Source organism: Oryzias latipes, chromosome 11 (assembly GCF_053564925.1).
Source record: "Oryzias latipes strain Hd-rR chromosome 11, Olatipes_Hd-rR_3.1".
Taxonomy (NCBI): Eukaryota; Metazoa; Chordata; class Actinopteri; order Beloniformes; family Adrianichthyidae; genus Oryzias; species Oryzias latipes.
The window spans coordinates 462,196-588,869 of NC_136247.1; the positions used below are offsets into that span (position 1 = coordinate 462,196).

Here is a 126,674-nt window from a genome sequence, read left to right on the forward strand (position 1 = left end):
ATCTGATAACTGGCAGTGCGTAGCTGTTTATTGCCCGGGTCTTATTTTTGCCATTGAGCTGGCTTCTCAGGACTTGCCTTACTCGTTGGAGGTATTTACCACCACCACCATCAAGGATGCACACCACCCTGCACACAACCTGTTCAGCCTTCTGCCCTCAGGGAGGAGGTACAGGAGCCTCCGCTCCCGGACCACTAGACTCAGAAACAGTTTCACACACCAGGCCATCAGGATGCTAAACACCCTCTCCCCTCTCCACCTACCCACCACCCATATCCCCCCATGAACAGTGCTCAAACGAACCCCCCCCCCCGCTGCCTTGAGACACTGCCTTAAGTGCACTCGCACTTTTATAGCAAATTGCCTATGTTGTATATTGTAAATTGTATCTTTTTCTTTCTTTTACTTATTTATTTTATTTTAAACATATACTTTGTTTTTATTTTTCTTCCCCTGAACAGACACGAGAGAGTAAGAAACGGATTTTCGATTCATTGTATGTGATGCACATGTGAAGAATTGACAATAAAGTTGACTTTGACTATTTAGCTGTTGCAGCTTTCCTTTTTGCCTGCTCCAGGTTGCCATTTGCCTGTGGAATTCCAAGGTACTTGTAACTGTCCTCGATGTCTGCTATTGTTCCTTCTGGGAGTGAAACCCCTCCTGTGTGGACTACCTTGCCTCTCTTTGTCACTATCCGGCTGCATTTCTCGAGGCCGAATGACATCCCAATGTCAGTACTGTAGATCCTGGTGGTGTGGATCAGGGAGTCAATGTCATGCTCGCTCTTAGCATATAGCTTGATGTCATCCATATAGAGGAGGTGACTGATGTTGGCCCCATTTCTGAGTTGGTATCCATAGCCAGTCTTGTTGATTATTTGGCTGAGGGGGTTCAGAACTATGCAGAATGTGGGGACAGAGCGTCACCTTGGTATATCCCACATTTGATGGACACTTATGCAAGTGGCTTGCCATTGGCTTCAAGGATGGTTTTCCACAGCTTCATTGAGTTTCCTATGAAGGCTCTTAGAGTCCTGTTGATGTTGTACAGCTCCAAGCTCCATCAGTGATCCATGTGTGTGGCATTGAATCATAGACTTTCTTGTAATCAATCCAGGCTGTGCACAGGTTGCCAGGCGCTCGTGGAGTGCGGTGAGTTTCTTTAGCCAGTAGGCATGTATCATGTCAGGGCCCGGTGCTGTCCAGTTCTTCATACATGAGACTCTTTCTTGGATGTCTGCCACTGTGATGGTTACAGGATTCTGTTCAGGGAGGTTGCTATGTTCCTTTCTCAGAGAGACCAGCCACTGGGCATTGCTGTTATGTGCTTTCTCTTTCTCCCAAATGCTTTTCCAGTACTATTCAGTTTCCAGCCTTGGTGGGTCTGCTCGGCTGTTTTGACCCTGCCACTGAGCGTACACTTTCGCAGGTTGATTTGCAAACAGCCTGTTTATTCGTCTGGCTTCATTCTCTCTTGTGTACCTCTTTAGGCGGCTGCTTAAGGCTAGGAGCCTTTGTTTGGCAGTTTCCAGTGCTTCAGGTTTAGGCATCTGGCTGTATCTCTTAGGTACTTGCTTTCTCATTGTACCTCTTTGAGCCTCTGTCAGCCTACTCACATCCTTCCGAGTTGCCTTGATTTTGGCCTCTTACCGTTGCTTCCATGGTGGGTATGTTTTTCTCCCATGGTTACTCTTATAGCCAAGCATCTCAAGGATCACTGCTGCTGAAGTGTAAACCAGTTCATTGGTTTCTGTGATGGTTGTGGTAGGAATTGCCCTCAATGCTTCATTCACAGTTTCCAGTAGACTTTCAGGCGGTACATCACTTAACCGTTGTAGCTGGTGTCGGGGTTGGCTAGTGTTCATTCTAGACATGATCTTGTCTTTCAGGTCAGTTGCTGCCTCGCTAAGCGTATCTGTGGTTGTTGGGGCTGTGTACCCAATCTCAGGGTGGGAGTGTGGTATAGCCTCCTCTCTGACCTGTTGTTCTGGCTCTCCCGTGGTATTGCCATTGTATTGTAGCGCTTCAATTTCAAGTTGTGACCGGAGTTGCCGCTTGTGGATGTTCAAGCATTGGGCTACCAGTTGTTTGGCAGTTAGCCTTGATTGTGGGTTTCGAAGCATCCGTTCATTCCACATTCTCTGCATGTATCCCCTCTGGGTGGGATTACTTGAGTAGTAGCATTCTAACAGAACCTTGTTCTCACATCTAGTCCATTTCCGTCTTGTTCCAGTAGCCCACTTTCCATCAGGGTGCTCTGGTCCCCCAGCACCTGAGGCAGACTTTGTTTGGCCGGGCGACGTCTGAGCCGGCATGACATGTGGTTCATTGTCTCTCATGTTGTGAGGTAGGCGGTAGCGTTAAGGGTCTTGCCCAAGGAACCTCACTGGGGTTGTTAATTGCTCACCATTGTTATGGTAATTGCCCAATTCCCATGCTAATCATTTCTTATAGCACATTTTTTCACAGAGGCCAATGGATCTTAAATAAAATTAATTTCACTTCAAAAAAAGGTCTATTCAATTTTATACAGTCTAAATATTTTACATCTGACAATGAAGCAATCCAGATAATAAACTCAAGAGGGCCTACGGGAAAAAATGAAACGCCTGCCTAAAATGTAAATGTCCAAACCATTAAAAAATTACACTAAATTAAACTTGCAAACATTTGTGAACATAGGAGTTTGGAGTTAACCTCCCTTTCTCTCCTGAAACTTCACCCGGCCATCAATGTCAGGATTCAAATCCTGTGCAGCAACACATTTACTGTCATTCAAGTGTGCAAAACACAGTGGCAACTCCTGCCTACATCCTGACCTTTAATGGGGTGCCATCAGTGACGTCACGTGACCAGTTCACTCCAACATCGTCCAGCACACTAACTAGAGAGCTGACTATGTCATCAGCTGTTGTTGTGTCCAACAACTCCAGAAACTTCACTGTGACGTCTCTTCAACACATCTAATAAATATGCTCAGCTGTATATACCCGTGATGTCGGTGCTTTCATCAATAGCGACCGAAAAGGCAATCAATGACTGGATTCCTTCATTTGGCGCCCAAGTCTCCTCAGAGATGTTGGATCTGTAATCGTAATCTTTGACAGACTTATGCTAGCAAAGGGTGACTGCATTTTGGGATACAACCTTTCTGTAGCCTTCAGCATTTTTTAACAAGTTCACCATCTAAAAATGGTTTGGTTGTTTGCACCAACTTTTTTGCAATAAGGTAGCTAGGTGTCACTGCTCCATCACTGACATCACGGCTTCAGCAAATGCAGACCGTTATTCATCAGTCCAGCTAATAGTTGATAAATCTTATTTTTTCTTAATTGCAAATGGTGAAACTTTTCTTTATGGTGAGTCTCATTGTGGTGCTGAAAGTTATATTCTTTGAGCACTGTGACCTGTTGATGACATACCAAGCATGCAGGTTTTGAATTCAGCTCTGTGAACAAATAAAACTGTCAATTTTTCCTGAAAAGCTCAGGACTTCACTTCAACCTTTTTTTTTCTTTTTGCCGACATCTTGGTCATTATTGTGTCACAACTGATCATTCTTATGGCAACGTAAAATTGTTGAGGCTCACAGGAAACCGAACTATCCAGACGCAGAGCTGTTAGGCTTTGCTTTTGGCACATGCAGAGATATGCTGTTTCTCCTGTTTTGCTTTTCCTTTGCTCTCCCTAGTGGCGGAATTGCGCATTTCGGTTATTTCTTAAAAAATCATAACTCGCCACAGGAATGGACTAAAAACATGCTTTCTTTTTTAAACATCCTTTTGATTTTTACTCTTCATGTCTGGGCCAGACTAAAGCACCTTGCGGGCCGGATACGGGCCGTATGTTTGACACCCCTGGTCTAGTGGGTCTAGATGACCCAACTCCCAATGTTAAAGCGCTCTTATCACAACTGGGTGGTTTTTGAAAATATTTCCAGCAAAATGGACGAGCGTGGTGTTGAACCTTTCCCGGGATGACTTTTTTTTCTTTCCAACCCTCGTCAGAAGCGTGGGGGAGACCTTCTCCAGGGCGGATCCTCCTTCCGAATTCACTTCCCCGTTCGGACCCTCAGATTCTCCAGAGCGGGTTAATAAAAAATGTCAATATGATTTATTCAGGGGGAAGCCTTCTTTTATTATCGAATGCGCGCCCCCAACACACTTCCACTGCCCTCTCTCACTCCCTCCTGCGCTGCATGCACTCTCTCCTGTCTCTACACACACACGCGGCCTCAGCACATACACATCCCCAATCCACAACAGTGGGTACAGCCGATCCTGGCTCCAATGCCTGCTTAAAATGAGAAGATTGTAATTGTGCTGTATAATAATGTATAATAATGTAATAATGCAAAAATGGCTCCGCTGTTGACAACACTGTTGTTGACATCCATTGTTAAAGTTAGCTACTTTCCCAAACAACGAGTGACGTCGTTCACCGTTGAGTACAATTCTGCGGGTCACTTCTGGGTCATTTCACATTCACACAGGGGATCATAAAAGTTCGAATCTAATTGGAAATGTGAACGGCCTTTCAAAAAAATCGAATCTTTTCAAAAAATCTGAATTGAGCATTAAACCCTGCAGCGTGAACATAGCCTTAGTCTCCATATTTATGAAGATGCATTTATGTGGATTCAATAATTTGGAAATGTTAGTTTGCACAGATGCCACAAACAGAAATAAAGATTCATTTAAAAATGTTCAGCGAATCAGAAAAGAATTGTTTCCTTCTGCTTGACACCAATGAATCTGTGAACATGGATCACAACTTTCTGGCAGAAGCAGCTCAGTGACTAAAAAACTGTGACATAAGAGAAAATGTAGAAAACCTGCTGAACAGTGTAAGGCTCTGACAAGCCAGCATGGGGTATTAGCTCCATACCAGGACTGTAAAGCAGACGATAAGGCAGGGCTGTGTTTGCTCAGGCACTCTGTATAGTGTGCTCCTTGACATGCAAATACCACCAGCATTGAGCAGTCCTGATCTACAGTGGAGCTCTCTCACCGTCAGTCCACTGTACTGCTTTGAAGGTAGTCCCAAAGCATATGTCCTAAACGCCACTTTCTCGAGTCTGCTATGTCCAGCTCTCAGGGCATGACCGTCCCCTGTGACAGTGACCGAGTCATCTCTGTGTGAATAAAGAACGTCTTCAGTTCACCTTTGCCTTTCACATTGATGATGCCGCGGCATGAACACATGTACCCAAGGTCAGACAGGATGCCGCTTGTCTCCTCGGTTACCTGGACAAGAAGCATATCCACTATCACACAGCTGACACATTTTAGTGCTTTAGTAGAACATCTTACCTGGATCTTGCCCAGAACCCCAGTGGTTTCCATCCTGCTGGCAACGTTAACACTGTTTCCCCAAATGTCATACTGAGGCTTCTGGGCCCCGATCACCCCTGCGATGACTGGTCCGTGATTTATCCCTTCACACAAAGCAGTGAAGGTAAGTATGTTTATCTGCGCAGCATTCTGACTCAACGATCACTCACCGATTCGGAGTCTGAAGTCATTGAAAGAATGTTTGTTAATGAGTTCTAACTTTCCGACCAGCGCGAAGGCAAACTCCAGCATGGTACCGATGTGTGTGTACTGTCGCTCATTCTCCTGCAGGGAGGGAAAACACAATACCATTTCTGAAAACGACAACATATGCATGCACACAGTGAAGCTGCTAATCACCCTCCAGAGGGTTTCAAGCTGATTTACTTTCAATTTCTGTTGCGATCTCTGTGAGCTTAGCATACTTTTTCTGTGGGAATTAAAGTCGCACTGATGACGTTTTGATTCATTTTCAAAGGCTTTCAAGTGGTCTTTTAATTATGATCATTCAATTTTCTGCCTAAATAAAAAAACTTGTGTTGTTTTCTATGACAGTTTCTGCAGAGTAGCAGGAGTTGAGTTGAGGTGCTGAGTAAGTGTGCACTCATTTCCCCTCTTCTCTTTGTTTACACATGCATTTTGTGCTTTCTTTGAACTGCTTCTCGCCAGAGTCATTGTCAATGTTTGTCCGTTGTGTTTAACTGCTGCTGGCCGAAAACATTGAACAAGACATTTTTAAAAGCTGTTCTTTTGTAAATAGGCTTCTTGTCAGACTACACTACACTTCTGAGACATGTCGATACATCCAACTCTGCTGGAACAACCTCCACCTGCTCGCCACTCTTATATCGAACGGTACTTTTCCTTTTTAAATGTATCTGTTTGACTGACACCAGAGGTGGACTGGCGATCTGTTTACTTTTATAGAGTTTACAACCGTACCGTTTAGGCCCACAACCTTCCCTCTGGTACGCTATGGTACAGTCTATTGCTCTGACGTAAAAGAAAATTACTCTTTATTTTGAAAAATATTCCAATGTGTATTAAGTGTTTTACAAAGCATCAAAAATGTTTCAGAAGGGTTTTTGATGAGTATAGATCGGTGACAGACATTCTTCAGCCGCAGGGGTGGGGGTGGATGTAGTTCTCCGTATTCGCTGATTTGATTTATATGAGAGTGTCTCTGGTTCCTAACCACCGTGAATAAGGGCGGAATACAGTACTGTTAAACTTTGACTGTGAAACTTTACAAACGGCACCCCAGAAGAACCTGTTAAAAACACCAAAAATAGTTATTTTATTGGAGTGGGTCTTTAAAGCTCTTCTGTCCCACACGAACAACAACCAAGGCCTTTGTCTTCATCTTATCACAATACAAAAGTTAAGTTTTCATCCAGCTGTGGGAAAGCTGTCCAAGAATGGAAATCACAATGTCTCAGGTGATTGGGCAGGTCAGCTGATGATCAAAGGGTCAGCAGTTCAATCCCCACTCCCCACAGTCAACTGATGTTGTGTCCTTGTGCAAGAAACTGCAGCCTCCCTGCCACCAGTGTGGCTCCACTGGGGTGTGAATATGTATGCAGCGCCAGTGATGGTACTGGCAGCCACGCTTCTGTCAGGCCTCTGTATCCACAGGGCAGTAGCAGTGGCGGCTACTGGTCTGTCAGAGAGGGGAAGCTCATTTTCGGCCTACATCATAAAATTGTCTATTTATTCAAAAGTAAATTCTGCCCGTTCCTTTTCAAGAAAATGGTCTGTGACCCTGTCGTACCAAATAGGAGTCTTTTCAAGTGACTTGACCAGTGTCTTCTCAATGGCCAGCAGAGCCGTGGGCGGGACATAATTATCCAATGACCGCCTAGTTTCGAAGCACTGAAAAAAAAACGTTCAAAGCAGCCCCATTGAAGTCAATGGACGCTGGGCTTCAATAGGGAAATGCACTGTGACGCTGCGGGAATGTATGAGAAGGAAATCGAGTCAGCCGACCTGCTATATGTAACTGATTCTGAACAAACTTGTCTTTGAGATGAACGTTTTCTAACGCATTTTTAGTCAATAAAATGTTAATACAATAGTATATATTTGACTATTAATTTTGTGACATTGTAAGGGAAGCCGAGCTTCCCTTGCAGTCTTAAAGAAATCGCCATTGATCGGTAGCATACCCTCACCAAGTATGGATGAGTAGTGAATAAAAAATGAATACACATTAGCTGCGTTCACATGGGCAAAAGTAATCAGAACACCTGATCGAAAGAAAAATGCGTGATGTAAACACGCCATTCGGAATACTCTGCCCCGATCAGACTCGTTCGGATCAAAATTTCTGTCTGATCGAGATAGGTGGGTTATACCGATTGTTGATCCGATCGTTGTGATTCCGATCGTGTGTCACTACTGCTTTGTTTAACCCTTGTGCTATCTTAGATGACCCCACTCTTACATTGACGTGTTCTCCCTACCATGACAAAGGTGAAAAGGTGGAAAGATTTCATGTAATCCATGGACACCAGTGAAGATCACAAATCATTGAAGAAAAAAGGTTCAGAGCACTGTCTAGTGGGTCTAGATGACCACATCCCAATGTTAAAGTGCCTAGGATAGCACAATGGTTACCGTCATGCATAGATGGTGTTTTTGCTCCAGAGAAAGCTTTGGAGCTCAAACAGGACCCACCAGCTTCTCTGCGGAGGCCCAGTGCGAAGCGCAGCTCCGCTCTCGCTCCGCTGGCTCTTCGCCTCTAAACTTCTCTTACACTCCTCACGAGGGGGATGCCGGAGAGGAGCGCTTCATGCCCCGTGACATCTGGACCCTGCGCGGTCCTGGCTAGGGTGCCGGTGGACCGAGCAAACTGTGTCTCTGAGCAGAGCAGCTAGTTTAATAACTTTGTGTTTGAGGGGAAGGGGGGAGGATGGTTTTTTTACGTGTGCTTTTGTTGTTTTGTTACGTGTGGTAGAATTCGGACTGCGATCCGTCCCGCCGCTCTGGGTTAGCGGCTGCCGGATGCAGGAGAACCGTGTGTCCGAGCAGAGCTTGGACCTTCAGCTCACACAGCGGCTTTGGGGCGGTGTGCGAACTTTTCAAAGCGGAATGTTGCTCAGTCCTTAGAAGCTGTTCAAACAATCACATGGATTTGTGTTTCCAGTCGTGTCCGGACAAAATAAAGGCTGATGTTATTCCCACATATTTACGTGCAGCCAAGATGCAGATTGCGGCATTTGCCGCATGGATTTTATGTTCATCAATCAAGGCTAATGTTGTTAGCATGTGTTAGCCTCTCCTGGGAGCTCTGTTCTTCTTCCACAAAAAAAGCACTGACCACAAGGATTAAAAATAAAATGATGAGCAATCTGGCGCTTCATAATATTAATAACATTGATAAAAGCATGCTTGGAAGATCGTCTTGTATATTACCGAGCTGCTGCATAAATGTATATGAGAGCAAGGTTTGTTTACTGTGGGACTCATTTCCTCTCCCGGTATTTTCCACATTACTGCGCATGGCCAAATGATTTATTCCGACCGAAAATGATACCCATGTGAACGTTTGTTGTAATCTGAAAACGTTTTTCTGAGGTGAGATAGCACCTGTGCTCAATAGAGTCTTTATGTTCTTCTAAGGTAGATGATGGAATGTGAAAAGAGGGAAGAGTGCCCAGTCATCCCCACACCAAGACCCCTGCCGCAGCTGGGGACACACGGACACCCCCACGCTCAGATGTGATGTGATCCCCGGCTCTTGGTCTTGCCAGAGAACTCAGGGATCCCTCTCCCTGCGTGGAAATAGGGCCACCGGGCCCAGGAAGCGAGCACCCAAGGGACACGGCCGCCGTTGCCGAGTGCCTGGCACACTCTGCCAGGGATGGGGTAGGGGACAGATGGTTCAGAGGTCCCACCTTCCTTGCATAATGTATGTGTGCTTGTGAGTGTGTGTGTTTATATTTAGAGGGGTCAAGTGTGTGTGTACTGAAGGGTGCATTTCAAACTGGTGGGTAGGACACTAAGAGGTCATCTCCTGGTTGCTGGCAGTGATGTCCAAGCACCCCCCCTACCAAGGGTCCTACATGTCTAAGGTGCAGATAAAATCAGAGGGTTGGTCCCGTTACAATACGGGACTTGGGCGGTGCACCCCCCCCCCATCACCCTAATAAGTGATTATATGAATAAGTATGAGTAAGAAGGTAAGCCGGGGACAGCTGGTAGACTGTCCTCTAGTGGTGAAACAGCCATCCCTAAGCATTGGTCCCAGGTCCTCTCAGCCCAGGGGCACCATCCCCCGAAGCGCCGACCCCCCAGGACCCCCACCCCACACAAAGAGAGAGGGGCCAACCCCCCCCCCCCCCCCCCCCCCCCCCCCCCGAAGCAAGCATAGGCGCCCGCCCCCAAGCGCCACCCCTGGGAGAACTCTGGTCAGGCCTCGATGGGACCGAGGCAGCTGATCAGGCAGGCAACCACCAATTGCCTCAGTGGAGACCCCAAACCTCCAATGTCCCGTACTGATAGTAAGCTCCCCCCCAACAAGGCCAGCCAGCCAGCCTACCTACCCCCTTGGCCATGGTAGGTGTTGCCCAGAGCAACCGGGGGCCCCAAGGGGAGTTGCCCCCCCCCCCCCCCCCCCCCCCCCCCCCAGAGCCAGGAAAGGAGTGATTCCATCCCAGGTGTAGACGTCCCCCCCTCCCCAGGGCAACCCCCCTCCCTATCACATGCAAAAAGACCACCCCCAAACCCGGCCAGATCCCCACCCAATCTCTCAGCCCCCGCCCGCCCCCAGGCACTGGAACCGACCCACCAACCGACGGAGCCTCCACAGTCCCCCGACGCCCAGGCACCCCACCTCCTAAGTCACACGTGTCAAACTCAAGGCCCGGGGGCCAAATGTGGCCCGCCATGTCATTTTATGTGGCCCCCGAGAGTATAAACATTTTTAATTTCTTGAAATAAAAAATAAAAATTGATGTGTATTTATTCATATCTAGGGGGAATCACACTTGAAATATTGGATTGGGCAACTATACATTAGGATTTAAACACTGTCCATAAAACCTAAATTGAAATTTAAAATGAACCTGTGAAGCATGTTTTTGGACTGGATCAGAAAGACCCTCTTGCTGTGATCCAAAAGTGTTAACCACTACACCACCAAGCAACCTTGTTTCTTCCTCTCTCGAACAATAAAGTTTTGAATTTATTGTAAACACACTGGCCGTTTTGACAATGGAGTGAATGGAGAATGGCTCCCTTTTGAAATCAACCTCTTTTGAAATCAAGCCACATAAAAATCCCAGGGTTGTCATCATCACAGTGTAAATGTGTGTGTGTAAAACCTACCTGCACACATTCTGGTCCCAGTGTCATGTTGAGTCCAGTTGCAGCCATGTAGGTGCTGCCAATAGTCTTAATCTTCTCCACACCACTGAATTTGGGCTTGGACAGCAGCTGCAGGAGGAGGACTGGGTCATCATATGTTACTGATCTTCAAACACTGCCAGGACTTTTCAGCATTGTCCTCTTTGGACAATCCTGAAACAACCACCCAAGTTCTTTACAAAGATTGTTCTTTGTCTGACTAACAGACAATGGCTTACCTCATCAAAGTCTGCAATTATCTCGTTGAGAAGCCTGAGACACTCCAGTCCTTCCTTGTTCACATCAGATTCAGTATAAAATTCTTTGAAATCTGGGATGGAGGCGAACATCACACACACCGACTCGTATGACTGATGATACAGATCCTGATAACAAAAGTGCAAGATCAGAGAAGTGTGTTGAATTGGTCCTTCAGCAGTGAAGATGAAGACAGATAAGTCAGAAATCCATTATCTGAATGCTTCCCTCTCAGTGAGACATTTTCCTGTCATTTCTGGAGTGACACTTTCCCACTCAGCCACAGCTGCAGTTTTAGGTTAGACTAGAAAAGTGCAACAAAAACTGAGCAGACATTTGACCAGATATTTAGTGCAACAAAACTGGTTCAAAATCAAATCAAATCAAACTTTATTTATAAAATAGCGCCTCTAATGCATTTGTGGAGCTCGAAGCGCTTTAACATTAAAACAGAAAACACAATATTACAGTAAAAACCCAACCCACCCTTCACCCTTCCCACTCCCCTCTGTTAAAACATATGACCCATGACCCCCACATACAATGAATAATGACTATATAACTGTAAAAACAAAGAAATAAACAATAAATAAACAAATAAGTATGGCTTGGCTCTGCTGTGAGGAAACAGTATTTGGGAGCCAACTTGGCCAAAGGAGCATCGCCACAGCGCCCACCCAGACTGGGACAACACTGGGGTCCACTTCACAGCCGTGAGGCTGCAAAGTTAAACTCCAGCTGTCCCAGCAAGGGCGACAACCACCGACCAAGCTGGCATGCCCTGGAGGAAAAGATCCCCACAAGAAACACTGGGGCTAACATCATGATAAGATACTAAATTTAAATACATAAGATGTATATAAAAACATAAAATTGAGAATAAGATGCAAAAAATGAAATTAAATACATAAAATAGCCTATACTAAAACTAATAGAATAAATTAGCAGTTCAAATCAACTAAAAGTGAAATAAAAAAGGTGGGTCTTGAGCCTCTTCTTAAAAATCTCTTTCTAAAAAAAGAAATCCCTGAAGACCACTGACTGAAGGAACATTGAAAAGACAGAGTTTAGTTTCCCTAAAAATCCAAGTATTCTCAGTGATCAGAACGGTAGCTGACATTAAAAGAAAATTCATTTATTCATTTTCTTGACCGTTTTTCCCTTTTGGGGTCACGGGGCTGCTGGAGCCTATCCCGGCCACTTGTGGGCAAAGGCAGGGGACAACCTGGACAGGTCGCCAGTCTGTCGCAGGGTAGAACGTCCACAAAGAGTTGCCAATTAACCTATGAAGCATGTTTTTGGACGGTGGGAGGTAGCCGGAGACCCCGGAGAGAACCCACGCATGCACGGAGAGAACATGCAAACTCCATACAGAAAGGTCCCCCGTTGATGTTGTGTTTTTCATGTCCCCCAGCCGGGACTTGAACCGGAGGCCTTCTTGCTGTGAGGCAAGAGCGCTAACCACTGCGCCACCGTGCAGCCATTAAAAGAAAATTGAAATCAAATTCCTCTTCCCTCTACAAATGTAATATTGAAGCAGTTAACAATTGATACATTTTCTTTTGAAACAATTCATTGAATTTAAAAGAACGTCTTTTCTGTTACTTTTTTAGGTAAGACTTTGCAATGTTATAAGCGAAAATGTAACCAGAAATACGTTTAACCCTTGTGCTATCTTAGATGACCCCCCCCCCCCCCTTACATTGACGTGTTCTCCCTACCATGACAAAGGTGGATAAAGGTGGAAAGATTTCATGTAATCCATGGACACCAGTGAAGATCACAAATCATTGAAGAAAAAAGGCTCAGAGCACTGTCTAGTGGGTCTAGATGACCCAACTCCCAAAGTTAATGTGGGGTATTTGGGGTGGGGTGTGTAATTATGTTCAGTTTATTCTGTTTCCAGCTCATTGTTTTCCTGTTTTTTTTTCGTTCCAGTTACTTTTCCTTCCACCTGGCGTCTTATTGGCTACACCTGTGTTCACTTTTGTCATCAGTCCTCCTGTGTATTTAGCCTGTGTGTTTCCTCCACTCTTTACAAGATTGTTTTGTTTGCCTCTAGAGGCTACTGTAACCCCAAGCCTCGAGTATCATTCAATTCAGTGCAGAATTAAAAGACTTTGCTTCTGCATTCCTGCATCCTGCGTTTGTGTCCGCTACAGGATCCTGACAGTTAAAGTGCCAAGGATAGCACAACGGTTAAGTAACAAATTTTGTCAGAACAGTTTTGTTATTTGAAATGGAAAGATAATTTGTTTTGGTGTTTTTACAATGATCTGCAGCTATTATCTGAAAATTGGTATTTAAATTGTATGATTATGCAATAAATCAGCTTTTCTAAGCTAGATTTGTTTTCAAGCTCTCAGTTGGGTCCATAGCTGTAAAGTTCTGACCTCATTTTTCCAGTTTCGCCCCAGAAAGTGTTCGGCAACGTGAGCTGGTAGGACGTTCTCCAGCAGGACCCTGTTGAGATTTTCCATTGTTTCGATCTCCTCACACTCCCTTTTAAACTTGTCTCTCCACAGGAAGTCCAGCCGGCAATAATACTCATTCTGTCAAGAAAGGGACAGTGAGGAGATGTTTACAGACTCTCTAACCGAAGAGAGTTATTGTGAAAGAGTTGAATAGGTTATACTTTTCTGTGGTCATACTCTTTCTGCAAAGGGTGCCTTTTGCAGAAAAAATGGAACACATGAAGAACAACAGTTTGCTAGAAAAACTTCCTATCAACTCCTCTGACAAATCGCCAGCCTCTTGGGCCTCATAGGCATTCTAAATAGGGTAGTCATGTGTTGCTTTATACTTTCTACAACAAGCTGAACTGTATTGGTTAAAATAAATAAAAAGTAGGTGGAACAATTTTGCACAGAAAGATTTCTTTTAAAAATATCTTATGATGTGTGCTGCTTATGTATGTTTATCACAGGGTTTTCTAAAGCTTTATGTGTCACAGCTTTGGACACCAGCTTCTGCCATGCAAACAGTCTTCCATTTAGTTTAACTGCAACAGATAACTTGTTTTGCAGAGGTTACATAAACCTACTTTCTCACAGAAAAAAAGAATCTTAATTGTCTGTGTGCATTTAGATGCACAACTTTATGAATCCTCCACATATCGAGAAAGTAGGTCAGAAGAAAGTGGATCACGTTCCAGATGCAGCTTAGAAAACAACTCTGTGAATACGTTTTTCTCCACTGAGCATCTGTTAAAGGAAAATGAATCAGGGATGCCGTTTCCTCTAACCTGCTTCATGCTCTCTTACTAGATTACTGGGAAAGGCTTGCTAGTCCTCACAATCAGGATTTGTAGTGCATATTTCTTGGCTGACTAAAAATAAGTAATGTAACTGTCAGAGGGTTTACCTTTATCCTAACTGTAATGCATGATTTATTTTATTTTCTGTGTGCTGTGATTTTGTTGCTGTGCTTGTATAATTTTATTGTAAATATTGAGGACTATACAGAAGGAAAAAAGGACTAATTGGAAACTCCCTCCCTAATGTCATGCGATTGGCTGTTTGGCGTCATGCACTCTTCTAAAAGTCAGAGGGCAGGCAAGAGAAAACAGGAAAAACTCCCCGACGAGGAAGAATTCGAGCCGGAGAAGAAGGAAGCGCACTGGGAGCCAGCTGGTCTGCGCAGAGGCGAGTTTCACCACTGGGACCGGGAGAGGACGTGATGCGGTCGGGACAAATGCGCGGTGTGGGAGGAACTGTTTCAACGCCATAACGCAGCTAAGTCAAGGAACGTGAACACGGTCGAACTTGGAGAGAGTGTGGCCAACACTGTTATGGTGCTGGGAATAAGGACCTCTGTTTACTCCTGCAGCGGCGTAGGAGCAAAGGCTTCAGCGAGAAGATGCGCTGCAGCTCCCTGAACTGGTCATTCCTCTCATCAGATCCCTTCATTGGGCAGGATGTTTGTTATGAACTTGACCAGTCGGTCCACTTGTGTTTTTTTACTTTTATACTGATTTTATTAATCTTTTATTTTTATTTTGAATTGTTGATTCAACTGTATTTTTAACTATTTTACTCTGGTTGACTTTTAACTACTTTTTAACATTTTTTTTTAGATGTGGATTGTTGACGTGATTGTATTTATTCATTTGGGTCTGCATAAAGTCTTGCTAAATCTTATTTTTTGTGGCATCGTAATTTCTGAACACTTGGTATCACTGTGAACCTGACATTCTTTTTGGCGTTGTTGGCAGGATACCAAACTATTTAGAAATGGATGCCAGTCAGCCTGGTTCGAGTTCGGCAATTACTGCACAGTTTGTTATGCCGTGGTTTATGGGGGCAGCCCTAATACCAAAATTCGATGGGGAGACGACCAAATTTGAACAATGGAGGTGTCAGGTGGAGGCCATGTTGAGAGCCCAAGGACTCAGCCCACAGCAACAGGCGGACTTTGTCTTGGGAGCCCTGGAGGGCAACGCAAAGCGGGAACTTAATTTTCTCAGCGAGGAGGAAAAAGACACAGGAAAGAAAGTCATTGATTCATTGCAATCCCTATATGCTCGGCCTGCCACTAAAGCACAGCTACGGACAAAGTTTTTTAACTGCAAACAAAAAACAGATGAAACAGTTGATGCTTTTATCTTACGTCTCCGGGAACTCTTTCGCAGATGGCAGGAGCGTGACAGAGAGGGGACTGAAGGGGAGGAGGACCTACTGCTTGATCAGCTTATGGTGGGGTTGAAAACGGGCTTCATAAAACAAGAACTGAGCCGACAGATGCGACGACATGACGGTATGACTTTCAAAGCTGTGTGTAAAGAAGCCCAGGCCCTAACAAAAGAACTACAGGAGGGCGAGGAGGCTGCTTTGTCCAATAGAGTCACCTATATTCCTCAGAACAAGGATGCCGTTGATCCAGAACATCTCAAGAACCAGATAAAGGCCGGACTGAAAGAGGAACTGTTGGGGGAGATAAAAACAGGAATAAAAGAACAACTGAAAGAGCTCTCAGCCGACCTTATAGCAGAGATAAGAAACCAGTTATCCGACCATTAGCAGCCCACTTTGACCTCTTCATCTAACCGGGCAAGACTGGGAAGCCACACCCCCACCATTTCTTACCAGTGGAATTCAGAGGGGAGACCCATATGCCGGGGTTGTGGAGTGGTCGGGCATGTGCAGCGTCGCTGCACCCGCAGATCATCACAGTCTCAGGGTTTTTAACTCCCCCTACAGCTGAGGGCCAAGCAGTAGGGGCGGTGACTCTGGAACAGGAGCCCAGATCACAGGCTGCCTCAATGCCAGAGGCTTCTGTGCAGCTAGAGCATAGATCCGCCCTGATTGGGGAATGCCCTAACGTTCTGCTTAAAATAAATCACCAGCCTATTCCCTTCATCCTGGATACAGGGTCCCAGGTCACAATGCTTAGTCAGAGCTTATTTGATAAACACCTGAAGGGTACGGGAGTGACTAGTGCAGATACTCTGCCTTGGCTGACCCTACGAGCCGCTAACGGACTGAAAATTCCCTACAGAGGCTACACTATTGTGGACTGTGTTGTAGGGAGTATTGAGGTAACGGGAAAAGGTATTATAGTTGTGGATGATGAATGCCTCGGCTCAGAGAAAGGCATCCTAGGTATGAACATTATTAAACCTGTTTGGTCCACTCTCACACAGGGGAGCCACCCAGGACTACAGGCATTCAAAACCACCTTGACTTCGGTGGAAGGGGAGGCTTGGTCCAAAGCGTTTGCAGAATGCCACCGAGTCATCACAGAAGCTCCGACACCATTGTATAAAGGAGTTGCAAAGTTGCCTCAACAGTCATCTGTCATCATTCCACCACAAGCTGAGATGGTCCTGTGGATGCAGGTAACCAACAGCCCAGTCACTTTGCCCTGTACTGTGGTTGTGGAGCCTTTTCCAGACAGTGACACAGAATGGCGTATTGGACGAACTTTGGCTTCAGTGGTTGGTGGACGCATCCCTTGTAAAGTTTGCAATCCTAACCCATACCCTGTTGAAATACCACAGCGCCAGCCTCTGGCCCAAGTGACTGAGGTGGAAACTTCTGAAATACCTGGTGAACAAGAACTAGTGCTTAACGCTGTGGGCCCGGATGTGGTGGAGGTGGCAGTGAGATGTGTGGGTGTTGTGGATAATGAAGGAGATGACGTACATCCTGTCTTTGCCTTACAGGGAGATGGTCTCACTCCGGACCAGCAGAAGGAAATGACTAGTCTCCTGCATAAATGGAGGAGAGTTTTCTCTCGACATGATGAGGACTTTGGCAGAACGGGAGCTGTGAAACATCAGATACCCACCGGCTCTGCACCCCCCAGTCGTGAGCGGTATCGCCCCGTACCCCCCAGCTTATACCAAGAGCTACAGGCACTCCTAAAGAACATGTTGGGGAGTGGAGTGGTGAGGGAAAGCTCTAGTCCGTGGGCGGCACCAATCGTGCTGGTGAAGAAGAAAGATGGAAGCTGGAGATTTTGTGTTGACTACAGGAGATTGAATGCACTCACCCATAAGGACGCCTATCCTCTACCTCGCATTGAGGAGTCCCTGACAGGACTGAAGGCAGCTAAATGGTACTCCACGTTGGATTTGGCCAGCGGATACTGGCAAGTGGAGATGGACCCTGCCGACAGGGAGAAGACAGCGTTTACCACGCCGTTTGGCCTATATGAATTTGAGCGGATGCCGTTTGGCTTGTGCAATGCTCCAGCAACCTTCCAGTGGCTAATGCAACGATGCTTGGGTAATTTGGTCAATGACTCCCTCTTGATTTACTTGGATGATGTTGTCGTTTTCTCCCCAGATTTCAGTACCCATGTCAAACACCTGGAGGAGGTGTTTGAGAAATTGGATCAACATGGCTTAAAGCTCCAGCCCAGGAAATGCAACTTGTTCCAGCGCAAGGTGACCTACCTGGGACACGTCATTAGTGAAGGGGGAGTAGCCACTGACCCCACTAAGACGATGGCAGTAAGAGAATGGCCAATGCCCCAGACTGTGAGGCAAGTGAGATCTTTCCTGTGTCTTGCTGGCTATTATAGAAGGTTTATACCTCACTTTTCCAAAATTGCAACACCTCTAAACATGCTGACCCATGGTACCTCGGTGAAGAAATCCACTCCAGTAACTTGGACTGAGCTGTGCCAGCAAGCTTTTGACGAACTAAAGCGGGCCCTGTTGAATGCTCCTGTTTTGGCTTAGGCTGATTTCTCCCAGCCTTTCAGGTTGTATACAGATGCAAGTTTTGAGGGCTTGGGCGCAGTACTGGCTCAGATTCAAGATGGGAAGGAGAGAGTCATTGCATATGCCAGCAGAAGCCTTCATCCCACAGAGCGCAATGACCAGAATTATAGCTCATTCAAGCTCGAGCTGCTGACTTTTAAGTGGGCAGTAACCGAGAAATTTAAGGATTACTTGTATGGCTCTGAATTTACCATCTTTACAGATAACAACCCACTTGTGCACTTGGAAACGGCCCGGTTGGGAGCAGCAGAGCAACGTCGGGTGGCCCAGCTTGCAAACTTCAGGTACACTATTAAATACCGTCCTGGTATACAAAATAAAAATGCGGATGCACTTTCTAGGCTCCCGGAGCAGAAGCCAGATTCATATGCATGGGTGGTGCGAGCAGATGAAGAGTCCTGGCAGGAGCGACAGGTCATGGACCAGGATCTGTCACAGCTCCGTGACCAGAAGGAACAGAGACTCCCCAGGCCTAATGTGCGTGACGATACCTCCCTGTATTTGAAAGGATTAATAAAAGAATGGGACAAGATCTTTCTAAAGGAAGGTGTCCTGGGGAGAGATTGGAAGGAGCCAGGTTCAGGACTTACCATCTTCCAAGTACTCGTCCCCAAAAAGGAGACGAGGGATGTATGGAGGACTTATCATGAAGAAATGGGCCACCCGAGCAATGAAAGGACCTACATGGCCATCCGACAACGCTGTTACTGGCCAGGGATGTTATGGGATATTGGGATCTGGACAGATTCCTGTACCCAGTGTATCATTAATAAAGCTGGACCATCTGGGAGGGCGCCACTCCACCCTATCTGCACATCATACCCATTCGAGGTCGTTGGTGTGGATTACCTCTCCCTGGGACGTCCAAGTGACAGGTACCAATATATCCTGGTAATCACAGACCTGTTCTCAAAGTACGCTATTGCAGTGCCCACCAAGGACCAGTCCGCGGATGTTACGGTGCGGGCCTTATATAACCACCTGATCCATACCTTTGGTTGCCCGGAGCGCATCTTAACAGACCGTGGTGCCGCCTTTGAGTCTTCACTAATGAGCCAACTGTGTCAGCTCTATGGGTGTCAAAAGAGCCGTACCACAGCGTACCACCCACAAGGTAATGGAGCTTGTGAGAGGTTCAACCAGACGCTGATAAGACTGCTAGGCTCCTATGCTGAGATGCAGTAACCAGAGTGGCACAGCAAATTGTCTGCTTTGGTTCAAGCATACAATAATACAGTCCACAGCACTACTGGGATGACTCCACATTTTGTTGTGTTTGGAAGGCACGCTAGATTACCAGTAGATTGGACAACTGGCTTCCATCCTACTGTTGAGAGGAACACTTTGGAAGGTTGGGTGAAGCAGCATCATCGTGCCCTTAGTCAGGCATATCAGGCTACCAAACAACAGTCTGAACAAAGAAGAGAACAGGACCAGACTCGCTACAACCGAAAAGCAAAATTGCAGCCCTTGCTCCCAGGAGAGCGTGTCTTGATCCGTAACTTCCGCTGGAGGGCCAGGGGGAAGCTAGCGCCAAGGTGGACCCCAGAGCCATTTGTTGTGGTGAACCAACTAAGAGAAGATCACCCAGTATACCTTGTTCGCCCAGAGGGTAATGGGCCAGGAGGAGGTAAGGAGGCACCCACACGCACAATTCACCGTAAAAATCTGCGTTTGTGCCCTGTTGACATGGTGCAGGAAAATCAGAGGCGTCAGGAGTCGGAGAGGCCAGTGATGCAGCCGGACAATCTGCCACCTCCTACCTTGTGGCTTCCCAGGCTGGTGCTTAGTCAAAGAGCACCTGAAGACAAAGATGGACACCAGGCTGAAATGCCACAGCAGGCTAGACCACCTGACCCTCCAGAAAATTCAGCAGTTTATGAGGGGGCTCTAGTGCGCCGTTCCAAGTGCCCCAATATTGGTATGCCTCCTGTAAGGTACCGTGAGTAATTGGCCGAGACGACCAATGTTAAAGTTGGGAGGGAAAATGTCAGAGGGTTTACCTTTATCCTAACTGTAATGAATGATTTATTTTCTTTTCTGTGTGCTGTGATTTTGTTGCTGTGCTTGTATAATTTTATTGTAAATATTGAGGACTATACAGAAGGAAAAAAGGACTAATTGGAAACTCCCTCCCTAATGTCATGCGATTGGCTGTTTGGCGTCATGCACTCTTTTAAAAGCCAGAGGGCAGGCAAGAGAAAACAGGAAAAACTCCCCGACGAGGAAGAATTCGAGCCGGAGAAGAGGGAAGCGCACTGGGAGCCAGCTGGTCTGCGCAGAAACAAGTTTCACCACTGGGACCGGGAGAGGACGTGATGCGGTCGGGACAAATGCGCGGTGTGGGAGGAACTGTTTCAACGCCATAACGCAGCTAAGTCAAGGAACGTGAACACGGTCGAACTTGGAGAGAGTGTGGCCAACACTGTTATGGTGCTGGGAATAAGGACCTCTGTTTACTCCTGCAGCGGCGTAGGAGCAAAGGCTTCAGCGAGAAGATGCGCTGCAGCTCCCTGAACTGGTCATTCCTCTCATCAGATCCCTTCATTGGGCAGGATGTTTGTTATGAACTTGACCAGTCGGTCCACTTGTGTTTTTTTACTTTTTATACTGATTTTATTAATCTTTTATTTTTATTTTGAATTGTGGATTCAACTGTATTTTTAACTATTTTACTCTGGTTGACTTTTAACTACTTTTTAACATTTTTTTAGATGTAGATTGTTGACGTGATTGTATTTATTCATTTGGGTCTGCATAAAGTCTTGCTAAATCTTATTTTTTGTGGCATCGTAATTTCTGAACACTTGGTATCACTGTGAACCTGACATAACCATCTCAGTACTAAAGTACGAGTTGATGGGCTGCCCGGAAAATTCGGTTCCCAGAACTGATCATGCAGTTTTCTGCTTTGGCATTTAAACAAACAACAAGCAGATGAAGGAGCTTAATATTCTAAAATGAGTACAAAGCAAAGCAAACCTTCCCTGCTTCAATTGTGACCCAGAATCAAAACTGCTCAAGGGATTTCTTGGAGCCAAGCAAGGCTCTCAAGGGAGTCCCTTTTTTTGGCATCTTTGTCCAAAGTATCTGCTTTGGGGTCAGAAATGATAAATGGTACTCCAAGGAAGATGAAACATCTTTAATCAAATCTGGGCTGACTGAGTGAGGTCACATGCACACATGCAGGGGAAGATCTGAACAAATGTGATCATCTTATGCAGAGCCGGATCTTCCAACACTGCAGCACTTTGAAAATAAATTAATTTCAAATCCACAGGCAGAGAATCGCTGGAAAATAACAATATCACTCCTATCAGGAAATCTTTTAAGAGCTGAATGACCCAATGGCATGTTCAAACCTGGAGTGAGTGGAGGAATTAAATTTCATATTTCACTTTACACTGTAAGGTCACTTATGCCCAAAGTGGGAGGGTGTGTGGAGATCCACTTACCTGCCTGGCTAACACCAGGAGAGTGATGAAAAAGATAAACAGAGACATCGAACCCATGGTCTTCAGGTCCTTTAGCACTCCCGGTCTGAACACAGAGAAAATACATTTACTAACACAGATGGGAAGAGCTAACACCAATGTTCTGGAAGGAGATGGATGAATGACTGTTTAGATGAATGAACAAATGAATGAATGAACGAATGAATGAATGACTGTTTGGATGAATGAACAAATGAATGAATGAACGAATGAATGACTGAATGAATGTATAAATAGACAAAAGGAATGGATGGAAAATATGGAGCCATAGATTGATGGGAGAATATTTTTCTGCCTACCACACATTCAGAAGCTCTGTGTCATGTAAAATGGCTCAATGATTTTAGGACCTGTCTCCTCTATGCCAGCTTTACTTTTATTTAATTATTCTGATTAATGCAAACCCCAATCAACCAGCTGTTTGACCTGCATCAATCACAGCTTAAGTGGTAATTTTCTCCATTTGAATTCAGATGGTAAATGACATCTACTTCTATAGCATCTTTACTTCCTTCTTAGAATTTCCAAGGCGCTTTACAGTCACAGTCCCATTCACTCACTTTACAGCTCAACACTGATGCCAAGCTGTAACCGCCAGGAGCAATGTAGGGTTCAGTGTCTTGCCCAAGAACACTAGACTTGGGTGGGACAGAGGTGAACAGCTCTACCACTGCACCACGGCAGAGGTGGAGGTAAGACAGAGACAAAAATTGTTCTCCAACAGTCACCTCTGATCATTGATTCTTTTGTTCCATCTGTGCAGTTCAGCCTTTCAGAACCTCAGTAGTATGTTTGACTCAGCAGTGGTTCCTCTAGTCAAGAGGAAGACCAAAGAGGAGGTTTATGGATGCAGTCAATAAAGACATGAAGGTAGCTGGTGTTAAAGGAGAGGATGCAGAAGACTGGGTTAGATGGAGGAAGCTGATTTGCTGTGGTGATCTCTGAAGGGAAAAAGCCAAAGAAAAAAAAATTTCTTTCAAAGCGCTTCCATGGTAAAAGTTCTCATATCTCAGAGTTTTTGAGACTCCACAAAGCTTATTGGGATCTTCGATGGTGAGGTCAAATTTTTTGGTTGAGGGTTAGCAAAAGCTGCCCAAATCCTCTGCCTGTGTCCTAAGTGACTGAGCCAAGGCTTTTAAAAATGCACCTGAAAACCTTTTTAATTTAAGCAGGTTTTTAACTAAACATGTTTTTTATAAGATTTCAAACCTTTATGATTATTCCATCTTTAAAACCAATTTTATTTCATTTTTTATCCTGTCATAAGCAGTTGTGATCAGTATTGTTAAGCACTTTGGCCTGGTAATTTGAAACTTTGGATCAGGATCAGCAAACATACAAGGATTTGGTTCTGAAGGACCCAAAGGATGAGAGAATATCACACGGGAAAAGGTGGAGCTTTCCTCACAACAAGAAAGAGTCTGCACAACTTTTGTGACAAAACATGAATATTCTTGGTCTACAATGATCATTTTAAGATTTGACTAAGTGATTCATGATTCTTTTCATAAGTATTTATCGTGAGAATGCAACTTCTGTAAGCGACACAAAAAACAAACTTTACGGAGCTTCTGCTCAATCGACCTGGCTTCATTCATCAGGAAATTCGCTTTTTTTTAACATACTTAATGTTTAAACATCACTTTGATTCTACTCTGTTTCTCTGTTAATGCATTTCTGTGTGGTTCAAAGATGTCACCATCTGACAGACACTTTTGATTGTTTTATGGTTGTAGGTGTAGAGCCTATGAAGACAAGTGGAGCATGAGAGACCTGCTGCTCTGGACATGTTGCTCTGGATCTGCAGAAGTCTGCATGTTTGTTTCCACATATTTTAAACCTTGTGCTATCCTAGGCACTTTAACATTGGGAGTTGGGTCATCTAGACCCACTAGACAGTGCTCTGAACCTTTTTTCTTCAATGATTTGTGATCTTCACTGGTGTCCATGGATTACATGAAATCTTTCCACCTTTATCCACCTTTGTCATGGTAGGGAGAACACGTCATTGTAAGGGTGGGGTCATAGGATAGCACAAGGATTAAGTGACTAGCCCATATCTGTGTTTGAATGTATGAGTTTCTACTGTGCTCTAATGTGTTTGAGAGGAATTGTATTTTATTTGCAAAGCATGTTCATTTTTTAAACACTGAAATGTCTACAAAGGTTTGATTCCTGCCTTGCCCACCCATATGTCGAAGTGTCCTTGGGACATACACTGAACCCCACATTGCCTCTGGTGGAAGGTTGGCACCACTGTTCAGCAGCAGAGCCGCCATCAGTGTGTGAATGTGTGAATGGGAAGGTGACTGTAATACTTTGGGCCTTAAAGGCCAAAGGGCCTTCCTCATTTACCATTTAAATAAAGTTTGGCCTCAAATACAAAAGGGGTTTATTCATATATAAATGTACTATGTCAGAAGATTTATAATCCCCTGTTGAAAACAGTAAAATCTGTCCAACTCAAGATGCCTACGCCTTTGATTAATTCGTTCAGCTGCTGGACAGGAAGATTTAAAAGAGAATGCATCCGAGTGTCAGAGAGCATCTGTTAAGGTTCCTTCCGACATGTATTTCTCCTGCAAGCTCACTCCTGCAGAGAAAAGTTATGACAGTGAACAGAGAGCTGCTGGCTGTCAAATTATCTGTGGAGGAGTGGGGCCATTTTTTGGAGTGGGCTGGGCAACTATGTCTTGTGTGGACAGACCACAAGAACTTGGAATATATTTGGTTTGCCAATCAATTAATCCCACGTCAAGCTAGATGGGCCTTGTTTTTCGACAGGTTTAACTTCCCTCCATCTCATATAGTAAGGGCAGCAAAAACACTAAACCAGATGCCATCACCAGTCCCAGTGGGAGGAAAGTAGCCTTTGAGGCGCAGCAATGAACTAGAAACTGTTACAAGCAAGAAAATAAGAGTGACTTCAAATGTAGATCCAACAGATTTCCTTCCTATTTTGCCTTTCATAACTATCGTTGTTTCTGTGACTGAGTAGAAAAGTAGCGCAGTTATCGTGCAGTAAGACAAAGGCCGAATTCAAATTCTTCCCCTAACTCTCCGGCTTCTCCCTAACCCTCCAATTGAAGGGGCATTTGAAGGGATAGGGGTGTGACAAATTGTTTTTTTTGGTGTAGAGCGAAAGAGGCTTGGGGGGCTTGGGGGGTAGGGCAGAATTTGGATTTGGCCAAAGAAAGGAAACTGCTTTTTGTTCCACTGGGTGCTCTGAAAACTTTTGGCATGACAGATTTTTTTTCTTTTTTCATTACCTGTCAGTCAAATGTGAAAAACAAGTTCAGCCCTGGTGACACAAACTGCAGTATCTTATCATCATCCTTTTCTTCCAGGAACACACTTGACTGTCAGTCTTTGGGGGGACTCTGGCTCCTCAGGATCAGTCCACAAAAACCATCTCATTACTTAGTCTAATAGGCTGTGTTTGAGTGAAACGCCAAGTTACAAGGCAAGTGAAAGATGGAGGGATTTGCATGCTTCCCTTCACTGAGACTATTCTTCTTTTAGGGCCTTGTGTAGGCATGTTTTATATAAAAGAACAATTGTTACCTGTCCAGTTTATCTGTAGGGTACATAGCTTTGCTAAATCCATCCAGCAGGGAGGTATGTGTCTGGAGGATGATAACGTTGTAGATTACCACGGCAACCAGCATCACCACCATCTTCAGCTCGTAGTTAATTCTCAGAAATACAGAGCACGACACCAGACCCAGAATACAGGAATAGATGAAGTACTGTAAAAAAAAAAAAGACAAAATCAATAGGTAATGTGGTGGTTAAGCAGATGGGGTCTTTGCTTTGTGTGCAGATTTTCACTTGAATGGCAAATTCTAGGTTTGATATGGCGTTTCATCTCTGCCATAAAGTGAAAGGGTGTAAAGACAACTAAACGGGCATATTCAGGAACTGAATATGAGGAACCTTACAACCGTGCAGGCGTAATTCTACCCGAGCGACACGCATTTTAAAAACTGCACCGCTGCAATCCTAACTGAGCTGTGATCCCGCACGGTCAGTTCATCTTTGCGCCCCCACCAGGATTTACGCTCAGTGTTAAGGGGGCGTTCTTGTCACTTGGGGGGCGGTATTCAGGGGTGTGTTTGTCATTTGGAGGCAGTAATCTTTCTGGTTGATCTTATTGCCCGAATTTGCTGGTCAAATCCCGCGAGGCGGGACTTTCATTTTTCAGAGCGGGGGGGGGGGGGGGGGGGGGGGGGGTTTAACAGGTGGCGCTTGAGCTGCATGCGGCTCTCTGCCTTTTATCATACTTTTAGGTACAGTACTTCCACAACCATAGGGTGAAAGTCTTACATTTTCTCCAAAATGCACAGAGCGGCCCTAATGTGTTGTTGTTGTGTGACTTCGGTAAAGAGGAGGGAACAGCATGAGAACGGTACTGAAAGAGGTGAGGACGTGAAAGAAGACCCCCCCCCCCCCCCCCCCCCCATAGTACAAAGGTGCAATCTTCACAGATTCGGACTTACTGCTTCAATAACTCTTCTGATAAACGTTCAAATGTGTAAGCAAGTATCTCAATCCTTTTGTATTAACACAGAAAGTGAACTACAAATGCATTTCTAAAGAATTAAGTTCATTTTTATTGCCTTTTAATCAGAACTGTTTGCTTCAAGCAGTGAATGCAGAGAGCAGCGATCCGGCTGCCAAGGGACCGTCAACAAAGTGTGTACTCTGTGAAACACCATTCTGTAAAAATCAATAAACTTTTAAAAAGCGAATACATGTTTATATTTATATGAACTAGTAATGAAGACTCGTCAGCATAGTCGTGCTACATTATTATTATTATGCTAAATTTTGTGAGAAAGTCAATCTCTATTTTATTTTATTGCATAGAATAGAATAGAATAGAATAGAATGGCTTTATTGTCACTATACACATGTACAACTCGCATCACACGCGGATACAGTGAAATTAAAGCTGCTCACTATTCAGTGCAAACATGCATGAAAAAGTAATCTCCCAAAATAATAATATTAATAAAATAAAATAATTTCACAAAATGAAGAGCACAATTTACAAGTACAATTTACAAAAGTACAAAGACAGGTAGTTAAAACAAAAAAAAAACAAAAAACCAGCTATGCCCATGATGGCAGAGATATATTGCACTTAATAAATTGCACATGATGAGATGGTGTTGACATGATCAGGTGCGCATAGTGAGAGAGAGAAACATGGGGGTGGAGCTGTCAGTGTCAGTGCATGTGTGAGTTCAGGATGGTTATGGCTTTGGGGAAAAAACTGTTTATAAGGCAGTTTGTCTTTGATCTGATGCACCTGTAGCGCCTTCCTGAGGGCAACAGGTCAAACAGTCCAGAGCCAGGGTGGGAACTGTCTTTTATGATCTTCCCAGCTCTGCTAAGACAGCGGGAGGAGTAGATGTCCAACAGTGAGGGGACGGTGGAGCTGATGATCCTCTGAGCCGCTTTGACTACTCTCTGCAGTCTCTCCCTGTCTGCCATGGTGCAGCTGCTGTACCACACTGTAATGCAGTACGTCAGAAGCCTTTCAATGGTACGGTAGAAGGATGTCAGCAGGCTGCGGTCCAGATTGTGCTTTCTGAGGACCTGCAGAAAGTGGAGTCTCTGCTGGGCCTTCTTGATGACCTCTGTGATGTTTTCTGTCCAGGAGATGTTGTTGGAGAATACGACTCCCAGAAACCGGAAGGTGTGGACCCTCTCAACATGCTCTCCGTTGATGTATAGGGGAGCTGAGTCGGTGCTGTGCCTCCTGAAGTCCACCATGATTCCCTTGGTGTTATGAGCTAAGTTCTTGTCTGAACACCAAGTTACCAGCTTCAGGACCTCCTCCCTGTAGGCTGCCTCGTTTCCCTTCGAACGAGACATCGTGAAGTTTGCTGATGACACCATCAGCAAACTTCACGATGAGGTTGCTGTCGTGCTGCGGACTGCAGTCGTGGGGGTAGAGGCAGTACAGGAGTGGGCTCAGCACACAGCCCTGTGGGGAGCCAGTGCTCAGTGTGCGTGTGTGGGAGAGGTGGGGGCCCAGCCTCACAGCCTGGGGCCGGTCAGTGAGGAAGTCCTTTATCCAGGCACATGTGAGGGGGGGCAGGCCTATAGTGTCCAGTTTTCTGATTAGTATGTCAGGGATGATTGTATTGAAGGCAGAGCTATAGTCCACAAAGAGCATCCGGACATAGCTCTGCTGCTCCTCCAGGTGGCTCAGCAGCATGCAGGGCTAAGGCGATGGCATCCTCTGTATATCGGTTTTTGCGGTATGCAAACTGGTGGGGGCCGAGGTCTGGGGGGAGGTGATCGTGATGTGCCGGAGGACCAGTCTCTTGAAGCGCTTCATGATAATAGGAGTGAGGGCCACCAGACGGTAGTCGTTGAGGCTGGAGATGGGAGATTTCTTGGGCACTGGGATGATAGATTTCAGGCAGGAGGGTATCACTGCCTGGGCCAGAAGAGGTTGAAGATCTCTTTGAAGATGGGTGGGAGCTGAGGAGCACATGCTCTGAGCACTTTGCCAGGAACCCCATCTGGGCCAGCTACCTTTCTGGGGTTCACTATTAGGAGCGGCTTCCTGACGTCGTCCTCAGTCACAGTGAGTGGCGTGATTGGAAAAGTGGAGCTGGCTGGGATTGGGGGTGGGGGTGGGGCGGCAGAGTTCTGTTGATTTGGAGCTTCAAAGCGTGCAAAGTAGTTATTCAGCTCCTCTGCTAGCGCTGCACTCAGATGGTCTGTAGTTACTTGATATCCCCTGTAGTTGGTGATGTCATGTATGCCCTTCCACACCTCCCGCGTGTTGTTGCTAGACAGATGGGACTCGATGGTCCTCCTGTGGTCCATCTTAGCCTTTTTAACCCCCTTTCTCAGGTCAGCTCGGGCAGCTCTGTAGAGAGCTCTGTCGCCTGACCGGAAGGCAGCGTCACAGGCTTTGAGGAGTTTGCGGACTTGCGTGGTCATCCAGTGTTTCTGGTTAGAGAAAAACCCGGATGCTTTTGTCTACAGTCACATTTCTGATGCAGAACTTGATGTAATCCAGCACCGTGCTCGTGTGTGTTTCCAGCTCCCGGTGTTGAAACATATTCCAGTCCGTCTGCTCAAAACAGTCTTGTAGTATGCTAAGTGCATCATCAGGCCAGGTCGTTATAGTTTTTGTGATGGGCCTCCCACTACGTCTGAGGGTGGTGTAGGCTGGGGGTAGCAGGAGGGAGAAGTGGTCTGATGGGGAGGGGGATGGCTCTGTATGCATGTTTGATGTTGGTATAGACATGATCCAGAGTGTTTTCACCCCTCGGGGCACACTTAACATGCTGGTAAAAATTTGGCAGTACAGTTTTCAGATTAGCCCTGTTGAAGTCTCCTGCAATAACATGAACACCGTCAGGGTGGGCTCGTTGATGTTCATTTATGATGTTCAGCAGGAGAGAGAGGGCCTTGTTTGTGTTTGCGTCGGGTTGAATGTACACCCCCATAACAAGCACAACGGTAAACTCTCTCGGTAGAAAGAAAGGCCGGCATCTAACGGTCATGTTCTCGAGGTCAGGAGAGCAGAAATTTTGTCCCATTGTTACACCAGTTCTCGTGTATGTAGATGCAAAACCCCCCTCCTCTGCTCTTACCAGAGTCTTTTGTTCTGTCCCCAGAAGAGTGCGGCCTGCTAGCTGCATGCTAACGTCGGGTATCCCCGGGTGTAGCCATCTCTCGGCAATGATCATTACGCAGCAGTCGCGCACGTAACGGTTGTTAGCGAGTTGTAGTTGTAAATAATAGTTTTTAAAATATAGTGCATATAGTTAATAATAATAGTTTTTAAAATATAGTGCATACGATTTTTAAAATTTAATAGAGATACGAATCATAACATATGTGCACAATCCTTTGCTGCTCTTACTGGGACGCAGCGCCGGCGAGTTACGCCACACTTCTGGTCTGTAGGACTGAAGCTGGGGCTGACGTGTCTACCTGCACTTTGCTTTGGAGCCGTGCAGCAATGAGACAGACTCTGACAATGACGAAAGGGAAGCTGGCATGTTTAAAATTTAGCCCAGCTGTTTATTTCAGACACAGAAGATGAGGACTTTGATGGACTTTTTGGTGCTGATTGATGACTGAAAAAATAAAAAATAAAGCACAACCAACTCAGTTTTGCACTCACTGCCTTTTTAAACACACACTAGCATGCATGTTTTAGCGGTATGTGTTAACGTCAAATACAGAAAAAAACACCCAGAACTGAAACTGCGCTGTTTAATCCAGGGCTGTTGTATTGTAAGGAGAGGAGTGTGTTATTGGAAATAATATGGCTTTTATTGCGTGTTTGTGTGCGTGTCTGACAGGTCAGTGCGTGGTGTGGCTCTTTGACTATCACAGTTAGAAATGTCTGCTCAAACCTGTTCGCCACCCCTGGCCACTTGTTTCCCACCCCTGTTTGTGTTAGAGGCTTTAGAAAAAAACGCCGGATGAAACGGGGATTAAAACGTTAACCATCGACCCAAGACCAAGGTCAGAAAGTACAGCAGGTTTTTTTGTGCTGTAAGTTCTTCTCATGTGAAAATCACTGCATTTGTTACCATTTTAATCATTTTAATCCACGTTACAGCCACTATTTCTTTTCTATTAAAGCCCCAAAATAAAAGTCCCGCCCCGCTGCTTCGCAATACTTGACATGCAAATTTTGGCCAATCAGATCAACCGGAAAGGTTCCTGCCCCCAAGTGACAAAGACACCCCCTTAACACTGAGCGTAAATCCTGGTGAGGGCGCAAAGAGGAACTGACCGTGCGGGATCACGGCTCAGTTCCTCTGCAGCGGTGCAGTTTTTAAAATGCGTGTCGCTCGGGTAGAATTACGCCTGCACGGTTGTAAGGTTCCTCACTCAGTTCCTGAATACGCCTGTTTAGTTGTCTTTACGCCCTTTCACTTTTTGGCAGAGATGAAACGCCATAGTTTGGTGTTTGGAAATGTTGTATGTTACAGAGTTAATGCTGCTGAATATGGTTTTGAGGAAAACTCAATCCTTGTAAACCTTGGGAAGTCCACAAATAGAAGGAGAGGGTTCCCAGGGTACAGACAGTGATATGTTCCACTATCCATTGCCGGATCTTTAGAAGCTATAAGCAGGCAATCCATTTTCTTTTATAGCTTCTGCTGGGATCTTTTTTTAGTTTTTCACAAGTATGTTGATCACCAAAGGAGTAAGAAAATTCTGTCATGGTGTTCCACCGTGTTTACATCAACCTAGCATCTCTTGTAAACTTGCTGTTCACGTGCCTTTAACCCTTGTGCTATCCTAGGCACGTTAACGTTGGGAGTTGGGTCATTTAGACCCACTAGACAGAGCTCTGAACCTTTTTTCTTCAATGATTTGTGATCTTCACTGGTCTCCATGGATTACATGAAATCTTTCCACCTTTATCCACCTTTGTCATGGTAGGGAGAACATGTCAATGTAAGGGGTGGGTCATCTAAGATAGCACAAGGGTTAAAGGGACTATGTCAGCCCTGTTGCTCCTAACAGTGGGATGGAGACGTAAACTTGTTTGGATGAGATAAACCCAAAGTGGATTAAATATTTTGCCACTTGTCATTTTCCCGCACCATCTTCAGGATTTCTTCCTCAAATTGTGTAAAAATGTGGATGATGGCACAGTCTTCCAATTTTGTTGTTCAAGAGAAAAAGAGCTTTAGCTCCAACAAAAAGATGAGATGAAAACTAAAAGTAAGACATACAAAATATAATCCAGTAAAAATAATGATAAAGAAACAATTGGAGAACATCTGAATTCATCAGGAAGCTGCTTCCATCTGTGAGCAGCTGAAACAGCTTCACTCTGTTTGGTTCTGACTCGGTTCCATCAGATTTCAGCAGGGCTCTTCATGGTATGTGTTGTTTTTGGGTCCCATGCATTAAGTGATTCCTAAACTGGCGGCAAAGCTTTACAATGGATAGTAGACTAAACTGGTATCCAGTATTAGAACATGACAAACACAGAGATATGATCAGTTGTCTTGGTTCCAAACTTTGGCATCAGCAAGGTTCTGAATGGGCTGCGGCTTTTTGAAGACTACTGCAGGAAATGAAGGCATGAACCTGTTTCTCTGAACATGATCATGATACTGGGTCAATTTCACTGCAATGGAAAAAAGTTGATTCAGCTTGATATAAGGTTGAAACTCTCACTGAGACTGTTCCCATATTTCATTTGAATTATTTAAGTCTTAGCATTATACCAGTTTTTATGAGTACTTGCAAATAGCCAAAAGTTTTTTATTTGTGGTCCCTGCAATACTTACAGGAAGGTAAAACTTATTTTGAGTTTCTTCTTCTGTCTGATTAAACAGACTGTCATTGGTTCGATTCATAGGTGACACAGTTGGCATGCTGGGCTCTACTTGAAGATCTTCCACAAAAAACTGACAAAAAAGAGGGCAGAAGATAAAAAAGGCGATAAATGAATGTTAGAATGATATGCAATGGATTCTAAAAACTTTTTTATGTTTTGATACTGAGACAAGCAGAAAAGTCAACTGCTGAAGGAAATAGTTTGCAGAACATTTACAATAACTTCTCGGTTCCTCTTAAACTTCAACATTTTAACCATTGAAATGACCAGTATGATAAATGCCTTTTATGATTTTTTCTAAGATATTAGCTCAAATTAATTTTACAATCAACAATTTGGATTGAAAAAAATAAAAAGCTCCAAAAGCTAATCTACCAAATACATTCATCAACGTTTGCTGATGACCTAAAATATGTGGATTTAAATAACTACAAATGACAAGTTACACCCAAGTTTACTGTGAAGTTAGCATATTAAGTACAAACAAGCAGCAAGACATTAAATACAAAATGTCAACAATTACAGGATGTGGTTATGTAAGTGCGTTGGTGGTTGTCAATAATTTAGCACATACATGACCTTTTAATCCTTGAAGTTTTATCTGTATCAATGTCCCAAAGGATAAGCCTTGAGAGGACAAAGAGCAGCACCCCATACTCCATGTTAATTCATCAATACATTCGTTACATACAGATGACAGTACAGGACATGTAGAATAGGGATATACGAGTCATGGCCTCTTCAGTGCAAACAAGGAAAAAGAGGCTTTGAGTTCTTACCATGTTAAAGACAGCCATCATCAGAGTGAGCGCTGTAGTCATTATGGTGAGCACCAATCGAAGCCAGGGGTTGTTTGTGACAATGATATGGGTAGAAGAAGGAAACCATGGAATGGGGCAGGAGGAGCCCTTTCCTCTCTGCTGTGGAGACGAAGAGGGACTGACTGAATGAAAGGGTTGAATTAAACCAAAAATTAATAAATGAATTAATGAACCAAAAATTGTTATGTTAACCATCATTATTTTAAAGAGAAAGTGTAGATTTATTGAACTTGCTCATTTTGTTATTTTGTCATTTTGGATGCTGTTAATGTCCTTTTTCTTTTTATTTGACCCAAGGACTGAATGCTGAACAAACACTGAAAAAAAGGAATATTTGAGCAACTAAAGTCAGGAAAACTAAACCTCTGCATTACTATAATTTAATCTGGTAGAAATAAAAGCACGCATCATCACTTCTGGGCTGGCAAGAGAGAGAAACATATTCTGGCAATATTTTTGACTTGGAAAAATTCTGTTTTTGTTACATGATCTCTCTTTTGTCTTAGGAACCAATCAGAACTCTGTTTTGTCCTAGTTGAGCAGTAAGAAGTTCTCTGCTATCCTGACTTAATGTCTAAAATACAGTTTAAAATAATGTTTACTGTTTCTTCGTTATCAGGATGTAAAGATGTGTCATCAGCGTAGCTAGGAAAACAAACACCATGCCTCCTGATGATGCCCCAGTGGTAGCATATACTGTATAGATTAAAAAATAGACGGTCTAAGATTTAACCTTGGGGGACCCCACAATTGATTTTGTAGACCTCTGAGGAACATGTATCCATACTTTCATAAAATATTTGATCAGTGACATAGGAGTAAAACCAGTTAAGAAGTGTACCACAGATCCAGACGTGCCAGCCTGGTAAGTAGAATGTTGTGATCTACTGTATCGAATGTCGCGCTCAGATCCAGTAACACCAGGAACTGAGAGTTTCTGAGAGTCCAGCCAGTCCGTATAATTGTGGTATAGATCTCCTTCCAGGGTGCCAACCACTGAAGGGCCACATTTATCACCTGTCACCTTCTGAACGTGCAGGAGAGTCTGCAGGCTGACATTATCGTCCCTCTTCTTCTCCAGCAGGAGAGTGGTTTTTCTTTCTTGGCAAATGTGACGGGGTACTGCGCCCCCACTTGACTACAGAGGATTGAACAATATCTTTGTGGGTAATACCTACCCCATCCCTCTGTTCCAGATTGCTTCTGATCTTGTTAAAGGTGCCAAGCTCTTCACCAAGCTAGACCATTTGGTGCGCATAAGGGAGGGGTGAGAGTGAAAATCTGCTTTCAACACACCTAACGGACACTTTTAGTGCTTTGTCATGACTTTTGGACTTACAAATGCACCCGCAGAGTTTAAGTGTTTATTTATTTCAGTTTCAATTCAGTTTTATTTATATAGCCCAATATTACAACACCGTTGTCTCAACAGGCTTCACTAGTGCTTGCACTAAACATAAAATAATTTATAAAATACAATATCTTTTTTTTTTTTTTTTTTTAACTTGTCCTATCCAACAGCTAGGCAAACAGATGAGAGCTGAGGGCCTCTTGTGTTGGACATATTTTATTTTAACAAGAGGGGTTATTCATCTTCAGACAAACCAAAGGTATGTCTGAATAAACCCCTTTTGTAATTGAGGCCAAACTTTATTAATTTCAATCATGTTTGAAAATCTTTGGTGTTGGACCGGACGGAAAAGGAAAGAGGGGAAGAAGAGAGAGGGACGTTAGAGAGAGGGGGGGGTAGGACGGTGATAATAGCAGGGGAAGGGGGGTAAGACCATGAAGCAGCATAGAGCAGACAGGTTTACTGCTTGTTTATCGTTACGGTACGGTTCAAATGTAGTACAAAAAGGGCGGGGCCTGTTCACACACACTCAAATATTATCAACACACCTGCTAGCCGCAAAAATGTCCACATGTCAACATGCACACAAAACAGATAGTGTTCACGAACGCATACCTATGCCTTTAAACCAACTAGTGTGAAATCTTTCATTCATTCAATCATGCAAACTATTAGTGCAAAGGTGAGCTAACACCTGTGCTCAGGTGAGTGTTTATGTTCTTCTAAAATGGATGGTGGAATGTGAAAAGAAGGAGGAGGAGCGCCCAGCCACCCCCACACCCATACCCCCGCCGCAGCAGCAGCGGCAGCCGGAATTCCCCCAACGCCACACGGGAACAGGCAGGGAACAACCGCCACCCAGGCCAGGGCCAGCAGGACCGCCGCGAGGCCCCTAGAGCCAGAGAGCAGGGAGGCGCAGAGGGAAAGAGAGCGCCGCCCCAGCCCAGCCAGGAAAGCATCCCCCCGCCGCGCCGGAAAAGCCCAACGCAGGGCCCCACCGGAGAGGGACGCCCACAGCCCCAGACGAGCACCCCACAACCACCCAGGAGTTCCGGGCATCCCCCCGCCCCGACCCCAGGTACGAGCCAGGACCCCCCAAGGGAGACCCGCTCCGCACTCCAGGCAGCCACCCACCCGGCCCACGGTTGGTCCAGGTAGGAGCAAGGCAGGGGCCCGCCGCCCCCGCCCAGGAGGGGGGAACCCCGGGGAAAAAAGGGCGGCCCACAAGGGATGTTATAAATATGGCCTGACCAGGCTCGGCCATGTTGGAAGTTTGGCGGGGCCCAGCGCCCAGGGGCAAGGACCAGGACCCACCCCCCAGGGACACGAACACCCCCGGCTCAGGTGTAATATGAACCCCCCCACCGTGCGGAGAGAGCACCGCCGGGCCCAGGGAGCCGGCACCCAAGGGACACGGCCGCCATCGCCAAGGGGCCCGCACCCCCCACCAGGGAAGGGGTAGGGGACAGATGGACCCAGGTCCCACCTTCCTTGTAAAATGTGTGTGCGTGTATGGGTGTTTGAGAGGGTGTTTGTGTGCATGTGTGTGTGTTTATGTTTGAATGTATATATTGAAGGGGGAGGGGTGTGTGTACTAAGGAGGGTGCAGTTAAAATTGGCGAGTAGGGCACTAAGGGGACATCTCCTGATTACTCACCGTGATGTCCCCTCACCCTCCACACCAAGGGGCCCAAAATGTCTAAGGTGCGGTTAAAATTGGCGGGTAGGGTGCCAGGAGGACATCTGCTGCTTGCTTGCAGTGATGTCCAAGCACCCCCCCTACCAAGGACCCTACATGTCTAAGGTGCAAATAAAACCGAAAGAGGGGGGGGCCCACTCCATACGGCAACCATAGGAGGGGGGCCACTCCCAAGTAGCCCCCCCCCAAGGCGCATCGCAGGCTAGACCCCCCACCCCCTCACCCTAATATGAGGTTATATAAGGAAGGGGGTAAGTTGGGGACAGCTGGTAGACTGTCCCCCGGTGGTCAAACAGCCGTCCCCCAGCCCACCCCCAGCAAAGGGGCCAGGGCCACCCAGCCCAGGGGCCCACCCCCGGAGGCGCCGACACCCCAGGCCCGGCACCACCCACCCCACACAAAGAGAGAGGAGCCAGAAAGCGTCGCCCCCCCCCGGAGCAAGCCCAGGCCCCCACCCCCAGACGCCGGCCCTAGAAGAGCTCTGGTCAGGCCTCGACGGGACCGAGGAGGCCAACCGGCCGAGGCAACCACTGATTGCCTCAGCGGAGACCCCGACCCGCTAGCCCCCCCGACCCGTACTAATAATGGGCCCCCCCTCCCCCCCAGAACGCCCCCCCACAGGACAGGGCCGACAAGCCCCCCACCCCACCCCACCCCAGACCCCGCAGCCGAAGCGGGTGACACCCAGAGCGACCGGGGGCCCCGAGAGGGTTGTCCCGTCCCGTCCCAGAGCCAGGGAAGGGCCGATCCCAGCCCCAGGTGCAGATGGTCAGCCCATCCGGCGCCGCTGGGCCCCCCCCACCCGAGCAGGGCCCCCCGCTAACCCCCCCCAGCACAGGCAAAGGGACCACCCCCCCAAGCCAAGCCAGACCACCACCCCACCCCCCCACCACGCACCCCCACACCCAAACCCAGAGGACCACGCAGCGCCCCAGCCCGCCCCACCCAGGCACCGGACCCGACCCCCCGACCAACGGAGCCCCCCACCGCCCCCGCCAGGCACCGGAAGCCCCGACCCCCACCCCAAACCACGGCAGAAGGGCAAGGAGCAGCGACGACCAAGCCCTCCACCCCCTAAGTCATGGAGTCAACCACAGGAGACCAGAGAGACTGAATTCTTTCAAAGTTACTTGAGCTTTGGGCTGACATTTTTTCCAAGCTGATATGATCAAACAGCAGATTTCTGTGTTGACTTATGTTTATATTTTTCTTGTTTTTCCAATTTATTAAAATAGTTTTTTTGGCAATACAAAGAGTTATGAAAATGATAGATGCTAATCCTTCTTCTATATCGATGGCACTCATGTCACCAAGCACACAAAGTGACGGTGAGGCAGTGATTGAAACCTTAAGCCAGACTGATAAATCGGCACATACCTGCTGCCAGAGAGCCTGGACAGGAGTGCAGAACCACAGTGCGTGCATGTAGCTGTCGGGTAGATTATTATCACAGTGCTCGCAAATGTCTGAGTTACTGAGACCCATCTTGAACATCCTCTGTCCAGTGTAGTAAATTCTGTGAAGAGTTTTGAGATGGATTAGCTGCAGATTTGGACTTTTTGTCAGTTTAAAGGTGTTTAGACAAAGTTCTGACCAGAAGCTTTCATCTGTGCTGATGCTCAAATCTGCATCCCATTTTTTTGTTGGAAGGGCAATATTGTTATCTAAATTACATAAAAGTTTGTATATTTTGGAGAGAGTTCTATTCATTGAAAAATTAATCAGAGTGGTAACTACATCTGGTAGCTTTAAATCGTCGTCTTTAATTTTATACTTTTTAGTAATACTTGATTTAAGTTGCTGATATTCCAAGAAGTTATTTATTCCATGTTTGTCTTGAAGTTCCTGGGGGGTTATGAATCTTCTATCAATAATTACGTGCTCTAGTTGTTTTATGCCCCCTGCTTGCCAAGCTGGGAAGTGAATCATTTTTTTGTTAATAAGGATGTCCGGGTTGTTCCAGATGGGTGTCATTTTGCACGGTTGAATTGATGATTTTGATATTTTGAGAAATTCCCACCAGGCTGTTAAGGTGGCATTTATATTAATGCTTTTGAAACAATCCTGTTTTTTAACTGTTTGGCTAATAAATGGTAGCTGTGACAGGTTGATCTTTCCACATAACACCTGTTCCAAGTCTAACCATGAGTTGGTTTCTGGATTATTTTTTAACCATTTTAAGATATATTGTAATCTATTTGCAAGAAAGTATTTGTGGAAATTAGGTAGTTCTAATCCTCCACAGCTTTTTGCAGATTTTAAAGTTTTTAGACTAATTTAATAAAATACAATATCTGATTGCTAAACTAAAGTAAACTAAAAAAAACTAAACTAAACTGGGCATCCCTGATCTTAGACCCTCTTCGATAAGAAAAAACACCTAAAAATACAGATTCCAGGAAAAATGTCATGATTACGTATGACGTGGCAAACCCAGATGCTGGAACCCGGAAGAAAACTCAAGGCAGATTGTAGTTCCAATAGATTTAATGGTTTCTCAGTGGTATAGTATTGTTCATAGGCAGGAACGATGACGTCAGTATTCTTGCCGATACTGGTGGCGTTGGAATAGAATCCGAAGCGGGGCGAATGGTCTCCGATCCCGAAGAGGTTCTTTGACTGGAATCTTGAAGGTCAGTACGGCGACAGACAGGAGCGTGGCATGGCATGATGGAAACAGGATGGATAGAGCTGCTTGCGTTGAGGCTGGACCAGGTGGATACTCATGATGATGAAAACCTGAGAGACAAGACGAGGTAAGTACGAGGACAGACTTGAGCCATAAGACTTAGCTTAAGGCGACCAGACATATGCTCCGATTAGGAGTAATGAACTGGCGATGAATTCTGGGGTTTGATCTCCTTATGAAGGCTGGAGCAAGATGAGGTGAGTATCCACAGCTGGTTCCAATCAGCAAAGCAGAGAGGGGAGGGGGAGAGAAGGCTACCAGAGGCACCATGACAGTACCCCTCCCCTTAACGACCGCCTCCAGGCGGTCAAGGGCGGCAATCCGGGTGAGCCCAATAGAAGTCCTCGATGAGGGAACGGTCCAGAATCAAGGAACAGGAGATCGGTTCCTCTGGACCGTAACCCTCCCAGTCCACCAGGAACTGATATCCCCGAACCCGGCGTCGGACATCCAACACCCGACTGACAGTGAACGCCGGGGCGCCGTCGATGTTACGGGCAGGCAATGGGGAAGCAGACAGCAGGCACAGAAAACTCTCCTGAAAGGGCTTGATTTGAGATTCCGTGGAAGGAGGGGTGTACCTTAAGGGCTGCAGGGAGCCACAGACGGACACAGGAGGGACCCTACACCATCTGCTCGATGGTGTAGGGTCCGATCTAGCCTGGAGCCAGCTTGCATGATGTAGCCTGGATGGGGATGTTCCGTGAAGAGAGCCAAACCCTCTGACCAGGCTGGTACGTAGGCCCCACCACCCTGCGTCGATTTGCGGTGCGGCAGTTGCTCTCCCTGGTGCGCAGGGGAGCTGCCCTGGTCTGGTGCCAGATACTTTGGAATGGCTGGAGATGGTGCCGAACCGAGGGCACTGCCAAATCGATTTCCTGGGTCGGAAAAAGAGGTGGTGAGTACCCGAGGGAGGCCTCAAACGGAGACATCTCCGTGGCGGAAGATGGGTGATTATTGTGGGCACATTCGATCCAAACCAGGAAATTGGCCCAGTCTGAAGTATTTTGAGCTGCCAGACAACGTAGAGCGGCCTCCAGCTCCTGATTTGCCCTCTCAGCCTGCCCGTTAGATTGTGGGTGATAACCGGAGATCAGACTAACCGTGGCCCCAAGAGCGGAGCAAAAGGCTTTTCAGACCTGTGACACGGAATTGAGCACCTCGGTCAGACACAGTGTGCTTGGGGATGCCATGATGACAGAAGACTTTATGAACGAGCACATCCGCCATCTCAGTAGCTGTGGTAACTGTGGGAGAGGAACAAATTGAGCAGCCTTGGAAAAACGGTCTATGATTTTGACAACAGTGTTGTCTTGAGAAGACGGTAGTCCAGTGATGAAGTCCATAGCCACGTGAGACCATGGACGACAAGGTTGTAATAATCCAGCGGGAGGGGAGTTGGAAGACTTGGAACGGGCGCAGATGGTACAGGCCGAGATATACTCCCTAACATCACGTTCCATAGCCGGCCAGAAAAACAGACGCCTGAGGAGGTTCAAAGTTCTCTGGACTTCTGCATGACATGAACTACATGAAGCATGCCCCCAGGTTAGCACATCTGGACAGAGAGATGATGTGTGAGTGTCTTTAGGATCGGGAGGGTGATTAGGCTCCTTACCTTGTGCTTGAAGAACCCGTGTTTCAATATCCCAGGTTAGGTTCCCCACGATGCATGTGGGAGAGATGATGGGAGCATCGACCTGGTTTTCATTTGAGCTGTATTTTCGGGAAAGGGCATCTGGCTTCAAGTTACTACTGCCTGGTCTGTAGGTGATGGTAAATAAAAACCGGTCAAAAAAGAGACACCACCGGGCTTGGCGGGAGTTCAATCTCTTTATGATCTGTCCATACGATAAAGGGATAGCTTAGCCCCTTCCAACCGGTGGCGCCCTTCCTCCAAAGCAAGTTTAATTGCTAACAACTCCCAATTGCCCAAGTCACAATTTCATTCTGCGGATGAGAGCTTGCGGGAGAAGAAGGCACGCAAATGGCTTTAATTTGCCAGAAGGGCTCTTCCTTTGGGACAGGACAGCTCCAACTCCGGAATCGGAGGGATCAACTTCAACTATGAATTGTTTCTCTGGGTCAGGCTGAATGAGGATGGAAGCAGAGACAAATAGTTTCTTAAGTTTTTCGAAGGCTGATTGAGCCTCAGCACTCCGAATGTAGGGTCTGTTGACGGAGGTAAGTTGCGTGATGGGAGCTGCGATACTACTATAATTTCAAATGAAATGACAACATTGGTTGTCATTTCATTTGAACGGTCGAGTGAACGCTGGCGCGGCTGGCAGCCGCTGCTCCCTGGATACTACGACTCCAACCAAACTCAACTAACAACTACCAGCAATGTGGATTACTTTCGATATTGTGTGGATTTTACTCACCTGGATTATCCTGTCACTGGACCAGCAATTTTTGACAGCACTACTACAATACTCCGCTGACAAACTTGCTAACCTCCGGAACTCTCCGCCCGAGCCACCGCCATTAGCTGTACTACAGCATCCGGACATCTTATACGTGCCCCGCCGGAGATACTCTCATCAAGGATCACGTCGGAGCTTCCATTACAACAACACCAACTCCATCAAGTCATTCTGGTCCTCTGCTCGCCGCCCATCGAGACACACCGGTCGCCATGCTAACCACAACGTCCTAGCTCCTCTTGTTCCCTCGGCTAACACCACGGCTAACAATCTCCCCCGCATATCTGTCAACTTCGGTCTTTTGAACATTCGCTCCCTCGCAACCAAGGGAGATCTTGTCCAAGATCTCCTCGTTAATCACAAGCTGTATTTCATGTCCCTGAGTGAAACATGGCAAAATCCCCTGGATTTCACTCCACTGAATGAAGCCACGCCGCCGGGGTTTGTTTACATTGCCAAACCACGTGATTCGGGCCGCGGGGGTGGTCTCGCAATGATCTATCGCGAGAACTGGAAGATAGCACCTGTGCCGGCTCCTGTGTTTGGATCCTTTGAATCTTTAGTATGTCAATTCTCTGGACCAATCCCAACTATTGTTGCCACCATCTATCGCACGCCTAAACCCAATAAGGAATTTATCTCTGACTTTTCAAATTTTTTGACACACCTCTCCCTACTCTCACCAAACATAATACTTCTGGGTGACTTTAATATCCACATGGACAGAAGTAATAATTTAGCTACCAAAGATTTTATATCCTGCTTGGACAGTTTTGGTATTCATCAACACATCACACTTCCCACCCACATCAAAGGACATATTTTGGACCTTGTCTGCTGATGAACTTGTCTCACATTATAATGACAATCTCCGCAGCATCCTGGATATCCATGCTCCGCTCAAAACCAGAATGGTCTCATTTTCTCTCACTGCTCCCTGGTTCACTCCCTCCCTCAGACAACTTAAAGCTAAAGGACGTGGACTGGAAAGACTCTACAAAAAAACTGGTCTCTCCATACACAGGGACATGTACATCAGCCACATCTCCCACTATAAGGACTCCATCTCTAAAGCCAAGTCAGCATATTACTCCCCTTTAATAAACTCCCGTGAAGGGAATTCTAAGGCCCTGTTTTCCCTCTTTTCCATAACACACAGCCTACTAACCAACTGCCACCCCGTCTGTACACCTCTGACTTCTGTGACACCTTGGCTTCCTTCTTCAGCTCAAAAATAGAAAACATCCATCAGGAACTATTAGTAAATCCTGACTCAGATCTAGCTCCCCCATTCCTGTTGGACCCACATCACTCATTTTTATCATTTTCTCTACCATCAGTCAACGAAATCGCTGAGCTAATTAAACATTCTAAATCCTCGACCAGTTAACTTGATCCACTTCCTACAGCTTTGGTTAAAGCTACTCTTTCCTCCCTGTCCCCCTTCATCACCAACGTGATTCAGTCCTCTCTCACCACTGGAATTGTTCCCTCTAGTCTCAAAAAGGCTGCTGTCACCCCTATACTCAAAAAAACAGGATTAGATCCCTCGAACCTCAACAATTTCCACCCCATTTCTCAGAATAACCTTTATGAACAATTCCAGTCTGGCTTCCGTTCCCTTCACAGCACAGAAACGGCTCTTCTAAAAATCTCCAATAACCTCCTCCTTGCTGCTGACTCCGGCCTACTTTCCATCCTCCTCCTACTTGATTTAAGCTCAGCCTTCAATACCATCTCCCACACCATCCTCCTAGACAGAGTATCCGCCATAGATGTCACGTCACAAACATACCTCTCAACTGGTTTCACTCTAACCTCTCTGGTCGCACCCAATTTATTCAATTAAAACAGTTCACTTCTCACACAGTTCCTGTCACTACAGGTGTGCCCCAGGGCTCCGTCTTGGGACCTCTGCTATTTATCATTTACCTTCTCCCTCTTGGTCAAATCCTCCGTAAATACAAAATTCACTTCCATTGTTATGCAGACGATACTCAGCTTTACGTCTCCACAAAGCCTAATTCCTCTTTACCTCCCACTTCCCTCACTGACTGCCTTCTTGCAATAAAATCCTTGTTTACTACTAATTTCTTAAAACTAAACAACGATAAAACTGAACTTCTCCTGATCGGCACCAAATCCATTATAAATAGCATCCAGAACTTCTCCATTCCCTTTGAAACCTCTTCCATTTCCCCCTCCCCTCAGGTTAGGAGTCTGGGTGTCATCCTCGACAGCACCCTCTCCTTCACTTCACACATCAATAGCATCACCCGGTCTGCCTATTTCCACCTTCGCAGCATCCGTCGACTTCACCCTTCCCTCAGTCCGCATTCCACAGCCGTCCTAGTGCACAATCTTGTCACTTCCCGCCTGGATTATTGCAACTCCCTTTTTTTTGGGCTACCACAAAAAATTCTATCAAAATTACAGTATGTTCAGAACTCAGCTGCCAGAATAATCTCTCAAACACCTTCCACCCAACACATCACACCTGTTCTGCAGCAGCTCCACTGGCTACCAATCACACACCGGATTACATACAAAATACTTCTCCTGACCTTTAAATCCATCCACAACCTTGCTCCATCATATCTTTCAGATCTTGTTCATGTTGCCACACCCACCAGTACCCTCAGATCCTCCTCCTCCCTTCATCCGAATGTCCCCACTGCTCGCCTTGTCACTCTGGGGGGCAGAGCTTTCAGCTGCTCTGCACCCCAGCTCTGGAATTCTCTACCCCCTGACCTCAGAAACATTGGCTCTCTGTCACAATTCGCCAAGAAACTGAAAACTCATCTTTACCAACTTGCCTATTTCCCCCCATAACTTCCTATTTCTGGCCTATCTAAATCTATATTTTATTGTGCATTTTATTGCTTTTATTTTCACTTTTATGTACAGCGACCTTGGGTTCCTTGAAAGGCGCCTAACAAATAAAATGTATTATTATTTATTACTATTAAGTTTGTCGAAGGCTGATTGAGCCTCAGTACTCCGAATGTAGGGTCTGTGCGTGATAGGAGCTGCGATACTACTATAATTTCAAATGACCCAGCGATAAAAATTAGCAAACTCTAAGAACTGTTGGAGTGTCTTCCTGGTATCGGGAGGTTCCCAACTGGAAACTTCAGCGACCTTAGCAGGGTCCAGGGAATGTTACCTGCCTCGATAATAAAACCGAGAAAAGAAACCGTAGATACATGAAATTCGCACTTTTCACCTTTAACGGATAACGGATTCTCCAACAGGCCGTCCAAAACAAGATGTAAATGATTAGTGCGTGAATAAAGGAAGTGGTCGTCAAGGTAGACAAACACGAAACTGTTTAGAAAGTCCCGGAGGACGTCATTTACCAGGTGTTGGAAGACTGCAGGGGCGTTGGTGAGGCCGAAAGACATAACAAGTTACTCGAAATGCCCTAAAGGACTATTAAATGCAGTCCTCCATTTGTCTCCTTCATTTATACGGACCAATTGGTGCGCATTGCGAAGGTCCAACTTAGAAAAAAATCCGGGCTTCTTGGACAGAATCAAAAGCGGAACTAATCAGGGGAAGGGAATATTTATTTTTGACAGTGATCTTGTTAAGGTCACAAAAATTTATACAAGGTCGCAGAGATTTATCTTTATTCTCCACAAAAAAGAGGCCTGCGCCTACCGGAGAAGAAGAAGGGCAGATGTGACCTGACGCAAAGGCCTCTTGGATGTACTTTTCCATGGCAACTTTCTCGGCTCTGGATAAATTAACCAGCCTGCCTTTAGGTAAAGAAACACCGTTAAGCAGTACAATAGAGCAATCATAAAGCCTGTGAGGGGGAAGAGCCCAAGCCTTAGCCTTACTGAAAACGGCCTTTAAATCATGGTAACAGGTAGAAATTTAGAAACGTCGATTTCTTCCAAATCAAAACTCTGAGTGGGTGGAAAAAGAAGGGACAACAGACTTGAGACAGTTAGCCATACAGTAATTACTCCAACTAGTGATATGATGATTTTCCCAATCAAATTGAGGATTATGATTGCGAAGCCAGGAAAACCATAGAATGATGGGAGATTGGTGAGTCTAAGTAATGAAAAATTGTATGAGTTCATGATGGTTACCAGAAGTTTGAGTCGAACCGGTTTGGTGCGATGAGTGATACAGGTGAGAGGCTGACCACCAAGTCCGGCAGCTTCAACTGGTGGATCCAAAAGTTCTGTGGGGAGATTTAGCTTGGCAACAAGGATATTATCAATAAAACTTTGTTCAGCTCTAGAGTAAATCAGAGCTATGCACTCATGAACCTCATTATGAGGGCATGACTTGACAGGAACATAAAGAAAATTTTCATCCCTTTTAGATACGGATCTTTCTGCCCGCTGCCTGTCTTCTAGCTGGGGTTCTGGTGTTTAAATGAGGCAAGCATTGATAGACGAGGTGTCCTGATTGACCACAATAGTAACAGGTACCTTCATCTTTGTGTTTCTCTAGGCGATTGCGTTCCACCTATCGTTCCCGAAGCCGGATGTCAGAACGCAGAGCTGCGGAAACAAGCTCTTCAAATGAATTAGTCTCTGGTTGCAAACACAAGTGATCTTTGATAGTTTCATTTAATGATTGATGGAAGATGCCTTTTAAGGCTATGTCCGGCCAACCCACTTCCCCAGCGAGTATTCTGAAATCTATTAAATTATCACTTACTGAGCAGTTGCTTTGCTTGAGGTCTAATAGTCGACGGGTTGCTTCTTCCTCCTTGGGTGGTTAAAAACCAGTCTGAATTCACCAATAAAACGGTCAAATGGAACTTGATAAATGGGATTAGATGTCGGTGTGGCAGGCAGAGGGCCACTTGATTGAGATCACCTGGCACACCAGCTGCTTCATTAGCAGAGGGCTGATAAAAGCCCACAGAGACCTGCTGCTTTCAGGTGGGAAGGGTGCAGCAGCTGTTCAGCCTTTGGCTGTGTGTAGGGCCCTAACCATAGCCGGGTAGCTTTGTGCTTTGTTCACCTCCAAGTTGCTGCCACACCATTCTTATTGTTATCACTGTGTAGATCGCAGGCAGTGTTTGGCCGCTCATGCGACTCCTGTGGAGAGTCCTCTTAAGCTGCGGGAGCAGGTATGTGTGTGTGTTATGTTATACTTGGTTATTTGTGTTAATTTACACTTATTTTGTAGGTGCCGCTGTTTTGTTTCCATTGTTTGTTTCATCCCTGCTCTGCCCAACCCGGTGCACCGTGGTCCAAGAGCGGTGCCACGGCCAGCATTTCTGGGGATCGTGTGTTTGCTCCATACAGAGTGTCAGTGACTGCTGTCCATCCACGCACTGGCGAGTGGCGTGACGGAGTGGGATTGAAAGCTATTGGAGCGAGTTCCCCCTTCTGGCCTTCTATCGCCCCAAGCACAACCAGGGCCCAGTGTCCCACCACCTTGGACCGGCGTCGGTTACGGCCACTGGATGCAAGGGGCATGACATTGAGCCGGGTGCGCCGCCACAGAGAGCGCACAGCTTGGTGCAGCTGACTTTGTGGGCTGGGCATGATCGCCCTTATGGTTTGGTTGACTCTTTTGGGTATTTTTTTAGAATAGGAATTTTAGCATAATTTCTAATAAAGGTTGTCTATTTCTTTAAAAGCACAGTCTTGGTTTCCTGTGTCGGAGAGTCCTGTGCTTTTGGTTTTTAGTTTTCTGCTGGCGGCTTTCACTGGGGAAACCATAATGCCACATCAGGAAGGCTTGTGCCCACTGTAAAGCTTTGTTTCTTAGTGAATTAACAATCAGAGTTATTTTGCTGTGGTCAGCTTGATAATATCTAGATGCTTGCTGAAAAATAAGTTGGCATTGAAGGAGGAAACCTCTGCATGATTCTACGTCACGGTGGAAAGGTTCAGGTTGAAGCCGGAGGTTCTCTTGACTCCAAGCTGTAGCGGAAATGTTTGGGTTGCTGGAAACTGGAAGTGGAGCGGCAGTTGCCGCGATAGCTGAGTGTTGTCCTGTTAATTCCATTAAAGTCTGTAAGATATCATCGAGACTTTGAAAAAAGTCTTGCTGAGCCGTGGCCATCTGGGTTAAAGTTTCTGCTTGGCGTCCCAGAGCAAATCCTTGTTGTGTGACTGCTAGGCGGAGTCCATCTGGGTCAGCTGGGTCTGGATGTTTGCCAGTTCATTCTGTCATGATTACATATGACGTGGCAGACCCAGATGCTGGAACCCGGAAGAAAACTCAAGGCAGATTGTAATTCCAATCGATTTAATGGTTTCTCAACAGTATAGTATTGTTCATAGGCAGGAACTATGCCGTCAGTATTCTTGCCGATACTGCGTGGTGTTGGAATAGGATTTGAAGCGGGGCGAATAGTCTTCTATGCCAAAGAGGTTCTTTGACTGGAATCTTGAAGGTCAGTAGGGCGAGAGACAGGAGTGTGGCATGGCGTGATGGAAACAGGATGGATAGAGCTGCTTGCGTTGAGGCTGGACCAGGTGGATACTCGTGATGATGAAAACCTGAGAGACAAGACGAGGTAAGTACGAGGACAGACTTGAACCATAAGACTTAGCTTAAGGCGACCAGACATATGCACCGATTAGGTGTAACGAACTGGCGATGAATGCTGGGGTTGGATCTGCTTATGAAGGCTGGAGCAAGATGAGGTGAGTATCCACAGCTGGTTCCAATCAGCAAAGCAGACAGGGGAGGGGGAGAGTAGGCTCCCATAGGCATCATGACAAAAAAAAAGGAAAAACCTCAGAGATGTCCACGTGAAGGAGGGATCCTCACCCAGGATGGATAGGCAATGTACCAGGACTGTTAAAGAAGAATTGGCTAATCCAAATCTACAACTACCAAATAACAACATACTCAAGGATATAATTAATAAGTTTGTGTTTGTGTATCTTATCCTGATATCCTGATTTTCTCACCAGACCCAGACACTCATGTGCAATACGTCAGAGCCATCCTACAGCATCTCCTGGAGAACCAGCTGTATTGTATGGCTGTGTCAAGGTCCAGGCTGTTGTGGACTGTCCTGTTTCCACTGGGGGTAAGCAATTCCAGTTTCTATAGAGACTTTATCAGGGGCTTTGGTGGCATGGCTGCACTTCTGCATAAATTAATTTCCCAAAGGTTCCCTTTGTCTGGAATGAGGGGGCCAGTAAGGCTTTTTCTGAACTCAAAAGACGTTTCTCTTCCGCCCCTATTTTGGTCCACCCAGACAACTTCAAACATTTAATTGCAGAGGTGGATGTGTCTAACTCTGGGGAAGGGGCTGTGTAGTCTCAGAGAGCGTCTGATCATAATCTGCTTGCCCTGCAAGTATTTCTCCCGCAAGCTCACTCCTGCAGGAAGACATTAGGACATAGGGAACAGGAGCTTGTAGTAGTCAAGCTAGCTCTCAAGGAGTAGCGGCATTAGTTGGTGGGTGCACAGCAGCCATTCCTGGTCTGGACTGACCACAAAAATCTGGTGAAGACTAAAGCCCCGTCAGGCATGCTAGACTTTTGTCTTTGAAAGGTTCCACTTCACACTCTCCTATCAACCAACTGCAAGAAAGCTAGCAGCAAGGTACCCTGTCTTGTCAGCACCAGAAGGAGGAGGAGATCCAGGATTTTGGGGGTAAGGTCACTCTCTTGCCTCACAAGATGGTTCTGGGAACCACTTGATGGATTCTTGAATGTAGGGTTAAATCCGCCATGCCTGATCCGTCTACCCATTCCACTGTTTGTCCTTCAGGGTTTCTGTTTGTTCCTCCTAGTCTCTGTCCTCTGTGCACCAGTGTTAAGGTTCCTCGTAAACACCCCCCCTTGCTGGACTCGCTACAGCCTTCGTCTGTAACCTTCAGATCTTGGTGTCACATGGCTATAGACTTTATCACAGGACTTCCCAAATCCAAAGGTAAAATCATTATTCTGACAACTGTAGACAGATTTTTTTAAGTATGTTCATGCCATTTCATTGCCAAAGCTTCCGTCTGCCAAAGAGTTAGCCATAATAATCTCTCAACGTATGTTTCATCTGCACAGACTTCCTGTAAATCACCTCCGACAGAGGTCCTCATTTTGTGGCAGCCTTTTGGAAGGAGTTCTGTGGATTTCTTGAATCAAGATCAGTTTGAGCTCTAGGATCCATCCACAGACTCATGGCCAAGTAGAGTGCTACAACCAGGATCTGGAGACTACCCTGCAGGCCATGTGCACAAAGAAACCCCAACACATGGTCTTCTCAACTTCCGTGGCCAAAGTATTCCTAAAATGCTCTGGTCAGATCATCAGGCTTCTCCCCCTTCCAAGCAGCCTATGGGTACAAGCAGCTTTTGTGAGGCGCTGCTGGCACATTTGGAGGGTTTTTCCTGGAACATTTACTGAGGAACCAAGAGAGGCTGACCACCGTGGCTAACCACAGACAGGTTACTGCCCCAGAGTATAAGGTTGGAGCAAGAGTATGGTTTTCTGATTCAATGAAGTTCATTGTGTCTATAAGTTCTATTAAGCACTTAAATTATTTTTTTATCAGACACTGGGTTTGTTTTGTGTAAAACCTACCGACATGTTTCGGCGGAATGCCTTCCACCTTCGTCAGGGTCGTCATCAGATGGTGGCGTGTGACGTCTTTAAAAACATCATGGACACAGAACAATATGAAAAACAAATGAATGAGATGCTTCAAGACCGGAACACCTATGAGGTCCTGAAAAGAGACCCCACAGAAGCAAAGAAGAGAAAACTCAAGACCATACTCAAACAGTTACAGGAGGAAAAGAAAATAGACAAACAAACCTATAACCATCTCATACCAACAGCCAGCATCATCCCCCGGATCTATGGCACTCCAAAAATACACAAACCTGGAGCACCACTAAGGCCCATAATAGACAGCATGGGATCAGTAACATACAACCTATCCAAATTCATCGCAGATATTTTGAAACCCCTCCTAGGAAACACAGATTACCATTGTGAAAATGCAAAACAGCTGGCAGAAGAACTCAAAAACACAAAGATGGAAGCAAACGAGATATTCATTTCACATGACGTAATATCATTATTCACTAGGACTCCAGTAGAAGCCACACTACAAATAGTGCAGGAACAGTTAACAGCAGACAAATCACTAAGGAAACGCACAAACCTTACAGTTAATGACATTACACAACTCCTCCAGTTAATTACTACATCCACGTATTTCCAATACCGCAACACAATTTACAGACAAAAAGAAGGCTTTCACATGGGCGACCCACTATCAGCCACAATGTGCAGCTTTTTCATGGAGGACCTGGAAAAGAGAGCAATAACATCCGCACCAGAGCACTGCCGTCCAACCTTGTGGAAACGCTACGTCGACGACATTCTGGAAAAGATCAAAGCAGGACACACGCAGGAGATCACAGACCATTTGAACACGATGGACGATACGGGACAAATCAAATTCACACATGAAGAGGAAAAAGACAACTCCATCAACTTCCTGGACATCAACATCAGACACATGGAAAACAAAGACATAAAAATAAAAGTACACAGGAAACCAACTCACACAGACCAATATTTATTATGGACCTCAGAACATCCTACCACTCACAAAATATCTGTCGTAAGAACCTTGTTTGAGCGTGCAGAGCTGGTAACGGACGGGGAGGACAAAACGGAGGAGAAGAAACACATAAAAAATGCACTAACCAGGTGTCAATATCCTCAATGGGCCATAAAAAAGGGACAAACACAGGTGGAGCAGAGGAAATGCAAGGAAGTAGAGAAGGAAAAACTGAGGAAAAAACCAGAAAACAAAGGAATGGTTACATTGCCATACATCAGGGGAATCACAGAACGCATCCAAAGAGCCATGAAAAAGCATCACATCAGCACCCCAGTGAAACCGTATAAAAAACTCAGGCAACTACTGGTTCACCCAAAAGATAAGATTGAACAAAATAAAAAATGCAATGTCATTTATGAAATCCCATGTCACACCTGCAATAAAACATACATCGGAGAAACAGGACGCTCCTTCATCACAAGAAAAACAGAACATCAAAAAGAATGCGAAAAGGAAACAAACAAAATACTAACAAGAGCCAGACGACAACAGGCAGTTCAAGAAAACATGAAATCAGCCATAACGGATCACTGCAAACAAGAAAACCATATCATGGACTGGGAAAAGGCCAAAGTCCTCCGCACCGAAGACAACAGACACCGCAGATGGATCATGGAGGCGGTGGAGATCAGAAAACGAGCCCACACTTCCATGAACCGGGATGAGGGGGCTTTCCTGCTCTCTCAGACCTGGAGCAACATCCTCCAGAGAAAGACGGACATCAAGGGGCGGAGTCACTTGTCAAAGTTTGACAGGTGACTCCGCCTCAGTCACAAATCAGCTGTTTTTAAAGACGTCACACGCCACCATCTGATGACGACCCTGACGAAGGTGGAAGGCATTCCGCCGAAACATGTCGGTAGGTTTTACACAAAACAAACCCAGTGTCTGATAAAAAAATAATTTAAGTGCTTAGTATGGTTTTCTTCCACCAACATGCCACTAAAAGGGGGTTCCAAGATCGGTCCCTTGTTCATCCCCAAGATCATCAACCCTGTGGCAGTTAGGCTGGATATCACTTCCCCCCTCAGGATCCATCCAGTCTTCCATATCAGTAAGCTGAAATCTCCAAGAGACTCACCTCTCCAACCTGCTCTAGCACCCCGTCCTGCACCTCGTCTTGTAGATTGTGGTTTAGCCCACATCATCAGGGAACTACTTGCTTCCAAGAGGGTTGACTGAGGTATACAGTATCTGGTATATTGGGAGGGATGGAGTCCAACAGCTCACCAGTGGATGCCAGAGCGCTACTTTCTCAACCAGGACCTGATCACCCGCTTCCATGAGGACCATCCTGACTAACCCCGTTGTCCGTCTGGGAGACGAACTTAGGGGGAAGGGTTATGCCATGTTCTGCCTGTGATGTGTTATTTCTCAGTCTTTTTCTTTGACTTCTGTGTAGTGTGGCTGTGACACTTTCCATTCCACGTGGAGCCTGTTAAGCAGTCACAGCTGCCTGAACTCTAGTAATACGTCACAGTGTATTTAAAAACGAACTCAATTGGAGCCTTCAGTTCCGGCTCATTCTGCTTCCTGTTATGTGTCATAGTTTCCTGAGCTCTGATACTTTGTTTACGGATTCAGTTGGTGGTTAAATCCTTTGGACCCTTCTACAAACAAGCCTCCCTTCACCTGCTGGGTTTCCTCTTGTTTGCCAAACTGTAACAATGGCTGTCTGCCATTGTCACAGACAATAAGTATTGATAGAGGGATAACCTTTTTGCTTGATGTTTTGGGTCTTCGAGGAATGTGCATTGATAATTTAAATGAGTTTAAATCAATGCATGTCTTTCTTTGGGCTGTTTGTTCGGACAGTGAGCTTTGAGAACCAGGGTTGGGAAACACGGCGCTACCTCAGAGACTCCTCCAAAGGCAAGGTTCACAAAAATGAAATGAGACCTCACCCAGCATTCTTAGTTTAAATGTGTGAAATGGTTAAAATACCTAAAGATCTAAGAATGGATGGCAGGTAAGGTAAAAGGGGATTTGATGTACAAGAAGGACTGAGACAATTTAGAATCTCAAAACAAAACAGAACCTCTTGACCTCTGAGATGGGGTTCCCCAAAACTGGAGCAATGCAAGCTCTATTTCTGTTACCAGGGAAAAGACAACTTTGAGTATCGTCACAGGAAGACCAAATGAGAGAAATCCACACCAACTCACCAGAATGTGACTGGCAAAGCAGAGAAGCAGGATCAAAGCCAGCAGCAGGAACGACAGACCAAAGGAGATGCCCAACACAGCAGTTCTGCAGCAAAAACAGCCTTTACTTTAACATTAATGTCATAGAGTCCAGTTCCTTTTTAAATAAGACCTGCAGTTAACTTAGAAGTCAAAGGTTTTCATGGAAACATTTTCTATGGAAATGTTTCTGTAGGACAAATGGTCAGATTGATGGATCCTAACCATAAAGGGCTGGAGAGTGGGAAATAATGGACTGAGCTTAAGAGTAAATTAAACATGGAAAGTTACTTCTTTGGCTCTACGAGGCAGTAAGTTAGCATAGCAGGGATTTCTCTCCTAACTGTTGAAATGGCGCCACCCTTTGATTCCCCTTGTGGTCCTCAGCAGCCTTTTCATCTCCTCTTAAACGGTCTGCCTCTTTTATTTCAGCCACAGTTGGAGGCTGCTGGTGCTGCCGTAGTGGCATAGTGTTAATCCACAAAAACTTACTTGGGTAAAACGAGAATCTGCACAACGAAGATGCAGCAGAAGATGAAGCAGGCGCAGGTGACATAATACTTAAAAGCAGGTAAGGTGGTGGACCTGTACTGTTGAAAGAAGACAGTTACAATTAAAGCTGACAGGTATTGCTTTCAGCCACCTCCGTAGGAGAGTGAGGACACTGTTTCAGTATAGAAAGGAGTATGACTGGCATAAGTTTGTGAGGCCTCCATAATGAGCTCTTTATCATTTATACATGCATTATTTTAAATCGATTTGTTTCCCAAGTTAGCAGTGCTGGCTGCTGTTTGGTATGCATTTGCCTACCTCTTTCTCCAGACCTTTGTTGTGAAAGAACAATGAGATCCTCTGGATATCTTCCGACTTAAGCCACTGTCTATAGTTCAAACAGGAAACACAGATGGGGCAGAAGACCACAAGTCATTCCTCTGGTTAGCTTTAAAACACCTTGATTAAGTAGGCGGTGTTGTTCTTATCTTGCAAGGATCTATGTATGTGTATGTGTGTAAGTTACTTGTGTTAATTATTAACTTGCACCTACTATAGCAGGAACTTCACAGTGCTTTCAAATAGTGAGTGAATGTGATACAGTTTTTCAAAATGTATCACCTATAATTAATTGAATTAATTAATCTATTTTTAATCAAACCAAATACGTTTGTGGTATTTTCAATTAAATTTCTGCCATTATGGCACAGTAAATGATCAAAATACCCACCTGGCAATCAAGTGAATGTTTTGCCCCGGCTCCTCACAGTACTTAATAATAATAAACTTAACAGCTAATAATACAGTCCCTATAAAATGTATTGCACTAATGATAAACTTTTTTTTTTTATAAAAAGCGCTACTCATACTTTCACAGCTTGAAGTGCTTAAAACTAGCCACTTCCTCAGTCTCATTAGCCAAAGCCTGTCAGTCCATATGCTACTTTCCAGCTTACTTACGGCAAGTTCTTTGCCTGTCTGTCTAACCGCCTGCCTGGATCCTTTAGTTGCTGCTCAATCGCGGTACCGTCATTCTTATAAAAATATATTTAATAGAATCAAATAAACACAAAGAAAAAAGTATTTTATGATCTTTCATATTCCTAACTTCTCAGTGTTTTATCTGTTTGGATGAACACAGAGCTGATATCCTGGAGTTGGAAAATGTTGTTAGATCAGTTAATGAGGGCAATTTCCCACGGCACACTGGACCATCTACCACGGCACACTAGTGTGGCGTGGCACACTGGTTGATAAACACTGATTTAGACCCACTAGACAGTGCACTGAACCTTTTTTCTTCAATGATTTGTGATCATCCCTGGTGTCCATGGATTACATGAAATCTTTCCACCTTTATCCACCTTTGTCATGGTAGGGAGAACACATCAATGTAAGGGTGGGGTCATTTAAGATAGCACAAGGGTTAAATTGCTGTCAATCAAACTGTCGCAAAGATGCTCTTTTTGAATTAATGAGCCTTTGTGATGTCACAATGTGACCTTTACTGCTATTTAGGGCACGAGCACGTAGTGCAAGGACGGTATTGTATCTGTAAGGTTTATTTTTCTCTTTCTTCAGACAAGAGTCGCCTTTTTGAGGCCTTTAGCACACCTGAAAACCCACCATATTTTGCACATGCATCAAGAGTCGCGAAAAATTTCGGATTTTATGGGAGACCGACATGGGTGCACAAAAATGGCTCAATAGCGCCACCTACAAAATTTGTTTTCGCGAGTATGCTTTAACGTACAAACATGATCTGAACAGCGCAGGTTCATCAGATGGAAACCTGCAAAAAAGTCTCCTGGTACCAAGCTGTCACTCGCACAGGAAGTCTGCTATATTAATGTCAATTTGTCATTTTTGCTGTATTGTGGTCATTTACAGGCCTCGTACTAGAATGAACTTCTGCACATTCGTTGTCCGATCTCACTGAAATTAAATAGATTTGATGAAGCTACCATTCTGAACCCATGGATGTGACAATCTTGGACGAGCTTCAAAGCGCCACCTAGATATTGAAAAACACAGTTTTTGTCGCATTCTGCCCTGTCTTATCTCTTTGCTTCGTCCGACTTGCATAAAATTTAAACTGGAGATTCTCAGAAGGGTCTTCTCTCAAAATCTGCAGTTTCATGTGTGTACACCCTAGGGTGACTGCATAAGTCCCCCCGAAACAGAAAGTGTTCGATTGCGCTTACTCATAAAATAAAAATTCATAGAAAATCCGCCGTTTGTCTCAGGAAGCTAGGATTTCATGCCTCCTCCTTGGGGCACAACACCTGCTGCTCATCTCCACAATCAGCACCTCCACACCTGCTGGCCATCACAGACCATTTATTCCTGAGGAGGACCTCCAGCCAGCGCCAGATTATTGTTCACCCTGTGGTAACAAGTCCTTGGCTTTGAACAATCCTTTACACCCAAGAGCAACTGAAATAACGTTTCCATCTCTTTCCAGTCTGCCTGCCAAGTCAAATTAAACAACTTAACTTCTACCAGTTTGTGTCTGCACTTGGATTCAGTTATCCACTCCCCTCTCCCAACAAGATGCCTCTTATAAACTCTACCTTTAATACAGCACACTATAGGGTCTACAAGAAACTTCATTACTGGATTTTGCTTAGGAAATTTTGGACTGAACAAATATTTTTATCAGAACTTCTGTTTAGGTTATCAGGACCAAACTTTCCCAAATTATAGCCATTTATGAGCTACTATTTCTTAAATATCTTCAGAATTTAAAAAATTACAGGTGTATTTTGAGATAATTTTACATCAAAAAAGTAAAAGTTGTTTTTAAGGTAAAACTACGAACACCTATTTTTTTTTTTTAAATTATCATTCGTATATCAACACCAAACTTTAGAAAAATGTAGGGATCTGTGTCCTACTGCCTTCCATATGGGTAACAGATGAATTTTAAGACAATTTTATTCATCACAAAATCTGTGCTAAATCCATCTAGACTCCAAACAAATATTTTTTCATTGTAACTTATTTTTATTTTATGTATTGTTAATTTCTGAAAATTTTATTGTGTTTTGTGAAACATAGTGAGCACATTTGTGAGAAACACTTATTATACATGTGTGAAACATTTAGTGTGCATGTGTGAAACACAACTTGTGCATTTCCAAATTAATATTGCACGTTTGCGTAAAATTACAGTTGTGAATCAGAGCGTGTGTATTTGTGAAACAGGTTGTGTTCATTTCTGATTATTGAGACTGAATTAAATCCATAGTTATGGTCTCATGGATACAGCAGCATTTTTTTTTAAATAATGAAACCTTTTTTTTAACTTATGTATTGTACAGTTTTGCAGCAATACATTGTTTTTGTTGCAATTGCTGTTTGCTTTGTTTATGGTTTATGTCATGCAGTGGATTTCCTTTCTTCCTCTTTTTTTCTTTTTGAAAATTAAAACTTAGTAATAATATGTGGAAACGAAAATCAACATTTTGATGCAAACCTGTGTGACTTCCTTTCTTACTTTAATGCCGGGTCCCTTGATTTATGCTGAACTACATTGTCCTGGGAGTTGTCACATGGACTTCTTTGTAGTTTTGGGCTTATCTGTGCTAATACAGTGCTGCTGCTGTTCACAGAAGGTGGATAATGGTGATGCTTACTTCTGTGAGTTGATACCGTCAATAGTGCGGATCATTCGTTCATTAAGTTCCTCCTCAAACCTCCTCCTCTGAGATTTCGATCTTAATAAAAGAAAATAGGGCAGGTTTAAACATGCCGCAGTGTTCTTGTACATTTGGAAATGTTGATGCATCAAATGTTTTCTGACCCACCTCTCTCCTCTCTGGAAGTGGTACTGACCCAATGGAACATCCTGAACCAGAATATAAGTCATAACAGAGTAAAGGCACTTGATTCAAGTCACAGAGACAGTGGAATAAGTTAACTCACAGACGTGTTGATCTTGCCATTGTTTGTGGTCATGCTGTCTCGCTGGTGCAGATTGGCAAAAGGTTTGGCAGCTCCCCAGGATTCTAGATACCGAGTCATCCTGACAGATGCCCTCATCTTACCACCATCCAGAGAAGGTCGGGAGCACAACCCAACCAATGGGCTGAGCCGCTCCGTCTAACAACAACCAGAAATGGATCATATTAGTGAAAATAAAAATAACTTTTTGAAGTCTGAAACTCAATACCTTTGTGCATTCAGGACTGTGGGAGAAGTGTTGCTGTTTGGCCGAGAAAGTACACAAAACCATTTGTGGTTCAGACAAGTCCAATATATCCTCTAAATCTGTTATAAAAGCTGCGTCTCATCAAAAGAAGCAGATTGATATACAATGGTTTTTCATTTATTGCAGGTGTTCTTAAAATAACTTGATCGCGAAAGCGTAAAGTTTTTTGTTTTTTTTTACAATCATTAGAGAGATTTTAAGGTTGTAAAAATCTACACACTACACATTTTATACACTTTTCTCAGACAGACCTTGTGATTTTTTTCTTATTTTCATAGAGACAATAATAAAATTATCCTCTAGTTTGATTTTTGTCTTTATTATTCCGATTGTAGGTCATTACTGCACTTGCTTTGCGTCATGCGTAGACGGTGTACCAGAGAAGGCTTTGGAGCATAAACAGGACCGCCTGCTCCATCCATGCGAAGCACGTCTATCGCCAGAGCAGCCGGACTCATAGCTTTGTGTTTGCAGGCACGGGAGGGTGTTTTGTTACGGATGAGACTTCGGACCGCAGCCCATCTGGCTGCCCTACACGAGTGAGCTGCCGGACTCAGGAGAACCATGTCTCCCAGAAGAACCGTTTCTCCAAGCAGAAGAGCGGATTTGGGATGGCGAGTAAGCTAGCGGAGGCGGCTGTTGAAATCACAAATGCCGCTCCGCACAGTCCTTAGAAACCATATAAAGAATCCAGTGGATTGTGTTACAAGTCGTGTCCAGACAAAAATAAGGCTGATATTATTCTCACATATTTACGAGCAAACAAGCATTGCCCGCATGGATTTTAACTATATCCAGAGCTAAATGTTGTTTGCACGTATTCGCCTAAACCTGGGTCCTTCCGGCCAAGAATAAAGCACTGGCTACACGGATTTGGAAAATTTGTGCCATTTGTACCATTAGGGTATTTTAGATAGTTCTGCATATATAAAATGTATTTATTCCGACTTAAAGTGTGTATTGCGTTTTGTTATAATCTGTTAACGTTTTTCATTTCATTTCTAATCCGATCTTTGATCCAATCAAAGATATTTTGCACATGTAACCGCAGCTATTGTCGTGCCATGGTAAGTACAGCATGAAGTATTTGTCAGGGAAATTAAAGGCTAGAAAAAAAAAACATGACAGAGTGTTTTCTGTTTAGAATTTTTCCAATCCTTTGAATTTTCTTTTTTTTTCTTGAACCCTTGATTTTCAAAAATGCAAAATTTTACATCCCAAAATATTATTTTCTATCTTAAACATTTCAGAGACTCAACATTTCGATGGCCCAGAAATTCGATATGAAAAGATTCAATGGAAAAATCTTCACTTCTACTTTCTCACCAGAATAATTAGTCAATCTAAGAACACATCGATATTCAGCCCATAAAATCATGACACCTACGTCACACTCAGCATTTGCTACATTCTATTTAAGGGCCAAAAGGACCGCCACAGGGGCCCTCCAGCAGTAGAGAGCGGGGGGGGGTCAGGCAGGAGTACAGAGAGAGCAAACCCCAGCTATGCCAGAACAGTCCCCCCGTCGTACCCAGGGCCCCAACTTAAATGACTCAAAAAACTCTATTCACTTTGGTGAGAGACTCATTAAAACTCGAGTTAGTAAAAGGAAACAAGTTTACCATCACAACTGTAGATGGTTCTGCAAGTGAAAAAAGTGTCCAAAAGAAGAAGAAAAGCCCTCTCTGATCATTTTTAAGGAGGCTTCTTAGGCAAATTATTGCAAAACAGGAGATATTTTGCATCTTTTCCAAAACCAAAAGATCCAATTGCCAAAGGGGTTGACATTCAGAGCCACATGTGGAGCACCTAACATGTTTTATGGTACCAACTGGTTCAGAGGAGAGTTGGATCTCCTGAATGTTTGGGGCCATACCCTTAAATGTCAAAAGAAGATTCAGGGAAAGGCTCTTCAAAAACAATCAGAGGTAATGACCGTTAAAATGTATAGTTTATTATTTTTTACTATTAGAGATGTTTGTATGTCTGTTTGTAGGTGGAGGTTGTATAACTATGCTGTTTTGTTGGCTGCAGTTCCAGTTTTGCTCATTTTTTCGAAAGCACACGACCTCAATAAAGACAATACTGCTGCCCCTCACACTATAACATAGATGAAAGCATTTTGTGCACACTGCAGCTAGTGTCTAACATGTGAGTGATGACATCAAACCTTTGGGTTGATGACCAAATAAGTGACCACCCCATGCTCCTTCAGGTAAGAGTCTCTGGTCTGTCCGTCTCCAGGCTCCACCTTGTAGAAGCCGTTGAGATGTTCCAAGGTCACTGAAGAAATGTGGACTCTCCTAGAGTAAGGTAGGTGGACACATAATCAGCAGTGAAGGGCTTACGCCATCCAAACATTGATACCTTGATATAAAATAACCTCTGTTTCATTTTTGTTAAACGTAAACATTGAAAGAGATGAAACAGTCTTTTTTTTTTTTAAGTTTTTTTAATCAGACATGCTTTCAGTTGCCTTTCAGTAAGCACAGAACAAGACAAACCATTAGCCGTCCAGTGAGACAAAATTGTGTCTCCAGAGAGCTTGTTTTCTGAGATGACACACCTAGCCATTGGCTAAAATGTGTGTGCTTGTTACAATGCCAGAACAGAAGACTCTAATGGCCATACAACAAATGAAGAGCTGCTTGATGAAATGAGGTTGCCATCATTTAGTCTGATGCATGTAATGGGTAGAATTAGAAAAGAGCTTGAAACAGACTCAGTATATGAGAACAGACTGTCTGGTCTCTGTACTAAAAGAGTCAGTGGTATGTCATTTTCTAGTCCTGAAATTTAAAGTAAAGGCACACAGGACTACAAACAACAGCAGCACAGCTATTGTTTTCAACATGGTAACTGTTAATATCTTATTTGAGTTAACCCTGCAAAACATCTTAATTTTTGAGATCCTCCTTTTTATTCTTCTGCATTCTTTTAGGGTTTTTAAACCCCCACAGGGCTCAGCTACAATACTTAAGTAGACTCCAGCTAATTCTTGGTTTGGTTTTCAAAGAAATGAAGCTGTTTTATGCTCACTGCAAAGCAGAAAAACCTTCAAAAAGTAAGACTTTCAGAAAACCAGCAAAAAAGATCAATCAAACTTTATTGGTTATACTTCAGGTTAAATGGTTTTCCATCAACTCTTAACCTGAAAAACTTTTTATAGCTTTTTTAATAAACCATTTTTGGGCTCATTAATACATTCATATAGTCTTTTTGAAATGTTGCTTTGTTAGTTCCTCCATCTTCGTAACCCTTGTGCTTTCCTAGGCACTTTAACATTGGGAGTTGGGTCATCTAGACCCACTAGACAGTGCTCTGAACCTTTTTTCTTCAATGATTTGTGATCTTCACTGGTGTCCATGGAATACATGAAATCTTTCCACCTTTATCCACCTTTGTCATAGTAGGAATAACACGTCAGTGTAAGGGGGGGTCATAGGATAGCACTAGGGTTAACCCACTATGTCTTTTGCAAGGTCACAGGGCTGCTGGAGCTTTTCCCAGCAACTCTTCGGCGAAGGCAGGGTACAACCTGGACAGGTCGCCAGTCTGTTGCAGAGCCACACAATCACTACCATACACACTCACATGCACACCTTTGAATCATTTTTTTAGGATTGTGGGAGGAAGCCAGAACCCAGAGAAAACCCATGCATGCACGGGGAGAACATGCAAACTCCACATAGAAAGTTCCCAGACAAGTACTGTCTTCAAACTGAGAGGCGAGAGCGCTAACCACTGTGCCATTGTGGAGCAGTTTTGTTATTTGTCAATGTTCAATTTTTAAAGCGGAATTGAATTTTATTCTGCTAATTCATCAGTTATCTGAGTGGTTAGGGCAGCTGTTGTTGCATTTGTGTCACTGTTCAGCAATACTGACAACCACTTTAGTAGACACACCTGTCCAACTGCTCATTAACGGAAGTTTCTAATCAGCCAATCACATGTCAATGTGCTCAAGGCATTTAGACATGTAGACATGGTCAAGACCGAGCATCAGAATGGGGAGGAAGAAGGCAGATTGAAGTGAATCTGTATGTGGCATGGTTGTACAAGCAGACGGACTAGTCTGAGTGTTACAGAAACTGCTGATGTGTTCCGTCGTCTAATGGCTAGTTCCAGTAGGTTGAGGCACCATGTCATAAAGCTGGAATCATCTCACAATGGTTTCTCGAACATGGCAATGGACTCGAATGGACTCCACAGTCCCCAGATCTCAACCCAACACGGAACGGGAGATTGGCAAAGTGCGGCTGCATCACAAAGCTGCAGCAACTGTGTGATGCTGCCATGTTAATATGGACCAAATACTCTGAAGAATGTACCTTGTTGAATCTATGCCACCAAGAAGTAGGGTAGTTCTGAAGGCAAAAGGGGGTCCAACAAAATACAAGCAAGGTGGATCTGATAAAATGGTCAGTGAGTGGATGTTCAGCTTTCCTTTATTTTTAATTGTTTTTTTCTTTGTTTGTTTTGTGTTATTTATTTAAGTCATTTGAGCCTTATCTCCATTGCAATATTACACCTCAAATTCTGGTTTGTTTTCTTTCTTTATGAAACAAGGTAAAAGAATCAGAAGAGAACTTCAAAGTGTAAAAGTATCTCATTGTTTCAGCACCTGCAGTGAACACATTTGGATGCAACTCATCCAGGACGGTATATCATTGCAAGCTGTGGCAAGAAGGTTTGCTGTGCCTGTCAGTGTTGTGTCTAGAGCATGGAGGCACTACCAGGAGACAGACAAGTACATAAGGAGATGTGGAGGAGGCCATACCCTGCATCAGGACCGCTACCTCCTCCTTTGTCAGTGTTACTTCCTAATTGGACAGTTTGATTACACAGAAGTGTGATTGACTTGGAGTAACATTAAGTTATTTTGGTGTTTCCTATATCTTTTTTAAGCAGTACATTGTGCCACTTTGTCAGACTATGTAACATTTGTTACATTTTGTAATATTTTTTTAGTGGTGCTTGTTTCAAATGTAGCTTGAACTCTTACTGTATGCCACCCCTACAGCACACCTCAGCACTGTCTTACAGCCCTCATACATGTCCTGTACTTCTCTAACTTACTTTTCTGTCACTCCAGACTTCCTCATACAATACCACAGTTCCTCTCTGTACACCCTATCATAGGCTTTCTACAGATCTACAAAGACACACTGTAACTTTCTCTGACCTTCTCCGTACTTCTCTATCAACATCCACAAAGCAAATATTGCATCTGTAGTGCTTTTTCTTGGCATGAAACAATGCTGCTGCTCACAAATGTTCACTTTCTGTTCTTAGTCTAGCTTCAACTATACTCTTTCCCGTAACTTCATTGTATGGCTCATCAGCTTTAGTTGTGTGTAGTTGACACATCTCTGCACATCTCCCTTATTCTTAAAAATGGGCACATTCACATTAACCTCTATTCCTTAGTTATCTCACCACCTAAGACCCTGTTGAACAACCGATGATGGATATATGTCCTGGATACCAAACCTGCCCATCACCTGCTCATCATTACTTCATCAAAGTCCAGCCAGAATTTCTTCTTCTCCTCCAGCTCACATCCTACCTGTGAGGCATACCCACTTAACAACAATAACCATCACACCTTCCATTTCTATCTTCAGACTCATCACTATATCTCTTTTTACCTACTCAACACATAATAAACTTATTATTTAAGATAACTCCTCCCCCATTTCTCTTCCCATCTCCACCATGGTAGAACAACTTGAACCCTGCTTCTAAGCTTCTAGCCTTGCTACATTTCCACCTGATCTCCTGGGTAGAGTATGTCTAACTTCTTCTCTGCATCATGTCAACTAACTCTCTGCCTTCTCCTGTCATAGTTCCAACATCCAAAATCCCTACTCTCAGTCAACACTCGTAACTTTCCTCTTCTCTCTCTTTTCCACCCAACACACCTTCTTCCTCTCCTTCTTCGCTACAGTAGTCCAATTTCCACCAGCATCCTGTCAGTGAACAGTACAGATAGTGGTCATTGTTAACCCAGGCCTCGACCGATGCGGAATGAATATCATAGGTCTGTTTCACACGTTTGGTTTGGCATAGATTTTGCATTGGATGACCTTCCTGACACATCCCTCTGTATTTATCCAGGGTTAGAACTGGCAAATGAGACCCTGGCTTGGGGCCCCTCGTGGCTAAATTGTGTGAAATTGCATACAACAGTACTTGTAGTGTTGAAACAATATGAACTTTATTTAGTGTTAATAAAATAACTCACTGGTAGTGGTGATTTCTCACACTTACACTGTTATAAAATCCAGCACTGTGTTAAAATTCAACTACAAACAGTTTTGTTTAAATTTTATTCTGATGCAAAATGGTTAACACTTTCAAAAGTGTTGTTTTAACTCAGTCTGGAGTGAACCCAGATAGGAACTTTTAAACTGTTAAATTTAACTAAGTTGAAGTGACACTGTTGATTTTGCTGTGCAGCTCCATGATAAACTGAAGCATTCCTTATAAGGATAATTGTTAATGTCTCACCCTGGCACTCCTCCTGCCTCCATGTGATTGGCTAGTGTCACATCATGTGACCAAACATCGTATTGCCACTTCCGTAGCCCAATCACACCACAAAGGACATTTCCAGAATGAACACCAACACGCATGTTGATCTCAACTCCAGTGGCATCTCGTACCTTCCTGTAGAGAACACAACAGATAAACCCGAGGTGAAATTACCCGTCTGCTTTGGATTAGGTTAAATATTTCAATCTAAGGACTTTTTGTTTAAAAACAAATTGTTTTTTGCAGTGGGCACCTGACTTTAGCACTCTGAGATTTTTTTTCATCCATCCATTTTCTAAACCTGCTTTGCTATTGTTTGGGGTCATAGGGTAAGCTACTGAAGGCCAGCTTCACCCTGGACAGTTAGCCAGTCCATCACAGTGCAATGGGAATGGTTAGAATCACCAGTTGACCTATGTAGCATTTTCTTTGGCCAAAGATGCTGGAGCACCTGGAGAAATCTATACATACATGGGGATAGCGTACCTACCCCTCCCCAAAAAGGATTCAGCTGGGATTTGAAAAATGATCTTCCTGCTGTGAGGCGAGGATGTTAAATAAAAGTTAAAATTAATCTTTACTGCATTCATTTTGCTGTGGCAGAATTCATTCATTCAATTCATAATTTTATACGGATGTAATGTCTGTAAATCCCAATGCAAAATAGTCCATTGGTTTAATACAACTATTTTTTCTCTGTAAAATTGAAAAGATTGTTTCCAAAGATTAAATGTTTGACTAACCTACAAGGAACCAAAACTTAACTGGACAAAGTTGCTGTGCTGATCCAAGGAACATTTGGTTTCACTTTACCCTAAAGTAAAACAAAGAACATGCTGACCTAATTTTCTTTTCTGCCAGACTGTTTTTTTCTCGCAAATTTCCTTATTTTATCCTCTCATCATTAATCTGATTTTCAAATTGCACCAGTGATTAAATGAAACTGAAATGATTGGTATTTGATGTATTCGGCAGTCTGGATGATGGCAGATTTACTCATAAATTGACTCCAAAGCTTTGTTTCTGGAAGCAAAAACCTATGTAAAAGCTCTGACATGCTCTCGTGGTCAAATGATGACAGACCAAAAGGAGAGATGGAGAAAATTAAAAAAAAATGTATTCAACAATTTTACTTTTGTGTTGGTTCAGTTGCGGAGTGTCTTATAGTGATCTCACTCTGTTTGCTCCAGAGTTTGAATTGAACTGGAATGATGCCCACCATTCCTTCTGCTCATCTGTTTGACCGGCCTGTTTGTTTGTTTGTCAGGGAGCAAAATCATGAGGGTATTAAAAGGGTTCTAGGGATCTGGTCTTTTACTTGATGGCCTCACACATATCCAGGCCCATCTTCACACAGTTCTTGGCATGATCAGGCAGCGACTTGGGCAGACCAGACACGCAGTAATAGCAGTCTCCCAGGATCTTGATGCGCATACACTCATTTTCCTTAAAGAGAGAAAGAAAAAGAAGCAGTTAAAATATATATATGTATTAAATATTTTTGCAACATAACCTCCAGGCATAGAGAGTTGCATTTATCAAGCTCAGATATAGTCCACCCACAAACATAACACCTCTGAATACACATGTGGGATGAGTAACAGCTCATCGCCGGACTGCATTTATGTAACAGAAGCTTCAGGAGGTTGAAACTGCTGGACTTGAACCTTAGTGTTTAGACCCATGAGACCGGGTGATGCTTTCTGAGCAGCCCACACTGGCATGATGCTCTGAGGAGAAACGGCAGGAAGGTCGACCAAGGCAACAAGGATGAAGACTTAAAAATGAACTTGTAACTATCCACCCTTCCGAATTACAACACAATGCTGAAACTTAAAGGGATTTATGGATTTCAGTATTATAATTCATTTAATCATTTTATGAAGACATATTTTTTTTCAGGACATTGAAGGTCTTTAAAGAGTTTAAAGTCTTTAAAGACCCAAAATAAGGTTTCTGTTTGGATTGTACCTTTCAAGGTAGTGCAGGATTTTTCGAATTGAGACTTTTCACAGTACTTTTGAAATATTTAACCATCAAAAAAGAATTATCAGATAGTATACTATGTTTGGTATAATTAAGTTTTAGAATTGTTTTTCTTTAATCTTTAAGATACCATTTTTTTAGTTACTCCCCACTGTTTAAAATATTGAATTAAATTGAACTTTATTGATCAGGAGAAATGTTGTCCTTTCAATCTTTAGCCACCCTCTTAACTAATTATTTATGATGTGATATTTATGACAACACATTGCAAACAAACAAAGTAGCAAATGAAAATATTGAATGTTTACATTAAAAAACCTTTTTTTTGCTTTCAAAAAATTTTTTGTGTTTGCAACACAAACGTTTTCACATGCGTTGTGTCTCCTCACGCTTTCATCTTTGAATAAGTTTGAGTTCAGCATGACTTATCTGCCATCAAACAGGCTGATAATTAGCCTAGGTTCATTCCAAACAAATTGCCATATTTATCTAACATTGTGTCTGCAACCAAGGCTCAGAAGCCAAACCAGTTCTTATAATCCTCGATTTTGCCTCTTTTGCTGAAGAACAATTCATTTTTAATCATTTTGAAAATAATTCACACTTTCTTTATTTCTTTTTTTCCCTCTGTTTAGCTTGATTAACTTTTTATTTGATCAAATTTGTGAATTTATGGCTGAGGATCTCCTGAAACTGTAAAAAAACTGTAAAGTTTGTCTGCTGACATTAAATTAACAGGCCCATGTGATCTGTGAATCCTCCAGAGCAAAATGTTGGAAAAAAGTTTGATTTTCTTTAAGATCTGTTTGTTAAAAAAAAAAAAAAAAGATTTAAAGAACATACACTAATGCTGCACAAGTGTTTTGGAATAGATTAACAGCAGTAATAGGAAGAAGAATGATGGCTCACCACAGGAGACTCAATGTATTTAACAGAAGCAGCATTTTTAACTTGTATGTTAAATTTTCACAGGTTGTCTTATTTTTAAGAATTGGTGTGCATTCATGAAAAAAATAGTTTAGATTCATATTTAAATCGTAATAAAATGTAACTTCTGGCTTGCTACACCGGGCCATTTCCAAAGCCACAACGTAGCTACCAGCTTCTGTCACAGCCTCACTGGATGTAGCCATTTTTGTAAAAATCTGCTGTGCAACATTGCCTCGTTGTTGTTGTTGTTGGAGCTAAATATTGCACTCCTCGCTGGTAAATTTGTCATAGTTTTTATGATTTGTGACATAGTGATGTTTATATTGAATTCTTTGCATTTACCTGCAAGCAGATAAGACAAATGACTTTATTCAGCCCATGAGGTACGACAAAGTAAGCATCTGTCCACTTAGCTTGAAAGCGCCTTTTCTCCTCGCCAACACAACATTTTTCCTCAAAGGAACCTGCTCTGGCTCTCTTTATTGAGGGCCACAAAAAATCTTCCCGCGGGCCGCCATTGGCCCCTGGGCCGCACTTTGAGAACCCCTGATGTAGACCAGTCAGCAGGCTGGCAGATATGTCACGCTAAACTGAAACGTACTAACCCAAAAACAAAGATAGGGAGAAAGCGAGATGAGACAACGCACGTGAAAACATTTTTGTGTTGCAAACACAAAAATGTTTTTTTCAGACAAAAGGAACATTTTTGAAAGCAAAAAAATCGACGTGGTTGTTTCAGACGACCCTCGGCCCTGAGTCTTAAACACTTGGGTAAAGAGAGGGGCAGAGCTGTCCACCGATCACTACCTGGTGGTGAGTTGGATTCACTGGCGGGGAAAGAGGCCAGAAAGACTTGGAAGACCCAAACGTACTGTGGGGGTCTGCTGGGAACGTCTGGCTGAGCCCTCCGTTAGAGAAGTCTTTAAATCCCACATCCGGGAGAACTTCAAACAGGTACCAAGGGAGGTTGGGGACATTGAGTCAGAATGGACCATGTTTTCCACTTTCTTTGTCTCTGCTGCTGCTCAGAGCTGTGGTCGCAAGGTCTCTGGTGCCTGTCGCGGCGGTAACTCCCGAACCCGGTGGTGGACACCGGAAGTAAGGGATGCCGTCAAGCTGAAGAAAGAGTCCTACCAGCCTGCCTGGCTTGTGGGACTCCAGGGGCAGCTGACAGGTATTGGCAGTCTAAGCGAGCTGCGGCCCGGACTGTTGCGGAGGCAAAAACTCGGTCCTGGGAAGAGTTCGGTGAGGCCATGGAGAAGGACTATCAGTTGGCCTCGAAGAAATTCTGGCAAACCATCTGGCGCCTCAGGAGGGTAAAGCAGTTCTCCACAGGCACCATTTTCAGTGCAGGTGGGGGGCTGTTGACTTCGACTGGGGACAATGTCGGGTGGTGGTCAATCCTATTGACACGCCTTCTTTTGAAGAAGCAGAGAATGAGGACTTTGGGTTGAGGCTGTAAATTACCCAAGCTGAAGTCACTGAGGTAGTCAACGAGCTCCTCAGTGGCAAGGCCCCAGGAGTGGATAAAGTCCGCCCTGAGTACCTCAAGTCTCTGGATGCTGTGGGAGTGTCTTGGCTGACATGTCTCTGCAGCATCGCGTGGTAGTCGGGAACTGTACCACTGGACTGGCAGACAGGGGTGGTGGTTCCCGGTCCACTATGAACAGTTCTGTTCATAGTTTTTATGGACAGAATTTCTAGGCGCAGCCAGGGCCCGGAGGGGGTCTGGTGTGGGGACCACAGGATTTCCTCTCTGCTTTTTGCAGATGATGTTGTCCTGTTGGCTTCATCGAGCCAGGACCTCTAGTGTGCATTGGGGCGGTTTGCGACCGAGTGTGAAGCGACTGGGATGACCCGCGGAGAGCTCGGAGTAGAACCGCTTCTCCTCCACATCAAAAAGAGCCAGTTGAGGTGGCTCGGGTTTCTAGTCCAGATTCCTCCTGGACACCTCTCTGGAAAGGTGTTTCTGGCATGTCCCACTGGGCAGAGGCCCCGGGGAAGACTCAGGACACACTGGAGACACTACATCTCTCGACTGGCCTGGGAACGCCTCGGGGTCCCCCCAGAGGAGCTGGAGGAAGTGGCTGGGGCAAGGGAAGTCTGGGCATCTCTGCTTAGACTGCTGTCCCCACGACCCAGTCCCGGATAAGCGGAGGAAGATGGATGGATGGATGGATGAATTTTCTCATTAGAACAGAGTTTGAATGAAATTAATTTATGGTATTTGCTTACCTTTGCAATCTGGTCAAATTTGCCAAAAAGTTCATTCAGCATGTGCACGAGTTCACCTGGAGAACAGTCACTGGCCAGCCTTGTGAAGCCCACAATGTCTGCATAGAGAATGCTATGGAAAAAAACACACAAAAGTTAATTTAATGAAAAAGAGTTTTTGTCCAAGTGTAACTATGCAATAGCTTCTGAGTATTTACCCCCCAGGGGCAAATACCTGTAAATAGGTGTTGCAATAATAGTACCTTTCTTTAGTCAATCCTCATAAGCCTATTCATCCATTCATTGTTGAATCCCTCTTGTGATCTCGAGGCAGCTGAAACCAACCCAGCTACTGTTGGGCAAAGGTGGGGTACACACAAGAGGCCACACACAGGGCCACACAATCACCCACTTTCACACCAAGAGGCAATGTGGAGACACCAATGAACCTCTGAAGCATGTTTTTGGGCTGTGGGAAGAAACTGGAACGCCCAGAAAAAACCCACGTGTACACAGAAAGAACATGCAGAATATAACAGAATAGCAGGGGTTTTTTCAAACTTTATTTATCAGTTTTTACATCTGCTACATTTAGTTATAACATTGTAAAGCTGATACAAACAGAGAAAAGAACCCCCCTCCCACCCACGGCTCAGAGAAATAAGAGAAGAAGAAAAGACTAGGGCAACATAGCAAGTCAAGGTGCAATTCCAGTCTACTTATCATATTTCGTATCCAATGTTTCAAACATCACAGGAACTTTTTTTTGCATATTCCATAAAGAGGTTCGATGTTGAAGACAATTTTTGCTGTGATGTTTTTATCCTGTATCTGAGCTTTACAAAGGCAGAAGAGAGAGAAACTTTTTTAACCATTGAGACTGAGGGGGCCTTGTCAGATTTCTAATGAAATAGAATCAGTGTACGAGCAAGAAGAGTGGCAAATGCAATGGCATTTTTCTGAGATTTGTTAACTTTATGATGGGGTGTCATTTTTTCAAAAATACCAATGTAAAAGTCAGGTGTCAGGTTTTTTTCCACTACTGTGCGATAAAACACATTTGGAAAATTGACCAGCTTACCATACAAACTTGTCACGGTGCCTGTCAGTTCACCTCCCCCCTCCCAGCACTCCTGCTCTGCTGATTGGAACCAGCTGATCTTCATCTCCTCATCTTCCTGCCGGCCTTCATAAGGGAGCTACTCACTAGTATCCAGCACCAGTTCGTTATACTCACTCCGGTGCTTAAGTCTGGCCTTTTAGTCTTTGCTAAATAATCTAGTTCTTGTACTTACCACGCCTTCAGGTTCAATCCACTGGTCACGCTGGTTCCTCCTCCTCCAGAGCTCTGGTGGGTGCCTTACCCCCTCACAGACTCTATGATTGGTCCATCGAGTTATTAAGCGGTGCCACTCTTCCCAAGGGACGTCTATTCAATCAGTCCGGTCCTGAAAAACTCACCATGGAAAAATATATCCATGAATCCCTTTCTTCGGGTCACATTCGCCCCTCCTCATCTCCCGTCGGGCTGGCTTCTTCGTGCAGAAGAAAGATAAGACCCTGCGGCCATGCATCAATTTCCAAGAACTAAATCAGATCACTGTTAAGAATAAATATTCCTTGCCACTCATAAGCTCCGCCTTAGATTCCGTTCATGAAGCGCGTGTGTTTCTCCAAATTAGATCTCCGTAACGCGTACCACCTAGTTGGTATGAGAGAGGGGGACGAATGGAAGACTGCTTTTAACACCCCTCTAGGGCATTTTGAATACCTGGTGATGCCTTTTGGGGTCACCAATGCCCCAGCAGTCTTCCAACACCTAGTTAACGACATTCTCCGTGACTTCCTTAATAGGTTTGTCTTTGTCTATCTTGACGATATTCTCATCTATTCTCCCAATCAAGATCTCCACACTCTCCATGTTCGTCAGGTCCTTGAACGTCTTCTCGAAAATCAACTCTTTGTTAAAGCCGAAAAGTGCGAATTTCACGTGTCAACTGTTTCATTACTCGGGTTCATTATTGAAGCTGGCAACATCCGCCCGATCCAGCCAAGGTTCCCGCAGTCTCTAACTGGGAACCTCCCGACTCACGTAAACAGTTACAACGCTTTCTCAGGTTTGCCAATTTTTATCGCAGGTTCATACGCAACTAGAGTAGTCTCGCCGCTCCTCTCACCCAACTTACGTCCGTTAATAAGCCATTTATTTGGCCCACGGCCGCTGAAATGGCCGACATTCTGGTCCACCAGGTTTTCAGGCATCATGGGATACCTAAGGACATTGTTTCAGACCGGGGACTCCAGTTTGTATCCCAGGTCTGGAGAACTTTTTGCTCTGCTCTAGGTGCTACTGTTAGTCTCACCTCAGGATATTACTTGTCACGGTGCCTGTCAGTTTACCTCCCCCCTCCCAGCACTCCTGCTCTGCTGATTGGAACCAGCTGATCTTCATCCCCTCATTTTCCTGCCGGCCTTCATAAGGGAGCCACTCACCAGTATCCAGCGCCAGTTCGTTATACTCACTCCGGTGCTTAAGTCTGGCCTTTTAGTCTTTGCTAAATAATCTAGTTCTTGTACTTACCACGCATTGTACTCATCTTCAGGTTCAATCCACTGGTCACGCTGGTTCCTCCTCCTCCAGAGCTCCACGCCTCGCTCCAAGCTGGTTCCGCCGTCCTCGGCGTCCACGCCTCGCCTCAAGTTGGTTCCGCCGTCCTCGGCATCCACGACTCGCCTCAAGTTGGTTCCGCCGTCCTCGGCGTCCACGCCTCGCCTCAAGTTGGTTCCGCCGTCCTCGGCGTCCACGCCTCGCCTCAAGTTGGTTCCGCCGTCCTCGGCGTCCACGCCTCGCCTCAAGTTGGTTCCGCCATCCTCGGCGTCCACGCCTCGCCTCAAGTTGGTCCCGCCGTCCTCGGCGTCCACGACTCGCCTCAAGTTGGTTCCGCCGTCCTTGGCGTCCACGCCTCGCCTCAAGTGGGTCCCGCTGTCCTCAGTGCTCACGCCTCGCTCCCTCTGGCTCCACGCTCCGACGCGTCCTCGTGCCACACCTCTCAGGCTACCCTGTCATCAGCATCTCGTACAGTCCTCGCCGCCATCAGCTCCAAGATCATCAGGATCATTCCACGGAGGAACTTTTCTCCTCCTTCCCTCGGGTCTTGTACAAAGAGCGCAATCGAATGTGCTGGAGAACGAGTCTGATTCTTTTTATTTAAATTGTGTGATCATCTGATGACAGTGCGCTGTAACATGGAAAGGCAAAAGAACAAAACAGAAAACGCAAAAGGGACAAAGATGTAGTGTGACTGAAGAAAAGTTTCTCTAAATGGTTGAGAGACAGCAGGTACGTTATAGCATTGATAAAAAGTCTTGTAAACATTCAGAATAAAACTACCATTAAAATGGTCGCAGGTGTCTTGCAGCTGAACTGAGCAGGATTTACAGAAAAAAATTTCTTTAACTTGATGTCCCAAAACACTGGAAAAGTTTTTATCCTTTGACTGAAACAGCACTTAATGATGACAAAGGGGAGAAGTATGTGTGATGGTGGGTTAGATGGTGTTTTTGTTTCTTTTTATATTGTTAATATAATTATTATTTTTTACTTTTTTTATTTAGTTTACAGCCTTTTGCTTTTAATATCACTTTGGCTGAACGACATTTTGGTTGAACATTTGGAGATGTTTAACAACAATAAATAAATCTATCCTTACTATTATACCACTAAGTGATATCCAACACAAATATAATTTAAAAGAAAAATGTTTCTATTTTTACATATAGTTTAGTCACTGTTTTCTTTTAAAATCTTCCTAGCACAAAGTTTATATCCCTAAGCTGTGAGGATGGAGAGAAAGACGAGAAGAGAGAAAGAATCAGGACAGATGAAAGAAAGAAACAAGCTGGTCTGATGGTGGACGTTCAGGGCAAAGCCAGTTCATAATAAGTCATTCATTTTTAAATAGTATTCTTTATTTTAAAAAAACATGCATTTTCAAGATGATTAATTTATTTAAAACATGAAATATTTCTTGCTTGGCCGTATGATTTAGTGGAGAAGAACACAGACAAGAGGTGAAAGAGACAGACATGAGGTTGGTGATGCATCTGATAGAAAAGACACCAGAGATGACTTCAGGGAGAATTAATTAAACAATTAAAGTCACAAAAACCTAGATGCTCAATCTGGTTTAAACTTCTGCTGACCACCTGTTCACTTATTTTGGGAAAACATGTGCAGACAGGCATGACAAGAGAAGAATGAGGAGAGAGGTTTAGATGACGATCAGCTGATGATGAAGAGGTCGAAGAACAGAGAGGTAAAAAGGAGAGGGGTGGGGCAAGGCATTACTCAGAAGATTCTTCTGAATGGCCTTCACCACATAGACTCTTGAGACAATACATTTTATAATGTGCATTTATGTCTGTGTGTTTGTGTGTGGATGCGTTTTTTACGTGGCCGCATACCACTATGAAATTAGGTAGTTGCTCCCCTGTGAGAAACACATCTTCTCACATCTACTTTTTTTGTTTGTATTTTTAAACTTGTTCTGTCCAACAACAGCACGGACAGAACAGATGAGAGCTGAAGGCCTTTTGTGTTGGACAGGTTTTATTATCACAAAAAGAGGTTATGAATATTCGGATAACCAGGGTGTAAATTTATATGAACCCCTTTTGGTTTGTTTTTTTATTGATTTTTTTATTTCTTGTTTTTATTTATATCATTTTGTGTTTTAAGTATATATACATGTTCTTTTTATTAAAGTGGAGGGAGAGGGGGTAAGTGTGTGTGTGTGTGTGTGGGGGGGGGGTCGAAGAAAAATAAATAAAGAGGCATGGGGAGAAAGTGGGGGGATGCAAGTGTCGAATTGCAAATTTGAATAGTTTTTATTTTAAGCTGTGAAACATTTATAATCTGATGTAAATGTTACATCCAAACATAAAATTCTGACACACTCAGATAAGAGGAAGGTATGTGTCCATCAATACACTGTGGGTTAGAAGCGAGGAATAAGGCAGACAGGGAGCAGTGTGCACGTGCATGTAGGGGTGCATGCATGCTTCTGGTATTTAATATTTCCCAAAGTTGCTTTATGTTGTGTTTATTTACATTCAGTATATTACTGATGTACACAGTAAAAAAAGTGTAGATTTCAGTTAGTTTACTTTTGTATGACTTACATCTTTGTTCACTTTCTCTTGTCCTCTGTTTTAAGAATTTTTTATAGAGGTCATTTTTCTTTTTACAAGCATTTTGTAAACCGATTGTTAACCAAGGGCATTTGGCAAATTTGTTCTTGAATTTATAAATTGAACAGTTCTGAGAATAGAACATTTATGTCCCTCCCAACGTTATCCTCAATCTATGGGATTAGTGAAAAACACATTTCTAGAATATCAGCAACTGAAATCAGCTATAAGCACTAAGTACTGCCTGACCCAAATAGACCTAGACCTTCCCCTTACAGTAACACATTTCATTGACCTTAAAAATCCAAAGCTCACTTCCAAAATGTACTAACATAGATGATACAACTTGCTTAGCCGTGACAAAATTGGAGTCTGAGCTATCATTGAATTCTAGTAAGCAATTTTGGCTACAGATCTGTTTAAATGCGTTTAATATGACCAAAACTACTAATATGCAACTTATCCAATACAAGATTCTCCACAAAACTCACTACTAGTAGGTTATTTAAAATGGGTCTCAATCTGGTTGCTTGGGTGGGCGCACTTTGCCAGCAACTTGGCAGGGGTTCCTGGGTCGGTGCCTTCTGGACGCAGGGTAGGCGGTGGCGGCCAACCGGGAACAGCAGCCAGGTGCCGTGCTGGGTGGCTGGTCGCCATGGCGGGGGCTTGGGATTCTGGGGCCTGGGGTCGGCTGCCCGTGGCCGGTGTTTCGCCCCTGGCCGTTTGTTTGGTGCTTGGCCTGGCCCACGGGGGGTCGGCGATGCATACACAGCAGGGGTTAAGGGGTTCCCCTTGGGTTTTTATTTTTATTTTATTATTATTATTAGTATTATTATTTTATTATTAGTAGTATTATTATTCTCTTTTACATGTATTTTTATTAGTAGTAGTATTTTCTTTTATGTAACATCCGCTTGCTCCTCCCCGCTCCCACCCAAACAAACGTTGCACACAGGCACAAAGGGCTCTGGGCACTGGAGTGTGAGATATCAATGTTGTCCTTCCTGTGAGGCTGAATGATTTTTGGGGACCATTACCCTTCACTGTACAGACAATAACTCCATTCAAAGGTCAGGACAAAAAATCATCTCCATTTGGCAAAGAGACCTCTGAGAAAAACAGAAGTGGGTTTAAGCTTAACTGAAATAAAAATGCATGAGGAAGAAGAGAAAGTGCAGAAGAATAAATGACCAAACAAAGAGAAAAGGGTTGGGCAAAAAAGAAGAATTGAAATTAAACAGCAGGTAGAGAATGTAAGACAAAGGAAGACAAGGCTCAATGAGGACAAGGAAGTAATCAAGCTTTGAAATGAGACCAGAAAACAGTGTGGAGAAGCAAAGAGAAAAAAGCAACAACTTTACCTTACATTGGTGTGTCGCTGCACATACAGGTTGTGAAAGTTGTTGGTGCTCTCAGATCGGCCAAAGTTTGGACCCTGCAGCCTTTGGATGATCTCAGCTTTCATCACTCTTGCTATATGAGCCGGTAGTAAGGATAGAAGTAGACGCTCCTGTAAATGAGGACAAAAAAAACAAATTCAAGTTTTTTTTATTGATCTTAACAATAATCAATTTATTTATTTCAAATATTTTAATATTGAAGACCTCCATCTCAGGTTAACTCAGAGGTTAAAAAAACAAGTTTGTCATTTTTAGAATCAAACTAACCAAAGACACTAGTGTGCCTTATAGCAAACAAATAGCTTTAAGCTTCACATCTGAAGCTTCCCTGAGATTTAAAAAGTTTCCTGTTGAAAACAAACGACAATGTTGGTACAAAAATAATATAATCAGGATCTTTTCTGAGCATAACGTCGTCACATGACTACAATAAGTTCTAAATCTAGCATTACAGAATTTGTATACTTCAATAAAAGGAGGTTCAGATAGCCGGACGGCACAGTGCAATAGTGGCTAGTGTAGCATGATTACACATTTTATTATCACGCATTTTGTTATACTGTTACACTTTTTGATTGTGCATTAACTTGGTTCTTTACATACATTAAAAATTCAGTGAAGTGCTGAAATCTGTATCTGTTTTTTGTCTGTGCCGAAGGGATGCAGTCATCACTGTCATTCTTACCAGGAACTTAGCAATTCATGCTTGTAAGTATGGACACAGAGCCATTGTACGCCATGATTTGATTTACACATGTTGGGGTAATAAAACCTGCTTGCTGTGAGGGGGGGACTCAGAGCAGGGCAAATCAGAGCAGAAGCAAAGCACTTTTTTTGTGGATGCCACTGGCTCTTCCCTTTCGAAGCAGGAGGCCCAGCGCGTCAGTCTCCGTGAGGACTACTGAGAGGAGGTGTGTGTTGAAGTGAGACCAGAAGTAACAGATATGTGCTGTATCTTTCACACAGTAAATTCCCTCATTCTGGATGGCAATCCCTGTGTGAGACGGAAGATTTAAGCCAACGTTGCATTCACCCCGCAGCAAGAGTGCGCCCGGCTACAGCTACAGTCCTTACAGAAGTTTGAAAAAGCCTGCTGTGTGCACACAGAGGAAGGGAAGCCATCATAGCCTAAGGAGGTGTGGTGTTAATAGTCAGGGGCTTCATTAATGAGCTAATGTGATTTGCATTCAATTCTGGAGTGAGTTGGCTCTGCATTTGTGAGCATCTTCCATATTGCAAAGCAGCAGATGAACGCACACGTAAAAACCTGTTCCATGGAACCATATGCCTATAAAAATACAAGTTATTAAACTGTCTCTATGATAGATGTATTTTTCCCAGCCGTACCTACTGAAAATCCACATTTTTTAAAAGGCATTCAACTCATAAAAATCTTGGTATTTTCAATTTTTTTTTTTTAACTTGTCCTGTCCAACAGCTGGGCAGGCAGATGAGAGCTGAGGGCCTCTTGTGTTGGACATATTTTACTTTAACAAGAGGGGTCATTAATCTTCAGACAAACCAAAGGCATGACTGAATAAACCCCTTTTGTAATTGAGGCCAAACTTTATTAATTTCAATCATGTTTGAAAATCTTTGGTGTTGGACCGGACGGAAAACGAAAGGAGGGAAGAAGAGAGAGGGACGTTAGAGAGGGGGGCGGGGTAAGAGGGTAATAATAGGAGGGGGGGGGGGGATAAGACCATGAAGCACCATAGAGCAGACAGGTTTACTGGTTGTTTATCATTACGGTACGGTTCAAATGGAGTACAAAAAGGGCGGGGCCTGTCCACACACACACACTCAAATGTTATCAACACACCTGCTAGCTGCAAAAATGTCCACATGTCAACATGTACACAAAACAGATAGTGTGCACACGCATACTTATGCCTTTAAACCAACTAGTGTGAAATATTTCATTCATTCAATCATGCAAACTATTAGTGCAAAGGTGAGCTAACACCTGTGGGCAGGTGAGTGTTTATGTTCTTCTAAAATGGATGGTGGATCTTGGTATTTTCATTTGTTGGTTACATGTTTCGTGCTGCAGACAAAACTTTGAAGACTTATAAGGTAAAAGGTCTAAATTAAAAAAAGGCAAATAACATAAAGAATGCCCCTTAGAGCATTCCATCAATAATGTTAGCAGAAAGAAGCTAATGTCAAGAAACTGTCATGGTAAAATGCCACTTTTGACATGAATGATCCACTAACATTTCTATGAAAAATACATTAAAGGGATTGATTCAAGATTTATTTTATACTTGTGAGAATAACGACGATAGCAATTACCAGGGACCGGCAAACTAGCAGGAAAGTAAACTAGCACCTTAAGGAAGCTAAACAAGAAGCTAACATTGTCACATTGTTGACCTTTATATTATATTACAAAATAGGAGAAAAAAGCAAAGACTTGTCAATCTTAGGGCAAAGCTTTTAAATTGAAATCAGCCTTAAGCTGTTTGTCATGTGTGCTGCTGTCTATTTTTAAGAATAAGTGAGATGTGCAGAGTTGTGGCAACTACAGAGAATTAAAGATGATAAGCCATACAATGAAGTTATGGGAATGAGTAGTTGAAGCTAGACTAAGAGCAGAAGTGAACATTTATGAGCAGCACTATGGTTTCATGCCAAGAAAGAGCACTGCAGATGCAATATTTGCTTTGTGGATGTTGATAGAGAAGTACAGAGAAGGACAGAGAGACTTACAATGTCTTCTGGTGGGACATTTGATGTCAGATTTTACCTGCTGATGCTTCTCAAACTCCAGTTTAATGGGTGACTTGATGCAGTTGCAGGTGTCCTGATAGGTCTGCTTCAGAGCCAGGTCCATCAGACACTCGTGGTATGCCCCGGCCAAGTTACCACAGGTAAAGATGATTACATTAGCCAAAATCTGTCACAAGTAAAAGTCCCAGTTACTATTAATGATGCCACACCTTTCTGATTATCTTTCTATGTGGGAGTCATGATTGCTGTCTTTAAATATAAAGATTGATAAATATAGAGAATATAAACCATTGGTTTTCAACTTTAATAACTGTAAGTTAGTGGGGACTTTAGGTGTGCTTTTATTTCCAATAAAAGGCTCTCTGGTGATTCGCATTATCAACATACTCTTTGAAAGATTGTGGCAGCAGCTTCAGAAATGTGATGCACCATTGTTTGCTGTATAGTTGTTTTTTTTCCTTCCACTGGAAGTTCCTGAATGTCATGGTAAATCATGGTGGTTTCAAAATGGACCACTTTTTTACAAACCAAACCTCATTAGAAAAAAATCAATACATCCTTCATTTCAATTGTACAAGAAGCTGGTTGCCCATTTCTGTCTGCAACAAACTTTGGTAAATATTCACGGCTCTCAGTGAAGAGTATTGTTTTCAAACTAAGGTTTCCACAACAAGGAAAAAAATCAGTCTTACCTGCCAAATGAGAGGTTCCAGTTTAGTGGCAGTGGAGGTGAGACAGACGCTAAGGGTGACGGTGTGTGAAAGGCAAGTTATGCCACTGGCGATAACGGCCCCTTTCATGGAGAAAGGCAGCATGGTGTAGACGATAAACACGATGAAAAGGAAAAACGACACCTGAAACCGAAAACAACAATTATGCTAAATCATTTGAGGCTAAATAGATCTGATTAGGTTTTTTTTCTTTAAGCATGAATAGCAATTTTAGAAACTGCTAGACAAGTGTTTCAGTTAACCAGTATGAGCATTTGACTCAGTTCACGACATGTTTCCTCTCCGTTTTTGCTGTTACTTCTGCTGTCACAGTTTTCTAAACAATTCTTTTACCTTACATAAAAATCACATTAGTGTTTCTGACAACCACATAATTCACTTGCTTAGTAGTCCACGGCCCAAGCTACCATTAGACAGAGGTTGCATTAAACAGTTTAATAACTGCAACTTATTTTCACGCAAGTAAATTACAATGGTTTCCTTTAGGGTTCCGTATGTCAGAGCGGTTTATTCTTGACAAAGAATAAAAAAGTTTCTCCCCATCTGGAAAAAGAGTAATTAAGAGTAAAAAATTAAAAAGTGGTTTCCATTGGAATGGGTTTTCATTTCTCCAAACCATTTAAGTGGCAAAAAAACTAAAACTGTGTTTAGTAATATTTTTTAAGTATTTAAGTGAAACAATTAACCTCATGACTAAAAATACTATTCAAGAAGGGTTTATAATAATTCCTTTAAAGACAAACATGTGTACTTAGCTCCTTTGTTTAGTATAAAAGACAATTTTAAATACGAGAGCTGCCAACACAGGAAACTCTATTCATCCTTCTCATTCAGAGTCATGGGAATGCTGGAGCCTATCCAGTTGCTTCCAGGTCAAGGCTGGGTTCACCCTGCAAAACTCAGGAGTTTATCACAGGGCCAGACAGAAGCAAACTACCACACACACTCACAATCACACCAAAGACGTCAGGAAGATTCACCAATCCACCCATCAAGACGTTTTTGAGCTGTGGAAGGAAGCCAGAGTGCCCAGAAAAAAACGTACATGCACTAGGAGAACATTCAAACTTCACTCAGAAAGAACCCAGCCAGGGCCTTCTTCCTGTTAGGCAAAAGAGCTGACACATGCAGTCCAATACAAGTAACTTTAGAAATCAAACTCTTGCCTCTCAAAATACAAAAAAGATTTTTCTGTTAAGCATAACACAGATCATTCCTGCCAGTCTGTCTCTTCCTGTTAAGAAGAAAGTGGAGTCACACTTTCAGCAGAGTCACACTATTAGTTGTTAAAATCCTGCCACCTGTTTTAGGTTGACAGGAGTCTTGAAACAGAAACCCACGGAGGCACATCAACATACAAACAGTTTTCCTTATTTAGTTTTGAAGATAAAATAATCTTACAATACAAAAACACAAAAATGAAAGAGTATCGATTTTTAAACACAGACTTGCTCCTTTTTGTCAAACAAAGTAGTATCGCAACAATGTTGATAAACTCTTCCATCTGTTCCATTATCCTTCCTTCCAAAAAGAGAAAGAATATGAGGTCAGAAAAAGGTCAGATTGTGTGAAAACTGTAATTTAAATCCTGTAGCTTTGAACTACTTAGTTGTCTTCAGAGGGAATTATGTTCATCTTTGGATTGGCTTACTGTTCATGGTGGGACCTATTGTCAGAAGTAGGAGCTCTTTCTCCCCCTCTGGTCATCATTGGGAACCATCTCCAGAGTTATTACCACACTACATCTCCCAGCAACCCCAGCGCACACTTTCTTGATGCCGCACACCTGACCCTCATTCACTCAGTCAACCACAGTCTACTTAAGCTCTGCAGTGACTGACTGAAGCTCAGTACAAAGTATTGTTTGTGCCACTCTGCCTTCCTTGTCGAGGGTTATATCAGGATCTGAGCTTCTGCCTCCTGACCCTGTTATTGACTCTGTTTGCCTGCCCTGACTATCGCCTGGATCCTGACTACCCTGTCTCTCCTCTGATGATCTTATGTTTGTTATTGACCCCTGCTTGCCTGACCCGGATTTAGCTTTGTTGACTTTTAGCTGAGCTAATAAAACTGCTGCATCTGGATCCAGCCATCTGCCTGTTTTGTGACACCTATCTTGCGTCCATGCATACAGAAATGGGCTCTGTTAGGCAGTATTTTCATATACTTCTATGCTGACAATGCTGAGGAAACTCCCCTCTTTTTCATCAAACTCCTGGCCCCTTGCTCTGACTCCAGAAGCAGCTTTGGGGCAAATCCATTTTCAAAACAATTGATTCACAGGTGTCCTCTGTGGAGAAGTGAGACATATCTTCCCAGCCATGTTCTGTTTTATGAAAAGGTTAGGGTTCCACTGTTGATTGGTCCAAACATGTTCTGCTATAATGAAGCTACTTCTCTTTTTCATTTCTAAAATGGAGACAACCAACACTGTTGTGTGCTGTCCCGCTCCCTGTGGCCTGCTTAGGGTTATCACAGTTAAAAGGTTTCCAAACTAAAAGGTTAAGAACCTGCTTTGATAGAATCATGAAAATATATACAATGACATTCACCTGATGTGGAGTTTTTGTTGCTAAAGCGCCGTCCTTACTACCTGCAAAGGGAGTTTACAGTCGTGTTTTTAGCTGCTGTTTATATTCCCCCGCGAGCCAACTCTACAGCGGCTCTCAGCGAGCTCCATGACGTCATCAGGGCTTTAGAGACGGCTCACCCTGATGCTGTTTTTATTGCTGCGAGCGACTTTAATCAGTGCAATCCTCGGACCATATTTCCCAGATATCACCAGCATGTAGACATTCCCACTTGTGTCAAGAACATCTTGGATCATGTTTACACCAACATAAAGGGTGCATACAGGGCCCCCCCTGTCCCCACTTTGGACACTTGGACCACATCTCTTCGTTTCTGTACCCAGCCTACAGACAAAGACTCAAATAATCAAATCCAGCCACCAAACAGGTTCAGCTCTGGACCCATGAGACTGAGAGCACATTGCAGGACTGTTTCATGACAACAGACTGGGATGTGTTTAAAGCTGCAGCCACTCTGGAGGACTCTTCTTCTTCTGTCAGCATACAGGATTATGCTGACGATGTGACTGCATAAATCAGCACTTCTGTGGAAAACATCATGCCCATCATCCAAGTCAGGAAGTTTCCTAACCAGAGGCCCTAAATAAACAGCCATGTACGTCACATACTGCGTGCTCGCTCCACTGCATTTACATCTGGCAACGAGTCTGAATACAAAGCTGCGAAGTACGGCCAGAGAAAGGCCATCACAGCAGCAAAGAGGCAGTACAGAGAGAAGCTGGATGGCTTTTATTCCACTGCTGACTCTGGCCGCATGTGGGGGGCCCTGCAGGACATCACGGACTACAGAAGCAGCACCAGCACCATCAGTGCTGCAGACAGCCTGTCCGATGAGCTCAATGCATTCTACACCTGCTTTGAGACGTCTTCCCCCACACGGAGGGACCAATACACTTTTGGACCATTACACCCCCTCACCCCCACCAGTCGTCTCATCAGCCCAGGTAAGCAAAGCCCTGAGGAGGATCAACACCCGCAAGGTGACAGGTCCGGACAACATTCCTGGACGAGCCCTCAGAGCATGTGCTAACGAGCTGACAGACGTTTTCACCTCCATCTTCAACCTCTCGGTCAGCCAGAGAGTCGTCCCGTCCTGTTACAAGACCACTACCATTGTTCCCCAGGAGGGAGGTGGCCAGTCTGGTGACATGGTGTGGGGACAACAACCTCACCCTCAACACAGACAAGACAAAGGAGATGATAGTGGACATGAGGAAGGAGAGAAGGAACCCTCATCAGCCGCTTCTTATCCAGGGTCTGGAAGTGGAGAGGGTGAGCAGTGGAGAGGGTGAGCAGCTTCAAATATCTGGGGGTCCACCTGGAAACTCAGCACGTCATAGCTGGTGAGGAAAGCTCATCAGCGGCTGAGGAGGTTCGTCATGTCCCCAAAGATCCTCAGTAACTTTTACAGCTGCGTGGTTGAGTCCATCCTGACCAGCTGCATCACAATGTGGTACGGCTGCTCTACCGCCATGGACCACCAACGCCTGCAGAGAGCGGTGAAGACTGCGTCCAAGATCACCAGGACTCCTCTTCCCTCGCTGCAGAGCATCTACAAACGCAGGGTCTGCAGGAGAGCTGCCTCCATCATCAAAGACCCCACTCACCAACGAGGTCTGTTCACTCTCCTCCCCTCGGGACGGAGGTACAGGAGGGTCTCAACAGCTGACAGGAGTCTGGAACAACAAACTGCACCATGCGCGCCCTTGCACATCCTCATCGTTCGCTACTGTTTATTATCACTTTTTGCACATTTGCACTTTTAGAATTTGACATTCCACATCTTGTGTGTGTGTTTGTGTGTATGTTGTGTGTGAATTTTTCAGTTTCCTCTATACTTTTTGGCATTCGGAGCAGACAGCAAAGAAAGAATTTCATTGTACAGGGAAACGCGTTTCTTACTGTGCATATGACAATAAACTCTTTTCACATTAATTTCAGGAGGAGAAAAATCACAAATTATTAAATTATTATTGCCAATTAAAATTGATCTTTTGATCTAAATTAAGAAATGAAGCATGGTCCAACTGAGTTGGTTGAGCTCTGGGTCAATCTGAGTATTTTTTCCCCATTTATCACCCCAAATTTTTACCCACCTTACTGCAACATCGTAATCCAGAGACAAAATTTCTGGGACAAAGAATACAAACCTTATGAAGAAGGCTTGCTAGGCACATTTGGAGAAAACACTGTCACCTGCACCTGTTCGCATCTTTCTAGTCAGACAACGCAGGAGCACCCTGGATGATGGTTCATTTCTAAACATTTTTGGACCTGGTCACCGCTCAGTGTATTGTGCTTTCCTCAGATCCAGGGGCACAAGCTGGCCAGTATGTCCAGGAGATTGCACATTTAAATATTTCATGACATATTTCCTTATTTCATGGCCAGTGTGGGCTGAAAGGGACACATTGAAATACATGTAATTAATATGAAATTATACCATCAGACTTGCTATTTTCTCAAAAGACACAATCAGTCCAGTTAACCAAGACGTTTGCTGTTCCACTGTTCTGTGTTCACCGCATTTCTGGTTTAATAAAGGTTTATCTTAATTTCTTTCTCATCTTTTGCTCAAAAGTTATATCTTTTCTCACACAATAAATGGCAAGGCCTGCACGCAGTTACAAAAAAGAAGACAAAAGTTAGAATCGGTTTCATGCAGCTAAATCTAAAAAATAGAAATAAGCAAATGAATACAAATGCAACAAAGAAATTATTTTTGTTTAGCTCATGTGTGAGAATTTACATTAATTTTTTACTTGATGTATTGATTCATTTAAATGAAAAAAGTGCTACTCACTTACTCACTCACTCACACACTCACACCCTAACTTAGGGCTCGGGAACCTGTACCACTTAAAGAGCCATTTGGATCAGTTTCCAACTGAGATGAAAGCACAGGGAGCCACAACACTAGATGTGTTAGAAAAAATGTTTTTGCCGATATATCGCGATAGTTTATTTGGCAATACTTGTATTGACTCAAAATGCTGTCAGGATATTCATTCAATTATTGATTTTATTTTTTGTATTCAATATGAGCGTGATGTTTCCTTTGATCTTTTGTCCATTTTTCACAACCTTGAATAGACTTTTCTGTCTGTCAAACACCCAGAGTTAAGATGAGTGAGATGATGGAAACAAATTCACTTTGATGCAGATTCCTGTCTACTTATTTTTTTTTAAATCCAGTAAACCCAATAAATTCTATTAATTTAATGGATGACAACTATTCTTTATTAGGAAGCAGCTGTTAGTTTGTTGCGGGTCTGGAATCATAAGCGGTGAGTCCAAGCCCAGCCCCCGCCTCTCTACCTGTTCGTTGTTTTCCACCGAGTGCAACCCCCCCGTCCAGCGTGTTCTACACAGACAGCGCAACATACGGTCATCGTAGCAGCAAGGTGACAGGATAGTAAGGGCGCCATAACGCAAAATTTATTAATTTTACATAGAAATGGGTGGTTTTAGTCTAGAGGGATGTGCCCCCCCTACGAGATCGCCACTGACTGTCTTTCCAGAAAAACTTTCCATTCAAAATTCTGTGCGGCGTTCACAGACACGCCCCTCCGCACGTTCACGCTGCCGTCTCCCTCCTGCCTGCTTGCAGTACCTGACATGATAGTTATTTTTTTTTAAACACAGAGAGCTGCAGCACAGGTATGAAAGAGCCGCATGCGGCTCCGGAGCCGCCGGTTGCCGACCACTTTACTAACTCATGCACTAATTCAATCACTCCCTCCCTCCGTCCCCTTTCTCACTCCCAAACTCACTTACTCACTCAAACACACATTCGATGTGCTATTGATTTTGATTACAAACCTACCTGATCCCATGGGCTGAGTCGTCCTCCTGAGAACATGAACACATAACCCATGGTGACGAGACAGGCCCACATGAGTAGGGAGAAGAGGCGCAGCATCCGCTTGAAGACGGACTCAATGCAGACGAAGATAAAGATGGACAGGAACAGGAAGAGAGCGGTGGGCACCGCAATCAAAAACATCAAGTGGTCCTCAGACTTCTAGAAACAGACCGACAAAATAAACACTAGTTTAGGGGAGCCTAAACTTCTTCGGCATGTGAGGCATTTTTGAGACAGCAAGCTTCAAAAGACATACACATATGTATGCACACACACACACATATATATATATATATATATATATATATATATATATATATATATATATATATATATATATATATATATATATATATATATACATATACATATATATACATATATATATATATATATATACATATATATATACATATATATACATATATATACATATATATATATATATATACATATATATATATATATATATACATATACATATATATATATATATACATATACATATATATATATATATATATATATATATACATATACATATATATATATATATATATATATACATATACATATATTACATATATAAACCCACAATCAAGGCTAACTGCCAAACATCTGTTAGCCCATGCTCTAACATTCACAAACAGCAACTCCTGTCACAACTTGAGATTGAAGCGCTACAATGCAATGGCAATACCACGGGAAAGCCAGAACAAAAGGTCAGAGAGGAGGCTATACCACACTCCCACCCTGAGATTGGGTACACAGCCCCAACAACCACAGTTACGCTGAGCGAGGCAGCAACTGACCTGAAAGACAAGATCATTTCTACAATGAACACTAGGCAACCCCGACACAAGCTACAACGGTTACGTGATGTACCGCCTGAAAGTCTACTGGAAACTGTGAATGAAGCATTGAGGACAATTCCTACCACAACCATCACAGAAACCAATGAACTGGTCTACACTTCAGCAGCAGTGATCCTTGAGATGCTTGGCTATAAGAGTAACCATGGGAGAAAACAATACCCACCATGGAAGCAACGGTTAGAGGCCAAAATCAAGGCAACTCGGAAGGATGTGAGTATCTGACAGAGGCTCAAAGAGGCACAATGAGAAAGCAAGTACCTAAGAGATACAGACAGATGTCCATACCTGAAGCACTGGAAACTGCCAAACAAAGTCTCCTAGCCTGGAGCAGCCGCCTAAAGAGGTACACAAGAGACAATGAAGCCAGACGAATAAACAGGCTCTTCGCAACTCAGCCTACAAAAGTGTACGCTCAGTGGCAGAGTCAAAACAGCCGAGCAGACCCACCAAGGCTGAAAACTGAACAGTACTGGAAAAGCATATGGGAGAAAGAGGCAGCACATAACAGCAATGCCCAGTGGCTGGTCTCTCTGAGAAAGGAACATAGCAACCTCCCTGAACAGAATCCAGTAACCATCACAGTGGCTGACATCCAAGAAAGAGTCTCAGGTATGAAGAACTGGACAGCACCGGGCCCTGACATGATACATGCCTACTGGCTAATGAAACTCACCGCACTCCACGACCACCTGGCAGCACAAATGAACCAGCTGCTAAGAGATGAGACTCACTCCGAATGGCTAACGGAAGGGCGAACGATCCTGATCCAGAAGGATCCCTCAAAGGGCGCAGTCCCGTCCAACTACCGGCCAATAACCTGTCTGTCCACAACATGGAAGCTCATGTCAGGCATCATTGCAACCAAGATAAATAGGCACATGGATCAATATATGAGCAACACACAGAAGGGCATTGGTAGAGACTCCAGAGGAGCCAAACACCAACTCCTGGTCGACAGAACAGAGACCAGAGACGTCGTCACATACAGCTCAGAGAGAAAAATAAAGCAAGAAAGGTTGAAATAATATAGAAAAAAACCGCTACCGACTTTAGAGTTGTTTCATTCATATACAAACAGGACTGACGAGACACAGGTGACAACGATCAGGGGAGATTGGGACCAGGGAAGTAAAACTCAAACTAAAAAAATGTAGGAAGAAACATTCAAAATAAGACAGGAAGCGGAATTAAAGGAAAATAGAACCCAAACCACAACAACCATGTTTCAATCCAAATAATATTTTCCAAATTGATTGTCGATTTATCTAATTTTGAAATGATTTTCTAATGGTGTAGGTCGATTCGATTTGATTCTGCCTCAGACAAAAAAGTATAGTTCGATCATAGGAACAGAAGTTGATTTCATTATTTGTAACACCCCTATTCTTTACTTATACTACTTGTCATGAAAAACTGGCATTTTGACTAACATCTGCATTTAAACCTAATAATAATAAACCCCCAGCAACGTGTTGCTTTGTAATTCTACCACCTCCTACTTTTTAATCATCCAACTAGAAATGTTTACAAACATAATTGTGTCTAAGATAAAAGAGGTTTATACAAATATTCACCTTGTGAGTAAGAAGACTTATAACCTCCTATTGTAACAGTAAAATATGTCCAATACAAGAGGCCTTCAGCTCACATCTGTTTGCTCAGCTGGCCTTTCTCAAGAAATCCAAAAGTATTAAAAATTAGGGCTGGGAATCACTGGGTACCTCACGATACGATACGATTTGCGATACATTGCTCACGATAACGATACTATCACGATATTTCGATATTGTGGTAGTCGATAGATCTCATCCCTGACAACTCACGATATATCAAACTTTAAGAAAGAAGAACTTGAAAAACAGTTTTTTGGAAAATATTTCCCCATTTATTTTTTAAACACCATGATAATAAACAACTTGTGTCCTATTTGGTGTAATGAATAACAGACTTTTGTGTAACATTGATGAAATCAGTAATACTCTGTCTTTGACAAACAATGACAATTTTCATTTGGAAATATCGGTAAAATTTGGTTTAAACAATAGTGAACATGTGCAGCAGTGCCATTATTTAGTACAAAATTGCTTAAACAGGATAAAAAATGAATAAGTCAAGTAGCTGCCAGGCACATTGGTATTTTTTCAAAAATAAATGATACCATTCAGTGTAAATGTGGTGGAAACAAAAATAAAATTCTCCCAGAAAAAAAAATCAAGTAGCTAGGAACTTTCCTTTAAGTTATTAAGACTTAAACTGCTTTCAAAATAAATGACCAGGGATAAAATACAAGGAGAACTTAAAGTGCATCTAAAAGTTAACATCTTTGTGAACAACACGATTGGGCAGAAGCTGCATGTGATGCATGTTCATATGTTCATGTTTTTCTAGAGAACCACAGGCTTTTTAGCGTCAAGACGGCGCTCGTCTATCGCTACATAGAGGAGAAGGGGGGTCTAAGGGCAGGGATGCCTCTCTTTCTTCCGTTTCCATCTCAACCGTAACTCTGGTCTGGCCGTACAGCGCAGGGATCCTTTTTTCAGTATTTCTGAGAGGGAATGTCAAAGCGTGGCTCTACTGCATTCAATGAAAACCGAAATTCCTCGTTCTCCACCTCGCTGCACGAAGACCGTTCTCCATTCGTTATTGCAGCTGCTCTGTCTCGCAGAAGACCGCGGTAGCTTCGTCTGGAAAAAGGTATCCTCGCCGGGCTGTGTCGGCTTCAGGCCAGCAACAGCCACGGCTTTCTCACACAACTCTGGGTGATGCAGCTTCAATGCTGCCGGCGCGTCTTTTAAATTGCTGCTCTCACTTCTCGTTTTTCCCCTCCGTCATCTTTGTTTGAATGTGTATTCTTCTTCGTCCGCCCGCAACAGCCAATCTTGCAAAGAGTGCCCCCTATCGACCCTCCGAAGAATTGTCTTACCAAAGGATGGTTAATATAATGTTTTACAGGGTCTTTAAACGTAAATAAAAGGTCGATACTTGATGAAGACGTCAATCGCGGGACTAAATATCGCGATATATCACCATATCGATATTTTGGGTCACCCCTATTTAAAAAACATGCAGAACATTCAGGTTGGACACAGATACATTGAGTTTCTCAATTCAATTTAGTTTAGTTTAAAAAATTCAGCTCTCAAACTCCTATATGAAAAGCAAAAATCATCAGACAGTAGTTTAATATTTGAAGGAGCCTCAAAAGTTTTCAGAGTTGGAGGCCACTGCGGAGAAAGTAGGAGGCTGCCACTACCAGCTGCAGCAGTAGTAGTGTGACAGGGGATCAGGGGAGACAGGAGCAGAAAGAAATTACACAGATCCGTGGTCATAGTAAAAGGCTTTAATGCCAAGACTACAACAAACTCGAAACAGGACATCCGAGACAGAACCTCAGAAACTTGAGCCTTAAATAGAACATAATCATTGTGCTGTTTCATGCATGTCCAATGCAGGAGCCTTTGAACACCTTTCTCATATCACGGCTCTGGAGGCTGTCGGACGCTGTCAGCAGGTTTAATGATATTTAAAAGGGTGAAGCAAATGATCAATACAATTAATGTATATATATATATATATATATATATATATATATATATATATATATATATATATATATATATATATATATATATATATATATATATATATATATATATATGTATAGCATTGCATCATAACTGTACAAAACTCAAAAATGATAGACTGATAAACATATTTCTTTTTACCAAAAATCAAAAGTCCCAAAATTATGAATGCAACTTCTGACTTGAGACGTATGCAGCAAATTCTTTCCACTGTCACAACAAAGTGCCTGCATACTAGAGAAATTCTTTCTGTTTCTATATGTGCACTTTTCAATAAAGTTTCTTCAAATAAACGTGTTGAACAACAACACCTGGCGCAACCGCTAAATGTCTCCAAAAACATGTTCAAAATAATCAGTCTATGAACAGAAGATTTAAAACACATTCACAAAACACTATAACTTTCACTCATAACAGAACACTTCCCGCCTGGCATGAACAAATGCCACTTTTAAGGATTAGAAAACAACCAGTACGTCTTATGAAGGAACCAAAGGGACAACCTCAGAAATAAGTCTAGTAATGCACCTTGTACCATCTGATTTGGCAACTTTATCTTCTACAGAATATATTTTGCCATCTTTGCTCGGGAACACATGAGTTATGAGTCCAGGAGGCCATTTGTTTCTCAGTACTTGACAGTCTTTGAGCATAATGAAGGAAATTATATTTTTGGTCCTCACTTTAGAAGGGTTTTTCTGTCTTATTTTATTACGTTTTCTGTTTTACCTATATCACTTGAAGTTTATTCCATAGCTTAAGTGTGTGCTTTAACTGAACTCTGTGCATCCTGACCTCACATTCCTGAGATGTGACCTATGGACTGCAGCTGCGACCCCTTCCTCTACAGAGGAGGGGGATGTTGACCTTTTAGGTGTTGTTTAACAAAAGTCAGCAGTAGTGAAGACAACATCCTCATTCAAACCATCTCTGGAACCGATTATATCTGTGAGAACCTCTCTAGATGTCCGGTGCCAAGGGAAGAACAAAAGACTGAACTTTGACCCAGAGGCTTCTTGCAGTTCCTGCCGTCAATCTGATTTTTGATGGACATATCTGAAGGAAACCAGATGTCACTGTGGACGTGTCTCCGTGAGGGTGTGGACTAGATTCAAGAAGGACCATCGACTATTGGCGGATGGACGAAGGCGGACTATCTGTCAGCCAATCCGAGTGTTCCAGGGCGGAGATTCGACGTCATGTTTTCCACGGGAGGAGGAAGCCCAAATCTTCTTTAAAAGTCTGAGCAGAGCATAATTTTATTGTCTTCTCTCTTGTGGCCTTTCATGTAAAACGCCTGTAACTTCTTGCGTTTGGTAGGCCTTCTAAAATGAGGACCCAGATCTGTTTTAATTCTGTCTTAGAACTTTTGTTAGGGAATAAACCTTCTGTAACTTTATCCGGCGGAATCCTGGTCTTTTATCTCTCCCGACTATTAGAACACGCGTGGAAAAATCTCAGAGCGAAAGATTTTTTCCAACAATTTTGGTGATCCCGAGACGTGAAGTCGGGGTGGACCGAGCCGGACCGGAATTTATAGTGGTGTATTTTACGTAGAATCTGAGACTTTCGGCGTACGTCAGGGGATGCTAGGTTCCTCCCATGCGGTCGACTCCTTCAGAGGCCTCGTAACAACACAAAGGTGAGCAAACCTGTTGTGAAATTTTATATATTGATTAAGCTTAAATTAAAGAAGAAGCCGAGTGACTGGGAGAAGAAGCATGCCCCGTTAGGTTGACCCGAACCTTAAAGGGATGGTTGACTGTTAGTTCGCGACACTAAGTGTGCAACAACAGTAGAGAAAAGGTATAAGTCCTAGGTTTATCGGTTGTGTTTGAGGTAATGTATTTAAAATACAGAAGGTTTCCGTCTGTTTGTCCTAAAGACGCCCAAGGCGTAAAAACAGTGTAGTATAGGAGCTAATTGTTGCGCGGTTAGGTAATTTGAAAGATACTAATGAGGCAGTGGCCTCGACAAATTATTTTTTTAGATGGAGAGTGACCAAAGAAGGATTCGAAATTAACATGAAAGGGAAATATGAGAAAATATGAGGTATATGATGCATTTTGTCCGGACAAAATACGACTGGGGTGGAAAAGACAATACGACGACAGACGACGGTGACGATTTGACTTGACAACAGCGGTGAAAATGACTTGAATGTGGATGAATGGAATGAAATGTATGAGAGTTTGGAAAGTATGGGATGAAAAAGTGTTTGAAATCTGTGAATTTTAACTTTATTTCCACATTTCCTTGTTTATTGTGTTTTCTATGGCCGCAGCCATCTTGCTTACGTCGAATGAACCAATGGAGGTTTTAGTTGCTTTCGAATGTATCGATGTCTATGATTGGCTTTGTTCGTACCACGTGGTCGCCGTAACAGCGTCCCTACAGACCAGAAAGGCGGAACACGCTAAACGTTTGCGAACAAATCTGAAGAATTTGTGGTCTAATTTGTGGTATAATACTGGCAGGGTTTGTCATTATTGAGCGTGGTTATGACGTCTGTTGTGAGTACACGGTAACAGAATAAATAAATAAAATAAAACTCATTTAAGCGGTTTCGGTTGGAAGAAACATATTTTTACGGTGATGTAGGTCTAATACAGTTTGGGTAAAATAATTTTGAAATTATTTCGGTTTTTGTATTTTGAATATCTTTCTCTCATTTATTTGTATTTCCCAATTACCAAGATTTAGTTCAGTTTTGCTCAAAGACGTTTTATTGGAATTAGTTATAAGCATTTGGTTCGTTTAGACTCAGACTCCCTTAAAACAGAATGTTTGCAATGTTTGATTTTGTTTATATGTTTGTTTTGATATTTCCCAGATCGCTAGGATTTTTGTGAAGTGCACAGCTGTGAATGTTTGAATGTGAAGCACATGACTGGTGGTTTTGTTTGTATTTTGTTTATGTGTAAGGTACCTAATTTGTTTTGTCTTTTGGTTTGGTTTTGAGAAAATTGTTAGAAGTTATTGTCTGCGTCTTGATTGTCTGTGTTTTAACAAACCTGTTGTGGTTTAGAGTGTGAATTGTGTTTTTTGATTAAATAAGGAAAACTGAATAAAGAATTAGGAGAATAGAAAGTTTAAAGCAGTTCATTTTTCACAGAAAGAGGTTGGTGCTGTCATCTTCTAGGTGACAAAGAGCAGAGGTTGATGGGAAGAGTGCAGCTCCACCCAAAACTATTTGAGGAGGTTTAACCATTACCCAATGTTGTAACATCCATTTTACACTAATTGGAATTCCTAATCCCCATGATGGTCAGAATGAAAGGTACACAATTTTGTATATAGAACATGGACAGTGGAAGATGTTGAAAGGTAATAGAAATTAGGAGAGCTTTGATGATTATGGAGTCCGAATGTCTGCTAACGATTATTCTGAGCTCAGCAACAGTATTGGAATAAAAGCCTTACATAACAGTGTAAGAGAAGTGTTTTAATTGTGAGCAGGCAGAAGGAGCAATTATATGACATGACCCCCATGTAACACCCCCCCTTTTTTTTTTCCCCTTTGTAAGCAGTTCCCATCTGTGGCATGGAGGATGGTAGGATGATATGCAGGTCGTAAAAGTGCTGTAGTATAAAGGACATTTTGTGTGTTAGAACATTTACACTTTGTAGAATTTTTGCGATCAGCTGCCACAGTATGAACTGTGGTGGTTAGTACTAAGAGGCACTCAGTTTTGGTTTGCATTCAAGTTTGAAAGATAAAGATGTTACTGTATTTTAGCAATTGTAGGTTCTGCAGCTTTAAGGAAAAGTTTGGATTGGTCAGATTGTTATTTTTAGCAATTATGTAGATTCTTATTAGGACCAGCAAGCCCTTCAGGACAAGTCGAACTAAGGGTGTTAATGTTAAACTGTAATGCTCAATTGATCTTGCTTTTTTGATAAAGAACTGAATAAATAGCTGTTAGAATGTGTCTAAGAAAGTGTATTTTTTGAACATTTTTGCTCCGCACCCGTTATATTGGTCACAGACAGATTTAGGGATTTTTTCTTGAATAGGCTTTTATCGCTGATCAACTGACTTTTGCAGCCACGGTGTTGGCATTTAACCTGAACAGGACACTAATGATTTTTCTAAATTTTTGTCCTTAGAAGCACATAACTTTATGTTTGCAGGAAAGGCAGCCCAGATAAGAGTGAAGTCCAGACCCCTCCTTAACCCTCATAAATCTTCATGCAGAACATTCTTCTGCCTAAGGGGTACAAGAGCATGAGCAGATGTTCACACCTCCCCCGAAGGACCTCAGTTAGCCAGAAGGGGGCCGAGTCAAAGGTGACTGACCCTGAGGTTAAGATAACTACTTCAAATCATGTAAAGTATTACTGCACATTTGCAGGTAATAGAAAGGAGAAAGGGAGGAGTTGAGCAGCTGAAAAATCCACACATGATAAATGGTGTTTAAAAAATAATAACATGAATTTTGAGTTTTATGCCCTCAGGAACATTAGCAATGACGTGTTATGCTCAGCCATTCGGAGGCCAAAGACAAGTGACAAGGCAAGAAGGCCTGGGAGACATGGGCCACCCAGGGGACCCCACCTGCAGCAGTGGGAGATGTATGCTTCATCTATGCCTCTACAAGGTATTCAACACCAGGGCGTGGTGGAAATGGATAGTACCCACGACCACTCCAGACCCCCTCCTCCGCCGAAGCATGAATCACAGGGGTGGCAACACAGGACAGTGACACTTGGTGATGCGGGAGCCATGGTCTCTTTCAAACTCAGAGGAACCAGCATTTTATGTTCTCCAGATGGGAGACGGATCACCTTCCAGAATGAACATGTTCTGATCCGATACCGTGCCACACAAGATGAGGGACAGTGGTCCCCTTCAACCACAGCCAACCTCCATGGCAGACATTTACTGGACATTGTTGGAGCCAGAGGCCCCTGAAAAGCCAGGTGGTTTGTGGATTTCAGTTTTAAAAGCCACGACTCTTGTCCTTGACGATTTCCGCCTCCGAATGGTCTGACCTGTACACTCTATGATTAACAGTACCAGGCAGTATTTCAGCAGGTAGAAGGCCACACGTGGCATTTGACCTACACTAACATATAGTTGCCCTCAGGGTAAGCGGTTTATTGTGCATTAATACACTCACACATGCAACGGTACTAGCTGTCAGACACAGCTGTATCTCACATAGAATTAGACTAAGCAGGACATTAACAACACATTGGTAGAATTGTGTTTTTTCAGGTGTTCACTTTCCCCCCTCGATAAAAATGTACAGGTTAACCGTCCATCCAACGACAAATTCCTGAGTTCTGGACCATTTCTGTATTGACAAACATCGCAGCAGACAGAAGACAGATCATGACGATGCAGAGGTGCTGTTAACCACGCTCTCTGATGCTTCATGGTCCACAGGTTCATTTGCTGTTGGTTCATGTTCCACGCTTCCCTAGTGGTGCTTCAGGTAATTGCAGGAGCACAAGTTTTTAGACCTCAGTAATGCTGGTGAAGGATGCAGATGAAGGGACAGAGGAAACTTGGACTGGTTTGTGGAACTCTGGTGTAGAATTCACATTCTTCGTAGTACTTCTTTTAGACTGGTCTTGAAAGCAGATGTTAAAATTTATTGCATGGCATATGATTTAAGGACTGTTAATGATGTCACTATTACTCTAGTTCTACCCGTTCCTGATCCATATTGCATGTTGTCAACTTTAGCTCAACAATGTGTGTTGTTCACTGCCATTGATTTAGCAAACCCTTATTTTTGCATTCCATTACGTGAAAATAGCAGACAGTTATTCGCATTTTAGTACATAGGTGTTAATAAAATTTCCTGGCATTTTCAGTCACTGTTTGCAAGTCTCTCTGACAGGATGTTGTGCTACTAGAGGGTAGCAGCTAGCAGCACCGACTATTGAAACCTGCCTGTGAGTAATAAAAGATATTCTGTTGCAGTTGTATGTTTGAGTTTTGAAATGTAACAGGAATTTGCACTTTAGCAGAAGGGAAGTCTCATTTTTAGGCAGAACTGTTTTTAGCACAGGTTTTTCACTGTATATAGAGCGTAGTATGTCTTATTTGGAGCATACACATCGGGAAATAGTTTGGACATGTTGATTTTCTTGTGGTTGTAGTAGACACTTCTTTGTTTTGTGAAACACATGGACCCCTTGAGGTTGATGATAAATGACGAGGGTGTGACTAACCTTACGGCTGTACGCCAACGACAATAAGTGGTTTCATTTCTTCATGTGGTTATTTCACTGGAATGTGGACAGGACGCCTGTTCACCTTACCGGTGCACACACCCGTTTGTTGTTTTTATGTTTTTACTTTTTATTGGTCTGGTTTATGTGTTTGTGCCTTATCTTTGTTTAAATCTGCATGGTTTCACTTAATTAGTGTCCTGGGGTTTCCCCCAGGCCAAGAGAGGGTGGAAAGAGGTATTAATGATTCGTTGTAGGAAATTGTTTTAGTATTATCATGGTTTCAATTATCTTTGTTTCAATTTGTTTCAATTATCATCGTTTAAATGTATTTGTTTAGAAAGAAGGTTTAAATGTTAATTTTGATAGACCTTTTTACCTTTTTAGAGCTTTGTGTGTCTGTTCATCTGGTTATCTCATCCACAGCAAGGATGAAGGGGTTTTACCACACTGTCCTGAGGTGATAAGTAATGCTGGTGGAGTTAGAATCCACCACATGGGTCATTAGACGACAGCCCCTAATAAACTTGTCTTTATCTTGAATTTGCATACTCCCACCTATGTTTTCCATGAAAACAGCACGAGGAGAAGCAGACTATGGAGAGGACAATGTGGTGGACATTTCCATCACATCTCTTCTGTGCATTTTTATTCTTGTCTTGTCGTGTTTTGTCATTTTTTTATTTTATTATTGTCTTTTGTTCTTGTTTTATTTTTTAAGTTTCTGACCCTAACCCTAATCGATATTTAGATCCACATCAGACTCATCTTGGGGAGACACCCCAAGCTCTTTTCAAACGTTCTGTTGTATCACATGTGTCAGATGGAATAATAATTACCAGGCTCATTCAGAAGTCCATAGGAGGCCAGGTCCAAGCTTGCCAGAGCTTGTGGGACATGCAGGAGGAGGACACGAGTGGTCAAGGCCCTGAATGACTTTTTGGATTTTGTTGCAATACTAACTAACTAACTAACTAACTAACTAACTAACTAACTAACTAACTAACTAAGAATATTAACTAAGAATATTGCTATTCTTATTTATGTGGGCCATATGAATCGCAGCTTCTCCGATGGGACCCCCATGGAGGACATGGAAGAAATTTTCTGAATTACGCTTGATGTCATGTTTAACATTTCTATTTTTACTCTTTCGTTGCCTGTGTGATTTTTGTTCTGCCTTAATATGTCTCAATTTCTCCCCTTAATTCCAGGTGTTCTTTTCATACAGGAAGTGTTATTTTGATTGTCTTTGCTCTCTTTTTATATTTTTATACTTTTTATACTATAATATACAAGAATGTTCCTGTCTGAATGTATACTGATTGTTTCTCAAAAATGGATTAGGCAATGCTCTGGCAGGTTTTTTACTTGCACGCTCATGGCTTGACAATATCACCTTTGAAATTCTCATTGCTTCCGTGTTGTAGATTGTGCGGGCTTGAGTCCACAGCTTTCAGGTCATGTGGACCTGCTGATATGTTTTGTTATTGTGTAATGTGATGATGTGTTATTATTTTTTGTGTGACTTCACTTCATGAGATCAAGAGAGGGAAACTGAAGGAAATTATATTTTTGGTCCTCACTTTAGAAGGGTTTTTCTGTCTTATTTTGTTACGTTTCTGTTTTACCTATATCACTTGAAGTTTATTCCATAGCTTAAGTGTGTGCTTTAACTGAACTCTGTGCATCCTGACCTCACATTCCTGAGATGTGACCTATGGACTGCAGCTGCGACCCCTTCCTCTACAGAGGAGGGGGATGTTGACCTTTTAGGTGTTGTTTAACAGAAGTCAGCAGTAGTGAAGACAACATCCTCATTCAAACAATCTCTGGAACCGATTATATCTGTGAGAACCTCTCTAGATGTCCGGTGCCAAGGGAAGAACAAAAGACTGAACTTTGACCCAGAGGCTTCTTGCAGTTCCTGCCGTCAATCTGATTTTTGATGGACATATCTGAAGGAAACCAGATGTCACTGTGGACGTGTCTCCGTGAGGGTGTGGACTAGATTCAAGAAGAACCATCGACTATTGGCGGATGGACGAAGGCGGACTATCTGTCAGACAATCCGAGTGTTCCAGGGCGGAGATTCGACGTCATGTTTTCCACAGGAGGAGGAAGCCCAAATCTTCTTTAAAAGTCTGAGCAGAGCATAATTTTATTGTCTTCTCTCTTGTGGCCTTTCATGTAAAACGCCTGTAACTTCTTGCGTTTGGTAGGCCTTCTAAAATGAGGACCCAGATCTGTTTTAATTCTGTCTTGGAACTTTTGTTAGGGAATAAACCTTCTGTAACTTTATCCGGTGGAATCCTGGTCTTTTATCTCTCCCGACTATTAGAACACGCGTGGAAAAATCTCAGAGCGAAAGATTTTTTCCAACAATTTCAACGCTTCCAACGCTCATGTTAGGTTGGCTATTCTGCCACTTGCGACGAGGTTGAAGAGTAGGAAGAAACTCTTTCTTCCACCTATCCCAAAACACATTTGACAAGTGTTGGATCTGGCGCCACTGATGCTTGTAAAGGTCTGATCCTGTGAAGTTTCCAGCTGGGGCTTGAAGAGGAATCTCCTTTTGAGTTAGAAGAGTGGCTGGGGTCAAGACGAAAGGGTCATTCGGGTCTGACGAAACTGGGACGAGAGGTCTGCAGTTGATAATGGCTGCCACCTCTGCCACAAAGGTGGCAAGGACATCATGAGTGAGTTTAGTGGTCGTGAGCTGAAAAAACGTAGAGTCCAATATTCTCCTGGCTAGTCCAATCATTCTTTCCCATGATCCACCGAAATGGGAAGCATGTGGAGGGTTAAATGTCCATGTGCATCCATGTTCCTTCAAGTAAGCCAGTACAGCTGTGTCGTCAAGGTTTGAGAAAATTTTGAGCTCTCTACATGCACTGACAAAGTCAGTGCCACGATCTGAGCGAATGCTTTTCACTGGTCCCCTTGTGGCCATGAATCGTATCAATGCATTAATGAAGCTGGATGTGTCAAGTGAAGCTATTGCTTCGATGTGTACTGCTCTAACACTTAGGCAGGTGAATATGACGGCCCATCGTTTGTTTTGGTTAACACTTCCTCTTGTGATAATAATAATAATAATAATAATAAATTTTATTTAGAATGCGCTTTACATTTTAGATAAAATCCCAAAGCGCTACAATGGAGGCAGAAATAAAAATGATTTACAATAAGAACAAGGTAAGACAAAAATAAAACAACAATGAAAGTACTAAAAAGCATTATTAAAAAGAAAAGTTTTTAAGCCTTTTTTGAATGTGCCAAGGCTTTGTGGGGCTCTGAGGGATTGTGGAAGATTGTTCCAGAGTCGAGGGGCAGCAGCCTGAAAGGCTCTGTCTCCCATAGTGGTTAGCCTGGTCCTTGGCTGATGAAGGCAGTGTGTGAAATTGGAACGGAGGAGTCGTGAAGTGGCGTGCAGGGAAAGGAGCTCACTGAGGTAGGCAGGGGCAGTTCCATGGAGGCATTGGTAGGTGAGGAGACAGAGTTTGTATTGAATTCTGGAACGAATGGGTAACCAGTGAAGTGACTGAAGGACAGGAGTGATGTGGTCAAATTTGCGTCTCCTTGTCAGGACCCTAGCAGCGCAGTTTTGGATGTGCTGGAGCTTTTCCAGGCTCCTGCCAGGAATCCCAACAAGGAGAGCATTGCAGTAATCTAGTCTGGAGGAGACAAAAGCATGGATTAGTTTTTCTGCATCAGACTGGGTTAGTGAGGGGCGGAGCTTTGCAATGTTTTTCAGATGGAAAAAAGAGACTTTGGAGAGGTGACGTATATGATGATCAAATGTTAGAGTAGAATCGATTTTGACACCAAGATTTATCACAGGTGAAGAAAGTGGAATGTTGTGACCAGAGACCAGTGCATCTGGAACACATCTAAACCTACATTTGTAAATGGAGGGTAAGTAGTCAGGCGATCTGGAGGGAGGTTTGACATTTTTTGTATGCTCAGTGGGCCATAGAGTCAATGCAGGTTATGCAGTGATGGATTGAGAGCTCACCTTTCTTTTGTCACCCACTATCCACCATCCTGCAGAACGAACAGCTCCCTCTGTGAATAGGCAACATTGGTGATGAGTCTTCTCATGGTAGTACATTATGAGGAGAGTTGCAACATGATGCTGGCCAGGAACAATAAGCGGGTTCGTTTCAGCTTGACGTAGGCTTGAGTTACTGATACAACCACCTACTCCGAGAAGTCCTTTGTCATCCAGAAAGGGGTCCAGGTTTTTGAGAGGACTGGTTTTGGGTAGTTCCTCTCGTTTCCTTGCACAATTGATTTCCTCTTCATACACATCCTGTTGCACCGCTTGAATGATGACCTTTTGAGCTTGATCATACTCGTCCTCAATCACTTCGGCTGAGCCATAACATCGTTCAAGTCTGTCTCATATCATGTTGAGACCATCGACTGGATTTTTAATGTGTATAGCTCTGATTCGCTCTGCGTGTTCAGCAGATTTTTTGCCGAGCCACTTTAACATCAAGTCCATCTCCTCACTTGCTGTGACGTCTAATCCATTTATTGCATTTACAAATGAGCGTTTCCAAGCTCTGAAATTTTGGGGTTCATCATTAACCATTGTGTTATCCTAGGTACTTTAACCCTTGTGCTATCTTAGATGACCCCACCCGTACATTGACGTGTTCTCCCTACCATGACAAAGGTAGATAAAGGTGGAAAGATTTCATGTTATCCATGGACACCAGTGAAGATCACAAATCATTGAAGAAAAAAGGTTCAGAGCACTGTCTAGTGGGTCTAGATGACCCAACTCCCAATGCTAAAGTGCCTAGGATAGCACAAGGGCTACCATTGGGAGTTGGGTCATCTAGTTGGGTAGAGGTTGATTTTGGTTTCATCTGTCCAAAGAATGTTTTTCCAGAACTGTGCTGGCTTTTTCAGATGCTTTTTAGAAAAGTCCAAACCATCTGTATCTACTTTCATGCAGTCTTCTTTTGATGGTAGACTTGGATATTGATACGCCTACCTCCTGGAGAGTGTTGTTCACTTGGTTGGCTGTTGTGAAGGGGTTCCTCTTCACCATGGAAATGATTCTCCCATCATCCACCACTGTTGTCTTCCGTGGACATCCAGGTTTTTTTGCGTTGCTGAGTTCACCAGTGCTTTCTCTCTTTCTCAGGATGTACCACACTGTTGATTTTGCCACTCCTAATACTGTAGCAATTTCTGGCATGGTTTTTTTCTGTTTTCTCAGCTTAATGATGGCTCCTTTCACCTGCATGGAGAGCTCCTTTGACCGCATGTTGTCTGTTCATAGCAAAATCTTCAAAATGCAGCACGAGTCCTCTAATCAACTCCAGGTCTTTTATCTGCTTCACTCATAATGACATAACAAGGGAATTGCCCACACCTGCCCATGCTATAGCATGGAAGTCAATTGTCCATTTACTGATGAGCCCATGAAATGAAGGGATTGTTTAAAAAAGGCTTTAGTTTTTCACATTTTTATACAATCTTTTTGTTCAACCCATTGAATAAAAGCTGAAAGTCTGCACTTCAATGGCATCTGAGTTGTTTTAATTAGAATTCACTGTGGTAATGTCCAGAAACAAAGTTAGAAATAATGTGTCTCTGTTCAAATATTTATGGTCCTGACTGTATCTTTCAGGACATCATTGATAAGACACTGGAAGACAGCCGGGGCATTAGTGAGACCAAAAGGCATGACCAGATACTCAAAGTCTCCACTAGGCATATTGAAGGCAGTATTCTACTCATTCCCCTCCCTTACACGAACCAGATGGTATGCGCTCCTCAGGTCCAGTTTGGAAAAGACTTGGGCCCCGCTCAACAGGTCAAAAGTTGACTGCAGCAGAGGAAGGGGATAAGTATAATGAACTGTAATGCTGTTCAAACCCCTGTAGTCTATGCAGGGCCGCATTCCTCCATCCCGCTTCCCCACAAAAAAGAAACCCTCTCCAGCAGGCGAGGAGGACGGACGGATGATCCCAGCCTGTGGACTCTCCCGTAGGTAATTGTCCATAGCACCCTTTCCGGTGGCGACAGGGGGTAAATGTGACACTTGGGTGGTTGCGTTCCTGGCAAGAGGTCAATAGCACAGTCATATGGACGATGGGAAAAGGTGACTTAGCTCGAATATTACAAAAAACCATACTTAAATCATGATAAACAGACGGCACATTACTGAGGTTAGGCGGATCTGGGGACTGCTGAACTCCAACTGTGTTACGAACAGAAGCAGAAGAGAGACAATTTAGCAAACAGAAAGAACTCCATGATAATATCCGTCCCATAGACCAGTCAATGTATGTCTGCTTAACCAAGGGAAACTCAAAATTACCTGTGGAGTCGAAGACTCCACAACATGAAAAATCGTGCGTTCAGTATGGTTTCCAGAAACAGAAATATTAGTTGTACGGGAGGACACTTTGTAAATGATAGACCCATTTATAGCATGGATTACTAAGACAGGAGACAGGGGCTCCACAGGGATTTTAAGTCGGTCAACCACTTCCTGGGAGATCAAATCTCCATCAGAACCAGAGTCTCAATCTCCTCTTGTGCTTCTGCATGAGTCACTAAGACCTTGGTTGAAGGCCGTGAGGGTGAAGAAAAGGAATATTTGAGGCACACCAGCTCCCTCACAGCTGGTGAATCCTGACGTTTACCCGGGCAGTTGCACACAAAGTGTCCTGACTATCCACAGTATAAACAATGCCCCTACCCCATGCGGCACTGTCGCTCAGCAGGTGTGAGAGGGCCTGTTCCCAGCTGCATGGGCTCTCCGGGGGAGAAGGGGAACTCCGGAGGGGAGCGGAGAAACCCCCTCAGGACGCGGAGGACAAGAGCCTGAATGGCTATACTTGTATAGCGCTTTTCTACCTACAAGGACAAAGCGATTTTACAGTCACAGACCCATTCACCCAGTCACACACACATTCACGCACACATTCACACACTGGTGGCTCCGCTGCCAAACACAGGCGCCCGCCTACCACCAGAGGCAAGGTCGGGTTCAGTGTCTTGCCCAAGGACACTTCGATCCATAGGCATAGGAAGGCATAGGGAATCGAACCTGCAACCTTACGGTCATGGGTCGACCACCCTACCGCTGCACCTCGGCGCCCCCGCCTGAGTTGCCGCATTGTTCACCACCCCATTCCCTCATCCTTCGGTCGATATGCACCGCAAGATCGATCAGCTCCTTCAGGGTCCTTCCGGAATCTCCCTCGCTGCCAATTCGTCTTTGAGAACGTCGGAGAGACTGTGAAGAAAGACGTCCACCAAAGCTTCGTCTGACCAGTGGGTGCTGAAAGCCAGAATCCGGAAATCCATGTCAAAGTCCGAGATGCCGCGAGCCCCTTGTTGGAGGTGGAGGAGTTCAGAAGCGGCAGCTTGGGATGTCGTGGGATCAAACACTGTTAGGAGTTGGATGGAAAACACTCGAAAGCAGCATTTCACTTGTTGAAGACTAAACTTCAGACAGAAAGGCCCACAAACGAACAGCAACTGAAAGCCGCTGCAGTAAAGGCCTGGCAGAGCATCCAGAAGGAGAAAACCCAGCATCTGGTGATGTCCATGAGTTCAAGACTTCAGGCTCATTGCCAACAAAGGCTTTTCAACCAAATATTAGTAATGACCATTTGGTTTTCACTTATTTCATTTGTCCAATTATTGATGAGCCCATGAAATGAAGGGATTGTGTTTAAAAATGCTTTAGTTTTTCACATTTTGATGCAATCTTTTTGTTCAACCCATGGAATAAAAGCTGAAAGTCTGCACTTAAATGGCATCTGAGTTGTTTTATTTCAAATTCATTGTGGTAACGTACAGAAACTAAATGAGAAAAAATGTGTCTCTGTCCAAATATTTATGGTCCTGACTGTAACAGTTGCATTCTGGGATTAAACATCTCCTGCTGGCCTTGATAGTCAGACTAGTTTAAGACTCGCTTAAACGGCTTTTTACAGATTATTGCCTGCATCAGTAAACAAATATTATTACAAAAATAAGGGAACGTTCCATTTAAGCTTGTTTTTCTTTGTCCTCAAAAGCTTTCTACTTTTCCCAGCTTGGTGCATGATAATCTGAATAAATGTGCCCAAACTGTAAAGTCTACAATGATGCCATCTCCACAGCCCTCCATTCAGCCCTCACCCACCTGGAAACAAAAGACTCTCATGTCAGAATGTTGTTCATTGACTTCAGCTCCGCCTTCAGTACCGTCATCCCCCAGCAGCTCATCCACAAGCTGGAACAAATTGCACTCAACACCTCCCTGTTTAACTGGCTGCTGGACTTTCTGACAGGGAGACCACAGGCAGTTTGTGTCGGCAACAACACCTCCAGCGCCATCACAATGAACACAGGGGTCCCCCATGGATGTGTGCTGAGCCCCCTTCTCTTCACTCTGCTGACTCACGACTGCACCCCAACGTCAAGCTCCAACCTCTTCATCAAGTTTGACATATTGACATCAAACTTTATCTGCATTATCTATCAGCCTTTAGTCATCTAAAGTGAAAGGCTTTATGGTGATTGAATTGTTGTGACAATCAGTAATCATTGGCTGAGTTTATTGCAACTCCTCCATAATATTCAATCCCAACAAAATGGAGCCTATTTTGTCCAGCTTTTAGATTTCCTGTGCACTGGCAAACTGAACTCAATTGAGATTTTATCTTGGCCTTTAAGAAGTCACTAGGAGTGCTTTTTGCTATGTCAATGCTGGACCTGGCTACATGCATTTAGGAACATCTGATAAATGGATATCAAATAAACAGCAGACATACCTACACACTTTACAGCTGACACAAGTTCAAGGAGGCAATGAAAGAAAGAAAAAGGACAGATTATGCTGGGGAAGGAAATGAGACACTCCCTCAGTCAAACCCACCCAAGCAACACACATAGCTAAAAACAAGAACATGCTGGTGTCCACACACACACACACACACACACGCACACACACACACACACACACACACACACACACACACACACACACACACACACATCACAGAAAGGGTGGTGGAGTCTCGCTCCTAAAATACCACGTTCACCCACTCCAGCTCGATCTGTGGAGAAAGATAAAAGCCAGAAGTAATTTTGGGAACATTAGTGCTGCTTTCGTTTGGTTTCTGTTGACTTGCTGATAAGGCCAGAACACACAATAACATCAAACCCTCTCTCCACCACTGACCCCCACCTCCAAACACCCCCCCCCCCTTTTTATTCCTGCCATTCTTCTTCGTTTAACAGTGTTCAACACTCACCTCAACAAACAAAACCTTCAGCTCTGCAGTGGGCCCTGGCCTGTTCGAACTGAACAAAGAGTACAGCTGTGAGGCCATACATTATAAGAGATGAAATTATAGGTGGAGGGGGGTGTCTATTATTGGCTTTATGTGAGGCCAATAATAAAGCCCAAATAAAAATAAAAAGTTAGAGAGAGAAAGATTGATGAGCCTTAACAGGATGTAAAGGGTTTTTAAGTGCAAACAGGGTCAACATTGGACTGAAGTAGGAGCTTTAGCCACCAGCTGAAACACGTAGAGCCGGTTACTCACGTCTGCAGATCATTCCAAACATAAAAAAACAATCAATCTGAAACAACAACGGCCCCCTTTAGTATGGCTGTTTGATAGAAAACACAAAAGCAGTACTCAAGAAACAAAAGCTTATGTTTGTAGTTTAGTGTTTGTCGCCAAAACAGCACTATTCTACAGACAAAGGCAGCACCTCCCACACGGCTGCTGCCCAAACCCTCGTTCCGCTCTCAATCCACTCTGCAAACCCACCACTGCAATCCAAAATGCTTCACAGCCACTTGTGCCATCATACATGCACAGTGAGGGTCCATCGCCGGCCCATGGCAGCCCCAGCCTGCTTATGGGCAACGATAATGGGATAAGTAGCCTGTAGAAGCAGGCTTCTTTGGCAAAACCAGGAAAAACCCAGCCCTGTTAACTCTAGAAGACCCTAGCAAAAACAATGTCCCTTTTCCAATCTGTAAGTCCACCTAAAACAGAATCTTAAACTCTGGAAAGAAGTTGTATGAAAACTATGGTCATTTTTTTAAGGGAATGGCAATTACAATAAGGAAAATAAATCTGACTGCTATGACAAAACATCCACTGAATCAAGCAGCAATGATTTGCTCAACACACATATGAAAACTCGTCTGGTGTGTTCAATAAATATTTGTCTTCAAAATATCCACAATCTAGAAAAAACCAACAATTGCCAAAAAAAACAATTTTATGGTATTTTTCTGTTTCTTTTTATCAAGAAACGACAGAAATAATTGTGTTTTTAAGAAGCTTCTGAATGCAAGTGCAGCCGCTTTGCCCCATGTTGGGTGACTCTGGGTTATCACAGGGCATTAGCTAAAAGAGTGTCTGAACAGACATCCTGGCATTCAAATCAACAAGAGAACACAAAAGGTTTGACTTAAGCAGCACAGAACTTGCACAATTTGTGGCTGACTATACTTTTTTGCCCCACTGTAGAAACTCATTTTAGATCAGGCAAACTATGATCCAATATTTGAAAGAAGCAGAGAATGTTTGATTATGTCTAAAATAAGAACATTTACACATCAAATCTACTGTTGGCCCAAAAACAAGACACAGCGCCTCACAGCTTGTTCTTCAGCACTAGGGGTTGGTTTGAGCAATGAAACATCTCAGATTTGTGCCACCATGACTGCAGCTCACCACTCCACCGGAGGGAGGGCTATAGGTTGGTGCCCGTGTTCAGCAGCCATCTATAACTGCGGTTACATTCGCAAAATATCTTGATCGGATCAATGGTCGGATTAGAATTCAACCGTGCACTATTATAACAAACGTTCACATGGTTTCACATTCGGTCGGAATAAATCATTCGCACATGCGCAGTAGTGTTTGAAACACCGGAAGAGGAAATGAGTCTCACAGTAAACAAACCTTTGCTGTCATATACATTTGTGCAGCAGCTCGGTAATATACAAGATGATCTTCTAAACATGCTTTTATTAATGTTATGAATATTGTGAAGCGCTTGTTTGCTCATCATTTTATTCTTTTTTTTCTTTTTTAACTTGTCCTGTCCAACAGCTGGACAGGAAGATGAGAACTGAGGGACTCTTGTGTTGGACATATTTTACTTTAACAGTAGGGGTTATTAATCTTCAGACAAACCAAAAGGTATGTCTGAATAAACCCCTTTTGTAATTGAGGCCAAACTTTATTAATTTCAATCATGTTTGAAGATCTTTGGTGTTGGACCGGACGGAAAACGAAAGGAGGGAAGAAGAGCGAGGGATGTTAGAGAGGGGGGGGGGGGGGGGGGGTGATAGTGGGAGGGGGGATAAGACCATGAAGCAGCATAAAGCAGCAAGTTTACTGGTTGTTTATCATTACGGTAAGGTTCAAATGGAGTACAAAAAGGGCGGGGCCTGTCCACACACACAATCAAATGTTATCAACACACCTGCTAGCTGCAAAAATGTCCACATGTCAACATGTACACAAAACAGATAGTGTTCACACACGCATACTTATGCCTTTAAACCAACTAGTGTGAAATATTTCATTCATTCAATCATGCAAACTATTAGTGCAAAGGTGAGCTAACACCTGTGCTCAGGTAAGTGTTTATTTTCTTCTAAAATGGATGGTGGAATGTGAAAAGAAGGGGGGAGAGTGCCCAGCCATCCCCACACCAAGACCCCCGCCGCAGCAGCAGCGGCAGCCGGAACCCCCCAACGCCACACGGCAGGACGCAGGGAACAACCACCCCCCGGGCCGCCCAATCCGCCACCCAGGCCAGGGCCGGCAGAACTGCCGCGAGGCCCCCAGAGCCAGAGAGCAGGGAGGCACAGGGGGAAAGAGAGCGCCGCCCCAGCCCAACCAGGAGAGCAGCCCCCCCCGCCGCGGCGGGACAGCCCAACGCAGGGCCCCACCCGAGAAGGGTGCCCACAGCCCCAGACGAGCAGCCCATCACCACCCGGGAGTTCTGGGCATCCCCCCGCCCCAACCCCACGTACGAGCCAAGACCCCCCAAGGGAGACCCGCTCCGCACTCCAGGCAGCCACCCACCCGGCCCACGGTTGGTCCAGGGAGGAGCAAAGCATGGGCCAGCCGCCCCCGCCCAGGAGGGGAGCACCCCGGGGAAAAAGGGGGCCCACCAAGGGTGTTGTAAACTTGGCCCGACCAGGCTCGGCCACAGTTGGAAATTTGGCAGGGCCCAGCGCTCAGGGGCAAGGACCAGAACCCACCCTCCAGGGACACGGACACCCCCGGCTAAGGCGTAATGTGAAACCCCCCGCGCGGAGAGAGCACCGCCGGGCCCAGGAAACGGTCACTCAGGGGACACGGCCGCCGTTGCCACGTGCCCCGTACCCCCCACCAGGGAAGGGGTAGGGGACAGATGGTCCTGGGTCCCACCTTCCTTGCAAAGTGTGTGTTCGCGTGTGTGTGTTTGTGAGGGTGTGTGTGTGCATGTGTGTGTGTTTGTGTTGGAATGTATATTTTGAGGGGGGAGGGGTGTATGTACTAAAGGGGGTGCAGTTAAAATTGGCGAGTACGGCCCTGAGGGGACATCTCCTGATTACTCACCGTGATGTCCCCTCACCCTCCCCACCAAGGGGCCCTAAATGTCTAAGGTGCGGTTAAAATTGTCCGGTAGGGTGCTAGGAGGACATCTGCTGCTTGCTGGCAGTGATGTCCAAGCACCCCCCCTACCAAGGGCCCTACATGTCTAAGGTGCAAATGAAACCGTATGAGGGGGGGCCCACTACATACAGCAACCATGGGAGGGGGGACCACTGCCAAGTAGCCCCCCCCAAAGCGCATCGCAGGCTAAACCCCCCACCCTCTCACCCCTCAATATGAGGTTCTTTCATTTTATTCTTAATCCGTGTGGTCAGTACTTTTTTTGTGGAAGAATGGAGCTGGAAGAAGCCAGGGTTTGGAGTGGACCAACACGTGCTAACAACATTAGCCTTGTTTGATGAACACAAAATCCATGCGGGAAATGCCGCAATCTGCATCTCGGCTGCACGTAAATATTTGGGAATGACATCAGCATTTATTTTGTCGGGACACGACTAGAAACACAAATCCACGTGATTGTTTGAAAAGCTTCTAAGGACTGAGCGGCATTTCTGCTTTGAAAAGTTTGCACACCGCCCCAAAGCCGCTGAGTGAGCTGGCAGCCCGAGCTCTGCTCCTGAGTCTGGCAGCCGCTAACCCCCCCCGGAGCGCACACGTAGCAAAGCACCACCGCCCTGTCCGCAAACACAAAGCTATAACTCTGCTCACAGACAGGGTTCACTCGCGCGGAGCAGTCGGTGGGTCCCGTATGCGCTCCAAAGCTTTCTCTGTAGCGAAACACCGTCTATGCGTGACGTAAACCAGAGCAGTAGTGACACACAATCGGAATGAACAGTTTACTTGCATCACGATCGGATCAACAGTCGGCATAACCCACCTATATGATCGGAAAGAAATTTTGATCCAAACGAGTCTGATTAGGGCAGAGTATTCCGAACGGCGTGTTTACATGACGCATTTTCCTTCTGATCAGGCGTTCTTTCCGAAACTTTTCTCCATTTAAACGCAGCTAATGTGTCAATGTGCTGGTGTACATGAGTGGGTGGGACTGTGTCTGAGTGGGTGAATGGGTCAGTGACTCTGAAGCGCTCTGGGCCTTCTGCACCTTGAGACAAGCTTGTTTGTACACTGTCTTTTTCTTAAATTCATGCATGAAAATACAAATCCAATTTAAAAACATGAAGACGAGTGTGAAACGGCAAACGTCTTTGTCAGAATGCATTCGGGTTTGCTGCTAGAGACAATCTCATTCCAGCAAATCATATCCGAACACGTTTTTCACGAGGACTCTCTTTCCTCCTAAAACCAACCATTTTTAAAAACGTAACTGGCCTTGTTTTTACTTCAAGCTAAGTCATCACTTAGAGTGTCTTTTTTTCTAATAAATGCTGCCTTTTCTGAGTAAATACAGAGTAAATGTTACCCATCATGGTTAAATAACAACAAAAACTGCCCATTCTTTAAACTTCTGTGTCAGGAGAGTGGCGGTCAGCTGCACTTTAAATTGAGCTCTAGCTTCACAGACTTCTATTCCTGTTATTACCTTGGTAAACCAACTTCATCTTCATAACCCTTTCCTCTCTGCACGTCCACACACACACATACACACACTCACCAGTCCTGATGCAAAGAACACCACCAGCAGTGCGAGGCAGGTTCCCATGACGATCAGCAGCAGGAACACAAAAAGCGGGTGCTGCTGGCTTTTTCTGTAGTAGGACTCATACAGCCAGTCCTGAGGCTTTTCTTTCTCCACACACTCCTCAGCCTGGAATCTGAGGCACCTGTCTCCCAGGCTCTCAGGCCCCTCAGACCCATCCCCTCCATCGCCCTTCTCCAGCAGGTAGCATCCCCGGGTCCATAGAGCCTCCTGCCACATGGGTAGCTTCCTCTCGGGTGGATGTTGTTTTGGTTTCAAACAAAAAGACATGTGTGTAGAATGAAGTAGAGTGTCCTTTCCTCACCCTCAAACATCCAACCCCCTCTGTTAAGAAGGTTTGCTTAGTAGCTGTGACTGATGATGGACAGCTGGAAAACCAACCTTTCAGCCTTTCAACCTAAATCCTCTGTCTCCACTTCAACCTGGAGATGACAATCTGAGTCAAGAAAGAGAAAAGAGGATCCCCCTCTTGATTCTGTAGACTGGACTCAACAGAGAGAAGACAAGACTTGGGCTCCTCTTCCTCTTACAGCTCTTTTTAACAGATAAGAATGAGAGAGGTGGAAGCTTCTGCTGACTGCTCTGAGCTGCAGCGAGGCAATGTGCTTCTGCGGTGAGGTGCAGAGGAGGACTGCCAGAGACAACTAGGGAGGGAGTATGAAAGAGAGGGAGTAAAAGGGAGAGAGACTGTGAAGTGAAGAGAGGATAGAAAGCACGGGACCTCCAAATCAATGACAAAACACTGTAAGACTTGTCCTGGTGTATGCTGGTGAAAAAAAGAACTCACTGAAGCTTCAGAGGAAAATAAGTTTGTGTCAGTTTATGATAAAAAGGATGAAATTGAGGTATACGGTCTATGACAGCTGAGCAATAGCAAGAGGAGCTGCAGATCATGGAAACGACAAGAATCAAATGCTGCCCCCCCAGCCAGACAAAAAGACAGGCAGGAAAAACACACCGGGGGATGAGAAGGGAGGAAGAGGATGGAGAAGAAACAAAGAAAAACAGAAAACCCCTCAGGAGGCAGAGGGAGGGCGTGGGAGGAAGACACATTTAAGCTTCAAATGGGGGGGATGATGAGTGAAAGTTTGGAAGTGTTACTATCTGTGAGCTCCGGTGATGGGACTAAAAATAGAATCTAAGAACCAAAATTCCTCTCCTGCTCCCATTTTTAAAATCTTTTTTGCTTGTGTCTCACCATGCTCTTTCTCCTCCCGCCTTTTTATGCAGCATGTGATGCACTGCGAGGTGTAAAAATGTCACTGCAGTGTGCTAGATCCACAGTTTCCTTTCACACTGACCGTGGACAGCTTGTGAGCAGGGTCCAAGCATGCTGCAGGCAACAGCAAACAACCACTTACAGCTGAAGCCTTTTTGAATGAAAACAAAGGCTTTTTATTTTTGGATCAAACGTTATGTAATTAGAAGGAATGTTAAAGTACCAGAAGGAGATTCTTCTAATAATACTTTAGTGGGCAAACTGGTGACTGTTTTTCATAGATTTTTAGCCAGAAGGGGGGCCAAGTCTGGGTCTTTCTTGAAATCCTTCCGTGGGTGAAGATCTGAGGGGGGCTTGATCCTGCACAGCCATTGATTGTACTGTGTCTGAAATGATGTGAGGGGAGACAAGATGCTGCTGGACAAAAGCTTCATGACAGAAAAGTATCCTGTAGAAATTACTATAACTATATTGAAGCATTTGAAGGATAGAAATAGTGCAGAACAAAGGCAGAAAAAGAAAAATAGAAGCTTTTTAATGCATTAGCAATCGCGCCTCAGCAGAGAAAACTGCTGTTTTAATATTAACAATGACAATAATAATACTTTCATTTTCATCATCATTTCATTGTCTTCCATTTGTTCCCTTTCGGGGTCACAGGGCTGCTGGAGCCTATCCCGGCCACTTATGGGCGAAGGCAGGGGACACCATGGACAGGTTGCAGTCTGTGGCAGGGTCACAATCACACACCCATTCACACTCACATTCACACCTAGGGACAATTTAGAGTAACCAATGAACCTATCAAGCGTGTTTTTGTACAGTGGGAGGAAACCGGAGACCCCAGACAAAACCCACACATGCATGGGGAGAACATGCAAACTCCACACAGAAAGGTCCTCATTGATGTTCTGGTTCAGGTCCCCCAGCCGGGATTGGAACAGGGGGCCTTCTTGCTGTGAGGCAAGAGCGCTAACCACCGTGCAGCCCTAAATAATAATAAATAAATACCGTATTTTACGGGTTATAGAGAGCACCTAAATATATGCCGCACCCAATCAATTTAAGAAGGTTTAGTCACAATTTACCTACACAAGCTGCACCTGTTTAAAAGCCGCATGTTGTTACCAACATTATCAGCCCGTCACTGATTATCCTGACCCACAGTCTATGCGACTGGCTTCAGTCTCACTGAGGGAGGAGCTGACAGTGCGTCAACCCATTTATTTTAACACACACACATCTGCCAAACAGCATGGACCTCACTTCTGCTCACAGGTCCCTCAGTTATAGTGAGAAAATTTATACCTGCGATTCCCCACTTCCCATAAGTCTTAGGGGCTTAAGGCGGGGCTAACCCCCAGGTCGCCACACTGTGTTGTAGATTGAGGATGTAAATGTGCTGAAACCGCGTGCGTGTTTAACCCTTGTGCTATCCTAGGCACTTTAACATTGGGAGTTGGGTCATCTAGACCCACTAGACAGTGCTCTGAACCTTTTTTCTTCAATGATTTGTGATCTTCACTGGTGTCCATAAATTACATGAAATCTTTCCACCTTTATCCACCTTTGTCATGGTAGGAAGAACATGTCAATGTAAGGGGGGGGGGGGGGGGGGGGGTCATCTAAGATAGCACAAGGGTTAAGAAGGAGCAAGGAGCGGCAGCGGAAGGAGGGGAGAGCAGCTCTCCTCTCCTTCCGCGGCAGCAATATCTTAGTAACAGGGCTGGTTAAAAAAACATACCAGTAAAAGAGAGCAGCAGTGACTTAAAAACGCGCCCCTTTGCGCGGCACGTGTGCCAGAAGTTTCCTTCCACAACAGTGACACACTGTTGCTCCGCGGACGCCTCTGCGTTCCGCCCTCGCCCCGCGGGCTCCTAGTCTCTCCCTTCCTATCTTTTCCAACACCCCTCGCGAGGGCCCCCTGACGTCCGGTCTCTGGGCGTGGGGCGCGGCTGCCGGTGGACAGAGCAAATGTAACCCAGGTTACTAGAACTTGTGGGAGAAGGTTTTTTTATCCTGTAGAGGGCGCTGTAGGTTGGGAAGGACAGAACAACATGCGCGGAGGGATACGTCAGATGTGAGATCTGTGAGCTGGACCTCAGACTGTTGAGAGAACGTGAGCGAGTTGTCACCGTTCTTTTATGTTTTTTCTTGAAAGAAAGACAATTATCTTCAAGATATTGCCTCCCAGATAACACGTTTTGTTTTGTTTCACATTTACAAAGGACTTGGTGAGTCAAATGATTATCATATAAACGATTATTTTCTTTTCATTTTCTTCATTATAAAATTGTGACTTAATTTGATACCGTTTTTTATTTATTTTTATTTGTAAGATGATTGTAGTCAAAATGACATTATTTTGAGTTTCCTTTTTATCTTGAGTGACTTCGAACTGTTAATGAGCCACGAGGTGCTGTTAGCAAGCTAACCCTCGTGTGAACTAGCCGCATTTCACAATGTGAAGCATTAGCGTGACCTACATATAAGTGCTGTGACTGAATTTTATGTTTATATTTATTTATATACATTTTATTTTGTATTGCACTTATGACAGGTCAGGTTATTTTCATTGTGTGAATTCACCACCGTCGCGAGTGCCCAGTTCCCACACACCGCAGCAAATGACGGAAGTATGGTGATGGCGAGCCACCCAACTGGAGTCTGAACAGTCAGAAGCAATCTTAAAAGAGCCCTGGAACTCTGATTGCCTCAAAGAAGAAATTGAACACTGCGTTCAATCATGGTAGGAGAGTGACAACCTTAATTCCACAGGTGCCCAATCACCTGGATCTGAAAGAACTGCCCAAGGACGGAACAGACTTGTATTTCTTTTTGTTTTTAGATATTGTTTTGATTAAGAGAATTTTATATATTTTTATTGCTTTATTTTTTTGTGAACCAACCTGGTATATTGGGTTTAAAATTGAACTAAAGAGTATTTTTCTGAAAACCTTGCAAGGTAAAATTTGACCAATCCCCGGGGTTAACCAATTTTCTTTCTACACAAATTTTATTTGGGTTATCAGGTTTAATTGTTCATGTTCTGGAACTATTTGAAAGTGTTTTTGTTAATTCCCATCCATTTATAAATAAGTTAAAAGCTAAAAATCATAATTGTGGTCTGTGGTTATTTATTTAATTTAGTCTTTTCAACTGCTCCTCTGAACCTAGAACTGTTCTGGTCCAACTCAGCATTTGAGGTGCTACATTCTTGGCGAGCCAGCCAGGAGCAGTTGAAGTAATAACAGTTAGTAAAACAGACCACTTTAGACATTGACTAAAATAACGAGAGAAAAAATGGATGTGGTTGAAAGTGAAACTGTGAAGGTGTCTAACTCTCTAATTGTGAGGGGCCTTACTGAAACAGAAATGGACGAAGAACTAACAGAGTTCTTAATCAAATATGGACGCATTGTTAGAACAATCCGGATTGATAATCCTCGATCCCAGTACCACAAACATGTTATTGTTGAATATGAAAGTGGTTCCGCTGTTTGCACCCTTACACACCAGGACGAATATTCGCCAGCCGTTATTCGTCAGCGTTTTTCGCCATGTTTTTTTTGTTCACACCCAGGCGATTTTCGCTGACGATGAGCCGAGCGAACATGCAATTTCATTCCCTGACATTAGATGGCGCTTAATGTAAACAGAAATACTCCTGTACACAAGGTGGCGCTGCGCAACTTTACGCTTCATAAAGTCGCTTTTCACTCAGAAGAAGAGAGCAAGTATTTACGCGCTTGTCAGAATAATACAAAGGAAACATGAATATTTCAAGCACCAGTTGCTCCAACTGGTACTTGGTTCGGGGATGTTTTAGAATGTCCGTCATTATTTCTTCGCGGCAGTGTTGACGCTACTTGGCGTCTATCTTTTTCGCTGGTATGTGTGCTCAGCAAGGCAGTTTTGTGTTTGAGCGCCCCCAAGTTGTGTTTTACTGTAACTTCAGAAGCTCCAGACACGTGTGAAAAAGCGCCGTTCTCATTGGTCGAATAGATTTCGACGCGAGGCGTCCAAAAAAAAAAACGAACCCAAGGCGTTTTTTTTTTTGACGCTTTGACGCGTGGCGTTCTTTCGCGGCAGTGTGCACACTCTCATTGGTACCCTTTGTTTAGTCACGAGGCGTTAAACGTCGGTGAAAATCGCCAGCGAAATTCGTCCCGGTGTGAACGAGCCTTTAGTCCTGTGCTTCCACACACCTTTGAATCTCCTAGTCATGTCACCTATGAGATAAGAGCACTTTCTGCTGAATACTTACCAGTTGCAGCTCGTAGTGCTACTGATGGATTCATGAGTGAACTCCAAAGACTTTCTAAAATAACTGGCAAGTCATTTAAAGAAATTCTGAAAGATCAGCTTTCCATTTGTGAAACTTCAGCTACAGCAGGTGCTGGACAGCCAGAAAAACCATGTAACGCACAGACACAGAGTGACTCTGATCCACAGTTGCAGGCAGACCCTCAGGTTTTCCCTCAGGTTGCCCCTGCTGGTGTAGTTACACCAGAACCTGTGTCCACTAGTGGAAAAGAACCAAATTCTTTCTATTTTAACACAAGAGAAGGCGTCCAAGAAAAAGCTGCAGGCTTTGTCAATCCTCCAGAAGTGCAGCGCATGATTGTTGAGCACATAGTCAGGAATGAGACTTCAGCTTCCCAACTAAGTGTTTCCTTCAAGATTAGAAGTTTTTCTGGGAGAGTTCCCTGTCCTAGTCATGAAACCAATTTTGAGTCATGGAGAACTAGTGTGGAGCTCATATTGCAGGACAGTTCTTTCTCAGATTTGCAACGTTCCAGAAGGATTCTTGATATTTTGTTGTCACCGGCAGCTGACATTGTAAAACATCTAGGACCCCAGGCTTCACCTTTAGCTTACCTTGAGTTGTTAGAGTCAGCTTTTGGAGTGGTAGAGGATGGTGATGAGGTTTTTGCTAAATTCCTTAACACACTTCAGAACCATGGAGAGAAACCGTCGCATAATTTGCAGCGACTACAAACAGTGATCACAAAAGTGCAAAAACAGGGTGGTATTTTACCAAGTGAAGCGGACAGGCATCTTCTACGTCAGTTTTGTAGAGGTTGTTGGAATGATGCGTTGATAGCAGATCTTCAACTTGAAAGAAAGAGAAATAATCCTCCTTCCTTTTCTGAGTTGTTGTTGCAGTTGCGAACCGAAGAGGATAGACATGTTGCAAAGGAAAATAGAATGAGGAAACATCTTGGCACGTCCAGACAAAAGATTAGCTCAAATTTTGTTAGTGCAAGTTCTGTCGCACAAGACACATCTGTTGAAGTTGATATAAGTGAAATGAAAAAGCAGGTTTCTGATCTTCAGAGTCGATTTACCAAATTAGAAACACCACGGCATCAACGGGAACTGTCACCTCAGGAAAGCAGTGTAGCAGAATTAAAGATACAAGTCACTGATCTTAAGAACCAGATTATAAATTTGACTTTCCAAACGGAGAAGAAAGCTAAAGCTGCTAAAGCTAGTGTGAAAACCCCAATTAAGTCCAAACCATCAGAGAAAAATTCTGTCACAAGCCAAGCTTCCAGTGTCAGACCAAAACCATGGTAATGTTTCCAATGTGGCGAAGATGGTCACATAGCATACACCTGCTCAAATAATCCCAATCCAGCCTTAGTCGCTGCCAAGAAAAAGCAGCTAAGAGAAAAACAGTCTGTGTGGGAGAGTCAACATGGACAGGACTGCACTCTGACTTTAAACTAGAGTCGGCTCTTGTTAAGGGACACACAAGAGCTACAAGTGCTGTTTCTAGTCCCACTTTCAAAAAGAAAAATAACAAAGACAAAAAACTCTTTGTTCATTCTAGATCGACCCCACCAAAAACCCTTAAGGGTCTGGTTGGAGCGAAGTACACAGCAGAGTTACTAGTTGAAAACGAAAAAGTCAACTGCTTGCTTGACACAGGATCACAAGTCACAACGGTTTCGCAGCCATTCTATGAGAAAAATCTTTTACATTTAGACATTCAGCCTCTTGATGAGCTTTTGAAAGTTGAAGCTGCAAACGGACAAACAGTGCCTTATCTAGGATTCATAAGCATCGACATCACTTTCCCAAACGATTGCTTTGGTTCAGAAGTAAAAGTAAACAGTCTTGGTTTAGTTGTTCCAGACACGTGTGGCGACACAGCATCTGAACTTTTGATAGGCACCAACACCTTAGACCAGGGGTCGGCAACCCATGGTTTCGGAGCCACATGTGGCTCTTTCATCCATCTGTTGTGGCTCCCTGTGACTTTGGAAAATAATGAGTATTTTATAATAATTAAATTTTATTTTAGTTTTTCATTTTTCATGGCATTTCAAAGGCGCTGCTGGCTCTGCCACGTAAAAAATAGCTTCGTAATGAGCTCGTATTTATCGGGCGAGACCTGCAGAGCTGATAGCAGGGAGAGGCACGCGGGGCGGCTTCAATTAACACTCCGATCTTCTGCCGGGAACTTGACGTGCTGTGGGGCAGAGACCAACTCGCTGATTACAGACTGAGAGTTCGCACCAGTGTTGCCAGATAGAGTCACAGTTTTTCAGCCCAAAAGTCATCTGAAAACCACCAGACCCAGCCAAAAACCGCCCAGCACAGCTTTTGTTGATGTTTTTTTTCCGTACTGGACTGATAAAATAAAAGATTTTTCTAAGTAAAAGATAGTTCAGGCTAAAAATAAAATGTGTACAATATTGAATATTTCTTCAGCAGGCCGCTTTCTTCCATTCATTTGCTTAACCCGCTCTATCCCCGCTATAACCTGCGTCCGGCTCTTTCATCCTTGTGCGGCGCAGGAGCGCCCCGACTACCGTATTTTGCGCTCTCTGTGTAGGACACACTGAGGAGCGCGGGGGAAACAAATCTCAGCTGCAGAGGATATGAACAGGTGAACGGGTAGAGAGGAAAAGCGGAGGAGGGGCTTTGGCTTCAAACTCTGTCAGAGATGCAAACACGGGCGTCAGATTCAGACGCAGCTTTCCCTGCAGGAGTTGAAGCAGAGACTTTCTCTGGCATGATTTTATGAACTCAAACATGGAAACATGATTACCAAGTAGAACTCTTCAAAACAATAAACCTGATCTCTCCACATTCTCCGTGTCTACCATGCATTGATATACACATCGCTCCATGCAGCGATCAGACCAGAACCAGTAGCTCTGCCCACACGCGGTATCATCCTTTAAAGAACACAGAGTGCATTTGCAGCGACGTATGCTTCAGACGATGTCCGATTGGCCAATCTACATGTCAATCAAGTCTACACTCATGTCATTGAAGATCGATCGTGATCGACGTAATAAGCACCTTAGAATAATATATACATGCATAATATATATAATGATGTCAAAACGGGTTGTGGCTCCGAGTGCTTTCTTTTTTATTAGGGGCGGTCCCAAATGGCTCTTTGAGTAAAAAAGGTTGCCGACCCCTGCCTTAGACCAAGTGTATGAATGTTGCTCTGTATCAGAAGCAGACTTGCGTGCACTACCCTTTGGTTATAGAGTTGTCTTAAAGGTTATGCGTCAGAGATGGAAACAGAAAGAAAACAGTTGCATAGGAATAGTGAAGTTATCTGGAAGTGACCCACAAATTATTCCTGCAGGTCAACACTGTGTTTTAGGGGGATTTGCCTGTGTTCTGATGTGACACAGGACAAACAAGCCCAAAACACTGAGGAAAGTGTATTGTTGCTAGAAGCAGACAATGAACCAACAGACTTCGAAAAGACAAATGTTGAGACTGTCAGTGAGTCTAATTCTTTACAGAATGATGAGACTCTTGGTCAAACTGTTGATGATAGCAACACAAATGAAATGGAAGAACAGTTTTCAGTGAGAAGATCTTCACGACAAAGACAGAAAGCACAAAAGTTGACATATCCCGAACTGGGGAATCCTTTGGTTACAGTTGTCCAAGCTCTCTTTCAGACTCTGGGATCAGTTATATCTGATTCAATTGTGCAATCTAGTGCTTATCACCCACCTGAACCTCAGGTTATTTAGCCAAATTTTCTTATGCACAGAGACGTGCAAACCGTTTCGGCGGGAAAGTGTAACCCAGGTTACTAGAACTTGTGGGAGAAGTTTTTTTTATCCTGTAGAGGGCGCTGTAGGTTGGGAAGGACAGAACAACATGCGCGGAGGGATACGTCAGATGTGAGATCTGTGAGCTGGACCTCAGACTGTTGAGAGAACGTGAGCGAGTTATCCCTGTTCTTTTATCTTTTTGTTTTTGGATTTTTTCACGCTGCTTTTAACTTGAAAGATGCATGATATTGTAGTGGCGGTCACGTGCACGTTGGATCTAATGGCACCAAAGGATTGTGGGATGCGGCTGAGCATGGGTGTTACTTTTTGTTGCACCATGACTGAAGTGTCTAATAACTGAAGTCAGGTCCTTGCTGTTTGGCTGCTTAGAGGTGTGTCTAAAACTAATAGGCTTGTTGCTGGAAGTTGGATCATGCAGTCAGTCTCGCCCTCCAAGACTGCACGAGTGCTCCTGGGGGCCGTTAAATAAATCCATAAATTAGCCGCATCATTGAATAAGCCGCAGGATCGAAAGCATATGACAAAAGTTTTGGCTTATAGTCCGGAAATTACGATAAATAAATAAATAATTTAAAATAATAAAACTATTCGAAATATTTATTTTTGCTCCTTTCATTTGTAATGGCCTTCCACTCTACTGTGGTAACCCTTGTGCTATCCTAGGCATGTTAACATTGGGAGTTGGGTCATTTAGACCCACTAGACAATGCTTTGAACCTTTTTTCTTCAATGATTTGTGATCTTCACTGGTGTCCATGGATTACATGAAATCTTTCCACCTTTATCCACCTTTGTCATGGTAGGGAGAACACATCAATGGAAGGGAGGGGGGTCATCTGGACCCCATAGGATAGCACAAGGTCTGATTTACCACCCTTCCAAAGTATTCTGCTCCTCTTTTGCCCCCCCCTACATGTTCTACAGCTTCTACACTGCAATCACGTGATCAGAAATCGGGCTCGACCACTGAGTTTCAAACTCAAAAGCAAAAATTGATGTTGTCTCCAGATCAGTGATCAGATTTTTTAAATTTTATTATTTTGATCAGTGTTGCATATTTCAAGTGCCTCATTTCAGATAAATGTCTTTTTTATTGACGCTTTGACGCGTGGCGTTCTTTCGCGGCAGTGTGCACACTCTCATTGGTACCCTTTGTTTAGTCACGAGGCGTTAAACGTCGGTGAAAATCGCCAGCGAAATTCGTCCCGGTGTGAACGAGCCTTTAGTCCTGTGCTTCCACACACCTTTGAATCTCCTAGTCATGTCACCTATGAGATAAGAGCACTTTCTGCTGAATACTTACCAGTTGCAGCTCGTAGTGCTACTGATGGATTCATGAGTGAACTCCAAAGACTTTCTAAAATAACTGGCAAGTCATTTAAAGAAATTCTGAAAGATCAGCTTTCCATTTGTGAAACTTCAGCTACAGCAGGTGCTGGACAGCCAGAAAAACCATGTAACGCACAGACACAGAGTGACTCTGATCCACAGTTGCAGGCAGACCCTCAGGTTTTCCCTCAGGTTGCCCCTGCTGGTGTAGTTACACCAGAACCTGTGTCCACTAGTGGAAAAGAACCAAATTCTTTCTATTTTAACACAAGAGAAGGCGTCCAAGAAAAAGCTGCAGGCTTTGTCAATCCTCCAGAAGTGCAGCGCATGATTGTTGAGCACATAGTCAGGAATGAGACTTCAGCTTCCCAACTAAGTGTTTCCTTCAAGATTAGAAGTTTTTCTGGGAGAGTTCCCTGTCCTAGTCATGAAACCAATTTTGAGTCATGGAGAACTAGTGTGGAGCTCATATTGCAGGACAGTTCTTTCTCAGATTTGCAACGTTCCAGAAGGATTCTTGATATTTTGTTGTCACCGGCAGCTGACATTGTAAAACATCTAGGACCCCAGGCTTCACCTTTAGCTTACCTTGAGTTGTTAGAGTCAGCTTTTGGAGTGGTAGAGGATGGTGATGAGGTTTTTGCTAAATTCCTTAACACACTTCAGAACCATGGAGAGAAACCGTCGCATAATTTGCAGCGACTACAAACAGTGATCACAAAAGTGCAAAAACAGGGTGGTACTTTACCAAGTGAAGCGGACAGGCATCTTCTACGTCAGTTTTGTAGAGGTTGTTGGAATGATGCGTTGATAGCAGATCTTCAACTTGAAAGAAAGAGAAATAATCCTCCTTCCTTTTCTGAGTTGTTGTTGCAGTTGCGAACCGAAGAGGATAGACATGTTGCAAAGGAAAATAGAATGAGGAAACATCTTGGCACGTCCAGACAAAAGATTAGCTCAAATTTTGTTAGTGCAAGTTCTGTCGCACAAGACACATCTGTTGAAGTTGATATAAGTGAAATGAAAAAGCAGGTTTCTGATCTTCAGAGTCGATTTACCAAATTAGAAACACCACGGCATCAACGGGAACTGTCACCTCAGGAAAGCAGTGTAGCAGAATTAAGGATACAAGTCACTGATCTTAAGAACCAGATTATAAATTTGACTTTCCAAACGGAGAAGAAAGCTAAAGCTGCTAAAGCTAGTGTGAAAACCCCAATTAAGTCCAAACCATCAGAGAAAAATTCTGTCACAAGCCAAGCTTCCAGTGTCAGACCAAAACCATGGTAATGTTTCCAATGTGGCGAAGATGGTCACATAGCATACACCTGCTCAAATAATCCCAATCCAGCCTTAGTCGCTGCCAAGAAAAAGCAGCTAAGAGAAAAACAGTCTGTGTGGGAGAGTCAACATGGACAGGACTGCACTCTGACTTTAAACTAGAGTCGGCTCTTGTTAAGGGACACACAAGAGCTACAAGTGCTGTTTCTAGTCCCACTTTCAAAAAGAAAAATAACAAAGACAAAAAACTCTTTGTTCATTCTAGATCGACCCCACCAAAAACCCTTAAGGGTCTGGTTGGAGCGAAGTACACAGCAGAGTTACTAGTTGAAAACGAAAAAGTCAACTGCTTGCTTGACACAGGATCACAAGTCACAACGGTTTCGCAGCCATTCTATGAGAAAAATCTTTTACATTTAGACATTCAGCCTCTTGATGAGCTTTTGAAAGTTGAAGCTGCAAACGGACAAACAGTGCCTTATCTAGGATTCATAAGCATCGACATCACTTTCCCAAACGATTGCTTTGGTTCAGAAGTAAAAGTAAACAGTCTTGGTTTAGTTGTTCCAGACACGTGTGGCGACACAGCATCTGAACTTTTGATAGGCACCAACACCTTAGACCAGGGGTCGGCAACCCATGGTTTCGGAGCCACATGTGGCTCTTTCATCCATCTGTTGTGGCTCCCTGTGACTTTGGAAAATAATGAGTATTTTATAATAATTAAATTTTATTTTAGTTTTTCATTTTTCATGGCATTTCAAAGGCGCTGCTGGCTCTGCCACGTAAAAAATAGCTTCGTAATGAGCTCGTATTTATCGGGCGAGACCTGCAGAGCTGATAGCAGGGAGAGGCACGCGGGGCGGCTTCAATTAACACTCCGATCTTCTGCCGGGAACTTGACGTGCTGTGGGGCAGAGACCAACTCGCTGATTACAGACTGAGAGTTCGCACCAGTGTTGCCAGATAGAGTCACAGTTTTTCAGCCCAAAAGTCATCTGAAAACCACCAGACCCAGCCAAAAACCGCCCAGCACAGCTTTTGTTGATGTTTTTTTTCCGTACTGGACTGATAAAATAAAAGATTTTCCTAAGTAAAAGATAGTTCAGGCTAAAAATAAAATGTGTACAATATTGAATATTTCTTCAGCAGGCCGCTTTCTTCCATTCATTTGCTTAACCCGCTCTATCCCCGCTATAACCTGCGTCCGGCTCTTTCATCCTTGTGCGGCGCAGGAGCGCCCCGACTACCGTATTTTGCGCTCTCTGTGTAGGACACACTGAGGAGCGCGGGGGAAACAAATCTCAGCTGCAGAGGATATGAACAGGTGAACGGGTAGAGAGGAAAAGCAGGTGGAGAGGCGGAGGAGGGGCTTTGGCTTCAAACTCTGTCAGAGATGCAAACACGGGCGTCAGATTCAGACGCAGCTTTCCCTGCAGGAGTTGAAGCAGAGACTTTCTCTGGCATGATTTTATGAACTCAAACATGGAAACATGATTACCAAGTAGAACTCTTCAAAACAATAAACCTGATCTCTCCACATTCTCCGTGTCTACCATGCATTGATATACACATCGCTCCATGCAGCGATCAGACCAGAACCAGTAGCTCTGCCCACACGCGGTATCATCCTTTAAAGAACACAGAGTGCATTTGCAGCGACGTATGCTTCAGACGATGTCCGATTGGCCAATCTACATGTCAATCAAGTCTACACTCATGTCATTGAAGATCGATCGTGATCGACGTAATAAGCACCTTAGAATAATATATACATGCATAATATATATAATGATGTCAAAACGGGTTGTGGCTCCGAGTGCTTTCTTTTTTATTAGGGGCGGTCCCAAATGGCTCTTTGAGTAAAAAAGGTTGCCGACCCCTGCCTTAGACCAAGTGTATGAATGTTGCTCTGTATCAGAAGCAGACTTGCGTGCACTACCCTTTGGTTATAGAGTTGTCTTAAAGGTTATGCGTCAGAGATGGAAACAGAAAGAAAACAGTTGCATAGGAATAGTGAAGTTATCTGGAAGTGACCCACAAATTATTCCTGCAGGTCAACACTGTGTTTTAGGGGGATTTGCCTGTGTTCTGATGTGACACAGGACAAACAAGCCCAAAACACTGAGGAAAGTGTATTGTTGCTAGAAGCAGACAATGAACCAACAGACTTCGAAAAGACAAATGTTGAGACTGTCAGTGAGTCTAATTCTTTACAGAATGATGAGACTCTTGGTCAAACTGTTGATGATAGCAACACAAATGAAATGGAAGAACAGTTTTCAGTGAGAAGATCTTCACGACAAAGACAGAAAGCACAAAAGTTGACATATCCCGAACTGGGGAATCCTTTGGTTACAGTTGTCCAAGCTCTCTTTCAGACTCTGGGATCAGTTATATCTGATTCAATTGTGCAATCTAGTGCTTATCACCCACCTGAACCTCAGGTTATTTAGCCAAATTTTCTTATGCACAGAGACGTGCAAACCGTTTCGGCGGGAAAGTGTAACCCAGGTTACTAGAACTTGTGGGAGAAGGTTTTTTTATCCTGTAGAGGGCGCTGTAGGTTGGGAAGGACAGAACAACATGCGCGGAGGGATACGTCAGATGTGAGATCTGTGAGCTGGACCTCAGACTGTTGAGAGAACGTGAGCGAGTTATCCCTGTTCTTTTATGTTTTTTCTTGAAAGAAAGACAATTATCTTCAAGATATTGCCTCCCAGATAACACGTTTTGTTTTGTTTCACATTTACAAAGGACTTGGTGAGTCAAATGATTATCATATAAACGATTATTTTCTTTTCATTTTCTTCATTATAAAATTGTGACTTAATTTGATACCGTTTTTTATTTATTTTTATTTGTAAGATGATTGTAGTCAAAATGACATTATTTTGAGTTTCCTTTTTATCTTGAGTGACTTCGAACTGTTAATGAGCCACGAGGTGCTGTTAGCAAGCTAACCCTCGTGTGAACTAGCCGCATTTCACAATGTGAAGCATTAGCGTGACCTACATATAAGTGCTGTGACTGAATTTTATGTTTATATTTATTTATATACATTTTATTTTGTATTGCACTTATGACAGGTCAGGTTATTTTCATTGTGTGAATTCACCACCGTCACGAGTGCCCAGTTCCCACACACCGCAGCAAATGACGGAAGTATGGTGATGGCGAGCCACCCAACTGGAGTCTGAACAGTCAGAAGCAATCTTAAAAGAGCCCTGGAACTCTGATTGCCTCAAAGAAGAAATTGAACACTGCGTTCAATCATGGTAGGAGAGTGACTACCTTAATTCCACAGGTGCCCAATCACCTGGATCTGAAAGAACTGCCCAAGGACGGAACAGACTTGTATTTCTTTTTGTCAAACACGGGCATTCATTCACTCATTCATTCTCTTTATTCATCTAACCATATTTGAAACATTTTTGTGTTGGAACGGACGGAAAAGGAAAGGAGTGAAGAAGAGAGAGGGATGTTAGAGAGAGGGGGAATTGGAGGGTTATTATAGAAGGAGGGGGGGGGTGAAACCATGAAGCAGGATAAAGCAACAAGTTGCTTGATGGTTACAATCACCACAGTCAGGTTCTGATATAATAAAAATCTAAAAGGGGCGGGGGCTGTCCACACACACACCAAAATGTTCACAACATACGTGTTGGCCCCAAAAACATCTACACACAAACTTGTCAACATGTACACAAAACAACTAGTGTTCACACACGCATACTTATGCCTTCAGACCAACACGTGAAACATTTCACTGTGCTCGAGTGAGTGTTTATGTTCTTCTAAGGTGGATGATGGAATGTGAAAAGAAAGAGGGCCCGGTCATCTCCACACCAAGACCCTGTCGTAGCAGCAGCGGCAGTCAGGAGCCACCCAGGGAAGGGCCAGCAGGACCGCCACAGGACCCCCCAATGCCAGAGAGCAGGGAGGCATAGGGGAACAGAGAGTGCAAGCTCCAACCCAACAAGAAGAGCACCCCCCCCCCCCCCCGGAGGGCCCAATGCGGGGCCCCGACTCAGAAGAGCACCCCCAGCCTCAGACGAGCACCCAACCACCACCCAGGAGTTCTAAACATCCCCCTCACCCCAAATCCAGGCACGAGCCAGGGCCCCCCTAGAGAGACCCGTCCCACACTCCAGGCAGCCTCCCATCCATTCCATGGTTGGTCCAGGAGAGAACAAGGCAGGGGCCAGCCACCCCTGCCCAGGAGGAGGACGTCCAAGA

General features: G+C 43.8%; 1 protein-coding gene across 7 annotated transcripts; it reads right to left on the minus strand.

The window, feature by feature from the left end:
* Positions 1-390: 390 nt before the first annotated feature.
* On the minus strand, positions 391-111,176 carry adcy2b (adenylate cyclase 2b (brain)). 7 transcript variants are annotated; one of them, XM_078954518.1, is made up of 26 exons: positions 110,499-110,634; positions 105,077-105,091; positions 85,598-85,795; positions 79,142-79,303; positions 78,466-78,615; positions 75,678-75,826; positions 69,148-69,259; positions 65,315-65,442; positions 63,973-64,131; positions 59,630-59,762; positions 57,174-57,350; positions 57,056-57,096; positions 56,885-56,965; positions 53,565-53,634; positions 53,247-53,344; positions 52,737-52,821; positions 32,789-32,929; positions 31,960-32,079; positions 25,226-25,410; positions 21,623-21,707; positions 13,333-13,491; positions 10,921-11,067; positions 10,664-10,771; positions 5,506-5,620; positions 5,315-5,439; positions 391-5,248 (listed from the first exon to the last, which is right to left on the minus strand). In XM_078954518.1, exons 3-26 carry the CDS (start codon positions 85,775-85,777, stop codon positions 5,096-5,098), a joined length of 3,063 nt encoding a protein of 1,020 aa, XP_078810644.1. In that variant the 5' UTR covers positions 85,778-85,795; positions 105,077-105,091; positions 110,499-110,634; the 3' UTR covers positions 391-5,095. The 7 variants fall into 7 exon arrangements, with proteins under 7 accessions (XP_078810644.1, XP_078810641.1, XP_023816066.1 ...); XM_078954515.1 differs by lacking the exon at positions 105,077-105,091 and having other exon boundaries at positions 32,789-32,926; positions 110,499-111,176; XM_023960298.2 differs by lacking the exon at positions 105,077-105,091 and having other exon boundaries at positions 110,499-111,176.
* Positions 111,177-126,674: the final 15,498 nt, after the last annotated feature.

Bases quoted from the DNA above. Each gene is read 5' to 3' on its own strand.
- adcy2b (XM_023960298.2), bottom strand. From the start codon at position 110,813: ATGTCTTTTTGTTTGAAACCAAAACAACATCCACCCGAGAGGAAGCTA. The intron at 32,930-52,736 runs GTGAGTTGGTGT...TCGTCTCCACAG, and splicing joins GCTTTGCCAGTCACATTCTG to CAGAGAGGAAAGGGCTCCTC. The intron at 32,080-32,788 runs GTAAGAACTCAA...CTTTTTTGTCAG, and splicing joins TGATGGCTGTCTTTAACATG to TTTTTTGTGGAAGATCTTCA.